The sequence below is a fragment of the Plecotus auritus genome (assembly GCF_963455305.1).
Source record: "Plecotus auritus genome assembly, chromosome: 4".
Lineage (NCBI taxonomy): Eukaryota > Metazoa > Chordata > Mammalia > Chiroptera > Vespertilionidae > Plecotus > Plecotus auritus.
In genome coordinates this window covers 79,556,427-79,700,605 of record NC_137775.1, presented here as the reverse complement: position 1 = coordinate 79,700,605, position 144,179 = coordinate 79,556,427, and the positions used below count along the sequence as shown (strand labels likewise).

At 36.7% G+C, this 144,179-nt stretch overlaps 1 protein-coding gene across 1 annotated transcript; it reads right to left on the bottom strand.

Annotated features, from left to right (window-relative positions):
• Window positions 1-25,433: 25,433 nt before the first annotated feature.
• BMP5 (bone morphogenetic protein 5) lies at window positions 25,434-142,069 on the bottom strand. The gene is made up of 7 exons (XM_080665511.1): window positions 140,862-142,069; window positions 86,184-86,376; window positions 70,173-70,321; window positions 43,644-43,838; window positions 32,284-32,360; window positions 30,888-30,998; window positions 25,434-27,240 (listed from the first exon to the last, which is right to left on the bottom strand). The coding sequence occupies exons 1-7, from the start codon at window positions 141,349-141,351 to the stop codon at window positions 27,091-27,093; spliced, it is 1,365 nt and encodes a 454-aa protein (XP_080521637.1). The 5' UTR covers window positions 141,352-142,069; the 3' UTR covers window positions 25,434-27,090.
• Between the last annotated feature and the right edge of the window lie 2,110 nt (window positions 142,070-144,179).

Sequence of the window (144,179 nt, the reverse complement as noted above, 5' to 3'; positions counted from 1 at the left end):
TTGGGGGACAAGATAGCAAAAACACCCAATCAGCAAAAAGAAAATGAATATATATATATATATATATATATATATATATATATATCCCTAGCCAGTTTGGCTCAGCCTGTGGACTGAAGGGTCCTGGGTTCGATTCTGGTCAAGGGCACATGTCCAGGTTGTGGCCTCCATCCCCAGTAGGGGGAGTGCAGGAGGCAGCTGATCAATGATTCTCTCTCATCATTGATGTCTTTATCTCTCTCTTCTTCTCCCTTCCTCTCTGAAATCAATAAAAATATTTTTAAAAAATTAGGACAGTTCAGGTGACCTGTGGAACAACATAAAATATAACATTTGCATCATTGGGGTACTGAGAAAAGATGAGAGAAAGCAAAAGATAGAAAATCTATTGGAAGAAATAATGACTGAAAATTTCAAGTCCAGGAAGTGTATAGCATCCCAAACAAGATGAACCCAAAGAGGCTCATACCAAGACATGTCATAATTAAAGTGGCAAAGGTTAGAGACAAAGAGAAAATCTTAAAAAAAAAAAAAAATGGCATGTGCCTAACCAGGAATCAAACCAAACCTCCTGGTTCATGGGTTTGACACTCAACCATGAGTCACACTGGCCAGGCTAAAGATAAAATATGAAAGTAGCAAGAGAAAAACCATTAGTTGCATATAAGGGAGCTCCCATAAGACTGTTAGCTGATTTCTCAACAAAAAATATGAAGGCTAGAAGGAATTGGCATGAAATATTTCAAAGTGATGAAAAACAAGGACCTACAACCAAGATTACTCTATCCAACAAGGCTATCATTTAGAAGAGGAAAGATAAAGAGTCTCTCAGACAAGAAAAAGCTAAAGGAGTTTATCACCACCAAAACTAGTATTAGAAGGAATATTAAAAGGACTTAAAGAAGAAGGAACAGGAGGAGGAGGTGAGGAAGAAGAAGAAATATGAATAATAAAAGGGCAATAATTACATACCTATCAATAATTACATTAAATGTAAATGGATTAAATGCTTCAATCAAAAGATTTAGGGTAGGCAAATAGAGAGGAAACAGGACCCAAACATATATTGCCTCCAAGAGACCCATCTTTGATCGAACACCACACATAGACTGAAAATAAAGGGATGGAAAAATATATTTTGTGGAAATGAAAATGTAAAAAAGCTGGGCTAGCAATACTTATACCAGACAAAGTAAGTCTTAAAGAGAAAGAAGAGAGAAAGGAGGGTATTTCATATATAATAGTCAATATATGGAAGCAAACTAAGTGTTGATAGACAATGGAATAAAGAAGAAGTGGTACATATATATGAAATGGACTATTATGCAGCTATAAAAAAAGAAATCTTACCATTTGCAACAACATGGAGGACCTAGAGGGTACTATACTAAATACAATTGGTCAGACAGAGAAAGACAAATATCATATGATTTCATATGTGGAGTCTAAAAAAAACACACAAAAAAGAACAACCAAAACAAAACAAATGCATAGATATAGAGAATAAATTCATGGTTGCTACATGGGAGGGTGTTTAGGGAATGAATGAAAAAGGTGAAAGGACTAAGGAGAATAAATTGGGAGTTACAAAACAGTCAAGGGGATGTAAGATACAGCATATCCTATATAATAAAGATGTAATATGCAAATGGTCATTACGCCGTGAAGTGTAAGGACCGACCATATAACGACCAGATCACGGATCAGCAGGAGGGTGGGCAGCGAGCTACAACTGGGCAGCAGAAAGCTACAGGAGGGGGCAGGGCAGCAAGCTATAAGGGGGGTGGGTGAGGGAAGCTACAGGAGGGCGGGGCAGCGGGTGGAAAGCTACTGGAGGGTGGCAGCGAGCTACTGGCAAGCTACTAGTGCGCAGGGCTACTAGTAGTCAATAATATTGTAATAACCACATATGCTACCAGGTGGGTACAATACTTATCAGAGAGGATCACTTCATAAGCTATATAAATGTCTAACCTTTATGCTGAATGTATAGCTGCAACTAATATAATACTAAATTTCTACTGTAATTAAAAACATAAAATAGTACTAAATATAAAAAAGAATAACAATAAAATTTAATGTATTATGATTATGTAAATATAATTTAATGCAGAATTGAGAAGTGAAACTATTAAGTCCTTTGTACTAAGTACCTGTAACCCTAAAAGGAATGTCCCAAACACCAAGATCTGATATATTCTCTACTAAGGTTTTTAGCTTCCTTTTCATTTTCTTGGTACTAATCAGCTATCACTCTTCTTTTATGTGAAAACATCCTACTCTTATAGTGTTCTTATTCATTTTGATTATGTAATTTTACCTTCACTAAGGCTACCATGCAAAGAAAATATTTTAAACCATCCTATATAATAAGAGCCTAATATGTTAAGTGTCTGGTCATCTGGTTATCAACCAATCAAAGTGTAATATGCTAATGATATGCTAAGGCTGCTCAACTGTTCACTATGCTGACCACTAGGGGCAAATGCTCTGACTGGTAGGTTAGCTTGTTGCTGGGGTCCGGCCAATCGAGGCTGAGCAAGATAGGCCAGACATGCCCTGGAGCCCTCCTGCAGTCCCTCCCCAGCTGGCCAACTTCCCTTGGCCTGGCCTGCACCCCCTCGCAATCCGAGACCCCTCATGGGGGCAAATTGACTGTCAGGTAGTTCCATCTATATAATAAAAGCTTAAGCGGCCATTATGGTGGAACTACCAGAAAGAACAGTCACTATGATGTGCACTGACCACCAGGAGGCAGACGCTCAACACAGGAGCTGCCCCCTGGTGGTCAGTGCACTCCCACAGGGGGAGCGCTACTCAGCCAGAAGCTGGAGTCACGTCTGGCAAGTGCAGCCACAATGGCAGGAGCCTGTCCCGCCTCCACAGCAGTGCTAAGGAGCAGTGAGCCGAGTGGTAAGAAGCGAGCAGGCAGGCAGTAAGAAGCGAGGGGTTCCGGACTGCAAAAGGGATGTCCGACTGCTGGCTGAGGCCTGATCCTATCCCCCGAGGAGTCCCGGACTGTGAGAGGGCACAGGCTGGGCTGAGGGACCCCCTCCAGTGCACAAATTTTGTGCACCAGGCCTCTAGTTCTCTCTATATATAAAAGCCCAAGTGACTGGCCAACCAGCCGACCATTCGACCATCCTACTGGTAGCTATGACGCACATTGACCACCGAGGGGGCAGACACTCAACACAAGAGCTACTGAGCAACAGAAACTTTGCAGAGTGCCCTCTCCCACTCCAGGACCCTTCGGGGGATGTCGGACTTCTAGTTTCGGCCTGATCCCCACAGGCCAGGCCGAGGGACCCCACCTGCCAGAGAGACCCCTCTCACTCCACAGATGGCCTTCTATCCCCAGCACCGTCCCAGGTGCAGCCAGTCAGGGAGGGACCATGGGAAGTTGGCTCCAGGGTGTGTCCAGCCGGCTTGCCCAGTCCCACCCCACAGGCTACCTTCTAATTAACTTACTTACAATGTGCATGAATCCATGCACCAGGCCTCTAGTATGTACATATAAGTGTGTGTGTGTATACATATATACATATATCCTATATAATAAAGAGGTATTATGCAAATTGACCATCACTCCAACACACAAGATGGCTGTCCCCATGTGGTCAAAGATGGCTGCCCCCCTGTGGACACATGATGGCAGCCACAAGATGGCTGGAAGGGGAGGGCAGTTGGGAGGGACCAGGCCTAGAGGGGAGGGCAATTGGGGGCAACCAGGCTGGCAGGGGAGGGTAGTTAGGGGCAACCAGGCCAGCAAGGGAGGGCAGTTAGGGGTGACTGGGCCAGCAGGGAAGGGCAGTTAAGGGCAATCGGGCCAGCAGGGGAGGGCAGTTAGGGGCGACCAGGCTGGCAAGGGAGGGAAGTTAGGGGTGACCGGGCCAGCAGGGGAGGGCAGTTGGGGGAAACCAGGCCTGCAGGGGAGGACAGTTAGGGGCGACCAGGCTGGCAAGGGAGGGCAGTTAGGGGTGACCAGGCCAGCAGGGGAGGGCAGTTAGGGGCATCAGGCCAGCAGGAGAGCAGTTAGGTGTCAATCAGGCTGGCAGGGGAGTGGTGAGGGGGTGATCAGGCTGGCAAGCAGAAGCAGTTAGAGGCAATCAGGAAGGCAGGCAGGTGAGCAATTGGGAGCCAGCAGTCCTGGATTGTGAGAGGGATGTCTGACAGCCCAGTGGGATTGGGGCTAAACGGGCAGTTGAACATCCCTCAAGGGGTCCCAGATTGGAGAGGGTGCAGGCTGGGCTGAGGGACATCCCCCCCCCACCGCCATGTGTGCGGGGATAGTCTATCTTCCCCAGCTGCCCACAACCGGCCCCGCCCCCTGCCACCATCCACCCCCGACCCCCCATTCACCATTGAGTGATCGGTGCCTGACTGATGGGGGAAGGGACTGACAGGTTGGCTGTTCCTGCCCGCTCGCCAGCCCCACCCCCGCTGTGGGTGGCCATCAGGCGATCAGAGACTGCGGCCGGGGAAAGAGACCAAGAGGTGGTCAGTGTGCCTCATGGTGACTGGTCCAGCAGTTGTTCTGGTCATTCTGCCATTAGGGTCAATTTGCATATTACCCTTTTATTATTTAGAAGCCTGGTGCATGGCTGGGGGCCAGCTGAACTGCCCTGAGGGGGGCCCTGGATAGGGTGGGGGCTCCCGCTGGGGGCGGGGCCGGACTGGCGAGGGGCTGTGGGCAATTTGCAGGTTGGCCACACCACTGGCTTTGTCAGGAAGGATGTCTGGAATGATGTCTGGAAGACATCCGGTCTATACAGTCTAATTAGCATATTATCCTTTTATTAGTATAGCTAAATATATATATATTTTAATGTATTTTATCCTTCTGCTTTCTTGATAATATGGCTGGGTGTAGAATTCTAAGTTGGTTCCTTTTTAAAGGAACTAATTTCATTGCTCTAATTTTTCCTTTCCTGGTATCCAATGTTATCTTTGACTCATTGATTCGTCTATAACTAATTTGTGTATAATCTGTTTCTTGTGTTTAATCTAGTTCTCTAAGAGTGCAACTTTTTTCCCTTTTCATTAGGATTTTGATTTTTTTTTACCAGGAGACATTCATGTGTAGGTATTTCTTAGCTCATTCCTTTTGGCCAGTGGTCAGCAAACTCTAATTAGTCAACAGAGCCAAATATCAACAGTACAACAATTGAAATTTCTTTGGAGAGCCAAATTTTTTAAACTTAAACTTCTAACACCACTTCTTCAAAATAGACTCGCCCAGGCTGTGGTATTTTGTGGAAGAGCCACACTCAAGGGGCCAAAGAGCCGCATGTGGCTCGCGAGCCGCAGTTTGCCGACCACTGCTTTTGGCAAATATGGGTCCTTTGAATTTGAAGAATTGTGTCTTGCTGTAGCTTGGGGAAATTTTCTTTTATTATGTATTATTTATTTTCTTTTATTATTTAATTAGTTTCTTCCACATTTTTTCTCTTTTCCTCTGCTTTGGGATATGTTTTTAAATACCTGCTAGATCTATCTTTCATGACATCCATATTTTTTCTCATGTGCTTTTCATATTTATCTTTAGCACTGCATTATGGGAAAGGTCCTTGTTTTTATGTTACAGACTACCAGTTTGGTTTTTTAACCTAATCCATTTTATTTTTTGGTTCTTCATTAGATTTATTTTAATTAAAAACTATTTCTTATAATTTATGTCATAATTACTAACTATTCTTCTTTAGTAACAATCTATTCTCTATAGAGTAGTCTCTCAAATCTCTCTGAATATTCCCATTGTTTCTTAAGTGAATTATTCTCCCAGGGAACATATAACAACACTAGAGGCCCACTGCATGAATTTGTGCATGGGTGGGGTCCAGCTGGTCTGACCTGAAGGGGGCTGATTGGACCAGGCCAGCCAGGGGAGGGGCCACAGGCAGTTGGTGGGCTGTCCCCAAACTCTTGGTTGAACTGCCAGTCAAGGGGACAATTTGCATATTAGCCTTTTATTATATAGGTTGTGGAGATGCTTTTGCTTGTTACAGTATAGAGCAGGGGTGGGTAAACTTTTTGACTCGAGGGCCACAATGGGTTCTTAAACTGGACCGGAGGGCCGGAACAAAAGCATGGATGGAGTGTTTGTGTGAACTAATATAAATTCAAAGTAAAGGAGCGGAGGGGAGAGCAAGAGAACCGGATAGAACAGCCGGATCCGGCCCGCGGGCCGTAGTTTGCCCAAGGCTGGTATAGAGGGTTGCTACTGACAGTAAGTATAGGTCAGGAATATTGCTAAATATCCTACAATTCACAGGAAATCTCACTAAAAGAAAAAATTATCTGTCACAAAAGGTCAACAGTGCCAAAATTGGGAAACTTTGGAACATACCTGTTAGAAATTTAAAATTTTACTTGTTCCATATATCACTTTTGATTCCTCTGGAGTTAGTGGATATATTTTCTTCTTTCTGGTGTGTTTGTGTTCTCTAAATACATGATCTTAGTTCATATTTATGCCAAAAAAATTAAAAATACAAAGTTGATTCATGGATTTTTCTCTCTGGTTGTGTTTGTCTTTTTTTCACAGAGTTTATTCCTTAAATGAGAAGGTCAACTATTGGTTTCTGTTAGACAGGGGTAATGACAACTGGTCAATACCACTGTAGCATGCTTGGGTATGGAGCAGGCAGGCTAGGGATCCCTTCAATTATCAAATGAAAAAGACTTTTACTCTTGGGATAAAGTAATTTACCAGTTGGAACTTATTTTTCTTCTTTCTCTCTCTTTCTTTTAAAACATTTTCCCAGTGTCTGATTTAAAGGCATGGAGTTATTCTCTGTCCTTCTCTACTTCTCTTTGAGACCCAAAGTCATTCTAGAATACCTTCCCAGATAGGTTTTAGGTTCTAGCTTAGAGGCAAATACTACTGCTGTCAATCACATTATCTGCATACATGGCAGAGGAGGAGGGAAAGGGACTAGGTTTTTCCAGGCCCAGCTATTACTAAAGCAATGATTTAATTAATTAATTTCCCTGATGATTCCCAAGTCCCTCTCCTACTCTTTGTATTGTCACTGAATTTAGAGTTTCTCATGGGCTCCATTAGTATTGATTGCTCTCACTTCTGCAATCTTGGCTTGGATTCTTCGGCTCTGTTTTCTCCATTAATTCCATCTCACCTGTTTTTTAGCTCCAGGGTTTGTTTAAACTTTCAGGTCTACTGGTAGCTCTATTTCCTGTTTTCCAACACTATTGTGTTTTGATTATTTTAAATGTTTGTCCTAAACATTTCGGGAATCCATTGGTAGGGGGAGAGGTAAACACGTAAACCAGAAGCTCCCCTGAATCAATGACAGACCTTTGTTTTATTACATATTTGTCATGTTTATTGTCAAACATCATGTATTTGGTCATGGTCCCCAGAAACATATCCTTAGGCAATGATTCCTGTTCAAATGATTTATTGAGGATATTCTGCTAGGGGACACTAGTATGAGTGTAGGGAGGCAGGGAGGGAAGATACCAAGTGTGATAGAAAGAATAACACCCTCCCTCCAGAAAAATGTCACATTCTAATCTCCCTAACCTACTTATATGGCAAAAAGAGTCCTACCATTGTGATTAAGTTAAGGATCTTGAGATAGATTACACTGGATTATCCAGGTGGGCCAAATATATTCATAAGAACCCTTAGAAGTGAAAGAGGAAGGCAGGAGTGGCAAGGACTAAGATTTGAAAATACTGCCTTGCTAGCTTCGAAGATAAAGGAAAGGCCCACAAGCCAATAAATAAAGAGAGCTTCTAGAACGTAGAAAAAAGAAGGAAACAATTCTCTCTTAGAACCTCCAGAAAAACCACAGCACTTCCAACATTTTATTCGCTCAAAGTGATCAATTCTGGACATCTGATTTTCAGTTTGTATAGTTTTAAGCCACCGAGTTTGTGGTAATTTGTTATAATTGCTATAGGAAATGAGTACATCAAGCAAGGGCAAAATCTCAGGCAAAATCCATCAGAAAGCATCTTGGCCTGACCCCACAGGAGCACTCTGGGGTGCCAGGACAAGGGGCCCATCACCTGGATACTGCATACTTGCCCTATTGATTGTTACTTATAGTTAAATACCCAGGTTTTTCTGGCTTTCAGTCTGGGGTGAGGAAACACCGAAGTGTACACAGGGTTCTTGGATAAGCACTGACATCATTCACTATAGCCCTCTTCACCTGATTTTCTTCTGCCATTATGTGATCCGGATTTTACAGAGGTAAATACATCTCTAATCTCCATTTTCCAAGTCAAGATCTTCAGCACAGTTGATTCTCTATGAACCTAATTTATAGTTTTATCTAGAAAAGTCCTTTTTTGACTAAGACATAGTCATTTTCTATTTATTGTAACATAAGTTTAGAACAACATAGCAAAGGAGTTACAGGGAAGAAAAAACCTCCAGAAAAATGTAAGGAATTTGGTACTGGTCATCTGACTGAACTTTTAGAAAGCAGCAAAATTCTCATTAATATTCCAAAATAAACATCAAATAGCTCTTAACATAAAATGAAGGCACTGGATTAAAGGTATTATCTAAGGTCATCAGTAATCAAAGGCCAATTGGAGGCAAAGATCTGAGATACTGTGAGTCTCATGCTAGGGAACAGTATTAATGGCATAAAGAAATCAAAGGCTGTGAGGATAGTAATTAATTCTGAATTTGGAATCCCATATTATAAAAGGGTAATATGCAAATCGACTGAATGGTGGAACAACTGGTCGCTATGATGCACACTGAATAGGCAGGCAGATGAGTGGTTAAGGGCAATCAGGCAGGCGAGTGGTTAGGAGCCAGAAGTCCCAGATTGTGAGAGGGATGTCCAACTGCCTGGGATTAGGCCTAACCTGGCAGTTGGACATTCCCCGAGGGGTTACGGATTGCGAGAGTGCACAGGCTGGGTTGAGGGATGCCCCCTCTCCCGCCCTGCCATGCACTGGGCCTCTAGTGTTTACAGAATCACCACCATCACTTTGCTCAACAAATCTAAACACTAAATAATAAGCTCAAGGAATTATTCCAATAACACACACCCTGAAGTCTAAATCTCTGCCCTTAACCTAATAAATAAAAAAAAAGAGAGAGAGAGAGAATTGTTTCACTCATCTTTTTTTTCATCTACTCATTTATTTGAGTGATGTCTATAATACATACATTGGCATCTGGATAGTTATGTGAAATAACAGGTATAATACTACACATATGTACAACCTAGGTTTCAGAAAGCTTTCAGTCTCATACTGTAAGACAGATATAGAATATCCTAAATATAAGATGCAGGTATATTTAATAAATATAAAATATTTAATACATTAAATATATCAAGTACATTGACCCTCTGATAACACAATTCTGTAGTTACTAGTAGATCATTAAAGGTAAACTGGCTCAAGAGATACCATGTTTGGTTAAATAATTACCTTGAAAATATGGGATAGTGAAATATCTAATCTAGGTAACATATTCCTTCCCCCCAACACACTCTTCCTGATTCTACAAAGAAGTTTCCATAAGCTCTTATAGAAAAAGTATATTATGTATCATCTTTACCATATGAGAAAGTAATTGTCTACATCATCAAATCACCTTGGTACTTAAAATGTGTAAAGATTTAACCAGCTGCTAAACCTTAAAAGTTACATTTCTTTGATTTATAAGGATTTTCTTTAAAAATATTCAAAATTAAACCTTAAATCCAAAGAACTTATACTTGATTTTCCTGAAGTTAGAATCATATCCAAAGATTTCAGAGTACAATTAAGGTTTTAGTGTCCTAACAAATGTATACCAATCAGATCTAGAGCTCTGGTTTGTCAATTCAATCAGATACGTTGAAATCCAGGTGAGGAAAATTATAAAGGGCGTGATCAAGATGTTTACAACATTCTTGTGGGTTTCAATCCTACTCAACTACATGCACCTGAACTCTATCACTCAGGCACCGGGGGCCACGTGTTCAGACCACAGGTTCAAGCTTACAACTACAGCTGTTGGCTATAATTGTGCTGGGAGGGCTCTGCCCTCCAAGCTGGGACTTGGATGTGGCAATGAGAGGCCTGTGCCCTCTTATTAGTCTGAGGCTTGGATCTGCCCAAACACTGTAGTCACGCCCCACACAGGATACAAAATTTTTAATCAAGTCTCAATTGTTTAACATCACTGCTGCTGTTTTAGAGATTTATTGTTATTGTTCCTGCTGATGTTGTTTTTGTTATAGACAATATCAGTTGAAATGTAATTTCTTAGATCTCTGTCAGAAACCATTTAGTCAGGTGTCCAAGGCCAGTGGTACAGACTAAGTCCTTCACAGTTGATCCCTGGACCAGGGAAGTACAGTAAGTAGCCCCATATGATCACCAATACAAAAGTATCTTCTTCACTGAATAGTTTCTGTAATTCCTGTTGTCAAATAAATCTCTTTCAAATTGTAGCTATAGTTTGTATCTACAAATTGAATTTTTCACCTGTTGAAACTTAAATATATTTCTTGCACTCGGATGAGACACTAAACTAGTGACATCACCCTTATGACTTCCTGGACATAAATTTAATAAGAGTAGAACAAAACAAAAATGGTACCCAGTAGTTTATGGTATTGGGTTGCTTAATTAGAGCAGAAAATAAATAAAAGGAGTTTTCATATCAGGAACCCATGCAGGCATGTCTAAACTGGACTTTTGAGGTAGACGAGCCTTCCAGATACTTGGGAGAGAAGTGACCAGAATCGGTATGATATTCTAAGAAAAAAATATTCTGAAAGAGGGATGGGGACAGATGAAAAGCAATGTAGTTTTTCTATCCCCCCATATTTCTCAAGATCAGCCCTTGAAGGATAAATTACACAAATATTTTTCTAATATATTTTATTCACCATAATATACTCCTTTGGAAAAGTGTCCAGTTATAAGGATTTGTTAAGTGATTGCTTAATCAAATGTCTCCCACCAGAGAAGAATTAACCAGTTTTATAAAAAAAAAAAAAGTAACCTTATGTTAATTAGGATGTATAAGAAACAATGGCTAACAGATACACAGGTACTCAGAAAACAAAATATATCAGCTGGTAGGAGACAATATCTAAGTGCCAGGATCCTTCTACTATGTAATTAAACTAGAAACTACTCTTTTTCTTTGTCACTAAGTAATTGTTCCCTTGACACAAAATAAGTGGAGGATTATTTTTTATTATTCTTGGGAAAAACATTGTTCCAGATTGACAATGTGGGAGCTTGCGACAGAAATGGACCAGTTGTTCTTAAATGCCATGAGGACTAAGGGGAAAGAAAGTGCCAGATACAGTGCTATGTATTTACTGTCTGCAAAATTAAAGAAAAACACATTGTGAAAATAATTCCAATGGTAAGTCAATGCTACTTGTTTTTCTTTGAAGAATATAACAATTCCTTTGTGATTTAATAACCCCATTAAAATTATTTGACAGGTACAGCAAAAATTAATTTTGGCTTTTTTCTCTTCCATCATAATTTAATGTGGGACATGATCCTAAAAGTAGTTTCTGAGTTTCATTCCCATGGGAAAATAAACATATGAGAGATTCTGTGCATCTACAGTCATTCTAGAAATACGAAGCTGTATAATACAGATCTCTACAGTTGCCCAAAACTAACATTTCTGAGAAACCAGAGCATGATGATATCCACACTCATGGTTTTGTGAGTGTTTTCCACCACTAAAAAAGAAAAAAAGAGTACTTGGAACAAAAATTGCACCTTATGTTTATAGCTCTGTATCAGTAAGTTAAATCCACAATAATGTTGTGTAACAACCAACCACAGAAATCTCAACAGCATATAGAAATAAGCACTTATTTACTCACAAGTCTTTAGCTAACCTAAATTGACCAAGACTTGGCAGCTCTGTTGATTTGACTAAGCTCTTTCATATGTCTGTGAGTCCTTAGCTCCAAGTGTTAGAGAGTGGGAATTTTTGAGCATGCTTACTACTACCATTCCAGAGAGGCCATGGACTATGCCCCAGATAGAGTTGTCAGTGCTGACACCAGGCCAGGCCTTGAGATATGGTCTCATGGCCCCTTCCCAGCACATAGGCCTTCTTTCATAGAACACTGTCAGCTTTCTGAAGAACAGGATGACCCTGTGAATAACATGGTCATCAATGGCATGACTCTGACGTTGCTTGGGAAAAACTGTTTTGTCTTGGGTTACTTGTTCTGCAAAAACAGGATGTGGTTAATGTGCTTAAAAGTGGTCCTGTACAAAGGGTCAGGGCTGCTCTCTGGACTCCCTGCGTGGAGAGAGAGAATTCACTGGCTAGCTATTAAAGGCTCCCTAAATTTTAATTTGGTCTGGACTCCAGTGGTCATTCACTCGCGCTCGCTCCAAAACACAAGAGTATCTCATTCTTCTCCTATAACGGCAAGCTAACCTAAAGATATCCTTATGGTATTGGCAGAGGTGCAATAGAGAAAGCTCAATCATACAAATTCTTTTCAATACTTTCTTCATATCACACTCATTAGACAAAGCAAATTATGGGGTCAAATTCAAAGGTAAGGAGAAATATATTCCAACTTTTTACTGAGAGAAAACTTCAAAGATCAATGACAAAGGATGTAGATACAAGAAAGGGTGACTAACTCTATTAATACAGTCTGCCATAACCCCTACTGTAGCTACAGAGGAGTTGGCCCCACTTCTATGGTTTTTATCTGTTTTATGGGCCCCAAGAGCCATCCCATTTTTTATTGGTGATTTTCATTTGCTTTTAAACACATATTTATCACTTAATCATCTTACATAAACCTTTCACAATTAATTTAAATAAAACTTTTCTTTATCCACAAAGACATAACTTAGATAATGTTAGGTCGCCAAAGGAGGAACACAGGAGGCAGGAATGTTGAGGGTTTATGAATTTATTTGATCATCCACACACCAGGTGGCTGAGCCTGGATGGCTCCAGCACCCAGTGATGGGGAGTCAGTGGCTTTTAAAGGACTTTTGGCGGGTTTTTTTCTGGGTGGAGACTTCTTTGTGCATACCCGGAGGGGAGATAATGGGATGTGGTCATCGCAAGTGAAATGTGTTCTCAGCAAAAGGAATGTCCATAGTGAAATGGCCTGAAAAGCCAGGGGAGGGGTATCGATTCAATTGCTCCATCAGACCTAACAGATAACACCTCTTCCAAACTGCCTATTTAGGGAAGTGATATAGAAGAATATATTATTTGAGGTTTATTCTTTGGGGAAAGGCTGACACCACAGGCCAACACTTGAGCCTCTTTTCTTAATGAGGAGCCCTCTTAGACACTGATGCACACATATGCGGTAAAGGATAACAAGGAATGGGGGAATATACGCTCTTCCATGTGCTTCACGCTTCCACTCCATTCTTTAAATTGCAACTAGGCGAATCTTTTCTTAATATTTTCTTTCTAAATTATTCTCCTTATTGCATTACCTCCATTTGTTTTAAATTCTCTGCTATGAGCCATATACAGCTATTATGATAAGGTAAACAATGAAGCTAAACAAATCTCAATAGTTTCAGAAATTACTTTTGACTTGAACAAATTTAGATATTTACCCACAATTACCTAAATAATAAACTCTTCCCCCTGAGACATTTTAGTTTCCAATTTCAGAGTTTCTGTAATCAACTAATAACTTTCACAAGATCCTTAGAATAATAATCGTGAATAAAATTACAGTATCAGATTTTTCTGACTTCCTACATTTTCCTGCTCATTGTGTGCAACGCTTGACAAAGCACAAGTCCTGTCTCTTTAAGTAATCTTTATTTCTTAAGAATCAAGTAGGTTCATTTAAAGAAAATAAAGGATCATCTTCACATTCTTTTCACTTGCCTGTTGAACATAAACTTGAGTTCTCAGGAATGCAGGAGGAGAGTTCTAAAAACATGTTCAAAATACAGTAGAAAGACTTATCTTAAGAATACCATATATCCTGATAAATGCGGAAACTTCTTGAGATTGTGGATTCAAAAATCATCTAAAAGGCATTGTGTTTTTGAAGTAACTTTTATTTTATTGTCCATGATTAAGATTGCTTTCTATAAGGCCAGTTTATATGCAGTGAACACTGTTACCTAATCTGTTGCCTTTATAACTTCTTGCTTACTACAGTCATACACCATAATTTTGGTGTAGTTTTCTCATGATTCTTTTGCCACAAGAAATAAAACTACCACTTACTAATTTCTTTCTTTGCACTAAGCACTATACTACATTATTTTAAAATACTATTACCAAGAAAACAGAAACACTAACCAGAAAGGATATATGCACCCCTATGTTCATAGCAGCACAATTTACAATAGCCAAGATTTGGAAACAGCCTAAGTGCCCAACAGCAGATGAGTGGATTAGAAACCTGTGGGACATCTACACAATGGAATACTATGCTGCCATAAAAAAGAAGGAATTCTTCCCATTTGCAACAGCATGGATGGAACTGGAGAGCATTATGCTAAGTGAAATAAGCCAGTCAGAGAAAGATAAATATCACATGATCCCATTCATTTGTAGAATATAATGAACAATATAAACTGATGAACAAAAATAGAACCAGAGTCATAGAAACATCAAATAGACTGACCCTTTGAGGGAAGGTGGGGAGATCAACCAAAGGTCTTGTATGCATGCATATGAGCATAATCAATGGACACAGATGGGAGTGGGGTGAGGGCATGTGCTGGGGGTTGGGGGCGGCCAGGGAGAGGTCAATGGGGGAAAAAGGAGACTTATATAATACATTAAACAATGAAGAATTTAAATTTTAAAAAATAAAATACTATTACCAATAGTCACAATAATAACTAAATAGTAATAATTATTATTCCCAAATAAAAATGAGGAAACAGACTCTAGGACATTAAGAATCTTGTATGTCATGTTAAGGACTTAGGATATTATTCTCCAGGAGACAGAGAGTAATTGAACAGTTTTAAGCAAGGTAACGAAGTGATCAGAGTTACATTTTTGATACGTTATTCTTATGTCAAAATTTCCCTAACCCTTTGCTGATTTGACAGAGATAAGAGCAGAGGTGGAGCTTGTTAAAAGGTAATCATAGTAGGAGTGATGAGTAATAATACTAAAGCAGTAGCATTGTTAATGGACTTTAGCTTCACCTTACTTTTTTTAACCATCTGTAAACTCACCATAACATTTTTCTCAACAAATAATCTTCCAGGCAGCCCTTACTAACATATGAGAATTGACAAGCATATAAATACTTTTTGCTGTTCTTCCTTCCCATGATTTTGTATTAGCCTTCTAGATGGGTTTGCCACCATACTTACTTTCACCCTATTGCCAGATAGTTTAAATTATACTAGAGGCCTGGTGCATGAATTCGTGCATGAGTGGGTCCACTGACCCACCCCGATGGGGGCCATTGGGCAGGGCCAGCCTGGGGGTCTAATGCTGGAAGCTGTAGCTTTCCCCCAGCTGGATCTACTAATTATACTTTAAGGATGGCGAAAAGAAAACCCACAACAGAACTGTTTTGCATTTCATGTGCCATGAGATAAAGTTGTTTATGTGTTGTTTGCAAATGTATATCAAGATGGATGATGGCCCTTTAATGATTTTTTGCATTCTTCCCGGGACTCTGCGCTCAGTTTCCCAATATGATCTTCATGTCTGTTTGTTTAAAAGTTTTTCTGTATTTTAAGGTGCCTATCCTTCGCTGTTGCTCCTGGCAGCCTGTGGGTCTTCTTTTCCACACCTTTTAAAGAGAGACTGAAAGCTCACCTAATCTGCAAGGCACCGCAGTTTCACAAAATCCCCACCCAGCCTCTCTACATTCCTCAGCAAAGGGCCGCCATCCTGTTAATGCTTAGGTCACCTTTTTGGCTAACTTGGAAGGTCTCCTGGGGCTGTGGGCCGTGGAGGGAGAATTCCACACCTTGGCTGCAGTATTAGCAGAGCCCTCTGGAGACTCTGGTTGGGGACAGAAAGGGCTGATAATTATTTTCTTGTCCTCTCACTAAATGTACATGCACCAGGGAGCCAGGCAGTGATTTAGGGGTGTTGGGGGCTGATCAGGGGCCAAACTGGCCGGGGGAGGGGTTATGGGGGGCCGATCAGGTTGGCTGCCACAGTGTCCATCATAGCCACTGGTCGTTCTGATCATTTGGTCGTTCTGCTGTAATGGTCGCTGGGCTTTTATATATACATATAGATAGATAGATATCACAATATAGTTATAAGAATGGCTAATGCTATAATAAAAAGAAGCCAAAATAAAAATAAAGGAAGTCTTTCCTCCCTCCCTTTCTCTCTCTGCCTCCCTCCCATCTGGCTGAAAAACCTCACAATCCAACATTCCACTTGAAGGATAGGGAAGGAGAAGGAGTGCAGAGCAGTTAAACTTCCTTGATTCAAATTAGAAACATGTTTCACACATCACTTCACTCACATTCATTGGTGAGAACTAAGTTATGGGGCCAGAACTAGCTGCAAGGTGGGCTGGGAATTATGGTTTCAAGCTGGGCACTACATGTCCAAGATGATGAGAAGGGATTTGAGGGAGACACAAAATTCTTCCTTACGTTTTTTATTATATAATTACCTTAAAATTTTTTTCAATTATTTTAACTAACCCCAAAACTTTCTGCTCTCATTCAAGTCTCCATGCTATCTGACACCTGCCTACATAAAGGGCACTATTTCCAAATGCTGTCATTTAAGCTTATTGTCACAATAAAATTAAACAATAAAAATTTCTCTTCAGCCTTTCCCTTTCTTGCTTGAAGCTCATTTATTCTGCTAGACTGTAATGCATTCTCACCTTCCAATGCTCTAAGTCTATATAGCATCAAATTCCATATCAAATGCTTCCTCTTCTATAGAGCCAGACTTGATAACTTTAAACAAAATAACCATTCCTACATTATCATACTGAACTCTTCACCTAGAGTTAGGGTTAGGGTGAAGTGCTAATTATTTTATTCTTTTTTAAAGACTGCTATTCTGGAGCATTTTATAGATGCAAAGTAATCCTATATAATAAAACCCTAATATGCAAATCGACCAAATGGTAGAACAACTGGCGGAATAACCGGTCATTATGATGCACACTGATCACCAGAGGGCAGACACTCAATGCAGGAGCTGTCCCCTGGAGGTCAGTGCACTCCCTCAGGGGGAGCGCCACTCAGCCAGGAAGTGCGCGACAGAGCTAAGGAGCAACGAGTAGGCTGGTGGTAAGGAGTGAGGGGTCCTGGACTATGAGAGGTATCCTGGACTGTGAGAGGGATGTCCACCTGCCAGCTTAGGTGGACATCCCCTGAGGGGTTCCAGACTGCGAGAGGGTGCAGGCTGGGCTGAAAGACCCACACCCAGTGCACGAATTTTGTGCACCAGGCCTCTAGTACTTATATAAAAACTAGAGGCCCGGTGCACGAAATTGTGCAACAGTGGGGTCCCCTGGTGGTCAGTGCACATCATAGTGAGTGGTTGAGCGACCTTAGCATATCATTAGCATATTACACTTTGATTGGTTGAATGGCCGACTAGATGACCAGACACTTAGTATATTAGGTTTTTATTATATAGGATGAATGGGATAGATTGTTGCAGTAATAATCCCCAATTTATTCATGCCTATTTGTATTTATTTCCCTTATGTATTTCCCTTTCACATGATCTCTGGGCTTGTGGAACAATAGCAAATGTGATACAAATCCTAAAAAAGACTTGCACATAAAGCTGTGCTTTCTAACTTCTTTAGGAATCCTGTGACCACTGGCATGTAAATAAGCCTGAGTGAGCCTACTTGAAGACATATGGTCTAACCACCATCTTCCCTCCTGACAGACTGCTAGCAAAAGCCATATATACCCTGAACCAACTACCAGAAATGTGAAGGAGGCTATCTTAGACCATCCCAGCCCATCAGAGGCAGAAACTGACTGCAGCTGCAGGAGTGAGTCCAGGTAAGATCTCTAGAATAATCATAGCTGAGCCAAGTCCATATAACTAATCCACAGGATTATAAGCTAACAAATCTTTTTAACACACTAAGCCATAAAGGTATTCTTTCCTACAGCAAAAGTTGAGACAATTTATACAGGTACATTTTTAAAAATATTAATAAACCATTTTTATTACCAGTCATACTAAATAATAGCATTGTGCATGGTCCCCTTCTCAATTAAAATTACTTTCCTATCCCTTTGGGATAACCAATACCTTGAATTATACATTTTTAAAATCATTATCTTGCTGCTGTTTAATGTATATCTAAGGTTATATAATTTAGTATTGCTTTATTTTGCAATTTATAAAAAACTAGTGGCCCGGTGCACAAAATTTCTGCACATTAAAAGGGGATTACTTAGAGGAAATAATTTAATATTGCTATTTGCCCTTTCTCTATAATAGAAGTGTCAGAGATGAAAGAAAATCAGTAAAATGTATATGAAAACCTTCCTCCTGTAGAGTCCAGGGCACACCACGGGACCCAGAGTCAAGTCCCCACCCACCCACATGTGCCTCAAAATCACGTGAGACCCAGACCCGCCAGGCCCCGCTCCCATTGGGCTAGATCCAGACCTGGCCAGTCCCACCCTTGTCAAGCCCCGTGGGCAGGGGACATAGCCTCAGGTCCCCTGGCCCGGTGTCAGAAAGAGGGGCGTGGCGTGAGGTCCCCCAGCCCAGACCAGGGTGGGGGGCATACCTTGAGGTTCCCTGTCAAGCCCTGCCAGGTGGGGGACATGGCTTGAGATCCCATCAAGTCCCACTGGGTGGGGGGCATGGCCTGAGGTCCCCCATCAAGCCCCGCCAGGTGTGGGGGGGGCGCAGCCTCAGGTCCCCTGTCAAGCCCCACCAGCAGGGGGGTGCAGCCTCAGGTCCCCTGTCAAGCCCTGCTGGGTGGGGAGCACACCTGAGGTCCCCCGTCAAGACCCGCTGGGTGGGGGGCATGGCCTGAGGTCCCCCAGCCTGACACCAGGGCAGGGGGTGCAGCCTGAGGTCCCCTATCAAGCCCTGCCAGGTGGGGGGCACGGCCTGAGTTCCCCTGTCAAGCCCTGCCAGGTGGGGTGGGGCCAGGGAGGGCATAGCCTCAGGTCCCTGCTGATTGCTAGTTAAGGCTCCTTATGGGAACTTGGCTTCAGCTGTGGGTGCAGCCATCTTTGTGACAGAATGATGGTCAATTAGCATATTATCTCTTTATTAGATAGGATTTCATCATGCCATATGTAATCTTCTATGATGTACTTTATTTTTTCAACATTATGTTGTGAGCTTTAACCATAGAGTTATGACTTACATGTTTTCACTGCTATATAATATGATATCTTTGTCCATTTCCCATTGATCAACATCTGTGACATGCCTGGGTTTTTAGTTGTAACATACATATATTTGTTTGTTTGTTATTGGTTGCTAAAATGAACACTTTTGTCATAAACCTTCTTGTACAATTTCCTTGTTCAGATCTCCACAAATGTTTCCATGGGGAATGTTTAGAAGAGGAATCATTAGGTGGCAGTGAGTGTTCTTTACATGATTATGCTCAATTGTTTTCAAAGTTATTTTACCAATTTATACTCCCATTAGCAGCATAATGATCCATATTGTCTCCAACAGCCAGTGCTAAAACAGTCTTTAAAATCTATTTGCCAATCTGGTGGGAAATGTTATCTCACTGTGGTCTTTATTTGACCTTTCATAAATGTTAGTGAGATCAGGCATTGTTTTATATTTAATTGGCCATAACTCTTTCCTTTTTTGGGAAATGCCTGTTCAAATTTTTACTCATTTTTCCATTGGACTGTTCCTATTCCTTTTTCAGCCATTGTTTTACTTTTTTTTCCTGTCTTCTTATCCCTAGAGTGGGTCTCCTATAAAATTAGTTAATAAATAGGAACTCAAACTCTTCATCAAGGAAACTACTTTTTTTTTTTTTTAAGATAATAGAGAATGGCACATGTTCATTTACACAGCCTTTTCACCGATAATATTATAGTAAACTGGTTTGTAACACTTATTTCAACACAGAATAACCATCTGTCTTTCTGGTTTGAATGTTTGTCACTCTCCACATCCTTGTGAAGAGTTGTTTGAAAGAAAAAGTAAAAAAACAGACTTCTTCAAGTTGTTCATTCTAGTTAAACATACAACAGACTTGGCTAAGATCTTCTAAATCAACTCCCACAACATCATCTAGGATGCAGCACTCCCTAAGAGGGCTGTTAGAAACCTTGCATAATAAAACAGATAAAATACAGAACATACTTAAAAGACTTCCTCAGGCTCTAGAGACACAATTTGAGGCACTGATAGTTTAAACTAGTAAAATTGAAATAAAAGCAACCAGCACAGATTAAAGAAAGGTATCAGAAAAAAATAATCCATACATTCTATTTTTGTAATTAGTATTAACACAGGATACAGGATTATGTCTAATGATAAATAGAATATCTAAACCCAAGAATAATAACGAATAATAATGTCTACCTACAGTATCGTTACACTACTACACCATCAAGAAAATTTTGGACTCATTTTCAAATTGTTTCCTTGTGATGTAAACTTTTTGTAGTAGTACTAGCATATTCGGTTCTCTAGAAAACAAACTTTCATACTAGCTACATTTTAATGCAAAAAAATTTCAGTGTTACAAAAAAAATTGCTGTAATTTTAGCCCAATATAAAGCTGTGTAATAAACAAAAGAAATTTTAATAATATACAAAGGAACTTACATTCAAGAGGTTAAAGGCAGAATTGTACCCTGTCAATGCTGAGAGACAGGGATGATCAAAAATCAACAGCACTTCTATGGAGCGTTTTCAAAGTATTTTCTTAAAGAGCCATTTTAACGTTAAGTAGTATTTTAAATCATTATGTCTCTCCTAAACCTTTAAAGCTCTCCCCTCATTACATATACAGAATTTATAGAAAATAATGTATTAGCTGAAACCGGTTTGGCTCAGTGGATAGAGTGTCGGCCTGCGGACTCAAGGGTCCCAGGTTCGATTCCGGCCAAGGGCACGTACCTTGGTTGCGGGCACATCCCCAGTAGGGGGTGTGCAGGAGGCAGCTGATTGATGTTTCTCTCTCATCGATGTTTCTAACTCTCTATCCCTCTCCCTTCCTCTCTGTAAAAAAAATCAATAAAATATTTTAAAAAAATAAAAAGAAAATAATGCATTACTCTTTTGCTTTTTGTTTTTAAAGGACTCAAAGGAACGTAACATCTGTGCCAGTGACAATTTATTCGTGCTCCCAGATATTTAGCATCACCCATCTTTTTTTCTCATTACCATATTCACTTTACCAAAGCTCCCTGGACTGTTTAAAATGCACAGCAAACATTATTTAGAAAATTATATCACGATGTTTATTAAACATATACCTACTTTTTTTCCCCTACAAAACTTAGAGAGTTCCAACTGACCTTTCTCAGTAAACAGACAACCTGTTTTATAAAGTCCTATGGCAGACAGGAGCAGAAATAAGTTGGCTGTCTTTACGTAAACACCTGTTTCACATGATTGGGAACAATTAAGCTGTTGGTAATAAAACCTGGAGGAAGGTTTTCATTTGTTGCTAGTACCTTGTACTGCAGCAATGCTTTAAATACCACCGTATGCTGCTCATTTACAGATTTGTATGTCTGGTCAGACCTCTCCATTAATCTTCAGATTTGTATTTCAAGCCACTTTCTGGACATCTCACTCAGAACTTACCATGCCCCAAATCAAACTCTCAACTTCTTGAGGCAACCTCTCCCTGTCCTCTGCTGGAGCTCTGTCAATGTTTCCTCCTTCCTCCCATTTCTTCAGGTCATGCTAATGGGAATCAGCTTTAGTTCATTCCTCTCACATTAGCAAATCCTGTGAACTCTACCTTTCAGAGGTTCAGATTTTCATTAATTCTCACCACTCCTACAATGACCTCACTAGCCCACCTTACCAAGCCCTCTGGGGCTGGATTTTCCGATATCCCCCTCACTGTACTCTTGCTTTGGCTCTCCTACCCAGGGCTCTCCTCACAATTGCCAATGTTCCCTTGAAAAATACAAGCCTCTTCTACTCAAAACCTTCTAATGGCTTTGCCTATCTGGGTACCATTTAAAGTCCTTACAGTGGCCTTTAAGACCCTACATAATCCGACCCCCTGCTACCAGCCTGAGCTCCTGTCCCTCCCCTCTCCCGGGGAGACACCCCTCCTCTGCCTTGGCCTCACCTGCCTCCTTGCTGTCTCAGAAATGCCAACCACCGTTTGGCAATTGCTGCTTCCTTGGTCAGGAACGCTCTTCCCGCAGATGTCGACAGAAGTCACTCCTGTGCTGGTCTCTGTGTTCGATTCTGTATCATCACTGTACAAATGAGGCGGTGCTTTCCAGGTTCCGGGGGCCCTTTCCCTCGTGTAATTTAGAAGTGCTAAGTCACCCCGTGGGTTCCAGGTAGCGCTCCTTGATTTATCAGATTCGCATGCCCTCCGTGTCCCTTCAAGAGGGCGTCTAGGATGATCCTGACCTCACTCCTCCCAGAAACACAGTGAAACTACAGGTCTGTATGGAGCAGTTCCCTCTGGGGGGAAAACAAAAACAAACAAACAAACAAACAAACGTCCTAAAAACTGGAGGACACCTTCACATTCGGCAAATGAGAAGGAAACCACATCATCGAAGCCCAAGAAGGGCTGACACACAATCTCGCCATACACCCCACACCCAACACAGTGACCAACGACTGGGAGGGAACTCAAACCCCCCAGCAGTGGACACCTGAGATCTGAGCGCCCCCAAACATCTGGCTTTGGTAATCAATGGGACTCTGGCAAAATGAGGAACCATGTAAGCCGGCACAGACTTACCTGCCCCGCCCAGCGCAGAATCAGCCCTTGGAAAGCGCCCTGATTTGAAAGACACTCACTTGCTGCGGGTTGGTCTGAGGGCAGAGACCGGCTGGGATTTTCTACGGTGGCTGGTAGGTGCCCTCCTCCTGCTCTCCCTCTGCCTTCCTAAAGCCAGATAGGGGGCACCTTTACTTATTTTTCTTTTCCTTTTTACAATTTCTTTCTTTTTTTTCTTTTTCAGCAAGTGCACCTTTTGCACTCCTCCTCCGCTTTGCTCCAGCCAAGGGCGCTGTCACTGCTTCTCCCAAGGCCCCATCGCCCAGAGGGGAACCTCCATGCACCTTTGCTGCCCCCGGTGTTCACGTCAGGAGACCTGGTTTTCTGCTGGTGCCTCCCAGCCGACAACCTAGATCCCCTGCCTCTGGAGGCCAGGGGAACTTGCATTCTTGGGTCCCATGGGACTGTAACAGTTGGAGAAACTGTTCTTTGGCAGACTGTCACCTCCCCCCCCAGCATTGCACAGATCACAGACCAAAACGGAACCCTTGCTCTCCACTATTATTAGAAGCAAATATTTTAGCAGCCAATTGCCACGTCATTAGTCTTGGACTGACCTGTTTGGTGTGCGCAACAGGAAATATTTCGCCTTCGGAGAACAAGAAAAATAGATTTGCATTACGCTTATTAATTTGTGCAGTTATGCAGTGACTGATAAGTTAATGTTCAAGAAAAAATATTAATTTTTTAAAATGTTCTATTCTTTTATGTTAACGATTACTCATTTATTTCAGCCCTTTGTATTCAGCATGTCTATATCGAAATAAACCTATGTTTCTATGAAAATTGAAGCTTTTGCTTTTTTGCGGCCCACATAAAATTAAACCTTGTTTACTTGGCCCGTGTTAGCCTTTGAGTTTGACATGCTTGGTGTACATGCATTGACCTCGAGGCTAGCTGAGTTACATGGCTCTGTCAAATTGAAACTAAGGTGAAAGTGCAAGTTTTTAAATGTCTAAAATTTCTTTGTCATTTCTAATGGCTATATCTAATCTGGTCTCTCCTGTCTTTGAAATCCCCATCTTTCAAAAAGTCTTTAACAAATATTACAACTGACTGAAGTAATTTTTACAGAACCTTTGCTCTTTTTAAATTACTAACTTGGATATAGTGTCACTGTCCTGCCTAAATAAGAATAAATACTGGCATCTATCCCTTTTCCTACTTTTTCTTTAATTATGATCTTAACCAAACTTGATAAAATACAGATGTATAGATATATACTTAGCAATGTATACTCTTTATCGGCAAAGCCTTCTTCACTTGTAACTTTAAAAAGTTTGAAGCCAAAAAAATGCAGAGAAAACATAGAAGAGGAGGTAATCTGAGATGAAAATTGGATGATAAATTGAGCACTTGACTGAATGGTTATAAGACGGTGACTTGTGTTTGGGAATGAGGATTTCTTCTGCCATGAATGGAGCTGCAGCATGAGCTAATTATTCATTGTAAATGTCTTGGGAGATGATATTTGCCAGACTGTATAGTAGCCAGTAGACTTTGGCTCAGATTCGATGATAGTGATACAGGGATTATAAAATGAGATAAAAAATACTTTTGAATTTTCTTTCTGTGTTTTTCTTATAATTTTGTTCAATGTAAACATTTCTTTTTGCCTTAGTTTTAAGGAATTTGAATATTTGTGATTTATACCCTTCTATTTTCAAAAAGGATTAGGGACACATTATAAAGCAAAAGTATGTACAGCAGAAAAATTAAAAACAAATACACAACGAAGTCAATATATAACTAGCTAAAAAGACTTGAGTAGATTGGATCCTAATAAAATAAGCCAAGCTATTCTGATTTTTAGTGATCAGAATACAACTGAAGTAATACTAAGAAGTTACAGTAACAGTTATTTGAGAACATGTGACTGAACATGTGTATACTAGAGGCTCAGTGCATGAAATTCGTGCACAGGTAGGGTCCCTAGCAGCTGCCGGCTGCCAGCCAGGGCCTCCCTTCACACCCACCTTGGCCTGGCGCCACCCACTCACCTGCTCCACCATCCCGTTGCAGTCCCACTCTCGTCATTGGGGCCGGCAGCACCTCCATTGCTGCCTGCTGCCAGCACCATGTGGCTGACGTCCACCACGTTCCACACCACCCCTTGGTGGTCAGTGCACGTCTAACTCCTGGTCGGTCGAACTCCCACCCGCAGGGACAATTTGCATATTAGCCTTTTATTATATAGGACATGTATATACATATATAGATATCATTTGAAAAAATATGAAAATACTGATACCAATAATCTCCCTTCTTAAATGAAAGAGAATAAGTGAGATATTTTCCTATTGTAATCATTTTTGCTATTTAAAAAATTTCTTTGCTGTTTAAACAAATTAAGAAAATATTTCATTTATTGAATTTTGCTTTGCTTATTTAGCAATGAGTTATTTATTAACACAAAAACTAGTTTTGGCAATTAAAAACAACATAAAGAATCATGTACTCCACATACCTTTTATATCTGATATTCTTATAGTCTCAGTTTGTGACATACTTATGTGTTGTATCTTTCAAATAAAGACTCAAACCAAGAAGCACAATAGAAACTAGCATAACAAGTTTAATATATTTTAAAATATAGAAATATATTTAAACAGCACATTTAAAGAATAATATAATAGACTTCCGTTTCTTATTCTTACAATGGTATGCCATTAATTAAAAAATATATTATTTAATGTACCTCCAATATAGTTATCAAATCTTTAAGATAAACTGTATTTTAAAACAACATTGCAATATATCTGAATTACAAACAAACCCATAACATTTTTAAGCTATTTCTATTTTTATTTGAAAGATCCAAAAGCGTGATTAATAAATGGTGCTTTATGAATAATCTAGATGAACTTTAAATAGGCCTAGCCATGGAGCCACAATAAATGGCAAGTTATCCATCTAAAAGTCATTCTTTAAGAAATCAGTGTGTGTTAAAGAAAAGCCTTAGAAGGCAGAGAGAGAAAATAAATTAATTTCAGAGGGAAGAACACACATGCACATACACACAACAGAACCTTCCCGTTTGGAATTATTTGTGCTTGGAGAAGGGTTTACAAAATCCCTTTACAAAATAAGGTTTTCATTGAGCTCATTCTCAAAGATATGAAAAATGGATTTCAGCTGTTCTTTCGAAATGGCAATTCTGTCAAAGCCATTCTGGGATTTTTGGTAATTTCCTCCAGTTTAGTTTCAGTGCTTTTACCCTAAATAAAATCTCTTGCATCACATCAATCAACGGACTCAGTTATGAAGGAGCGCTAAAGAAAATGGCTCTGTCGGCATCTTGCTCCGGTATATTTTATGCATGCAGTGACTCTTGTCTGTGAGGAGGGAAGTGGAGCACACGTAAAGTTTTCTTTATTTTGGACTCCTTTTAAACCAGAAAAAAATCTACAGCAGTAGTGTTCTAGATAATAGGCAGACATGATTTATTTGAGGTAAGAAGGTTGTACTGCCATTTTTTAGTGTTAACTTGGAAAGTTATGGACACAGGCTCAAGCCTGTCTCCACAGAGTTCCTGAAGCTTTGAGCTCTTTGCAAAACCTGCAATTCACAAGCCAAGAAGGAACATGCTCCTACAGTTACACCAATTCTGTTAAAGCAAACAGTTACAACAATTATGTGCAATCTTTCAGATTCTATGTTCTGCCTACCATTTATTTATTCAAATCCAGTTCAACATTTCACTTTATTGAATGAAGTAGAAACTCTAAAAGAAAAAAATGTATTTATCTAAGCATTTTTGTTTGGGTTGTTACTTTTTTTAAGTTTTACTTCTAAATAAATATCCTATCATAGTTTTTATTGGAGCAACATAACCAAATGCATTCAGTTTCTTTCATCGATATTTAACAGTAAAAGGAGTTCTTATTTCAAAAAATATATTAAAAATTGTATTAGAAAAAATGTTGACATGGAATTGAATTGGACTTAACATACCTCATTGAAAGTTAGACTGGGCAATCTATTATTTAATGTAGTGACCTATAAAATAGATTTTATTGATAAGGCATCCATAAAGGAGAATATATACCTTTAAATAAATAAAAGTGACTATATACATGATATTGTACATAGGTAGAGATGAAATGAGCCAGACTAATTTTACAAAATTCTCCTTTTGTCTGAAAGTATACTTTTTATTGTAGTCATAAACCTTAATACAGATCTTTTTTCTTATTTCCATTATGACTTAATATTAGTGGCAGCCACAGGAGCGCACTACCATGTTTCTGTATTTTTTCAAAATGACATTGGAGCTGTCGTCAAAGTATAGCACAGAGATGGCATTTAATTTGGTTGGAGCACAACAAGGCTTTGGTACGTGGTCAGGAAACATCAGATGAACCTGGAAAAGAAAAAATGTTTTGTTTCTTTAAGAAATAAGGTAAATATTTTGTCTGCAGCTTTAAAATGGTATGCTTGTCTTATCACTCACCATCAAGCACACCCTTCACTATTTGTGTTCAGTAGCTGGGGTGGCTGGCAATAAAGGATGTGTTCTTAAGCATTGACACCTAGAATCAACCCAGCAGTTCTAATTATGTGTTGGGATCTTGAAAAATGTTCAGACAGCTAAGGAAAATACCTTATATGGAAAAACCATTGAAAATTTTCCTGGGGGAAAGAACATGGCAGCTAGAACTGAGTTGCTTTTGGTTAAAACGATTTCTATTTACTTCATGAGAAATACAGAAGTTATAAATGCAAATCAGTAAAGCCACACAATTGGACTGTAGGAAAATTCAGATCTAAGAATTATTTCAAAGGATAATTAAACAATAAGTCATCAAAATTATGTCAACTCTTCATTTTCCATTGTAAAGGCAACTTAAATATAACAGCAAAATAAACTCCAGGTATAATCCAATATTTGCTTTAAAGTTTAAAGCAATAATTTCAACTCTTCACAGAATTTTTTAGCAGATTGGTTAGAGTTTAATATCCCTTTACTTTCTTTCTCCCTTAGACAGCCTCTAAAATGAAGGCTAAGCTAAATCAGAAGTAAAAAGCCTAAATATTTTATGAATTGAATATCCATCTCCCCGCCCCTCGCCCAAAGCCTGAAAAAGGTGGCTGTACATGGAAAGTGAAGTTCTTAAATAAAGAGTTTGTTCTCGTTTTGATCAGACTGGCAGTCTGCCTATGTGGTCTGAGCAAGGAGCCAGGACCTGGTTCCCCTGTTCCCACCCAACTACCCTAGTCCTTCCCTCAGAGAGGTTTATGGGAAGTCCCATTGATGAGTCCGGAGGGATCTACAAAAAGCAAATATAGCCTCCGCGAGTTTGGCTGTACAATGTCCTGGCTGAAATGATATAAGAGCCCTGCATATGGACAGAAACAGCAGAAAAAATGAGGTGATCTGACATGAACTTGAAATTTCCTAAGACCTCACAAAACTAAAAGTTGGATAGTTTCTACAAATTTCAGATGCAGCTTGTGTCCCTCATCAGTTTTATCTTCCATAACACGCACATACACGATTATTATCCCGTTTCAATGGAGCTTGGTAGCCTCACGAAGCATTTGCTTAAAATAAAAAAAAAAAAAGGATTGTTCTTGAATGGTTTCTCAAACATATTAGTCACAAATATGCTCTCCTTTAACAACAAACATGCCTGTCTTCTTGTTTCATGTCCTTCACAGAACAAACATAGAGAGTACACAATGCCAGGGAAAAACATCAAACTTCCCATGGACGCTTCAAGTTCTGTGATGACTTATATCCCACACTCCAGGACAGTGGTGCAGAGTGGGGTCTTGTTCCAAGTGCACATCATATTTTTTTAATGTTTGTTTTTCAACGCTGCCTTCTACACTGTAGCCCCAAAAGCTGACAATATGTAAATATCTATATATAAAAAAGCCTAAGTGACCATTATGACTGGACGACCGGATGACTGGCTGGTAGCTGTGATGTGCACTGACCACCAGGGGACAGATGCTCAATGCACAGGATCGGGCTCCCTCCTGTCTGGACCGGGCTTGTGGAGATCAGGCTGAAACTGGCTATTCGACATCCCCCTAGGGGTCCTGGATTGTGAGCAGGCGCAGGCCAGGCCAAAGGACCCCAATGGTGCACGAATCCATGCACCAGGCCTCTAGTATATTTATAAGAAGAAAAAGGGAAATGAGAGAAAGGGTTGTATTTGACAGTTTTTTCAATAAATAAGCATTGCTTCGCTTGAGGGAAATGTTCATACATTAGATATGTATCTCAGGAAGCAAAAGTCTACTTTCTGAGTCATTAGAATGAGAGTAATAAGAAGCAAAGAAGTTTCTGAGAAATTAAGCGTCATTTTTTATAAGCTGATAATGGCTGCCCTCTCTGACACTACAGAAACACAGTGATCATGGCTATCCCTTCAGGGCATGAAACAGCAGCATTGTTCTCTGTATGGTCAGCTCTCAGTCAATGTGAATTCTCACAGACATGGATAAAAGGCTAGACTTCATAGCATTTATTTTTCTTTTATCAGTGGGTGTTTGAATACAAACATTCATCCTTGCAGAGCATACCTGCTCCAGACCCCCCAGAAAAGTTGTCCTGTATCATGAACTACTTCTCTGTACAGATAGCAAAGATGAAGGCATATCAACCCTTAAAATTCCTCCAGGAATTTTCTCTATACTTTGTATATGGTATGGAAGTAGGCAATCTCATTGGTCAAGAGTCAGAAAAAGAAAAAAATGTATAAGTGACTACCTATCAAAATATGTATTTTGTTTTATCTCTCTGCTTCTCTTACACCATATTTCTTTCCAAAGTTTTTGCCAGTGCCCAAGTTCTAGTTGTCATAGATGTGTCTTTGGTGTCTAGCTATTTGGTAGTACATCGGAAGTCAGTGAAGACAACAGCATAATGGGCATTCAAAAATTTAATCTATCAATACAGATACCCCATTCCTTATTCAGAAGGAAGCTGAGCTACCCTTTTCATTAGCTTTCAATTTTAAATTAATTTTGAAGGAAAAAAAAGGTAACCTCCTGAAGAGTCAACTCCTCACAAATTCTAATAGTTACTCTTTTTTTGGTCATAAACAAGCCTCATCCTCTAAGATAGATTATATTACTTCTTTTTATTTTTTTTGCCCAATAGCTACTGCTCTCTTACTGCCATTCACCAAATAACTCCATTCCCATCAGTAAGTCTGGAGTCTAAAATATTTTTTTTCCCTTTTCTTCTCTCCTAATTACAATAGCTAAAATTTTCATATTAACCCTCACATTAATTTGGAATAATATCATATAGTCTATTGTATCTTCTAGGAGCCTGTCACTTAGTCTTCCAGAGTTTGTCCCTCTGCCACAAAGCAGGTACATCAGACTCTTAAAGAGGTTTCATGAGCTCATTAAATAGAGTACAGACACTTAAGGACCATGGAATCAACATCTCACTATCTTTTTCACAAAAAATAAGCCTAGGCTCTTACAGATTAAGTCACTATTTGATTTCATGAGTCTGGAAATGGGAAAAAATGAAGATTATTTTTCATCTTAAAGGTAAAAAAGGTATTAAGAAATAGAAATGTATCTTCTACTTATATTCGACATTAAAGAACTTTCATAATGTCACAGTGTGTTATGGAGCATCCTTAAATAATTAGAGTAAAAGCCCTTACATGAAATTCACTACAGCTATTATTCAATGTTTTTGCAATAATTACTAATGAATTGTTAGGTTAGAAATAAGTCATTGGGAACCTGTGTGGTTAGTCATGTTGCATAGTGAAGCAATCGCAGAATGAACACATCATGTGATTACAACTTTCCTAGCTGAACCCTTCCCTAATATGGAATCAGGATTCATCTTTAAACCAGCCTGAATTTCCTGACTATATCCATAATTTGTTACTTTGGCTCTAAACAGTGCCAAATTAATTTGAGAAGAGAAGATACTGCATTGATAACTACCAATGGATGCTTTCTGTTAAAATAATTTTATATGAAGTTTTCATCTTAAACCAGTTTCAATCCTACAAAAACAAAGCATACCAGAGTTTGAACTATGGCATGGTTGGTAGCATTCATATGGGCATTGAGTGGAAAAGAACATTCTCCATCACAATAAAATGCAGCATATCCTTCTGGTGCTATAATCCAGTCCTAAAATGCACAAAAAAAGGAGAAAAAAGTAATATAAAAATATAATTCTTAAAAATACTCAAATATATATAAATCTGGATAGGTTTCTTTCCCTTCTTGGTCCAACAATTAGTCTAATAGGATAGCCTCCCCCAAGCCCTGGATTTATTTTTAAGTTGACATTCACAAAAATATATAAATATTTTCACAAGAAAATGCCCTCTGTAATTTCTCCCAAGAGGTTGCTATGTACAATATTCATAGTATGTATAAATCCATGCATTCATGAATAAAACCATAATCATGAAATAATATTCTAAATATTCTTTAAACAGGAAATGATGAACTCTGGAAAGTTCAAGTGAACCAGATCAAAAAAAAAAAAAAAGTATAAACTTGAGATAATTCTCATTACTTCTTAATAACTCATTCCTGGTTTTGAAACTTGACAACCTCTGAAAGCTTTAATATTTGTTTCTTGTACTGTTTTTCTTTTCATTCATGCATTAGCTTTATAGACTCTTTAGAAGAAATGAATTGAAGCAACTTCCAAAACTGGACATGAAAATTTTTAGGAAGCTAAAAAATTGACATATGTCTTAATTGCTCTATTTTTTCCCCCAGAGAGGTAAAAATTGGCCCAAATGTAAAATTTGAAAATGTTGACATTTTAATATTACTTTTCAATAATATAGCTCATATTCTGAGAACCATTGTAATAGAATAATATAATCTAAAAAACTTTAATTTAAATGATTACTACATAGAATTATTAAAAACTCTATTGGTTAAATTCTCCTCCTCGCCCTATTGATGAAGCTAATCATATGTTTATGAAGCTAATCATATGTGAAAGACAGCAATAAGTTTGAAGTGCAGAAAAACAACTTTGTCTGAAAAAAAAAATTTAATGACAGAGACAATAAAGTCAAGAATTCTGTTTCTTAGACTGATAGTTTGGGACCATTGGGGACAAAGAGAATTGCTTTAGTTAATCTGAAAAAAATAGTATTAAAATCAAAAGTTTGAAATACTTAAAGAATAACACCTTTTTTTTCACTTTCTAAATATTATAAACATCCTTTCTTCTTCAACATAGTTTTTTTATTTTTACTATAAAACATAATAATTATGTTTTTATGCTGAAAGAATAATGGAGAAAAAATAATGTGGGTAATCCACATACTGAATAGTTTGGTTAAAATAACTGATTACTGTATTGGAAAATTTACTGACAAAGGTTACAAGGAACTCAGGATTTATCATAAAACAGAAAAGAACACTTGAAATGATTGATCATTCTTACCTGCCATCCCAGGTCCCGAAAACTCACATAGAGTTCATGCTTCTTACAGGCTTGTTTTTGTTCACTTGTATTATAATCTGAAGACAAAAATCAGATTTTAAACAGATGGCAGCTTATTGCATATACTACTACCATTTCTTTGGTGAGGTCACTAATAAAAAAGAAGCTATATTTGAAGTTGTAAAATAATGAGTTTGAATCTTAAAGCTAAAGCAACTTGCTAAACATGTGAAGTTACCCAGTTACTTGTTCTGAGTTTCTTCTTCTATAAAATGTAGACAATAGCATTTACTTTTTGGGGCTCTAACAAGAATTTGGTTAGACTCCCTATGTGATGGTGCACAGCATGATGCCTAGCTGCTCAGTGAATGCTTATTCATTAATTTGTGCATATTATAGTAGCACTTAATATATTTATATATGTTAAATATTGATACAATATTTTTCAACATCATCCATGAAGTAAACAGTGGGAAAGTACCAATTGGGATCATACTGAGTTGCTTTTATTTTAATAAATATGTTAAACTCAGGATACCCAAAGTTGACCATTTGATCATCCTCCCCAAATCTGTCCTACTGGTAGACCTCTCTGTTCTTAACTGATGGCAGTTTCCCAGTTTTATAACATTTCTTAAATAAGAACATTTTAAAAAAACCAATTTTGAGTAAAATAAAAATATTTCTTTTTTTTCTCTCCCACATCCAATCTTTCAGGAAATCCTACACATTTTGCCTTCAAATACCACCAAAATACACCCTCTGTCACCACCTTCATGACTGTTCCTTGTCCAAGGCACCGTCATCTTTCACCTGAATTACTGCAATATCCTCAATAATATTTTCCCTGTTCTGCCTGGCTCCCCTACAACAAAACAGCCAAGTAGACCTTTTAATAAGTCAATTGAATCATATCACCCCCCAGCAAAACGTCCCAGGCTGGTTCTCCATACCCATAAGAATGAAATATCCTCACATGCCTTATAAGGCCCCATTACTTCTCTGATGCATTTTCCACTCTTCCTCCTCTCCTTCACTCCAGTATGGCCATGACGTCTCCTTGCTGTTTCATGCACAGGTCAGCTTTCTGTCACCTTAACATCTTTGCTCTCACTATCCCTTCTTCCTGAAATGCTCTTCCCTTGCATATCTATATACCTAATGCCTATAGCTTGTTCAGTTCTTCACTTGAGCATCGTCTTGTCAATGAGGCCTCCACTGACTTCCTTAAACCAACACCTTAATATTCCTGGTCTCCCTTTAATGTGCTATGCCATTTACTCATTTATTATGTGCATTGGTTCTTGTCTATTTCCTACTATGTCAACTCCTCAAGGGTAAAAAATCTCATTTGGTTCTGTTTGGTTCACTGGTATATCTCCATGTCAGGAACAGTGCCTGGCATACAGTAGGTACTCAATAATTCTTGGAGGCATTAATGAATGAATTCCTCAGAGTGTTTCACAAATTATTTGAAGCAAATGAAATACATTATTTCCATTACATATTTTGGAATATAACCTGAAAAACCCATAACTTTTAAAAATTGTTTAAAAGATTTAAGGATAAACGGAGAACCCTGATCTTGTTTCTGGAAAAAAAAATACGGAAGAAACAGATAACTTTACAGAAAATCTTTCAATATTGTCTTAAAGTTTGTTTACACCTTGCACCAAACGTATTTTAAAAGTCAACCCATTTTGATTTTTTTTCCAACACAAAATAAGAAAGAGGGGAAAATTTAGGGTAAGGAAGCCAGCAAAATAATTTATTTTCAAAGAAGACAGCTAAGTTTTTTTCCTAGAAATAAATGCTGCATTCACTCTGACAGTCATCTCTGGCAAACCAATGTAGCAGTTTACTATGCGAAGCAGTCTGTCATAAGATATCACCTTTCAGTGTAATTATCCTCCACCTCTAAAGAAAATGTAGGCACATCAAAGATCCAAGGAGCCTGTCTTAGTGGGCCCTGTCATCTCCCTTCACAGTTACTTCAACTCCTTATTTATTTAACGTCAGTCTAGAAAACAAGATAATGATTAAATTTTAAACCTAGAGACATTTTGCCTTCTAGTTCAGAGTTATTCTCTGGTGCAATTACCTTCATTAAAACAAATTAAATATGTTGATAATGCTGGGAGATGGAGGAAAGAGAATTTATTTGAAACCCAGCACTCATTTTCTGGGTAAACTTATCCCATAATCAGAAGAGCACAGAATGGACAAGCCTCCTATAACTCTACGTAAAACAAGATGAAATGGATAAGCTCCCTGTATCATTTTTAGAGAAAAGAAAATAAGTTATAGTATTAGTTTGATTGCATAAACTTCTTGATATTTAGGATTTTTTAAAAAAGCCAGCTATGCATTAGACAGGGGTCAGCAAACATTTTCTTTAAAAAGACACAGTCAATATTTTAGGCTATGGGGTACCCCTTGTAACACTCAATGTTGCTGCTATAACTTGAAAACACCCATAGACAATACATAAATGAATGGATAAAACTTGACTTATGGATTCTGAAATTTGAATTTTATATGAGTTCTACATGAAACAAAGTATTATTCTTCTTTGGAATCTTTTTCAAACATTAAAAGATGTAAAAAACATTCTTAGCAATTGGGCCATACAAAACAGGCAGTGGGCTGAATTTGGCTCGTACTTCACCAACTCCTGCATTAGACAATACGGGAAATATTTATTCTTTTATCCTTGTCTTGATTAAAAATGCTGGATATGAATAATGACATTGTAGCCAATAACACATACAAGTACGTGTAAAAAGCCATAAACTACGTATGTGGTTATTTGAATTCCATGTTTATAAAAAAAAATAAAGTAAAACTTAAATGTCAAAATATATCTGTTCCATCTATGCAGCTTTTCATGCAAGCTAAGTGATGTATATAATGTAACATCGCATAAAGGTAACGAGCAATGAAATTTATAACAGAATCTGGTTCCAAGAGTCTGATTTCATAGAGCGTTAGGACCATATGCTTATTCTGTCAGAAATAAAAATTAATGGATACTGAGTGAAGTAAATGTTGTACCCAAACCAGCAAGTCTACAGTTAGGTTTTCTATAAATGGTTGGCTGAATAACTGAGGGAGGAAGGGCTGGGAAGTTAGATTTATATCTTTAAAAAATACTGATTGGCAGCCTTTCAAATATTAAAATAAAATGAACATAATGCTACTGTTGATGAACCTGCCCACAAATGAAAAGTTGTGCCAGAAATTACAAAAATGTTTTGGTGCCATAGCACACACTAGAAAAATTTGCTAACATTCTTCAATCACAATGCAGATATCATAAATATAGCATTTCTTTGTTTTGTGTCTTTAGGGTAATAATATTGGGAAATCAGTGACAAAATATTTAAAGCATTGTTAAATATTTTATGCTAATTTCTTTGTGGTCAATTTCTGAAAAGAGTAAAAATTCGATTATTTTTCTTAGTTTGATTTTTTAAATTATTTTTCTAGGAGAAAAACATTGCAAAAAATCAAAATAAAATACATGGTGATTAAAAGTAGTTAAAAAATTTCTGAGGTCTACAGAGAGCTTTAATAGTCTGTCCACTCATTCCTGAAAAAAGCAACCAAATAAATAAATATAGGCTAGCCTATCTCTGAAGGGTACAAAAGAAAATCAAGTCCAAAAATATCTAGTTACCAATATGGGTTTCTTTTTCTTTAAAATTTAGTATTAGCCTCTTTAAGGGATGAAATATATAAATCTGTAACAAAACAAACAAACAAAAACCAGAAAATAATCCAAAATAGAGTTTAACATTTAAGCACATCAATTGCTTAAACCAAATATGATAAGACTAGAGGCTTGGTGCACGAAATTCATGCACGGGGGGGGGGGGGTGTCCCTCAGCCCAGCCTGCACCCTTTCCAATCTGGGACCCCTTGAGGAATGTCCGACTGCCCTGGTGGGATCGGGCCTAAACGGGCAGTTGGACATCCCTCTCACAATCCAGAACTGCTGGCTCCCAACTGCTCGCCTGCCTGCCTTCCTGATTGCCCCTAACTGCTTCTGCCTGCCAGCCTGATCACCCCTAACCACTCCCATGCCAGCCTAATTGATGCCTAACTGCTCCCCTGCCAGCCTGTTTGCCCTTAACTGCCCTCCCCTGCAGGCCTGGTCACCCCTAACTGCCCTCCCTTGCAGGCCTGGTCCCTCCCAACTGCCCTTCCCTACTGGCCATCTTGTGGTGGCCATCTTGTGTCCACACGGGGGCAAGATCTTTGACCACATGGGGGCAGCCATCTTGTGTGTTGGAGTGGTGGTCAATATGCATATTACTCTTTTATTAGATAGGATAGAGGCCTGGTGCATGGGTGGGGGCCAGCTGGTTTGCCCTGAAGGGTGTCCCGGATCAGGGTGGGGGTTCCCTTGGGGCGTGGGGCGGCCTGGGAGAGGGGCCTGTGGTGGTTTGCAGGCCAGCCATGCCCCCCGGCGACCCAAGTGGAGGCCCTGGTATCTGGGATTTATTTATCTTCTACAATTGAAACTTTGTAGCCTGGAGCAAAGCCAAGCCTCCTGCTTGCTCCGTGGCAGCAGCCATTTCTGTTGGGATTTATATATCTTCTATAATTGAAACTTTGTAGCCTTAAGTGGAGGCCAAGTCAGGCCAGGGCTTCAGAAGCTTGGCTTCCTCCATCGCCGGGGGCAACCCTAGCCTCCTGCTCCCTCCATCTCCGAGGCTGCCGCCATTTTTGTTGGGATTTATTTATCTTCTATAATTGAAACTTTGTAGCCTGGAGTACAGGCCTGGGCCAGCCAGGGTGTGTGGAAAGCTTGGCTTCCTCCATTGCCGGGAAACCCAAGCCTCCCTCCTGCTCTCTCTGTGGCCGCAGCCATCTTGGTTGGGTTAATTTGCATACTCACTCCTGATTGGATGGTGGGCGTGGCTTGTGGGTATAGCAGAGTGATGGTTAATTTGCATATTACTCTTTTATTAGATAGGATATTGTGTTTCAAAGTAAAAGCCAAGATGTTAGCATTCCCATGCTTAGTTCCCCAAAGGAAAAGGAAGTCAGCATCTACAGCATCGGGATTTTAATTAATTTATAGAAAATGGAAATGACAAATGAATGAGGATACAAGAAGAGGTAAAGAAGCAGAAATGATAAATTTTTTATTTTGCCTTGGGAATAGAGAAATTCATGATAAACCCAAAACAATACCAATTCCCCCCAACGATGAGGAATTTCAAAATCCAGTGAACTCCTCACTTAAATGTATGCTCAACACAGTAGGAATTAGTGTTATTTACTTGTGTAGAAATAACTGTTTTTTCCTCTGTTTGAATGTATGATGCAAAACAGACATCTCAAAACAATAATTATCTAGAGTTTTTGCTTCATGGTGCTTAGCAAAGCACCTAGGATCCAACCTTCTCATCTTAGAGCTCATTGACTTAAAAACCTGTCCACAAACCTAAGTTTCAAACTGCCTTCCAGGCATCTCTAAATGCAAGTTTCCCAGATGCCTCCTACTCACTATTTTAATTTCTGACTTCACTCCTTTGATGTTTACTATTTTGATTAACAGGATTACCAGTAATCTAGTGGCCCAAGCCAGAAAATTTAGTAAGTTTTTTATTTTCTCTTCCTCCCTCGTATCTTTCATTAAATCAGTGCACAAAGCCTCACTAAATTGATCAATTTCTAGACTAGTTAACTGCTTGGAAGCCCTTTGCACATTTGGTTACCTCCTACTACAACATCCTCTTCTGGTAACTTAATCTAGGATAACACTTTATCCCTGCTCTCCTACATCTCTATCAGTCTTTGGTCTCTTTCATAGAATTGCTTTTTCTCCTGATTCTATACTTGAAGTGTTGATGTTCCCACTGGAGTCTCTCTCCATGATGTTTTTCTCTTCCTTTGTTCCTATGGTACTGTCAAGTCATAGGCTACATCTAACAATTTGGGCTCATATCTACATCTTTTCCTATGCCTTCCACTTATACTTGATGCCTCCTACTCACTATTTTCATTTCTGATTTTACTCCTTTGATGTTCACTATTTTGATTAACAGGATCACCAGTAATCTAATGGCCCAAGCCAGAAAATTTAGTAAGTTTCTTCCTTGGTTTCTATGGTCCTGTCAAGTCATAGGCTACATCTAACGATTTGGGCTCTTATCTACATATTTTCCTATGCCTTCCACTTCTACTTGACACTCCCATCTCCAGAGTCCCGTTTTTACTCAGTCCTGGTTGGCCTCATTCCACATGTTTTGGTTTCCACTTCCACTCTCTCCAATCTATAATTTTTATTGCATGAGGTGTTGGACTAGGCCCCTAATCATATTTGGGATTTCAGTTTCCTCCCTTGGCATTCCACTCTTCACTCTGATACCAAATTTAACTTTCAAAAATGTATATCTGATTATGACTCTACTTTTCTGAATGCCTATATGAAGACACCATAGCTCCTTATCATCACATACCTATTCTTTATGACTTGGTTTCATCATCATTTTCTCACTGATATAACACTCCTCTCACACAGGAATACTTGCACACCCAGCCATTTGACACTGGTACTTTGCTCTGTAACTGCATATCAGTCTGAAAAGGCTTCATCTACCCCTCCATTTCTGGAAAATGTCTAGTCTCAAATAAGTGCCTTATGAAGTCTTCTAGGCTGTACTAGGGCACTAGCTTAGGTTCTTATAGTGTTAATTAGTTTAATCTAACTATTAAAGATTAATACTATAATAAGCATGTACCATGGTTATCAGTTATTTATACACATTAATTCATTTAATCCTCACAACCTATGTAACCTCACCCTATGGGGCAGGTACCGTTAAAATTTTCAGTTTATCTATGAAGAAACAGAGGCAAATAGAGGTGACATACATTGTCCCAGATTATACAACTAGTAAGGAGTAGACCCAGGGTTAAGTGATAGAATGATATGTAGATGATAGATAGGTAGGTAGGTAGATAGAGTGAGCTAGATATTATATGCACAAAAATAATTGTTGTTTTAGGAGGGATTTCCAAAGTTTTACATAACTCATGGTATAGACATAAGCTTTTAGTTTAATTACTATAGAAATCATGTGGATTAGATGTATTCTTATATGTGTAGTCCTGCAGGATTTTTATTGATTTTTTGAGAGCTCCGATTTAGAAAGAACCAAATGTCCTTTTTAAGAGTGATATGATTAAATAAACTCTCACAAGCACTATTGACTATATTGCAGTAGAGGTCACCAAAAATGAGGTCACCAATTTGAAAGATGGTGGAGACATATTGTTAAAAAAATAGATAAAACAAGGATATAGCATTCTTAAAAAGGCAAAACTATGGAAACAATAAAAAGATTGGTGGTTGCTAGGGAGGAGTGGGGGATGAATAAGCAGAGGACAGAGGATTCTTAGGGCAGTAAAAATACTCTATGTGATATTATAACAAAGGATATACATCATTTTACATTTGTCCCAACTTACAGAATGTACAACACCAGGAGAGAACCCTAAGGTTAACTATAGACTTTGGGTGATTATGGAGTGTCAATGTGGGGTCATCTTTGGTTACACATATGCCATTCTGGTGAGTGATATTGATAATGGGGGAGACTATGCATGAGTGAAAAGAAGGAGTGCATGGGAAATCTGTACCTTCCTCTCAATTTTGTTATGAACCTAACTAAATCTTCTCTTAAAAAAGTCTTTAAAAATACAAAAAATATATCAATCATGTAGTTAAAAACACATAAAAAAATATATTCTCCAAAAGAGACTATCTATGGAAGAAAAGGTTTGGAAGTACACGTACCCTGTTGATATCGGAGTAACCTATCTCAAAAGGATTAATTGATCAAAGGAGAATTCTAACCTTACTTATGACTTGATTATTTTTAAACAATGAAAGTGTATATCAAGTACATAAAATATTCTAAACAATTAATCCCAATTAATTGTTCTTTCTGGTTTTGATTAATATGTTTGTCCAAGAGGTATTACTTCACATTGCATCCACTAGACAAGAGATAGTGCCTGTCAGAGTTAGAATAAGTGCACAATGCTTTCATTGTAATCACTTTTGGAAAGAAAGTGTCCTAAGAAATCACCATGGTGTAGGGCAGGGCCACCAATAACTGGATTCGCCTTCAAAGGTCTCTGGTATGGGGCACACAATAAGTAATCTTACCAAGCAGTTCTGCAGTGAACCAGGACTTGCCTTCTGGCCTTTTAGTTTTTTCAAAATTCTTAATGCTCTGTTTTTGTTGGCACTGATATGGGACAACATCTTGCTCTCAGTAGGTTCTTTAAATTTTTTACTAACCCTGTGCCTTTATATCTTAAAGAGTGGCTAACCTAAAATTTAGCTATTGCCTCCATTTTCTTCCCCCCACACCCAAATTCAAATAAACATCCACTGTACTGCCTCATCATGAAACAGGCTATTTCTCCCATAACATGTCTGCTCAATCTTCTTGCCAAAAACTTAAAGAGGAACAAAGAGGGATAGTTTCTGCAGAAAACCTGGGAGCTGCAGTTCAGTGTATTTTAATCTGAAGAGGGGGTTAGGTTTTCCCATACAATCAACACATTAACTTAAACACCAAATATTTTGGTGGTTTCTGTTATATGCTAGACCTGGTCCTACACTCTCCCATAGGAGTATGCAAGAATAAAGGGGTATTAAGAAATCAGAAGGCAAGAATCTTTGAAATAGGAAAGCAGTGGGGTAAACACAGCAATAATAACCTGGGTCTTAATTCTCGTCACTAATTGAGACTATCAAAATTTGATGATTTGTCTTGAAAAAAAAATGCAATCAGGCAAACATCTACTAAAACACTCCTCCTTCCTTTCTTAGCCATGGAGTCTTTGCACAGTATTTTATTGTAAAAGCCTAGTACTATTACAACATTTATTATTTATATTTGGATAATTTTAAAATTTCACTGGCATTTCAAGTCTCCTACGCATCAAATTTTGTGTTTATATTAGCATTCCCTTTCCTTAAAGCACTGTCTTTTAGGTCAAATTCCATAAGACTTTTTTCCCCGTCTGCTTGATTAGTACCTATTGAAAGGTTAAGTCTCATAGACACAAGCCAGCTACTTTCTTCCTTTTTATTATCAAAATATGAACTCGCTCCAAAACCATCTACCACATATTTCACAGAAATGGTTGCCAATGACAAACTTTCAAAAGAGAAAATATTGGTCTATATTAGAATAATTTTGTGCTCTAAATGGTGTTAGGAAACTGGTGAAAACTTACGTGATTTCTGCCCCATATGTTTTATTCATCTCTCGGTATAGAAGTACATTTGTTACTTGTGGTCAGGAAGAGAAGATAAACAGAGTTCACCAATGGGGAAAAGGACTTTGATGATTTCAGTCTCTAGAATGCCTCTGCCAGAGATGTTATGAGCTCAATAATAAGTACAGGACTTGGGCTTTTCCCTTTGTAGTTTCCTCAAAAAGTATTTACTATTCTATTCAAGTTTTAACAAACCTTTTTCTTAATGCAGTCTGCTACATTAAATTAAAAACATTTCAACCAATTTCAGACCATTCTACATGAAAAGAAAAATATACAACTTTGACAGGGGAGTATTTACAAGGAAGGGAAGGTCTTAGAAAGTTGTTTTTCCCCAGCTTTCATATTAACCAATTACAATTTTTGCCAAACTAAATATCTTGTGAAGATCTTTATAAAATAGATTGGTAATGAGCCACTACTATCATGTTTTATTTTCAAGTGAAAAAGATGGTTAAACTTATTCATTGGATAATTATTTTAAAACATCGCTCTAGCCCTGGCTGGTGTGGCTCAGTTGGTTGGAGTGTCATCCATACACCAAAAGGTTTCAGGTTTGATTCCTGGTCAGGGCACATGCCTAGGTTGTGGGTTTGATCCCTGGTTGGGGTATGAACTGGAAGGCAACAGACCAATGTTTCTCACATCGATGTTTCTTTCTCTCTTTCTCTCTCTCTTCTTTCTAAAATCAGTAAGTATGTCCTTGGGTGAAGATTAAACAAACAAACCAAAAAACCACATCACTCTACACATAGCATGTAATTCAGTATAATGTGGTTTTTTTTTTATAAAGAAATCTTCCCTCTTGCTTCTGTTGTTAAATACACCAAATAGATTTCTTTCTAACAGTATTCTCCTAGTGCCCATACTTTAGGAAGTTTCCTATGAATTCCACTTATTATTTTTGTTGACAGTCCCAGATGCAAAAACAAATAAACAAAAACTTATGTGTTTTATATGATTTATCAGTTTTAAGTGATTGGGGGGAGGGCAATGAAGAGTTCAGGTATAATGGCAAACAATGTCTGGATGGGTCTTTTCGAAAGAGTTAAGCATTCTAATTTGCTAAAAAGCCATATGCAGGGATTACATCTGTTTTATCCGCCAGCTCATCTATTGTGCCTCGCATGTGGTGACCATTAACATGGAAGAACACATATTTCACAAATGAACCAACATGTTAGACTAAGTTGAGTGCTACGGTAACTTTTCCCTTCCAAATAGACTTACTGTTTAGAGATAAAGATAATTTCTTGGCATAAAATAGCCATCATTTTTATCTAAAAAGAGCTTATAAAAATCTGTCTGTGGCCTGGACTAACCAAGGCACTTATTGGCATAAATAATATAATGAAATCACTTCAGATTTGGGCAGTTAGAGGCATTTAGATCAAATTTACTTTTATAACCCTTCTACCAATCAATAGATTAAATTGCAAGCTCATTGGGATCCATTGTGTGTTTATAATATTTCATTGTAAGATTTTATATATACATGTGTGTATATGCATGCACACACACACACACACACACACACACACAAGGCAGATTATCTAGATAATAGCCCTCCAAAAATTAATGGAAATATAAATATTATCTTAATTATCTTAATTCCTGCTTCTATTGTCAGAAAAAAAATTTAAACTGCCTGATTTACATGTACTGTTTTAAGTACTAAAGAAACATTTTTATGTTGAATTTACCTGGCTACCCATCCATATTTGAGAGGTCCTCGGGAGGTCAGCTCAGCAAGCTGTGCAATTCACTTTTGGCTAGACTTTGTTGACGTAGCCATTTCATAATTTTATTACTGCCAGCTTGATTTTAATTTGAACTGAATCTTTCAACATAGCAAAGCCAGCCATACTTATTTTAAAATGAATTACCAAGTGATTCACTGATGAAACATTCTGGGGATGCTAGAAATATTGCTGGATGATTTAATAAACCAAATAAAGGTATATCCAGAGAGTAAATTTATGGCGGCTACTTGATTTGCAACATGTGACCCCATAACTCTGTGCATTTCTGCTCCGGTGTTACCTTACCTCCGACACTGGCCATTCTGGAGGAGTCCTGGTGAGAGCTGGATTTACTGCGGTTTTGGTTTTTCCGTTTGTTGGCTGCTCTCACGGATCGCAGGAGTACCTCACTCGCCTTGAAGAAAGCCACCATGAATGGTTGTTTTGACTGAGGCCCATGTCTCCCCACCAGACCAGCGGATTTGACGTTGATACTGCGTCCTAGAACACAATGCACAATCACACGGTTTATGAAAAACAAGATCAAGTTTACCTGATATGGATGAATTCTGAGGGTACTTTGGGGAAAAAGTTTTAAAACATTATCAGAATCTTTTCTTTTCAGGCCAAATATCTTTATAAACATTGTGAGTTTACAATTACAGACAATTATCCATGCTTGGTTTTGCATTTTGCATCATTCTTTCACCACAGAACACCCTCGGGCTGCCTCCACTAACAGAGTTCTCAGACCTGGAAGTCAGCAATACTGTATGTGGGAAGGTTGACTACCATCAGCCTGGAAATGTCCACATTGAGTGACAATTTCAAAAATATGAGCTATGGGCTCTTCTGTATTAAGTTCCCTATAATTTTCCTCTAAGTGATAAGAGCTGAATGGCTGGCTGGATGTTGCTACTTCTCCAGCTTCTTTCGAGCCCTTCAAACATTAATTAGTGCTGATAGCCTCCTCCTTGCTCTCTGGCCTGTGCCCAGCAGACTTTACAGAGCTGGGCTCTACTTAAAGCTCTCCCAAGGTCATTCCAGAAGCCCCGCTGGAGATGGGGACTTGCTTTAAGTGCCAGTTTTTTCTCAATTGGAGGTAAACATGAAAACTTCATAATTCCTCCCCTTCTGAGTTTTGACACAACTGGATGTTTACTGAAAAGATCTCAGAAGATGCAAACCAAGCCTGGAGTCTTTCAGAAAGGAGAAAAATGCCCGAAGGGCATGAAGACTGACCTTCATCTCTAACCTTTCTGAGCCACTAGGTGTGGCTGTGCATCAGAGAAGAAGGGCCAGTAGAGGAGTGAGTTAGAAGTCAAGGTGTCCTAGGGACTAGCAGTAGAGGTTAATAAAGTACCTCTCCCATTGGGGTAATAATGATAACATTTATAATTATAATCATGCCAACTGTTTTGGAGCACTTGCTATGTATATGCTAGGCATTTTACTGTTTTCCTTGTGTTATTTGATTCCACAATAATCTAGAAGTTACATATTACTATTTCTCCTTTTTACAAATCACTCTTATTATCCTCTCTAGTTTAAAATAATCACTGAAAATATTATATATAACATAAATATCTAATAATATATTTTAATACTATAATATATATGAAGCAAACCATTGGCTGATATTGGTCCATGAAAATCACACAAAGAGAATGAACTATGTAATCTTATGTTGTAAATTTAGTTGAGAGTTACTCAAAACTCATGCAAATTTTCTACTTGACAGACAGGAATTACCCATCTTTGAAGAGTAATATATAATGTGGTTTGAAATACTAGTATGTGCATGACTGACTCTGCTCTGCCCCATGGGAGATGTGCATGTTTTCTTAAAATATTTATTCAATAAAGACTGTGGAGCAACCTCAGTCCACTATAAGGCCTGACCCACCTTAGAAGAAAGAAAAGGAAAACAAGTCCCTGAAACAGCATCAACGGCTTTTTAGCAAATAAACTCTTGCTCTTAACAAAATTTATTTTGGCAGCATAAACACTTTTGTGTATACTGTATTGTGCAGAGACCTTCCACCATCAGAAAATGAGACTGTGTCATGTGAGGCTGTGCAGCTGTTGGGACAGACACAGAGGTCCTTTAAATGTGGAGGTATTGGCTAAATAGAAAAGTGTGGCAGTCCAGGCAGCATCAGGATCCTCAACAATTGTCCTACAACATATTGGCAAAACCTGTTCAGTCCCTGCAAGTATTAAAATGGCATTCCACCTCACGAATGACACTATACTCAGTCCTACCCAAGAAAGAACATACAAATAATCAAAGCAGTAAACCTTAAACAAATAAGCATATAGGTTTCTCTTTTAAATGCAAACTTACAGTGGCTTTATGCCAGAGTCTATATTTCTTAGAAAAACTCTATCACTGGCATAAATGAAAGAGGCAGTTTGATTTGTGGTCAGAGCAGTTTCCATTCTACTTCCACTGTAACAAATGTATTAATTCAGCTCAGACTTCCTCCTTCTGGCAGCCCTTTTGCTGTAAAAAGAGAAATTAGAAGTTCCAGCCAAATACCATACCTTGAACTGACCCACTTCAATACATAAACACTTTTACAACATGTTTATTCAGGTGTAGCAGTTGAAATTGGTTTAAGATGTTTCCAGTGACAGAGAGCTCAGCAAAAGAAAAAAAAAAAAAAGAACTGAGAAACTTAACTGTTATGGAATAGAATAACTGGCAATCTGTTCTTCAAATTTTTGATTTTTTCCCCCTGTCTTGGAGTACAACATAAAAAGTATTTGTTGAGCTTTTATTTTGATTTTTTAATGAAGTGTTAATTTAACAGAAACTACATTTTTACTTGTATAGATTGATGACTGCAGAAATTATTTTTAATATATGATCTTTCTAATACTGAAATAGGTTGCTGCAAGATGTTCACAAATGGAATACAGTAAAATCGGTTTTCCATTCATTACAACACACACAGACCCTTTTATAGCTAAATAGGCACTTAACGCAAAGTTCCAAGTTTCCTTTGGTTTGCAGGAGGGTTTCTTTTATTATTTTTCTGAAGACTTTCAATATTTTAATTTTTATCTGTGGAGAAATAATACTGCTCTAAAGATTTATGTTCTGAAAACCATAAAGATGTGCGTATGTTACAAATAGGGGTTTCTTGGGCTTTACAAAGGTGGATATTGTGTGTGAAGCAAAGTACCCTTCAAACCAATGTGAACTCCCTTTAAAATAACTTTTGATATTATTAAGTTTCCTCTTGGTTTCCTTTTTATTTTAGCAATGAGGTGACTATTAAGATTCCATAAGTTAATGCTTGCTCAGTTACTCTTAGTCTTGAGCTACACCATAGCTTAACTATTTGACCTACTCCTTCAGACACAATACACCTACATTGATTATGTAGACTAAACCTTTTGAATGGCTGAACAGTTGTTTTTATTAGAAGTGCTAATGGGAACCCAGACTATATTACATGTATTGAAAATATTGAATCTTTTATAAAATTTATTTGAACATGTTTAATTTTATTATTAAGTGTACAGTATGTTTTAGATATAAAATAAAGAAGCCTACCCAAAACCTTTTGATTTAGGAAAACTATATGTAGGTGTGCATTAGGATGGATTTAATTTTCAAAGCTGATCCTTATTTTTTCCTTCTAGTTTAAAAGACATAGAATAACAGATAGATGATACATAAAGAGTAAGCATTGATATACCATAAAAATGGGGTGGGATAATGGAAAGAGTATTTAGTTAAAAGGGTAGGAAGGACATCAGCTGAGCCCAAGCTCAGTCACCTTGAGATTCAGACACGTCTAGGCATAGCGAGAATATTGGTAGGAGTAATCCACTGCACATGTTTTTGGATGGGGATGGAGCAACCTCATGGGAAAGTCATCCTAAGGAAAAGGTGAATCCCTAACTCATAGATTCAGAACAATGTCCTAGTGAGTATAAGGAAACGGTGATTTTAAGTCTCTGAAGCTCCAATTAGGTTGCACGACTAACGTTTAAAGAACAAAGAGAATTCAAGAAAATGTCATAGAGGAGGATCCAAGATGGCGGCGTAGGTAAACACCTAAACTGCTGCCTCGCACAACAATTTCAAAACTACAACTAAAAGACAAAACGTCTATCACCCAGAACCATGGGAAAGCTGGCTGAGTGGAAGTTCTACAACTAGAAGGAAAGAGCAAACAGCATTGAGGGGTGCACAAGCGCTGAAAAGCTGAGGTACGGAGACATGCGAATCTGGAGCGCTGCTGTTTTCAACCCGAAGGGAGATAAGCTCCTGATTACTCCGAACTCCAGTTTCTGGGGAGACGCGGGGGACCCAAACTCCTACGGGGAGAAGCTGGACTATCTGCCGTGGGGTTGGAAAGTGAGGGAGGCTTGCTTGCAGGGCTGTGCGCAGGAATAATTGTTTACTGTGCTGGGGCGCAGGACGAGGGGACACAGTCAGAGATGCAGAGCCGGCTTCTGGCAGCCATTGCTGTTTGCCACGCCTTAGCCTAGTGCCGCCCTGAGACCCCGCCCCGCACAACCTACAAACCCACCCAAGCTCCAAGCAGTGGCTTTAGCATATGAATGGTCTGCCCTATCGCAGCTTAACCCAGCAAACTTGCAGCCCGGGTCAGACAGCTCCAAAACCTCCAAACCCCAAGCAAAGAGGAGAAAACTGTAGTTCTCACTGTAGCTCCTGCTGGGTGGCCTCAGACAGTAGCTGACCTGCACCCCATTGGAGATCCAGAAGCCAGTGTACCTAGTGGTCAGTGTGAGACACCAGATTTCAACTCCTCACATCCATAAGTGACACATTCAAGAGGCAGACTCAGTGAGCACCAAAGCCCCACTGAAACAAGTCCTGCACCATAAGCGTGTCTCCAGCACAGCAGTTCTTCCATTATAGACACAGCGGGTCCTCACAGCCAATTGGCCTGGAGGTCAATTCCTCCCAGTGTACCAACAGCAATCAAGGCTTAACTACACCAAGACTTTGCACTCAGCCCACAAAGGGGTGTACCAAAGGCGTCCACCTCAAATGATTGGGGAGGCTGAGCTACTGGCCCCTATAGGTCACCTACCACACAAAGCCACTCCATCAACACAAGGAAGCAGCAAAATGCGGAGACCAAGAAACATGTCACGAATGAGAGAAATGGAGGAAAGCAAACTAATGGACAACATAGAGTTCAGAACCACATTTATAAGGTTACTCAAGAATCTTCTAAAAACCACTGAGGAACTTAGTGAGACCTTTAAGGATCTTAATGAGAATACCAAAAAAATGGAAAAGGACCAGTCAGAAATTAAGCATACACTGTCTGAAATAAAGAATATACAGAAACTCAACTGTAGATCAACGTACCCCAAGAATCAAACCAAAGATCTGAAATATGAGGAAACAAAAAACACCCAACCAGAAAAACAAAAAGAAAAAATCCAAAAATATGAAGATAGTGTAAGGAGCCTCTGGGACAACTTTAAGCGTACCAACATCCGAATTTTTGGGGTGCCAGAAGAAGAGAGAGAGCAAAATAATGAAAACCTATTAGAAGAAATAATGACAGAAAACTTTCCCTACCTGGTGAAAGAAATAGACTTACAAGTTCAGGAAGCACACAGAACCCCATACAAGAGGAATCCAAAGAGGACCACACCAAGACACATCATAATTAAAATGCCAAGGGCAAAAGACAAAGAGAGAATCTTGAAAGCAGCAAGAGAAAAACGGTTAGTTACTTACAAGGGAGCACCCATACGACTGTCAGCTGATTTCTCCGCAGAAACTATGCAGGCCAGAAGGGAGTGGCAAGAAATACTCAAAGTGATGAACAGCAAGAACCTACAACCAAGATTACTCTACCCAGCAAAGCTATCATTCAGAGTTGAAGGTCAGATAAAGAGCTTCACAGACAAGAAAAAGCTAAAGGAGTTCATCACCACCAAACCAGGATTACATGAAATGCTGAAGGGTGTTCTTTAAGAAGAGGAAGAAGAAGAAAAAGGTAAAGATAAAAATTATGAACAACAAAGTGACATCAAATACATACCTACCAACAAGTGAATCTAAAAATCAAGTGAATAAAAAAATCTGAAGAACAGAATAGACTGGTGAATATAATAGAATCAGGGACATAGAAAGGGAGTGGACTGACAATTCTCAGGGGGGAGGGGGTGTGAGGGGTGCGGGAAGAGATTGAACAAAAAGCTTACACCTATGGATGAAGACAGTGGCGGGGGGTAAGGGCATGGGGTGGGGTGGGGAATCAGGTGGAGGGAAGCTATGGGGGAAAAAAAAGAGGAACACCTGTAATAATCTGAACAATAAAGATTTATTAAAAAAAGAAAATGTCATAGAACTGTTTTTACCTAAAGTCCCTATAAAATACTAGGAAGGCAAGGCATCACCACTTTGGAGCTTGGTTAGTAATGTGACACAAGCGGTGGGAAAAGGTTCTCCCTACATCAGACGAGTAGCTTTGGAGCATCTCCTCGTTGGTACAGGATGACAGAATGTAGATCCAAGATTATCTCCTGTACCTGCATCAGCATGAGCTTCTGAGAGTGGTTGCAGTTCAAAGGTGAGCAGAGCATTGGGACTTTAAGGTGCACCAACAACTGTACCAAAGCGAGAGACAGTGCCAATGATGCCTGAAGTGACTGTTAGATCAAGAGGTCACCTCCCTTGCATTATATCCAGGCCCTAATGTTGCACACTGGGCAGATGGAAGGGATGTGATCTGTTAAATGGGTAGGGTGATAACAAGAGAAAGAGAAAAATTTGGTTGTTCAAGCTTAAATAGCTTTGGGGTCTCCTACACAAATGGGAGAAGATAGGAGATAGCAAAGGCCCTTGAAGAGCTTACCAGCATTCCAGTGATTTCACTGATGGCAGCTACACCCAAAGAAACAATGTTTGTGCCCAATTATCCTAGGTTTGTGTATCATAGAATTCTTGTTTTATAAAATGAAAGAGATCATGAGAACAAAAATGGAAGTCTGGGGTTTGGTATTGGCAGAGGTATTTGTCTTTTACATTTATAAAAAGAATACCCATTAGATCTTTGCATGTAAAAACTTTTAGAACTATTCATATGTTGGCTGCCATATTGCCCCACAAAATGACCGTATAAGTACCAAGGGAAAAAGAAACAATGTGAGCAGCAAATATCTAGTCATATAATTTCTCAGTTGTATTAACCACACAGTGAATAAAGACAGGGCTAGGATGATATCTTCTAAAAAGAAACAATTATTCTCTTCACACTGCAAGCAAGAGGCACAAATGTGAGTCCAGGGCTCATGCCTACTACATTTTATCATAATTGAAGCTGGAGATTCAAGACTTCTAGATACACTACTCGACCCTAATGACTTTAGGTAAGCACTGGGGTCAGGGCATTATATTCACATCGGTCAGAGGACACACTATTTCACGTTTAGAGTCAGAGAGAAGGTAAGCCGGCAAACCAAAGATCCATCCCAAACTCACTGGTTTTGTATTTCAGGCCATTCTTTTTGGAAAATGTGACTTTCAAAATGTTTATTTCTTTAAAATCAGGGTTATTAAAGGAGACTCTGACATAAAACAGCTCTTTAGAGACATGTTGATGTTATAAGGATAAGTGGTTCCAAATAGGAGCATTTAGTTTCCCTACAGAATATACAGTTTGAAAAACATTCATTTGAGCATTTATCACAGTCTAAACGTTCATATCGCTCTAAGATGTTAGCATAAATTCCAGTTTGTTTTTCCCCCTATAAACTCACAGTAATTGACTGCTTAACCCAAAACACCTGTGATGGAACTTGTGCACAAATTGTCTTTCCTTCATTTCAGAAAAGATTCTTGCAGTATCCTTTATGAATGATTTCATAGAAAACAAATCAATGCATTGTTTCTCATTCACATATCCTCCTGATCTTTGCTTATTTGTAATCTGTGATTAAATTTGATTCTGGGGCTCTTAAATTATAGTTTCTGTAATTCTAAATTATACTGGAATTTAACTCTTCTAGAAGCAGATGATTTAAAATGTGCAGAATTCTCTACCCAGCATATAGACCAAATCATTTTATATCAGATTTTAAGGAATGTGGAGAAGATACAATTTTGTCTACTTAAATTGCATATACACTTTAACTCAGTGTGACCTTAAAGTAAGCACGTTGCAACCTAGCTCTCAATTTCAACTCTGTTATAATTTGATGAAAAATTTGCATAGGTTCTAGTTTTATAGTACAAGCATAGACTTATGTCCAGATACAAGCACATGGATTTGATATGTCACAAGCAGAATTTTACATTTGTGCTGAGAACTTTCTTATTTTTAAAATGTTTTACATTGCCTTATAAACTCAAGCACCAAGAAAGGCTGGGTATTAGACGATCTCAGTGATTCAGGAAAACTTTTAATTTATTGGGATAACAGAGTGTAAGGTTTCTGAGTGATTCTTCATAGTAATTCTGGGATTCGGTCTAACAAACCAGGCTCTTCATGCAGTGCCTTTGCCAGGACTTCCCACTCTCGTCTCTATACTGATATTTAAAAGAGTAAATTAAAAATAACCATTTAATTACATATCAAATATTATATATTAAATATTACATATGTACAATTCTATACTCACTATTGAAAAGGATCAAAAACCAAGAAGGAACAAATGTAATAATATAAGAATAGGATTCTGTGGCTGATATTAAAGGAGTAAAGACATATTGGAGGCATGCATAGAGGGCAATTGGGAATGATATGCTGACACACTGACATGAAGTGTGAGTTAAGAATTACCTGAAGATAAGACATGTGGTTATGCCCTAGCTAGTTTGGCTCAGTGGATAGAGCATCGGCCTGTGGACTAAAGGGTCCAAGGTTCGATTCTGGTCAAGGGCACATGCCCGGGTTGCGGGCTCAATCCCCAGTGGGGGGCGTGCAGGAGGCAGCCAATCAATGATTCTCTCTCATCATTGATGTTTCTATCTTTCTCTCCCTCTTTCTTCCTTGCTGAAATCAATAAAAATATACAAAAAAAGAAATGTGGTTATAATTCCTGGTAATATGACAGTAGAAGGAATCCATTTTCCTCTATGATTGGGGTGTGAGAGGGAGAGACAAGTTCAAAGGAGAAAGATTTTTTTTAAGTTGAAATTCTAAAACTTCTACAGAAAGGACTGTAATGCCCTCCAGTTTGAAAGCATGGTGGGGATTAGAAAAGTGGATATTTGGTCAGCAACATCAGTATGTTGACTAGAGGCGTGATGGGGAAAAATTCAAACAGTTGAGGACTGAAGTTCATGGGACTCCAGGAGGGAGGACCTGAGAAAAGAAAGGCTAATCATCAAGAAGCAAGGCAAGAGGTATGTACCAAGTTGTGGAAGCTGTCCAGACACTCAGAGGTTTCATTGCACCAAGGGTTGGACTGAGATGACAGAAAATGATCAGTCTCTCTCCATGGGACATCAGTCTGAAATGAGGAAGTGTACTGTCTCAGGGATGACAAGCCCAACAAATGCTAACTTGGGCCCTATTTCAGGTAGTGGACTATGAATGTCAAACTAAGAATTCCAACTTACCTTCACACAAGCACTTTTCAATAGCTCTTCTCTATACACAGGGTGAGGCAAAAGTAAGTTTACAGTTGTGAGTAGAAGAGACAGAGTTTATTCTTCTGTTATTATTTATTTTACTGTTTTCCATACGAACAACTGTAAACCTACTTTTGCCCCACTCTGTATATAGCACCTTTCCCCTGAGCCCTATGAGTTTTACAGACATCATCTGTCACATGCCCCAAAAGACTGGTTAGCAGTTGATCTCACAGCCCTCATTTATTTTAAGAAAGCAGGAACATTCTTTTCACAAAACCATGGGAAAAATGAATTAATTTTTAGTCTTTTTTTTTCCAGTTATTATGTGACTTAAAAAAAAGTGTACACACACAGATATTTCTTTCTTTAAAATCATAAAAGATTTAAATAAAATTATAATGATGCATATTTTAGCAGAAATCAACCTATAGGGTCTTTAAAAATTATTTTTATGTGTTAATATATCAATGAAGAAAAGCTTTTCGACTTCAAACTCATTTTAGTTTGTTTCATAGTCTGCATTTCATACTCTGCATTTTATTGATAGTGGGTGAAGTGGTCCTCAAAATGAACTTACTGCAGTTGTTTGGGAAATTTATGAGTGTCTAAAGAAAACATTCTTTTATACTAGCTTATATGAAATATTATTCAAAATATTTCTTATCATACAGAAAAGCATGGTTCCCTAAATGTTTGACCTTCCCCTTCAATTTGATACATGAACCTGTGAAATGACCACAAGCTGCTTGTAGGATCCTTGCAATAGGCCAGTATTACCAAAACGGAAGAGAAATACATTATTTTGACATCTAAGAGAAAGAGTGACAAGAGTAAAAGATGTTTTCCCAAATATGCAGTAAAGAGCTGATACTGAGATATTTAATGCATATGCCATGATAAGTGTCTACTCTGCCAAAAAAAAATGGAGTTCAGATATTTGTGACTTATTTCTTATACATATGAAGATTGGATCAAAAAATATTCATCTGAGTGAAGAGAAGCAGACCTTTTCTTCAGTTTCTCATGTCTTTGGCCGTGGCAAGAATGTAAATTGGCCTACCCCACATAAGGACCACTCCCAAGGGGAGATCTCATGCCACATTGATTCCATGGTGGTCCCCAGAACAAAAACATCCTTCTGAGCTGTAAGGATAGGAAATAATATGCAAAATAATAGTTGGATTTTCAGAGTGTTTCCAGAGTGTCACACTGGGGTCATCAGCATCATTTGATCTCATAGCATAACTAGAACTTTTATATAGTAGTAGAGGCCTGGTGCATGACATTCATACACTGTGGCGGAGGGGCGGGGGGTCCTTCAGCCCGGCCTGCGCCCTCGCGGGGAGCAAGCCCAAGCCGGCAGGCAGACATCCCCCAAGGGGTCCTTAGAGCTGCGAGGAGGCAGGAGAGGCTCCCACCACCGCCACAGCACTCGCCAGCCATGAGCCCGGCTTCTGGCTGAGCGACACTCCCCCTGTGGGAGCGCACTGACCACCAGGGGGCAGCTCCTGTATTGAGTGTTGGTCAGTATGCGTAATAGCGACCAGTCGTTCCACTGTTCGGTCAATTTGCCTATTAGCCTTTTATTATATAGGATCAGTTGTATTACTTTAAAGAGAAATAGTGTTACTAGATGCACATGTAGCTATAGCTGGTACCCAAAAGTAATAATGAACATGCCTTTCAATAGAATCAGAGAAACAGAGAATTGAGGTGGTTGCTAATTCAATACTTCTCAAGTTAAGAGAGGAGCAGCAGCTGACATTCACTGAAGCATGCTTTATTTACATGCATGATCTTATTTATGCCTCATAACAAAACAATGACTACATTTCAGAAATGAATAAAATAAGGCTTAAGAAGTGTCAGATGTTTGTTTAACTCCACCCTGTCAACCCTAAAGTAGTGTGCTATTCCTTTAAGTATACAATGTTCCCTTTGTCAGGGATTGTTTAGGGCTGATGCTTTCATCTTGAGAAGAGTGGAGGAAAACCATCCATCTCATAGGTCCTTCAGTGACCCACAAACTGTCTGTCAAGAACAGTGTTGGAACTGCTTGTTTTGTTAAGTTCAAAATCGGATTTTCCTTAGGAAGTGGGAAGATAAGCACTGAACACTCCTTGCCAGCCACGAAAGGGCAGGTGGTCCCCCGGTTTCTATTCCATTCAAATGGAAACTTGTCACACTGCAGAGAAATTGGTGTGCATTTTTAAGGACCTGGGGTATATAATTTCCTTATCAAAATAATTTCCCTCTAATTTCAAATTTTGATCATCGCTTGCACTCTATACTGTTGGTTTGGTTGTTAGATGCTTTTGTTTCTGTTTTGGTTTTCCTTCATCCTCTGTGAGCTTACTCCACATGTGCCGAAGTTTAACTCTCAGCAGCACAGAACTGCAGTGACTCCTCAGACCTTACACTGACTAGAGGTTCTCTCTTCTGCCCATTGTGCTCCCTGCTCATGATGCAAAACCAGCACTGCTATTTTTGCAATATGTCTTTAACAAATATGTACCAGCAAGAAGTTAAACTTACAGTGGAAAGAACAAAGGGAAAGACAGAGTTAGTGCTTGTGTATGACAAAAATAAGGAGAATTTCATATTCTTCATGGTGTTAAATCAATATAACCGTGAAAACATTTACCCCTCAGATCACTACTTAAACCAGGGTTAGAGTCTAGAATAAGGAATACAGCAAACAACAAAAACTGGACTATGTTCCTGACATTGGCATTTGTTGGGCAAGACTGGTGCTCCATGATTACTGTTCTGAATTAGGGAAAATCAAAAATAGAAATACAGATGTAGCCAAATATGTCCATATCCATTTTCATTAGGGAAAGCTAAGTGATGGTAAAGTATGTCTTTCACCAGATAATGAAGCAAGACTAACTCCTGCTTGTCTCGGCTTACTTTATAAATCATTGATTTCAAAACTCTCTTTTATGTATGTTTTTGAGTTGTGATGCTAAAATTTGGATAAGGAAATTATGTTTACCATGTGACTCTCATTCAAATATAAACAGACTATAAATTAAAACAAAGAAAATTGCCTTTAAAACCTAGTTCTGAAATGTTGTGTATAAAATAGACATGGTAAAATAGCAAAGGCAAGTTTTACAATTTATTACTGAATATATTCTATAATCAACATGTTTATAAAGGAAAGTTATTTTCTCACTACAAATTGTTGCACAAGACCAAACTAGGCTATTAGATACCCATTTCAGAGTTCTACCTGAAGAAAAATATAATATAGATATCAAAAATAAATATAGATATTCAAAAAGAAATCAGAATCATGGTTTTTCATTATCAACAGAACTAAACTATCTGTAAATTAGAAAATTCAAACCTTTTTGTTCAAAATATGAGGTTTTTAGAAAAGCAGTCTGATGAAGCTCTGCTTATATGGGTAAAGAAAAAAAAAGCTAAGTACACTGTCAATTTTTAAATGTGTTTCATTGCCAGAGATTTTTCTTTTTTGGAAAAAAACATTACCCCAATGTGTTACTACCCCAAAATACAATTCAGGTAGTCCAAGACCTTTTTAAAGTTGGAACTATACCAATTCACCATCAGCTTTGATGCTGGGAGAAGGGATCATGTGATGAGAGAAAGGACTGATTTCAGACTGGCTTTTTGCAATATAAAAAATTAATATATATTTTTTTGAAACTTGACCGGCATTCTTGACTAGCCTGAGGATGAGTGTGTAACACCCTGGTTTAAATTAGAAACTTGAGCACCAGTTCAGACTTGAAGAGAGTGGGGGAGAGGTAGATAGGAGGGTTCCATGGTGGGGAGTATGGATTAAGGGACAGTAAAGCAGAGAAGGTGAGAAAGCAAGGGGAGGAGAATCTATCAAAACATGTTAGTGAGTGACACAGGGCACAAAGGAAGGGTGAATTTAGTTATCAAATTAATAATAAAGAAATTAAATTTGGCTAAATTTAATTACACATTGAAGTCAATCCCTGGCAAAAGAAAAGTTACTTTTTCTTCTTTTCATTATATGAATTTATCAAATTAACTTTAATTGTGTAGGGGGCTAAAAGAACTATTGAAGTAATGTAGTTAGATTGAGAAAACAAAAAATATGATAAAACTGCTATTACCTTTTTGGGGCCAGATCACACGTAAATTCCAGACAGAAAGTATAAAAACCAAAAGGTAATTCCAAACATATTCAACGTAAAATTCAATGTTGTTCCATAACAATCATTATTAATAGCCTTGTTTTATTTGGAAATTATAAAAATACTTTTTATTCAGGTTATAATTTATACAAACTTCATATAATTTGTAAGAATCATAGTATGTAAGATCTGGCTCTGAAAATAACGCATGTTTAGATTAATGGATTCTTAAACTATCTAAGGCTATTTATTCATGCACAAAATGGGATAATCATGAAGATCAAGTAGACATTCCATTTAAAGAGTTTAGCAAAATGCCTAGTATTTAGTAAGCGCTCAGAAAAATGTTAGTTTTCTTTAGTTATTAAAATTATTTTGATTGAACATCACAGCAAACACATAGTTTGACTATTTACTTCAAATGAACTAAAGATATACCTATAAAGTAAAACCTGGAATTAATCATGAAAAAGAAAAAATGTGAAATATTAGCATGGAAGAATAATTGATGTTGATAAAAAGTACTACAAAAACAGTAGATTTTCAGACAGAAAATATGTTTTGATAGAGCGAGTTTGAAAATAAAGTACAGTTTATGAAAATATTATATGATTAATAAGATAATTAACAAGATCATGGGTTGAACAAAGTAGAAATTTAACAGTGCTCCAATATTTATGTTTGGTTACCCTAGCCATGAAAGGCATATTGATGATCTTGCTCATTTTTATTCAGTGGGAAATAGCAAAAATCCAAAGCATACAGGAAGATTTATGTTCTTTAAGACATTACATGAGTTAGAAGACCCCTAGGTCACAGCATACATGGGTTTGGGAAATAAACAAATGCTGTTTTAAACACCAAGGGAAATCTATGTAATATTTATTTTCAGTAGAAATCTAAATATTTTTACCATAAAAATAAAGGAATTCTCAAGTTTTCTGAATCATCCACATAAAATGACTATGTGGATGGCTATTAAGCTATGTTATTTATTTAACACGAGATTTATTTATTTGTTTGTTTATTTATTTTATTTTATTTATTTGGATGACATTGGTTAGTAAAACCATATAGGTTTCAAGTGTGCAACTCAATAAAGTATCATACGCTCACCACCCAAAGTCAAGTTTCTCCATCCCCATTTACTCCCCCTTTGCCCACTTCCATCTCCCCCCACACCCTTTCTCTCTGGCAATCACCATACTGTTATCCATGCCAATTGCTATGTATGTATTTTTGGGGTTAATTTCTTCACCTTTTTTTTTTCACCCAGCCTCCAATGCCCCTCTCTTCTGATATATGTCAGTCTGTTCTATGTATCTATGCTTCTGTTTCTATTTTTAAAAAATATATTTTTATTGATTTCAGAGAGGAAGGAAGAGAGTGAAAGAGATAGAAACATCAATGATGAGAGAAAATCACTGTGCCCTGACTGGAATAGAACTGTGACCTGGTTCATAAGTCAGCCCTCAACCACTGAACCATGTCGGCCTGGCCTGTTTCTATTTTTTTTTATTAAATAATTTTGTTGATAAGATTCCATGTGTAAGTGATTTCATATGGTATTTGTCCTTAAAAATTTAGAAACTAATACATTGTCATAAATTAATTTATGTCTTAATGTTTTTGAAATTTTATAGAAATATGAAACAAGCCATTTTAATATGCTCTGGAAAATTTTAGATTTTGTTTTGTTATAATACTAAAAAACTTTCTGTGGCACTTAAAGGGAATATAATCCTACTAAATGCTGTAATAAGAGCTCTCTAAAACCCTTAATAATGATAGATTTTCAACTATGAACTTAGAACTGATACCTCACATGATAACTTGTGACTAAGTTTCTGCCTCAGTATTCCCCAAAAGAAAGTGCTTGTAATTTGTTGATTTCCTTTACCAATTTCTCGATTTCTGATTTTATATATCTTGAGTTTGAGTTTGACTGTAAATAATATCAGGCTCTTTTACCATAGTAATTTCTATTTATTGTGCCCTCTCTGAATATATTATCCTATCTAATAAAATAGTAATATGCAAATTGACCATCACTCCAACACACAAGATGGCCACCCCCATGTGGTCAAAGATGGCCGCCCCCATGTGGACACAAGATGGCCACCACAAGATGGCTGGCAGGGGAGGGCAGTTGTGGGAGATCAGATCAGCAGGGGAGGGCAGTTGGGGGGGACCAGGCTTGCAGGGGAGGGCAGTTGGGAGGGACCAGGCCTGCAGGGGAGGGCAGTTGAGGGGAACCAGACCTGCAGGGAAGGGCAGTTGGGGGTGACCAGGCCAGCAGGGGAGGGCAGTTAGGGGCAATCAGGCCAGTAGTGGAGCAGTTAGGCGTCGATCAGGCTGACAGGGGAGTGGTTAGGGGCAATGAGGCTGGCAGGCAAAAGCAGTTAGGGGCAATCAGGCAGGCAGGCAGGCAAGTGGTTGGGAGCCAGAAGTCCTGGATTGTGAGAGGGATGTCCCAGATTGGAGAGGGTGCAGGCTGCACTGAGGGACAACCCCCCCCCCCCGGGTACACGAATTTCGTGCACCAGGCCTGTAGTATATGTATAATGCTTAAAGTATCATATATGCTTCTAAAATTACAATTACCTAACAAATTATCTCATGCAATATAATAATCCCTAGACAAAAGATTAAATAAATGATGAATTCAATTCCACAGCCATTAATTTCCATTTCTTAAGCATTTTTTTCTTGTGCCTTAAATCTGCCCTTTTTTTTTTTTTTAACATTGATTTAATTTCTGGACTACGTGAAAAAATCCAATTTTATTTATTTTACTTAGTTAAATATTTGAAGATAAATATTCCTCATCTATCCTTCTAATTATTCTTAAATATTCATCCAAAAGTCAAGCAAGTATGCTCTAATTATCCTTAACATTAAACACTACATAAAGAACTACTTCTTTTATACTAATATTTATCTAGAAAAATCATAGGGGTATATGTTCCTTTTTACTTCCAGAAAATTTAGAAAGATATGTGATTCTTGCAGTTTCACTAGTGTAGACTCTCTCCTTTATTTACTTGAAACCAATTGTCATTATCATAAATTCAGCAGAAGGGAGCCAAATGCTTTGATGAACAAAAATGACAATTGCTTTATAAGACGAAGTTCAGATAAGGGAAGAGAATATTATCATATCTCAAAATGTTTAAAAGATCCTTTGATAAGTAGACATAATTCAACTTTCTGAACTTAGATAAATAATCATGAGAAACTATACTCAAAACAGCAGGACAAAAAGAAAAATACCACCCTTGATCTCTGAGTTTCTTTTGCTACTTATTAGCACTATGTCAGCTGATAGTCAGATTAACCAGCCACATAGATCATCTGACTCTGGACACAGATAAATAGTCATCTGTCAACAGAGGGGCTTAATTTAGAAATTTTCCCTTGAGGTAAAAAAAAAAAAAAAAAAGACTTTCTTAGAGATCCTAAGGAATACACAACAAACTTATTTAATCAAATAATTTCATTTAAAAATAGCACATTTAGGAGATATCACAGGATACTGTAATTGTGAAGAAAATTTTTATCAGTATAATAAAGAACAACAGGAATAAAAAACACCTCAAGGTTGTAGAAAAATAACTAATCCCATTCGTTATTATTAATGTAGATGTAGCAGTTGTCAATTTCCAGGAATGAACAGCAATAACAAAAAATCTCACAAGTCACAGAGTAGAGAACATGGAAAAACCCTCAGTAATAAAAGTTTTAAAATATTCACTTTTAATTTCATTGTGTTGATAACTAAAGTGAAGACTTTTTTTTTAAGTTTGCACAATAATTTTTTTTTGGGGGAAGGAGATTAAATCATTGGAGCTTTTAGGACAACTCTGAATATAATATAATTCCTAAAAAATAGAATAAAGAAAACCCTTGTGTACCAACAAGCAGAAAAAAAGCTTACCTTTACCCCTTTACAATGTCTGAGAAATATAGCTGATGATCAACATGGGTTACAGTCTAAGAAGACAATCATTATAATGGTTTGTTTCCTTGACTTTCAAGGAGGTCTTCTTTGATGTTCTTCCATGCATTTCATAAGGTATCTTCAGTTTTCTGATTGTTTTATGGGAAATATTTATACAGTGGGAATTTTATGCAAATGTCTACAAATATCAGTACAACATGCTATACTATGAATTATCAGGTCCCCCACTCTTTAGCAAACACTGTTAATATTTCTCTAGCCATGTGTTCTATGAGCAATAAAATACTGAGTGTAAGTCTACAATCTTTGTAAGAAGTCATGTTGATGTGTAAGGCTTGCTAATAGGTTTACTAGTCAAATACTAATAATTCACATTGAGACATCTTTGTGTTGTAAAATTTTTTCTAATGGTAATTAATATAGGGAAGAATTTAATTATTTATCTCTGTATATAATAATATCTAATGACAAAAAACTTGTTTCCCTTATATTATTGATGCAATTAGTTATCCACAAAATTATTTTTTCTAAGGGTAAAATGGTTGGGACTCAAGAAAAGTACCATATTAAGTACTAGTAATGTGATATTTGCTAGTATCTATGAATACCTAACTAATATAAGCAAGCAATTTATCATGACACATCTCTCTGGATGTTCATTTCTATTGCCTTCATACCCTAGATCAGAATATATTTAAAACTTTCCTATCCATAATCATTTTATTAACCAAAGTTATTAGACATGAGCCTAATAACAGCACTGTCTATAAACTCTGCTGCCAACTCAAAGTTTAAGAACATCTGTACTAATAAAAGAGAAACATGCAAATTGACCATCACTCCACTACACCCACCAGCCAATCAGAGCGAGTATGCAAATTAACCCAACTAAGATGGCGGCAGCCACAGAGCTGGAGCAAGCAGGAGGCTTGGGTTGTCCCCGGCGATGGAGGAAGCCAAGCTTCCCGCCTGCCCTGGCCAGCCCTGGCCTCTGCTCAAGGCTACAAAGTTTCAATTATAGAAGATAAATAAACCCCAACAAAGATGGCAGCCGCCATGGAGCTAGAGCCAGCCAGAGGCTTGGGTTGCTCTGGGCGATGGAGGCAGCCAAGCTTCCCGCCTGCCCTGGCCTGCCCTGGCCTCTGCTCAAGGCTAGAAAGTTTCAATTATAGAAGATAAATAAATCCCAGATACCTGCTTTCAGATGGCCCTGGCCTATACTTGGGTCGCTGGGGGGCATGGCTGGCCTTCAAACCACCACAGGCCCCTCGCCCAGGCCACCGCACACCCCAAGGGAACCCCTACCCTGATCCGGGACACCCTTCAGGGCAAACCAGCTGGCCCCCACCCGTGCACCAGGCCTCTATCCTATCTAATAAAAGAGTAATATGCAAATTGACCATCACTCCAACACACAAGATGGCTGCCCCCATGTGGTCAAAGATGGCTGCCCCCACGTGGACACAAGATGGCCACCACAAGATGGCCAGCAGGGGAGGGAAGTTGGGAGGGACCAGGCCTGCAAGGGAGGGCAGTTGGGGGGGGACCAGGCCAGCAGAGGAGGGCAGTTAAGGGTGACCAGGCCAGCAGAGGAGGGAAGTTGGGGGCAACCGGGCCTGCAGGGAAGGGCAGTTGGGGGGGACCCAGGTCTGCAAGAAAGAGCAGTTGGGGGGGACCAGGCTGGCAGGGGCGGGCAGTTGGGGGGGACCAGGCTGGCAGGGGAAGGCAATTAGGGGCAATCAGGCTGGCAGGGGAGCAGTTAGGCATCAATCAGGCTGGCAGAGGAGTGGTTAGGGCAGGGTTGGGCAAACTTTTTGACTCGAGGGCCACAATGGGTTCTTAAACTGGACCGGAGGGCCGGAACAAAAGCATGGATGCAGTGTTTGTGTGAACTAATATAAATTCAAAGTAAAGGAGCAGAGGGGAGAGCAAGAGAACCCTCCGCTCTTTCGGCTCCGCGGGCTGGATAGAACAGCCGAACGGGCCGGATCCGCCCACGGGCCGTAGTTTGCCCACGGCTGGGTTAGGGGATGATCAGGCTGGCAGGCAGAAGCAGTTAGAGGCAATCAGGAAGGCAGGCAGGCGAGCAGTTGGAAGCCAGCAGTCCTGGATTGTGACAGGGACTGGGATCGGGCCTAAACGGGCAGTCAGACATCCCTCGAGGGGTCCCAGATTGGAGAGGGTGCAGGCTGGGCTGAGGGACACACACCGACCCCTGCCCCATGCACTAATTTTGTGCACCGGGCCTCTAATATGTTAATAATCTTACTTTTCTTTGGTGGACTATCATTTGTGATTTTATCTAAAACTTCCTTAAAACATCTATAAAACCTCCACAGTGATATAATTGATCCTAAATTAAAGGAGTGCCACCAAGAGTAAATAAAAATGCCTCTGTGAGCTACTCTCTAAATAATTGAGCATGAAGACCTGCATTCCTGTCTTATTATATTCCAGACACTATAATCTAATACAGCCTCACACTGTCCTTATAATTACTGTAGCACTCATTTTATTGGTGCTGTAGCTAAATATGAAGTATTTTGAATGAGTCAATATTTGAATCTAGCTTTCTTAATGATTTCTTCTTAGAATTATATTTCCAGACTGGAGCTATCTATTCTATTTACTATACTTCTTATTTAAATTAGGTACCAAAAATTCTAAGTTACCTGTAACAATGTAATATAATTGATCAAATATAATGGAATTTATATTAGACAGTTATGTCTCTGAAATATTTTTTTCTTGATTTGGCTACAAAATTTAGTAAAACTTTGATATTTCTAACTATAAGTCTTAATTTTTACCTTGATATGTTTGGAAAGTATGCCACAACTTTAAAGAAAAATGGATTTTAGAGTCTTATTTTAAAAAAGAACTTTATATAATGTTTCTTGGACATTAAACAATACCTTTACAAAACAACATTTTGATGACTTGAATACAAATGAATCAGAAACATACGGATTGAATTTTCCTTGACGTATAAATGGGTTTGAATAGAGAGAAAAATAGTCATTGGCAAAATTCATTCTGAGTATTGCCAAACCTAAAATGTCTGAAAACATAGGGTTTTAAAAAGACATTCTAATGATCTCAAAAAATACTATATTTGTTTTTCCATCTCTCTATTATTCTATGAACTCAAGTTTGAAGAATAATTAATTTACTTAGAAGGTTTACACTATATAAAACATCAAACAATGGAAAATTATAGTGTTTAGGGTATAAACCCCACTTGAACACTAGATTATACTGCTGTTTAATAAGCCCTATGTGCATATATGTATAAATTATAATAATTATAGATTTAATAACCATTTTAATGAAGTCCTAATAAGTCATATAATTTAGGGTATTGAAAAATCTAACAATAAATGATAAGACAACCTAAGCCTACTTATTTGTTAGTAAAAGAGCGTATATATTCTATCATGGAGGTTTATTAATCACTATGAGAGAGTTCTTGAGCACCTGGAAACAGATTTTGCACAATTGCATACAACTACTTATCTGGAAACTCTATATTTGTCCATTAACAAGCATTTTGTTTACTTGTTTACTTGCACCTTTGTTTGCTTTATTTTGCTGAAACAAGCCTATGAAGCTCAGAGAATCATCTATTCTGCATGAAAAACAAAACAAAACATCAATAGAATATTTTTAAACGCTCATGCCAAATCCATGGCAGTTCATTTGTCAGATTTCTAAAAAGAATATTTCACAGATTGACGTATTTTCCACAGGTCCTCTGAGAAATCATAATGCTACTTTTAATTTCAACAGCCTTTTGATTTCCAAAATATATTTAGGCCTCTGCAATTTTTTTCTTTGGAGGAGCAGGATAAACAAAATTTAATAATATTCATCACTGACTTTCTCCTCACCTTATGATTGAAACTATTTTAACTACTGCACTGTGGTTTGTGGTACAAAATTCTTCTCCTGTGTTATACCAAACTAGTTTGGTTAATAATCACCCAAAATTTACAGTTTGGAATGTCCTTTTAAGAGTAACATGTTCAGTGTCAGGTGTCTAAAAGAGCCTTTTAAATCACAAACTCATTCAATGATCATTCAAGACATGTTTTTAATACCTACAACCTGCATTGTACCAAGCACCAAGGGTGTGATTGTGAACAAGAAATACACATCCTATGACCTCATGAACGATACTCATTCCAACATGTAATCACGATGGTGTTGCTGTGATTGATTAAAGCAGCAAGTCTAGTTCTTTTATGAAGTGTGAGCTAGCTACAGAATATATTATACATGTTACATTTCATGTTCCTTCCATGATTTGTCTCCAAATTACTTTCCTAATAGCATCTGCAATCATATTTTATTTACACATGAAAGTTGTTCTAGCCAACTCTGGACTTTTCCCAGACCATACCATGCCATTTTCCCAGTCCATGTATTTACTCACATTGTTTCTTAATTCAGGAATGAATTCTCTCCTCTGGGTCTCACCACTACTCCATATACATCCACAACTCCTTTCCACCTCAGTTCCATTCCTTGCAATCTTACCCAGCTGACCTAGTTTAAAAGTCATCTGAACCATGGTCCTTTTGTCTGTGTCCCATTTGGACTCAACCATCTCTTTTCTGTTTTCTTATAGTGTCTTGATTATATCACTATTTTTAGCATTTATGGTATCTTATTCTTTCTAAGATTAAATACAAATGTCTGTCTCCCAAGTTATATTGTCCTTTAACATTTTGTCTTACATGTATAAACACAATAATTTTATGTTGAACAAATAAATAGATGAATAATAGTCAATGAATGAATTTGAAAGCATACTTTTCTGAGTATCATTCTTTTATAATTTCCAGTTACTTTTGCTAAGAAATAAACATATTTAGAATCCATTATTGCAAATAAAAGATGGTCTGTCTGCTCTTTTTGAAGTAATATCCTAACATCATGTTGAGAACATCAACAGTAGTAATGAATGGAGCAGTAATAAGTGGAAGCATCTGGTAATCCATATTTATAGAGAAATGTCAGTTGTATATTCTCCATGAGGTTGCAGTTAATAAAATTAAGGTACTGGGAGGGTCACTTGCATTCCTAGGGCTATATAAGCTCTACCTCTGGTTAAAATATGTTTTAAGGATTGCTTAAATGAGAAAAGCCAGATTGTCTAGCACATTTAGCCATTTTAATATTTTCACATTAGACAATATTAGAGAGACAAAGAATACCAGTAAAATGCTGTATATATCAAACCTTAATTTTAAATAAAGAATTTGGAAACCTTTGAAAAAATGAAGTGCTTAAAAAACATAAATAATACAACAGTAATTTAAAGTAAATTTACCCTTAAAAATAAGAAAAATAAATTAAGGGAAAAGGGGAAACTCAAAATGCAATGTAGTTCTGGTAAAGAAAAAGATACATTGAAAGCATATAGAAACTAAATTATATAGATAGTAAAGGAAAGAGAACCAATAGAACAGGAGTGAAAATACAAAAGAGAAATTTCAGAATTTTCAAGTGGATGGGGGAGGGGGTTGAAAGGAAACAGGCTGATCATATTTCACAGATCTCTTGAGTTGTTTAGTTAGACATTTCAAGCATAACCCCAAGGAAAAGACTGGGAGAAGCACACATCACTAATTTAATTTTTTTATTTGGGTCAATACCGGGGAAGAAACGACTGGCTCACTCCCACACTGCCCATTTCCAAGTCACATTTCTGACCATAAATGTACAGAAGTTTAACACTATAAGAATTTTTGGAAGATTATATAAATATGTGCTTTTCTCAGTCCACATTTATAATGCTTGAATACTGAGAATCCGTAACACTAATCCCAAAGCCATAATTGAAAAATAACCTATAATTCAAAATATTTAAATTTTTTATAAAAATCAGCATTATAATTAAAATCTATGGAATGTATGGGTAGGGGGTTCTGAAACTTGTCTATAACACTTTCAGCAAAAATATTCTGTTTCTCAATCAAGATCTGAGGCACATGAAACCTTCACTATACTAACTCTAGACTATACTTAATTTATGGCAGTCCACCTCATTCCATATACAAAACCTAGGAATGACAACATTGGTTATACTATTATTCTTGGACTGTGAATTTACCTATAGGTAAAACAATGCCATGTAAAGTCCTGTGGCTTACAGTAATAGACTCCCTTGCAAGAGACCCAAGAGAGACACATCTTATGCTTAACTGTAGATCAGTAAACAAAGCAAGTAGAAATGAGTGAGAGATTTTACAAGTCATGTTTCTATTGCCTGATCCTGCGAAAAACTAAAAGCAGTAAAACTTAATAAGGCATGTTCTCTAATTATCATCCCTTTGAAAACTACCCTCCCTAGGGCTGACTCTAATATTTTCAGGGTGTGGGGCAAGAACACAATGTAGGCCCACATGGTAGACTTCTAAATATTTAAAAATGACTAATCAAGCTAAAATATCATTACATAAATTATGTTTTTTTCCTGCTACCACGACAAATATAATTTTAAATAAGTTCAGATTTGAATATAAAATATTTATTTTTTCTACCCTTTGAGTGATCAGAGGCCAACAATGCTGTGACTAAATTGACCTTGGCTCCCCTGACCTTTGGATCAAATGTGCCCAGCCCCATCTCACCACAGTCTGTAAATTCTTTTCTATTTGTCTGAAATGACAACCCTTCCACAACTTCTTTTCCTAATCACATCTTCCTAATCTTTAAGATTGTAGCTTGATTTCTCTCACTGTTCAATACTCAAGTCCATCAGACTCTTCTTAGTGTGACATACATTCATCAAAATTCTTATGTAGTTACTACCCCGTGCCTCACCAAGCCTCATGAAGCTATCTCTGCATTATCTCACCATTTCATCTCTAGCATCTAGCCAAGCACCCAGCACATAGTTGCTCAATGAATACTTGTGAGCATAAGAATAACTTCAGGGGTATCTTAAAAATGAAGATTTCCTACCGACCCCTCCTGTTAGTGATTCTGGAGCTGTTGTCTTTGACTAAATATTATAATATGTTAAGACCTAACTCAATATTATTTTCTGTTTTTTTGTGTGTGACTCTTTTGTTCCATCCCAGCCTCTCTTCCCCTTTGCATAATCCTATCTAATAAAAGAGTAATATGCAAATTAACCATACCTCTGCTATACCCACAAGCCACACCCACCAGCCAATCAGGAGCAAGTATGCAAATTAACCCAAGATGGCTGCAGCCACACAGCGAGCAGGTGGCTTGGGTTTCCCCAGCAATGGAGGAAGCCATGCTTCCCATACACCCTGGCCGGCTCTGGACTCTACTCAAGGCTACAAAGTTTCAATTATAGAAGATAAATAAATCCCAACAAAAATGGCTGTGGCCACAGAGTGAGCAGGAGGCTTGGGTTTCCCTGGCAATGAAGGAAGCCAAGCTTTCCACCCACCCTGGCCTGCCCTGGCCTCCACTCAAGACTACAGTTTCAATTATAGAAGATAAATAAATCCCAGATACCAGGGCCTCCACTTGGGTCTCCAGGGGGCGTGGATGGCCTTCAAACCACCACAGGCCCCTCTCCCAGGCCACCCCACACCCCAAGGGAACCCCCACCCTGATCCGGACACGCTTCAGGGCAAACCAGCCAGCCCCCACCCATGCACCAGGCCTCTATCCTATCTAATAAAAGAGTAATATGCAAATTGACCATCACTCCAACACATGAGATGGCTGCCCCCATGTGGACACAAGATGGCCGCCACAAGATGGCCAGCAGGGGTGGGCAGTTGTGGGTGATCAGGCCAGCAGGGGAGGGCAGTTGGGAGCGATCAAGCCTGCAGGGGAGGGCAGCTGGGGGCAACTGGGCCTGCAGGGAAGGGCAGTTGTGGAGGACCCAGGCCTGCAGGGGAGGGCAGTTAGGGGCAATCAGGCTGGCAAGGGAGTGGTTAAGGGGTGATCAGGCTGGCAGGCAGAAGCAGTTAGGGGCAATCAGGAAGGCAGGCAGGCGAGCAGTTGGGAAGCCAGCAGTCCTGCATTGTGAGAGGATGTCTGACTGCCCTACCGGGATCAGGCCTAAACGGTCAGTTGGACATCCCTCAAGGGGTCCCAGATTGGAGAGGGTGCAGGCTGGGCTGAGGGACACACACACCCCCACGCACGAATTTTGTGCACCGGGCCTCTAGTTATTAATAGTTCTTGTGGAGAGTGGCTACAGCATTTGGACAGGTTCAAGTCTGGGACTAATGAGAGGGCACAATCCTCTCATGGCAAAGCCACGTGTAAGTCCCAGCACAATTATAGACAAGGGCTATAGTTGTAAGCTTGACCTTATGGCCTGTACCTGTGGGCCCATGTGGCTGAGTGATGTGGGCTTGATAGAGTTCAGGTGCATGTAATTGAGTGGATTCAAAACCTGTGTGAACATCCTGACCACGCCCTTACTTTGCCTCATGGAATCTGGCTATAAAATAAAGACTCAGCTTTCTGGTCATGGCGCTGTCTCTCCGTCAGAAAGCAGCATCCCACCTAAACCCAGCTTTATTCTCTTGTCTGTCTTTTCTAAATCCTTCACTGCCCCCTCTCAGGTTCACCCATGGCCTTGCCAGCTCGGCACATATGAAGCCCAATGTGGGTCTGAATATGGGAACCTGGGGCCGGCTCAGCACAGTTCTTCTGTTTGCTTACTTGGCACCTTTTAAAATATATATTCTTTGTTATTTTTAGTCAGGTTTTGAAATACAATTTACACATGGTAATACTCGGTCTGACTTAATGTATAGTTCTATTAATGTTTACTTATATAGCTTTGTATCCACCACCATATCAAGACATAGATCCATAGCACCTTGTATACAGTTTCTTTTGGTCTTATTATATTACATTATTTCTGCTTGTGTACACATTTTCAACACAAGATTAAAAACTCCTTGAGAGCAGGAACAGTACCTACTTCTTTACCTCTCCACCCCTACCACAGAGCTTGACAATAAATGCATGTTGAGTAAATGTGTTCATAAATGGATTAACTAATTACTATACTGCACTATCCTATGGAATACACTATCTTGCACATCATAAGTATAAAGAACATATTGATTAAATTGAACAAAAAGCTATAATGTGTCAAAACCAGCACCACAAAAAAATACATGAAATTCAGTGCTTACCATCTCCTGTTTCTGCACAGAGTTGTAAGCCCAAATTGTTCTGTGGATTAATCACCCAATGATTGCTGGTCACAGTGATATCAAAGACAAGCCAACCCACATCTAAAGCCTGGGCCTTTCTTGTGTCTAACAAAAACAGATCTGCATCCCTGAGGAGAAAAAAAAACAACAATTAAAAAAAAAGTTATAGGTTGGAATGAAGACCATCATTTTCTATACTTAAGTAAAAACATTACCAAAGCACTTTTTAAAATAACAGGAGTTAATTAAAGAACAAGGGAAACAAGCAACTCAAGTGATGAGTAATAAGATGCAGAACCTTTTTTATTGCTAGACTCCTAACCCAAACCTGAGGCAGATTAGTAATATCTGAAAGTAATTTTCATTTTCCTGCTCTTCACTGGCCTTTACAAACTGACTTAGTGAGTTTGATTTGGTCCCTGATAATCAGTCCCCGAAACTGCTATCTGTATGTAGTTCTCACTGGCAAGTTCACAGGCAAGGATTAAACGGAGTAGAGACAGAAGTGAAAGTAGCTCCACTTGTTTGGATGAATGTGGATTCCTAAAGGAATAGAGCACAGAGATAGTTTTCCATTTGTTTCTATATTCATTATAAATTTTTTCATTTTGTTATACATATTTTTTATTTTTATTTCCTTTTCAATTTTACATAAATTATTTTATGGATATCCAAGGTCTAAGAGCAGGTCAGAGAATGCACTATTCAATTAAGGGGTAAATTCCATGGATTGAGCAAAAAGTCTACCCTGAGTTGCTTTAATATCTTCTGCATACTTTAGTCCCATGATGACAATAACAGCTATAAATATGAACTTGTATATTTTAGAAAAATCTCCACAATGTTGTTTTTATTAGCATTTACCAATCTTAACTTTAGCATTAAATTTACAAATGTATGAATATTTGTTTAATTATGATGAATTATTTTATTTATTATTTTCTTACTATGTCACATATTTCTGACATTTAATCTTTACAGAAGCTCTGTTATATTGATGAAATTGAGGCTGAGATAGGTTAATGGTAAAACATTGGAGCTCCTTCAAAGCAAAATAGAAATAATTCCATTATGCATTTTTATGACCTTTTATACGGTGATGAATCTGTGAAACTGCTTATTATTTATGTGAGGTAAATCAGAACTATGGCACAATAAGCTATGTTAAATACTGTTTACTGCATTAGCAATCTATGTGCATCATAGAAGTCACTTCAAAGATGACTTACAATATGTAAAAAAAAATTTTTGAATAAAATCAAATCGTGCACATGGTAATTCTTTTTTTTTTTTTTTAATATATTTTATTGATATTTCACAGAGAGGAAGGGAGAGAGATAGAAAGCTAGAAACATCGATGAGAGAGAAACACCGATCAGCTGCCTCCTGCACACCTCCCACCGGGGATGTGCCCGCAACCAAGGTACATGCCCTTGACCGGAATCGAACCCGGGACCTTTCAGTCCGCAGGCCGACGCTCTATCCACTGAGCCAAACCGGTTTCGGCCACATGGTAATTCTTTAGATAAAATGCTCTATAGTTAGAAATGAACCATTTTAACAGAAGTGAAGAATCTCAGTCAATATTTTAGAAGCTACATTTTCATTTCTTTATTTAAACTTGATTTATGCCATTTTCCCATTAACCTGGAGAATATACGATGGAACTTCCATTCTCCTTCACAATTTTATTTTTTAGTATATTTTTACTGATTTCAGAGAGGAAGTGAGAGCGAGAGAGAGACAGAAACATCAATGATGACAGAGAATCATTGATTGGCTGCCTCCTGCATACCCCACACCAGGGATCAAGCCTGCAACCCAGACATGTGCCCTGACCAGGAATTGAACCGGTGACCTCTTGGTTCCTGGGTCGATGCTCAACTGCTGAGCCTCCTTCTCAATTTTAATCATAGTGTTTATCAAAGGAGGGTTGCAGACACTTTTTTTTATATCCCAAAGGTGATTCCGTTGAAGATACCACAGACACAGGACAAGCATGTACCACAAAAAAAATGAAAAGTTTCAAACCATTCCCCATTTGAGTTTTAAGAACCATGATAGAATGTCAAATTCTCCCTCTTCCTCCTAACTTAAAAACCCACCAAATAAACAAGCTCTAAGAAGAGCTTATCTTTATAATTTTGAGATATTTAGTAAATATCTTTGAGACTACAATCTTAGTATATTAACTTAATCACAATAAATTAATAACAGAAGTTTTAAATAAAAGGAGTCATCCTGTATCTTGGGAAATATCAAAGTGCTACCTGTATCAAGTCTGCTTTCATTTGAAACATGGTAATAATATTCTAATAAATCCTGCAAAGCTTATAACAACATTCCTTGGCATGATATAAATAAACCCTTAAAAAACAAAGGGGTAAATTTTGACAGTTTCAACTAGTTAAAAATATCATTAGATAATTATTAAGGTTGTATTTTCTATTATTTTTAAATTGTTCTACTTTTCTAGAAAAAGTAGTCCCCAAACTATCTATGTTCAAGTCTCAATACTATCAAGCATGTGTATGAGGAAAATAGTTCCAGTTTTAATGGCTATATCTAGAAAAAACACCAACCAAAGAATTCAAGCAAGCCCTAAATATCTGAATTTCAGTGATGCAAATCCAAATTCATTGGAAGGTAAATCTAAGTAAATAGTATGCTTTGAAAAATTCATATATTTGTAGTTCACCTCTGGGAGGTTATAAAGGTTCCACTGCTTTCATAAGCTTCATGGTTTCCTATTCTTGACCAAAACTACTTTATTTTTTACTTTTTTAAAATTTTAGTTTGACCACATGTATTCTTTAATTTCTCCTCTCTTATATAAGAAGCCCTTCTAAATTACCTACAGACAAGAGAATATGCTTTGGGAGAATCAAGTCTATTATTAATAAGCACAATGTTAATAATTCTATAATTTTCACTTACGTAGCAACTTTCACACAGCATCTTAAAAATAAATCTCACAAGTTTTTTCTTCTGAAGTATAAAATTACTCCACTAAGGAATAGCACTCATCTCACTGGAAACAGTAGCCTATACTAAATATGTCCTATGAACAATATAAAGTAAACTTGTTAAAGTTGCCCATCTTACCTGACTGTTTTTAAAGAGAGGGGAGGGTTTTTAATGAAGGGATTAAGAAATACAAATTGGTTGTTACAGAATAGTCATGGGGATGTAAAGTACAGCATAGGACTATAATCAATAATATTCAAATAACTACCTCATCAGATGGATGTGAGATTTATCAAGATGATCACTTAGTTATATAATGTCTAATCACTGGGGTATACAACTGAAACTAATATAATAATGTATGCCAACTGCAATTGAAAATAAAAAATGATAAAAGACAAAACTAATAATAATTTAAAAATAAATTTAGGGCAGAAAGAAAAAGAAAAAATATTAATGTATTTAAAAATAATGCAGTAGAAAGTATATATATACAAAAATATATTCACTTATAGCAGAAATAAATCCATAATATAATTCCTTTATATTTTGTGCAATCATAAGAATTAAATTAAAATTAAAGTCTGCATTCTAGCCAATAAAAATTCCATTTACATGGATGTAAATAAGCAAATATTTCATTAGTTTCCTAAGGCTGCCTTAACAAAGTACCACAGATTGGTTGGCTTAAGCAACAGAAATTTATTGTCTCAGTTCTGGAGGATAGAAGTCCAAAGTCAAGGTGTTGGCATGGTAGGTTGGTTGGAGGACCATGAGGGAATGATTTATTCCAGGCCTCTCTCGTTGTCTTATAGTCGTCATCTACTCCCTGTGTCTTCCTATCATCTACCCTCTACATGTGTGTCTGTGTGCAAATTTTCCCCTTGTCTAAAGGAAACAAGTTAGTTCTTCAAACTTTAACACCATCACCACATGCAAAAGCAGCAGCCTTACATAAATTGTTTAACTGGTTCCCACAATTGCAGAGTCAAGTCACTGTAGTAAATCCCTTAATCCTTTTCATTCATAATGGCTCTATTTTTCTCATCAAACTCTAACTGACAAGCTCCCTGGTATGAGTTGTATTGTGTCCTCCCAAAAGATATGTGGAAGTCCTAATTCTTGTAAATGTGCTCTTATTTGGAAATAGGGTCTTTACAGTTATAATCAAGTTAAAACCAGGTCATTAGGGTGGGTTCTAATCCAATATGGCCACTGTCCTTATAAGAAGGAAGAGATCCCTGGCCGGTTCACTCAGTGGTTAGAGCAAGGCCCTTGGACCAAAGGGTACTTGCCTCAGTTGCAGTAAAGGGCATGTACCTCAGTTGCAGGCAACCAATCAATGTGTTTCTCTAACATCGATGTTTCTCTCTCTCTCTCTCTCTCTCTCTCTCTCTCTCTGTCCCTCCCTTCCTTCCTCTCCACTCTCTAAAAAAAAATCAATGGAAAAAATATCCTTATGTGAAGATTAGAGAAAAAAGAAGCAGAAAAGACACAGAGATAAAAACAGACAGTGGAGAGAGCCATATGGAAATAGTCACAGATGAAAATTATGTTGACACAAGCCAAGGAACTTCTATGGCTACCAGAAAATGGAAGAAGCAAAAAAAGGATTCTTGCTTATAGGTTTTGGAGGGAGGATGGCCCTACAAACACCTTAATTTGGGACTTCAAGTCTCCGGACGCTGAGCTTGGCTAAAATATGAAGAAGCAAAATACTGTGGAATTTGGGGCCGTGGGAGAAAACAGAAATAAGTAAAGGGATTTTTAGTTAATGCAAGAAATATGAGGATATTTACTTAAATTCATATTTATAAAATAGGACATTTTGCATTATTTTAACACAAGAAGAAATGTGCATGGACAACACTGGATATACCAAAATATTATCTGCTTTGTCATCTCTCTATGACACTGTCCTTGTATTTCACATGGAAAAGTTCTTTATAGATTAAATCACTTCTTGGCAAGGGAATTAGATAAACTAACATGCATTGGAAGGATAGAAATCCATTCATCTTTTGCTGAAATTCGTTTTATCAAGGGTACTGTATCACCGACTTAGGCAAATATATTATCTTGCTTATTTCTAAACTAGAGGCCCGGTGCGTGAATTCATGCACTGGTGGGGTTCCTCTGCCTGGCTGGTGATCAGGGCCATCTTGCCCAGTCCTGATCAGGCTGGTTGCCACGGAAGGACCGCAGGAGTTCTCCAGAGTGTGTCTGGTCCTGTCTCACCAAGTCCCGATCCACCGGACCCCAGCAGCAAACTAACCTACCAGTCAGAGCATCTGCCCGCTGGTGGTCAGTGAACGTCATAGCGACCGGTCGGTCGACCACTCAGTCGGACACTTAGCAAATTCACAAACATTTCTCATTGGTATCTTATTGCTTATGCAGAAGGTATGTGTCCTTTAAGAGCTTCATTTAAGTTTATCTTTATAAAGCAAAGAATCACGTTGGAGTTGGTATCTGTTTAATTTTAACAATGACTTGCTATACTTAGGCTTTGCTTGATTGTAGAAAAAAATAAGTTACTTTTATGAGTTTCTGTTTCTTCTTCTTTAAATGAATATTAAAATAATATTGAGAAGACAAGGTGGAGGCAGTGACTTTAGGCTCCAAGGTGATGGCCCCCAGCTGGCCCACTTGAGGGCAAGCACTCCATGGAGCACTCCATGGCACAAGCTGGTGGTCAAGAATCTGTGCCCAGTGAAGGGCCCCTAGGCTTTACCCTCAAGTTCAAGAGGGAGCAGGCTGGGGAGTGGCCAGCTGGCCTCAGCCCCCAAGGCCTGGCTGAGGGGTGGGGGGAGGGCAGCCCACCTGGAGTACAGCCTGGTGGCAGAGGCTGAGACTGAGCCACATTGAAGAAGAACAAAGACAATCAGGGCAGCCCGCCCAAGGACAAGCACTAAGGCTACATCATGACCACCTAGAAGAGCAGACGCTCATGACACTGTTCAAAACGCCATTATAGAAAAACAAAAACAAAAAAACACCCACAAGAATGACCAGTGAAGTGGACCACAAAGCCCCCTCTCCTTGCCTGCCCAGCCTACTGCCTCCCAGCCTGGGTGGGCTACTCATTCCGGTGTCAGAGCAGCAGATATTCAGCTGTTAAAGTTGTCTGTAGTTAGGAAATAAAACCTTTCAAGTTGCTAATCATCATCATCATCTATCTCATAAGTCTATGACAAGGAGAAGAGGATACAAACATAAAAATGCTATATAAATTACTATAACTGCAATTTTCTTACCAAAACACATTTATGGCATTTAAGTGTGTATATAAGTTGTATGTATTATGCTTAATGCAAAATTAGGGCCAGAAATGATATATGCACCCAGCCAGTGTGGCTCAGAGGTTGAGTATTGACCCATGAATCAAGAGGCCACTGGTTTGATTCCTGGTCAGGGCACATGCCCAGGTTGTAGGCTCAATCCCCAATAGGGGACATGAGGAGGCAGCCTATCAGTGTTTCTATCTCTATATCCTTCTCCCTTTCTCTCGCTCTAAAAATCAATTAAACAAAACAAAACAGAAGAAATGATTATGCAATAATTATTGCTAAAAATCATTAATAACCCATAGTTATAAATTTTGGATATAGGAAATCATTTATTTCCTTTAACTTCAGAAACATTTATTGATACATATGACATAATAAAAATTTGTCTCTGCTCAGCAGTGTGGCTCAATGGTTGAGCATCAACCTATGAACCAGGAGGTCATGGTTTGATTCCCAGCCAGGGTACAAGCCCAGGTTGGGGGCTGGATTCCCAGTGGGGGGCATGCTGGAGTCAGGCAATCAATGGTTCTCTTTCATCATTGATGTTTCTATCTCTCTCTCTCTCTCCCTTCCTCTCTAAAATCAATCAATTAATCAATCAATTTATATATACATATATATACATATATATTTAAAACAATAAAACTTTGTCTCTAAATTCAATAGAAGAAAAATTTAATTTGAAAACTTATCAAAAAGCAGTCAAATTATTTATATAAATAATAAAAGATAAAAAAGTATTCTTCAGATTGTTATAGATTTCAATTATATGTACACTACATATGTTTGTATACACAAACATAAATATATATACATGTATATGTACATATACATGTATATATATATATATGGAGAGAGAAAGAAAACAGTTCACCATGAGTAAAACCATTATGTAAACCCAGCCAAGAAGAACTTTGAGGAACTGTGTGGAAGATACATGGATACATTTCAGAGGAAAAGTTGTACTCCTCCATTTTCATTAGAAATGAGCCTTTCAGTCCACAGTGACATCGCCGTTATTTCCCAAATTTCTATTATAACTCTTTCACCTCCTTACATCTCCTTTTGCCTTCTAAGAGCTTATTAAGTCTAGTAAAAATGTACTGATGGCCACCCAAGGAGAAACCATCCATCTTTCTCTGCGTCTTTGACGTAAATACCACCACACCATTTAAGGAACTTGATTAGAGCTCTCTCGCGAAACACATTAACAAGGGAATACAAATTAGTAAAGGATATTCTCTGGAGTTTATAATGTCAAAAGTTGCTCTCTTGAGCCACTTTAGCTTAAAAGTGTAGGAATCAGCAAAAATGTCTCCAGACATTGCTAAATGTCTTGTGGGGGCCAAGTCACCCCAGTTGAGAAGCACTGAAATGGAGCGTGATCCCAGTACAATGAAGAAATGCAAGCTGTGCTTGTGTGCTGTCCCGTATACTTAGAGCAAATGTCATGGACCATCTGAGTGTCCTGCTCTGCAGCACTGCTCTCCAGAGCCCATGGAATTTTGCTGAGTAGAAATTGTCAATGTACGTTCTGAAGTATGTCCACAGAAGAATCACAAATCTTAGAGCAGCAGGAGGGGGGAGATGATGTAAATATGAAGCTGACTGTGAACTGGAATGATGACAGCTTAACTAAATATATCCAAGTAGTAAGGGTGGCTAATGACATCGAGCAAGCTAGCTTAAAATGTTTTTACAATGGAGTACAGACATTTATATTCATAGCAGAGCATTAGGAAAAGGTTGAGTTATGCACAGCAGATTTTCATTGGGGAATATATAAATACATATATTTGTGAAAAAATTAATTCAAGTAAAGCACTTAGCACAGTGCCAGACACATGGTGAGTGCCCGTTAAATGGATAAGTGCTTGCTGCTATACTTTGTAGTAGTATTACAGGCATTGATCATTTTATTTGCATCACTTAATTTTTTTTATACATTTAAACATTTTAACACTTAGGAATATTTCTTCTAGGATACAACTAACTCTCTCTCTCTCTCTCTCCCTGCAGTTCTTACTCATCTCAAAAGACCCAACTCAAGAGTGAACTCCTCACAGTGGCTACCCCTAAGTCCCTGACCCCCCCACACGAAGAATTAATTTCCCCTTCATTTGTGTTTCCACAACACTTAGTGCATACTTACATCATAGTGCTTAGCACTTTGTATTATAGTTATTAAAGTCTGCGTGCAGCAGGCCCACCACAGCTCCAGCCCTCGGGCTATGAGCTTTTGAGATCTTATTTACTAGGCCTTATGCCCCTGTGCTTGCCACATGGTAGGCATTCAGCAAGGCATGCCGAACTCAGCTGAATTATCTGGAAAATTCAATCATGTGGAAACCTCATTTCCCAATAATGCCAGATATATGAGGTGTGACTGAAGAGCAATGCCTTCTATACAGAATTTGGGGCTGTCAGCCTTTATGAAAAGATTAAATAAGTGAAATGATGCAAAGTGTGTTAACTTTTGACCAAGAAAAATAAAGATTTGGATAAATATCAGAACACTCCTTTAAATTGCACACATTTAAATATGAGTAAGGATAAATGGGGGAGGTGGGAGATGGTAAAATAAAATATATAATTTTAACAGTATTAAGCCTCACTGAGATAAATAAGTGTGAAAATAGATGACGTTATGGTTTTTTTTTCCTTATTTGATTACATAACACTGTCAAAGAATTCATGGTTAATAGATCCATGTCTTAACTATAAAATATACCTAAAAACATCAGTTTAAATTACTGCAAGGATTCAAAATATATACATACACACAAACATACACACACACACACACAGAGATTGTCAAGATACTGCATTGAAGAGTACAGTCTGCACTGACCTTTCAATTGTTTCTGATTTTAATACAACACACTAAATAGATAAGATCCACAAGTTTGAAGACAGATGTTTTAACAGGTGAACCTTGCTTTAAAAATGGCCAGAGGTACTAGTTTTTTCTTCTTACCTCCAATTCTTTTTTTTTTTTTTTCTCAATCCTCACCCAAGGAGTGAGGATATTTTTCCATTGATTTTTAGAGAGAGTGGAAGGGATGGGGGAAGGGAAGACAGAGACACAAAGAGAGAGAAATATCAATGTGAAACACATTGACTGGCTGTCTCCTGCTCCAGCCCTAACCCAAGCAGGGCATTGAACCTGCAACCAAGCTACATGTCCTTAACCTGGAATCCAACCTGTGACCCTTTAGGTCCATGGGCCCACGGAGTCAAACTGGCTATGGCTATTTTACTTCTTTATTTAAGAAATATGTAAAACCACAGATAATCCATACTACACAAATAATAATAACAATCAGATTTTAAAATAACTTTAACAAATTAAAATTCTTTCACTTTTGCCCAGCTGGAATGGCTTCGTTGGTTGAGCATCATCCTGTGCACCCAAAGGAAGGATTAAAAAATAAAACTTTTCAGTTTTAACTGTGATCACATGATATAAAAATGAAGTATTTTTCATCTATTTCTCCTCATGTTCAGCAAATTGAAGTCAAGGTTCCCAATTGGTAGAAATGTTTTTCCATAGAATAAAGGAAGGAAAAACAGTATTTATTTATCTTCATTTTCTGTGGGGGAAAAATGCCTTTCATAGCTTATGAAAAACCAACAGCAATTTATTTTTAAATCCTGATGTTTGTTTTGTTTGTTTTTATTTTTAAGCCTCTCTTCCTGGGAATGTTAATTTATAAAGTAATGTGTGGTATAAAGTTGTTTCATTATCTCTTCTCTCTACTATAATTATGCATATTTCCAATTATAAAAATAATGTTCATTGTAAAAATTTAGAAAGTACAGAAAAGGGGGGGGGAATTAAATTTTAAAATTACCCACAAGCCTGCAACGAGCACTTGATTTTTCCTTCCAATCTGTTTTCTACATTAATTTATTTAAAATGAGAATAATATTTTTTATTGGTATAATTGGGAAATACCAAAGTTTCAAGATACACAGTTGTCCCATTTTTAAGGGAAACTTAGTTTCCCAAAACTATAAAGTCTGATAAGCTAAGCATCAATACCCATAAATATTCCAAAATGTATTATTGATGAAAATCTGCATGGATTCATTCAGAAATAAATCTATAAATAACTGTGAATAGATTCTTATATTAGTCCTTATTTTTATCATTGTTATCATGTCTTAAATTATACTGTTCACATACTTAGAAAAGCTCAAAGGGGTAGCTAGTTCAATAGATGATATTAAAAAATATCCTGAAAAGATAGAACAATGGACCTAAATAAAAGTGAGGACCTTTAATTGTGATCAATGTAAAAGCCTGTATATAGATTTAAAAGGTCAGTAAATATAACCCAGAGTAGATAGACACCTGACATACCAACAGTTCTTATAAAAAACTAATAACACTTTGTATGTTAACCATGAACAAATTCAACATTCATAAAAATATAATGTGGATGACCAAAAATAAAGATAATTCAAGCATTTTGGAATAATGTTAATGAAAGTACTACTCCAGTCATGTGTAATAGTTATTTCAAAACTTTAAATAATACCAAATAAATATATAGTGCTGGGGATAAAAAAATAAATAAAACAAAATTACCTAAGACACTATCTCTTTTTTAGGAGCTCACAGTCCAAGTGGGGAAAACAGACAAAGAAATATATTTGGCCCTAGCCGGTTTGGCTTGGTGGATAGAGCATCGGCCTGCAGACTAAGGGTCCCAGTCAAGGGGACATGCCCGGGTTGCGGGCTTGATCCCCAGTGGGGGGTGTGCAGGAGGCAGCTAATCAATGATTCTCTCTCATCATTGATGTTTCTATCTCTCTCTACCTCTTCCTTCCTCTCTGAAATAAATAAAAAATATATTTTTAAAAAAAGAAATATATTTGGAGTATTATTTTCAACTCTTGTCACTTTATTTTGAAAAATGCCATCATTATTTAGTATTAAAAATAATGTGTTATAATATGCCAGGTCCTGTCTCTGAGAAAACCAAATTAGTATCCTCATTTTATAAATGGAACCACCAGATTGAAATTTAAAAAACAAACAAACAAACAGAAAAACAGCAACAAACACCTCACAGAAAAATATCTAGAAAGTGTTAAAACAGATAAAGGACCACAGAACTTTCTGCCTTGGAATTACTGCTCTTAAAATAAATTGCATATGGATCAGTATTTGTTATTTTTTTTGCATAATATATTTTTCACATTTTTTATTAAAGTGTACCCTGCTGAATCAATGTTTCATAGGATATTAAGTATCTCACACCCAAGAAAAAGATTCTGTAGCCAAATAATTTTGAGCAAGACTAGGTTTTATTATAAAGTCTTACCAAGACTTTAAAATTCTGATATGCATTGTCATTCTCCTAGAGCAGTGGTCAGCAAACTGCAGCTCGCGAGCCACATGCGCTCTTTGGCCCCTTGAGTGTGGCTCTTCTACAAAATACCATGGCCTGGGTGAGTCTATTTTGAAGAAGTGGAATTAGAAGAAGTTTAAGTTAAAAATATTTGGCTCTCAAAAGAAATTTCAATCGTACTGTTGATATTTGGCTCTGTTGACTAATGAGTTTGCCGACCACTGTCCTAGAGGATGGTCTAACAGATTTTTCAAATGCATTTGATCTCAGTCTCTTTGTTTTTATTCACTGAGTATTGTGAGGGGCTAGTGTTCCATAGAACAGCCATTGGGAAACTCTGGCACTCCAGAAGACCAAGAAAAACCTCAATGTCAGGATTTGGAAATCCTATATAATAAAAGCCTAATATGCTAAGTGCCCAACCGTTTCTTCAACCATTCGAGTAGTCACTATGATGCAGACTGACAAGCAGGGGGCAGACACTCCAACTGGTAGGTTAGCTTGCTGCTGGGGTCCGGCCAATTGGGACTGAGCAAGTCGGGCCTGACACACCCTAGAGCCCTCCTGCAGTCCCTCCCCGGCCCTGATCATGCACTGGTGAGGTCTCTTGGCCTGGCCTGCACCCTTCAGTGATGTCAGAGAGCCAGTTTTGGCCTGATCCCCACAGGCCAGGCCAAGGGACCCACCAGTGCATGAATCCGTGCACCAGGCCTCTAGTCCTATCTAATAAAAGAGTAATATGCAAATTAACCATCACTCCCCTACACCCCAGCCACGCCCACCAGACAATCAGGAGCGAATATGCAAATAAACCCAACCAAGATGGTTACGGCCACAGAGAGCAGGAGGGAGGCTTGGGTTTCCCTGGCAATGGAGGAAGCCAAGCTTTCTGCCTGCCCTTGCTGGCCTAGGCCTCCACTCAAGGCTACAAAGTTTTAATGATAGAAGATACATAAATCCAAACAGAAATGGCAGCAGCCACGGAGCTGGAAAGAGCAGGACGCTAGGGTTGCCCCCGGCAATGGAGGAAGCCAAGCTTTCCGTACACCCTGGCCAGCCCAGGCCTCCACTTAAGGCTACAAAGTTTCAATTATAGAAGATACATAAACCCCAACAGAAATGGCTGCCATCACGGAGCAAGCAGAAGGCTTGGCTCCACTCCAGGCTACAAAGTTTCAATTGTAGAAGATAAATAAAGCCCAGATACCAGGGCCTCAGCTTGGGTCGCCAGGGGGCGTGGCCAGCCTGCAAACCACCACAGGCCCCTCGCCCAGGCCGTCCCACTCCCCAAGGGAACCCCCACCCTGATCTGGGACACCCTTCAGGGCAAACCACCTGGCCCCCACCCATGCACCAGGCCTCTATCCTATCTAATAAAAGAGTAATATGCAGATTGACCATCACTCCAACACACAAGATGGCTGCCCCCATGTGGTCAAAGATCCTGCCCCCATGTGGACACAAGATGGCCACCACAAGATGGCCAGCAGGGGAGGGCAGTTGGGAGGGACCAGGTCTCTAAGGGAGGGCAGTTGTGGGCGATCAGGCCAGCAGGGGAGGGTAGTTAGGGGTGACCAAGCCAGCAGAGGAGGGAAGTCGGGGCAACCAGGTCTGCAGGGAAAGGCAGTTGGGAGGGACCCAGGCCTGAAGGGGAGAGCAGTTGTGGGGGGGACCAGGGCTGCAGGGGAGGGCAGTTAGGGGTGACCAGGCCTGCAGGGGAGGGCAGTGGGGGGGGGGGGGGGACCCAGGCCTGCAGGGGAGAGTAGTTGGGGGAGACCAGGCCTGTAGGAGAGGGCAGTTAGGGGTGACCAGGACTGCAGGGGAGGGCAGTTAGGGGAAAACAGGCTAGCAGGGGAGCAGTTAGGCATCAATCAGGCTGGCAGGGGAGTGGTTAGGGGGTGATCAGGCTGGCAGGCAGAAGTGGTTAGGGGCAATCAGGAAGGCAGGCAGGCGAGCAGTTGGGAGCCAGCAGTCCTGGATTGTGAGAGGGATGTCCGACTGCCCATCAAAAGATACATAGAGGCAAATAAGAATGGCAATACAACATACCAAACTTTTGGGATGCAGCAGAAGCAGTAATAAGAACAAAGCTTATATCATTATAGGCCTATCTCAAGTAAAACAAATGCAGCCCAACATCAGTAGAAGGAAGAAAATAATAAAAATTAGAGCAGAATTAAATAAAATGGAGAACAAAAAGACAATACAAAAAAATAATGCAACAAAGAGCTGGTTCTTTGAAAAGATTAATAAAATTGACAAAGTTCTCCCTAGAATTACCAATGAAACAAAGAGTAAAGACTCAAATAAACAAAATCAAAATCAAAGCAGAGAAGTTATGACAGACACCACAGAAATACAAAGGATCAAATGAGAATACTATCCCTGGTGAAATCGGGCCTAAATGGGCAGTCGGACATCCCTCGAGGGGTCCCAGATTGGAGAGGGTGCAGGCTGGGCTGAGGGAACCCCCCCCCCCATGCACAAATTTCGTGCACTGGGCCTCTAGTATTCATAAGGAGACAAAGGGGCCTTAAAGGAGACATGATACCTGTCTTTAAATCTTGTCTTATTTTAAAAAGTACATAGTATTTAACCAAAGGGAAGGTCTAGATCTAATGAATAGAAGCTACCAGAAATGGATTTCACCTCAATGTAACATTTTAATAAGTTAAAAGAAAATGTAAAAGCTATCCAACAAAGGTGGCAAATCACCTGTAAAAGGTGTTACCTAAGCAATTTTATCATTGTGTGAAAGGTTTGAGATCTCTGCTAAGCTCTCTGTTTTACTCTTTTATTTGATGGTTCATTTGCAGTAATTATCAACTGAGATTTCCATACATTTAGTATTTCAGATTTTCTATTCACATTTTTGTACCATTTTGAATTAAACATTTTAGAAACAGAAGACATAGGTAAACTATTGCAAATATGATGTCTTACATCAAAACACAAATAACGTTCTATAGATTTTCCAGTTCTTTGTTATTCAATCTAGGAATGTTATATATTTTGAAGAATTTGTCCATTTCTTCTAAGTTATTAAATATGGTGGCATATAGTCTTTCATAGTATTCTCATTTGATCCTTTGTATTTCTGTGGTGTCTGTCATAACTTCTCTGCTTTGATTTTGATTTTGTTTGTTTGAGTCTTTACTCTTTGTTTCATTGGTAAGTCTAGGGAGAACTTTGTCAATTTTATTAATCTTTTCAAAGAACCAGCTCTTTGTTGCATTATTTTTTTGTATTGTCTTTTTGTTCTCCATTTTATTTAATTCTGCTCTAATTTTTATTATTTTCTTCCTTCTACTGATGTTGGGCTGCATTTGTTTTACTTGAGATAGGCCTATAATGATATAAGCTTTGTTCTTATTACTGCTTCTGCTGCATCCCAAAAGTATGGTATGTTGTATTGTCATTCTTATTTGCCTCTATGTATCTTTTGATCTCTTCTTTTATTTCTTCTTTGACCCACAGCAATTAATAAAATAAAAATTAAAAAAAGACATGCCCAGCCAGCATTGCTCAGTGCTTGAGCATTGACCTATGAACAAGGAGGTCACAATTTGACTTGGTGAGGGGACATGCCTGCTGTGGGCTTAGTCCCCAGTGAGGGGCACGTAGGAGGCAGCTGATCAAAGATTCTCTCTCATCATTGATGTTTCTATCTCTTTCTCCCTCTCCCTTACTCTCTGAAATCAATAAAATAAAAAAGTAAAACGTTTAAAAAATAAAAAAATAAGATGAACAAACAGAAACACAGACGACAATATGGTATTACTATAGGGAAAGGGGGCTGTGTAGAAGGTAGCAAAGGATAAAATGGGTCACATATATAATGACAGAAGGAGATTTGACTTTGAGTGGTGACCACACAATCACAATGCAATATACAGATAATGTATTATAGAATTGTACACTTGAAACTTCTATAATGTTATTGACTAATGACACCCCAACAAATTTTAAAATACACATAATGACACATACAACTTACACTTATTGCCAATGAAAACCAAAGTCACTCTTCTTTAGTTTAACACACCAACTGATTTAAATCAATATATTATGAAGTTCATGTTTGCAGAATAAAATGGAAGTTTTCTCATTTATACAATGACACAAGAGGCCTCAAAAGCACATGTGGGGATGCACAAGACCATGTGGCACACAGAGATTGGTGTCAGGAGTAAGGAAAAGCTGTGGAATGTAGAAGACACATTTCAGATCAATTACTCTTGATATGTCTGGACCTCGTCTTCAATGCCATTACACCCAAAGAAAACATGATTTGATAGATCACATGGGTTATCGATGGATTTTATTACAATTAACATTTGTTTGCTAAAACAAGTTAGATATAAAGCCCATACCTATTTGCATATTCCTTGATGATCTGATATATGCTAATCTTAATTGTTTCATTTTCAAATCGATTGTTGCTCCGGTCCTTGTATATTCGAAATTCAGCTGCTGTAACTGCTTCTCCATGAGGAATTTGAGTAAGATCAAACCGGAATTCTTTGTAATGCCTTCGCTGGTGAGAAAAATCCTTGTCTCTTTCAACTAGAAAAGAAAAAAGGAGAGAGAAAATGAGCTTTTTATAAAATATGAAAATGAATGACAAATTCTCCAGCTTTGTAATTAAAACAAACAAGCGGGATATTCTAAAACAGGGGAAACACTAAAACCACAGACTCATACATGTTTCCAGTTGAAGGAAACTCCACAAACCAACAACCTTCGGTTCAAAAGCAATATAACCTCTGTGGTTTTATTACAAATTTCTGGATCTTAAACAGAAAGGCTATCCCAAAATGTTTCTTAAAAGTGGAGGTTGAAAAATGATTTCTAGTATGTGTCCAGTACCAGAACACAGAGGGTTCATACAGGAATTAGGAATATGTTATAGAAATTTCCAGAGTTCCAGGTGAAGTCAATGGTGAGATTTAGCACAGCCAAGGGAGGAGGAGAAGAAGGAAGACTGAGAAATTGCAGGCACATAAGGACAGTGTTTATGACATTTTAGAGATCAAGTACATAAAGCAAACTCATTTTCAGAATAAAGATTATTTCTAAAATGTCTTCCCCAGAAGAGTTTTTATTCTCTTTTCAGCAAATGAAATGTTTTGTTGTTTTTTAAATATACTTTCATTAGTTCTTATAGATTGTTTAGTAAAATCTCTTTACCTGTAGTACAGCATACAAACTCTCAGAGACATCTTTCTGCTCTTCCTCAGAATTGAGAGGGGAATATATTTCCCCCTTCAGCAATCTTCCAATAAATAAAGTCAGAGAACGTTGCCTCTTGGGCATATTAAGGGATGTTGAAGAATTCAGCAGAGCAGGTGTCCAGCATATTATTAATTCGGCTTTGTAAAACACTTTATTATTTGATACACTCTATATGTACTGGTACCAAAAACTTTCTTACAAAATACCTATACGAAGGGTTCATTTTTAGCGATGCAATATCATTTGATGTTTTCTCAAAAACTCAGTTATGTAGGCTAATTTACAACAGGATCACAAAACGCCCACTGAAAAACACTTCATGCGAGGTGTCTCACTTTTACAGTTTTCTGGTGATAAGTTTCATTACTAAGTTTTGTTCCAAGAAAATAAAAAATGTGTAAGTTGTATAAATAAATTCACCAAGTTCTTGGATTAAGGTACAAAAATATATTTAGGAGTTTAATTGAAATTATGTCAACACTGTTTTATATATCAGAAACTTGGGGTCCTAAATGAGAAAAGGGTTAAGATTAAGGAAGAGAGAAGAGGGTCATGACCATCCAGGAATGACTGTGGGAGAGAAGGCTGCTAGATCTGTGTTCTAGGGCCAGATGGGTTCCACATCTGAGAGGAAGTTTATGACAAAGGCACCCACAATTCCTCGGCTTCACCATCCAAAATAATCTCCGGTTTACTTTCCCAGAAGAGCAGGCAGTGGTTTAGGTATGCAGAGCTCACCCCCACCCCCACCACAGATACCTATGCCAGCAAAGAGAAAGCTATAAACTCTACCTGCGGCATTTCTGTCCTACGGAGTTTGGCAAGAATGGTGCTCTTGGGCTGTCGGACTCACATTAACACAACCTCACATGATTCATGAAGTTTTGTTTTTTTAAAAATATCATTATCTTGATCCTAAGAGAGATCCATTGCCAGGGAGATTATCAACTTTTCCTTAAATAAGGAAGATACCCTCACTTTTAGTATCCTATTTTGATCCATAATTTAAACCTCTTTTTGGTGGCAATAGTGGAGACTGCCATGAACTTGTCTTCTTTGTTTCCATTTGTCCATTCTCCTGATGGAGCCATTTGAGAAGGAAAGTGTAAGGGTAGAAAATACCTAGAAACTCGATATCTAGTCACTGAAAGTGCATGTATGAATATTAAAAACTAGCTACAATTTTTGTTTTCAGAGAACTTTAATTTAATTCTATGTAAACCTGTTCTTTTCTGATCTTAATTTAAACAAAGTGGGAGACAATATGAAACAGTTCTGTCTTATATGAAACAGCTTTAAATAGCACTGTTCTAAGTATTTTTAAATATTATCTTATCACACTTCATGTGGTAGGTGATGGAACCTACCTCACACAATCTATGAGGTAGGTTCCATCATTTAAGGCATAGGGGATAAATTCCTCACCAAAAAGCTTGAACCTAAGTATTTGATGCCACCTGGCTATGGTTCTTAAATGCCAAATATCCTGCTTCTGCTTATAGACTATTTATTACTTTGCCCTAATTTATGAATTATTTATGCTTTAATAAAAATCTAAAACCTCACATTCACAAGTTCAAAATCCAAAAAGCTCTGAAAATAAAAAGTTTGGCTTCAAGTTCGTTTGGCAGAAGAGCTGAAGATTAACTGTTTTGAGGCCATTTAAAGTTTCTATTTATTCCACTTTAATATGAATATTTATTGCTTTGCCACAGAAATGTTCGCTTGTTCGACAAGGTGGCACTACCCCAGCTCTGCTTCAGGAGTCCCATGCTTTGTGATCCATACACCAACCAGCCATTCAAAAATGTGTCTTCTCTATTCTGAAAGTCAATATTCAACATTCTAAGGTGCAACAAGCACCATCCAGTTTTTCACTAGCAATCCATTTTACATTTGAAATTAGGACCAAAATAACTACAGTCCTAGAAATAAGGGCTGCGGCACGAGTTTGCTAGGATCCAGTCTACAGCATGCACCTGGATAATGCAGATGAGTTTTGAATTCATATTATGTAAAGTCATCTACTGTTCTGGAATCCCCTGTGAGATGTTAGTGTAATAAAGTGGAAAGCTAGAATTTCAGCTGTTATTATAAAATTTCAGTTTTATAATCCAGGCTATTTAACCTAACCCCTTAAGGTGGGGGGAGGGGCAAATATTCAAAGAGTTTCATAAAAATTTTATTAAGTATACCACACAGAATACAGTTGCAGTGCAGATTTGTCCACTGACTCAAAATCCTATATCCTACTGCTTTGAATTATAATTTCACTCTTAAATTTCATGGGACATGTTGGAGTGAGTAATGAAATAAAACTCGTTTTTCTATAGCATTGCACTTCTAATGATGCTCACAAATATTCACAAGGTAATCTCAGTTACCTCAAAGAGTAATGTTAGGGAGGATCAAATATTAACATCCCTGATTTAAGGATGAAAAAGTGGGTGATGACAGCTAGGTGGTAACAGATGTCTGTCTTCTAACGCTCATTATAAATCTTTGTTCAATGTCCGTACCACCTACATAATGACATCCTGCTGTTCCGAACTAGAGACTAGTTCATTGTTAGTATATTTAAGCAATGTTTCTCAGTAGCAGACAAAAAAAAGTGGCAAATAGTATGGAAAATCAGGGGTTTGATCATCAGTATGAAATTAACATCCAACACAATACATTGCCTACTTCAAAGTTGTCTTCTAATAAATATTGGTTGAATGAAAAACTGTATAAATGGATCAAAATCAGGTTCTATCTTTTTAACTGATTTTCAGAGAGAGAGGAAGGGAGAAGAATAGATAAAAAACATTTAGGAGAGAGAAACATCATCGATTGGCTGCCTCCTGTATGTCCCCTTCTGGGGGCAACCCAGGCATGTACCCTTACCAGGAATCGAACCTCCATCTCTTAGTTCCTGGGTTTATGTTTAACCACTTAGCCACACCAGCTGGGCAGGTTCTATCTTTTTAGGCAGCACAATCTTTGCTACCTTCCCAAATGACTAAAGGCATAATAATTTATTTAACTCTCATTTATTTGGCACATACTTTGTTTAATCCACACAACCTTACTTATGTCCAAAAGTTTCTATAACATGCCCAAGAAATCACAATGTATAATTTGATCTGAAAACAGATTAGATCCCAGGGTCAAGATTTTAATTCCCAAGTCCTCAACATCACAGCACTTTGCTTGTTTGTTATTCCTGGATTTAGTTTTGTTTGTTTATTTGTTTGTTTGATCTAACTGTCACTCAGGAGAGCTGGTCTTCTTCCAATACTTTCATTCTCCTGCATGATGCTCCTACTCTGTAAGAGCTCTGCTCATTTCTGAACTCTGCTCATTCTTTTGGAACTCAAACTTCCAGTCAGTCTTAGCAAATGCTGTGTTATATTCACTAATTTAATATTGATTCTATATCTTTTCTAAGAAAATGTTTATGAATAAACAATGGTTGTATTCATAACTTGAATTAGTGTTATCTAATATTTATATGAGTGTGTGAGGTCATTCTTTTACTACAACCATATTTTAAAATAATTGTAATTCACCATCTGGATCCCTTCATACTTGAACCTTTTTCCTACAATACCCACTACCAAAAACAACACTCCCAAAGCAGATGAAAAAAATATATACACACACATTTTATATTCCCTAAATGTAAGCTTTTTATATAGATAGCCATGCCTTGTTTATATTGTAATAATTTTGGTCACTATTAAGTACTCTGTTTCTCTGTATATTACAATGTGCTATAACCCATTGTAAATGGCTTGGGAAGCTTAAAACAAGAAGAAAAAAATTAAATGTATAGTATTCTTGTTTTGGTTTTTTTTAATTCTTATTGTGTTAAATATTTGGCCCTTTCAATTCACTCTGCAATTTACATGTTATATCAACTAAATACCATGAGGTTCCTAAAAATCTTTACTATAATTTCTATTAAAATTACTAGATTAAAATGTGCATGATCCCATGGAAGTCATAATTAAGTTACTATTTCATGGTAGAAAATACTCTCTTAATTACTGAACAAAACAATGAGAAACAAATAAAACAAAATAAAATAGCAAGGGGGTTAGCTCCTTCAAGTCAGAACCCAGACTTGCCAAGGAGATAGAATGACAAAAGTGTTAAAACATACTGAGATAGAAGGATAACCCTTTTCTCTACAAGTGGAGACCATTTGTTTATCGCATTCCATAGCCACCATTTCCCTCATGTAAAGTGGACAAGAGAGTTCAGGAACAAACATAACTAGATTTACAATACACATCCTGTGTTAATCAATTCACCTATGAAAATTGTCTTTAAAAAGAGCACACAATGACCTGCCCAGACTGCCATTTTCATATCTGCTTACACTACTACAAGGTCAACAGGCTACATTTTGCCAAACAGTCACACATACATTACACTTAATGCCACATGCTCTTCTCCCATTGTCATTTATAAGACATGATTATTTAGAAAATTATGTATAAACCAATGAATATCACCATTGAAATAAGTTCATTAACATAGGGTTGCTTATTTATTTGAATTGATGGTTGCCAAGAGGGCTTTCTACAAAAATTAAAAAGAGTTGCTTTACTGCATATACATACACCCAACCTCAGTAAAAGTAAACCATCAAAAATTGAGCAATATTGATTCAACTTAACAATCAAACACAGTCATTATGATGGGGGTGAATATACTTCCTTCTACTTCTAGGAAGCAAGTTTTTGTGTTCCAAACCTTTCCATCTATGTGAACTACCTAAAACAACAGAAAGCTCACCTACCCTGATAGAACCAGAGAATGAATTTATTATTATATTTTGGTTTTAAAAAGTGGCAACATCAAAGCATACAAGAGATAAAATATGAATCAAAAGATTCGCATTCCATGATTAATGGGCTGATAGTGAAAAGAAACAGGATTCCCCTTATATAAGCATCAAACTACATTCTAAGTGCTCTAAATTGCCAAAGTTCTGTGAAGATTAAGCTTCTTGTGGTTAAAGACATACACTGAAACCTTTTATTGTTGCGATATAACTTAACAGAAGTTAATGACTGATTGCACTCTCTCCTTTTTCTAAACAAACACCTCTCTGAATGACTTTATCATTAATAGAAATGGGATAGAAATGTCAAGACTAAATATTTTCATGTCCACAATATCTGAAGAGTGAAAGTAATTAACAGAGGCTTGCCATTTTATCTCTTTAGTGATTTATCTGCATTTTTCAGGAGATGCATTCATGGGCAATCCATCTTAATCTCCCACACAGGGCTGTAACCTGGAAGACACAAACAGAACCAGTAGCTGCGAGGCAAAGAGAACATTCTCCAAGGAGCCTAGCCAGCTGTTGAAAGAACACACATCATTGTTTGCTGCTGAGTGCAAAAAGTCATTACGAGATTAATCATAGAATTATTACTTATCTCTGTTGCATTTTAAAGTAAAAGAAAAAAAGCAAATATATCATGTGTCTACCAAAATATGTCACTTCGCAAGACATCCTCACCTACTAGTCCACTGAGAAACATAAACTTGGTCTTATAAAGGCCTATTCATTGGTCAGCAAATGCACATTACATGTTTCTTTGAATGCAGAACCATTCCAGAGAGTGTGGTAAACTCCAGATTCCAGAAACCCTAACAGCCTCTTAACACCATAGCAAAGTGTGACCTGGAAGAGAGAAAATTGTCCCCCTGAATGTTTTGTTTCACAGAACAATTTCAGTGGACTTTCATATGTTAAAATAGTCTTACTTAGGAAGTCATAAATGCTTCATGAATATAGTTTTATACAGAAGGGAAATCTCAAAAGAAAGGTGAGATGGTTAAATAATTTAAATATCGCAATAGGATAAACATTAATTTTTGAATCAATTTAAAATACAGTGCATATAATTTGAAATTTACAAAATGTAATTAATTATCAAATATGTTTTATTATTTTGCTTAAAAAATATAACTAATTTTACCCTGGCATTGTGGCTCAATTGGTTGGAGCACCATCACATGCACCAAAAAGTCACAGGTTCCATTCATGGTCAGGGCACATAACCGGGTTGCAGATTCAGTCCCAGGTCAGGGCACATACAGGAGGCAACTGGTCATTGTTTCTCTCTCACATAAATGTTTCTCTCTCTCTCTCTCTCTCTCTCTCTCTCTCTCTCTCACTCGCTCGCTTTCTCTCTCTCCCTTTCCCTCCCCCTTTCTCTCTCTTAAAACATTAAAAACATACCCTGGGGTGAGGATTAAAATATAAGTAAGTAAGTAAGTAAATAAATAAATAAATAAATAAATAAATAAAACCTATTTAGTGACACAATAAGTGAAGTCTTATATAAAGAGAGCTTTGGAATTGGGATGAAGATGTCTCATGGTCTACCTCCTTAGATTAGATGGTCTCAGACCTCAGCCCTCAATAGTTATTCAGAATACTATAATGATAAGAGCTATACATATCAAACAGTGGTATAAAATTAATATATTTGTTAATAAATAATAATCATAAAATTAACTGCTGATTTCATAAAAATTAATATATTTCAAATTTTTATTTCTTCTCCCTTATTTGATGCAATAAGGTAGATTCTCCATTATCTTTTCCATAGTATGGATTTTAAAAAACCAACACATTAACTTCCTCAATGTCATAAAGTGAATTAACTACAAAGCCAGGAATAGTATCTAGAACTATGACTCCAAATTTAATGATCTGTGCACCAGAATTTCAACTATCAATGACTGCTATTTCTGTCTCATGGCAAAAGTCTTCCTCTTTCATTCCAAGGTCAGTGTTTCCATTTGAGTCTTGCTCTCAATTTCCTGTGTTCATTCTTAGCAATTTTTCTCCTGTGTGTTCAATTACTCTTTTTACTCTGTCAATGGTCTGGATAACAGAATACTGGAAACTCATCTATAGATGAACATTTTGGGTTTATTGACTTGTTTCAACATATGTCCTGGACAGATTCCATAGAGATCCTTGGTAAGGGATGTTAGAATTCATTGGGATTATTAGAGTGATCTGGGCAAAGATTCAAAGAGACAGGGTTTTGCTCTGCAACTAGGTGCCCTCAGGAAGCAAAGGTAATGATTGGTATTTTAATAAGTTTTTCCAGAATTTGGAAAGAAGTAGAATAAAGAAGTAGAATAGGCAAAGCAGCAGCAGCACTAATATTATCCAAGAAAGGGTCATTTTCAAGATTTGAACAAAGTTCTTGTTTTTAATCTGTGCTCAGATATGATTGTGAAATGGTCCTATTTTTTACTCCCCACCCCTTACGGTCATAGAGCAGTCTTGTCCAGTATGTTCCACAGGAGGATTGTGAATGCTGGGCCATCTCCTAGCAACTGCAAGTTCAGTCCGCCTCCTGTCTGTCAGGAGGGTCTTTTCTTGTTCTCTCCTTCCATATATGCTAATCTTGATACCCTAAAGATAGATAGCTACTCTTCAACTTCTACATTTATTCCATTTCCAAATACTTATTGGCTAACTGGTCCAAACCCTAATAGTAAAGAACATATAAAAAGCAAAAGAATAGGAGCACAGACATGGAAAAATACAGTTATGATATAACTAGAGGCCCGGTGCACAAAATTTGTGCACAGGTAGGGTGCCTAGGCCTGGCCGGCAATCAGGGCCAATCCGGGCCTTCTGGCTGCTGGCCAGGGCCTCTCTTCATTCTGTGCCATCCCCTGGTGGTCAGGACACATCATAGTGAGCAATCGAACTCCCGGTCTCCTGGTCAAACTCCCAAGGGGACACTTTGCATATTAGCCTTTTATAGATATAGATTGTGATGAGGCTTATGAGGGATATATGTAATGTAAGGCAGATTAAAATGGAACAAAACATTATGTGGGAGTCTTCAAAAGAAGATCATTTTGAGCTTGGTCTTAAAGAATTATCCCAGGTATAGGAAATAGTTCATATAGAAATAGAGGTGATAGCTTATGGCCAAAGTAGTAAATAATAAATGGTCATTGTTAATGCACATTATGGGATCTAGGAGATCAGTGGTGGAATATGAGAAATAGTAAGACTTTTCTGGGATTTGATCAATATTTTCTAGTATTCCCATCCCATTGATGCATTCTATAGTAATTAGTAACAGGAACCTATTTTTTAATAAAAATATACATATATTTTTATTGATTTCAGAGAGGAAGTGAGAGGGAGAGAGAGATAGAAATATCAATGATGAGAATCATTGATTGGCTGCCTCCTGCACGCCCCCCATTGGGGATCAAGTCCACAAACTGGGCATGTACCCTTGATTGGAATCCAACCTGGGACCCTTCAGTCTGTAGGCCAACACTCTATCCACTGAGCCAAACCAGCTAGGGCAGGAACCTATTTTTAAAAATCAATATCACCTAGCACAGGCAAGCATATAGTCAACACTCAAAGAGTTTTGAAAGTCAAGGGAATTAATGATTCTTCAATAATTATCTCCCTTTCCTAACTTGATAGTTTTGCTCATCTTTTCCTGTAATTAAAATGTTTTCCTCATTTTCAGTGATCCAAATTCTACCTCTACTTAAAAATTCCCATTCTAACCCCACAAAGATAATTTTGGCAATTCTTGTCCAAATTAATTTTCCTGCTGGGAACCTAATAGCACTTTTTCTGGGTCACCCCTTTTGATAATGGAGATGGCTTGTACCATAGTTAAGAGTCCCTGATTTCAAATGAGAAAAACTTGAATTTAATCTTAATCCCTAGCTTAATAAAGAGTGTGATATAAGGAAATCTACTCATTATCCCTCCCTATGTCTTTATTTTTCCATCTTTAAAATGATGATAAAAGGCCTACTGCACAGTGTGCTGAAAGGTTAAACGATATTTATCTTGAGAGAGAATCTTAGCAGAGGGTCTGGAACATAGCAAGTTCTTCAAAAGTAAAATCTATCATATTAATCACTTTCCATTTGCATTATAATTATTATGTCACCTTATATTTACCCCATAAGTAAGATAAGCCAGAGAAATGTCAATTTTTTGGTGGTGTTTTTATCTTTGTATTTTTGGACATACTTCAAACAGGCTTTTCTGTATAATAATGGTCAATAAAAGTTTAATTATATAAAATCACTACCTGTCCTAAAACACAGCCATTTTGATTACCAAAATGTCAATTTCTTTATCTGTAATATGTGTATTAAAGGGGATTAATGTTGTTGCTTTTTAAAAATAATTATTATAGTGAAATTAAAAAAATCTTCAGCCTAGATTTCTATAATAGTAGAGAGATAGACATTTCACATCTATAAGGTAGAGAACATAGGAGCACATATTTTGACATTCATATATTCCCCATCAGTTCAATGGAATTTGCTGGTTCTGACACAACTCTTCTTTAATCAAGTCTGAAGTCACTTAGTTATTTTTATCCCTGAAGATAATAATGAATACTGAAGTAAAAAAAAAAGTTTTATCATTTTTGTTATAGGCATTTCATATAGAAACTATTCATTAAAATTTAAAACAAATATTCAACGTTTGTGTGTTGAATATGAATATTAAATTCCAATTAGTTTAGAATACAGATGATACATGATTAATTCATTTTGTATAATTCAAAATGATTACTTAATGATGAGCAAATATATTTAGTATATAAATAATGGATTTTAATCACACTATGTACAAATATTTGAGAAAAGTGTGTTTGCCTATAACAAATCAATGTAAAGTCACAACTCTCTGATAATCACCTTTTGGTAAATATTTATTTCTTGTGTTTTAAAGATTGCCTGGCAGCTGGAGGTCAACTAATCTCACCAGATTTCACTGAATGACCTGGTGAATTCTTCTGCTCCATAGTAAAAAAAAAAAAAAAAAAAAAAAAATTCCATTTTAACCACCTGAAGGTGACAGAGGTTTCAGTAAATCGATATACAGCAAAGTACCTTCCTTTACAACTTGAATACAATGAATGATACTTTATCTGCAATGAATATTTGCGGTTGTCTGACAAAAACAGGTAAAAGGTTTTGTGAGTTCTCTTCTGAAAGTGCTCAGTGCCTTCTCTAATGACTGATAATTGAAAACAGAGACTGGGACTATCAAATGTGGTGGGTGACAGATAAGCAGATTAATGCCAATACTTGGTTAGGAGACACTGAAAGGTCAGGAGTCACAGGAATTAGCTATTGTGCTACTGTGAAAAGGCAGATATCAAAAGGCCATTATCCCCTTAATAGCTGTTCCCCAAGCCTGAAATCCATTCTCACTTCCTCTGGTTATAATTTAGAGATAATCTGTATGTCCTTATATACATGATGTGAAAGGGAAGCCACTTACCCTAAGTAATTAGGGTTTGCATATTTTTATTATACACTAAAGAAAGATTTCTTTCATAGCACATTTTCAGTGTATCCAAAGCTCATTTTGGAGAGTTTAGAAACATTTTACACAAGAAAATGATGCTTAATGAGAAGGAAGAAAAACTAGAAAATTTGACATTACATTAAATTTGTTTGGAATTTCTCTATGGGGTTTTGAAAAAATAAAGATCACAGTTTGCATAGCACAAAAGATATGAGATTTTTGTAGCTGAGCAAATAAATGTCTTTCTCAAGTTTACTGCTTTATATTTTAAATCAGTATAACTTTTATAGAGTTCATTCAAGTTCAATCTGGGTTTCAATTTGTCATTTTTCCACCAAATGGGTTGCATCAGTGAGTGACATTTGGTACATGGAAGGAGGTCATAGAGAAATGTGATTACACTTAGTCATGTGTAATATTATTAGAGATGCAATTACTTGGTTGTACAGATTTTTAAGAGAAATAAAATGATGTATAAGAATATATTACATATATACTCTACAGCAATAAAAGGGTAGCTGATTTACCTGTTCTGCTTGGGCAAGAACCACAAGTGGCTACTGGTGGCCTATGTTTTTTCCTAAGAAGTGATGATTTGCTTTCTGTCTCCCTAAAAGACTTTAAGCTTGACACCAGCAGCATTTTTACTTGGCTTATTACTGTAGACTCAGCTCCTAACTCAATCTCTGGCACACAGTAGGTATTTATATGGAAAAAAATGAATATAAAAATATATGTCTGGTTCTGGTTCTTTTGTTTTGTTTTGTTTGGGTTGTTTCAGAACAAAGAGTAAATGCAGACCCTGTTAATCCAAAAGCAGAAACCCTCAACCATTTATTCTTAGATCAATCCCGCCCATGTAACAAAATACTACTATTCCTACTGATCTGTTTCTTTTCTTTCTTCTTTGAAAATAATTCAAATAAATAACGATAACTAGATAATTAGATTGAATCGTAATGTCATACATTTATTTTTAGTTTCTATTAGCTATCTTGGTACTTAAAAACATATGTTAGATGAATAAAATCTTTATGATTCTTAAAAGGACATATTACTCTTGGTGAAAAGTAAAAAAGTAATAGAAAAATTAAATAACATTACTCTTATTTTATAATTATTAATATAGTTGTACTTAAAATAATGTTCAGGATAAATCATGTGTTAAGGAAGATAATATCTATGCATTTTTAAAATATAACATAAAATTCCTATATTCTCATTGACTTTTCTCTGTTTATACAAAACACTTAAGAATTGTATTTCCCTATAATAAATATATGTAATATAACAAAATCTTTGGTAGCATGGTCATAATTTTTAATTTTCTTCCTAAAACATTGAAAATAGTTGTTCTCTTTGAAAATATGTTTTGTTTTTGATAGTTCCTTTTTTGTTTTAAAAAATTATTATAACTGCTTTTATTTGGTATTTTTTTTAATATCATCCTTGAAAGTGAAAGTTTATTATATCCTCTGCATGTTTACAGATAGAAACGGGACTGCATAATACATGACTTGCTTAACATTTCTTTATGGCACTTTATTAAAATTGTGAGTTAGATGAATCAATAGATTGTATTAAAATATGTTTTCTATAATTGAAACATATGCTGGATTTAATAACTATGTAACTTGTCAGAATCAATAAAAAAAGTCACACGATCATCCCACATTTAGTGAATGAGACCACATTGTAATTAGAGTCAAGGGATCCTTAGTGGTTTCAAGACGGAGAGTATTCATATGAATAGTCTCCTCTTTTGGTTGATCTGGTTTCACACTCCTGGGCTTTTCCTTTGTATTGGGATTTTATGTCAACCACAAAACTCAGAGCAAAATTTAGCTAGGAATCATTGAGCTGCATCTGGTTTCGAGTTCAAGCTACACAAACCCTCCAGATTCCTTAAGATACACACTTGGAACAGTAAGTTTTATATTTACTTATATGTGAAATGTATCTGATAAAAAATAAAAATGTAATTGAGGCAGAGAAAATTTCTCATCCAAGTTGATATAGGTAGTAATTCTTGAAGCATGGCTTAAAATCTAGCTCTAATTGCTTCCCTGCCTCTTAAGAAAAGTTCCAAGAGCCTACTAAATTTTTTTCTGAATTTTTATCTTTATGCTTTGCTTCAGTACATATACTAATTAAAAAATGTTACTGTTTCTCACTTTTTATTTGGACATCTTTCCTTTATAAATAATTATATAGTGTTTTGAAATAATTTTATACTGTGGAGCATTTATTATTATTTTTATTTATTTTTATTTTTAATCCTCACCAGAGGATATGTTTTCACTAATTTTAGAGAGAGGAGAAGGGATGGAGGAAGAGAGAGAGAGAAAAAAAAATCTCTGTGAGAAAAATATTTATCAGTTGCCTCCTGTGCTAGGAATCGAACCCGCAACCTAGGAATGTGCCCTGACGGGGACTCAAACCTGCAATCTTTTGATGTACAAGACGATGCTACAACCAACTGAGCCACACCGGCCAGAGCTAGGGAGCATTTTAGTAATCCTCATGGATCACAGAACATTGCTCTTGTATGCAAACAGAGAATGACACTTGAAGCTCCATTTTATTTCCCCCCCCTCAATGTAGGCTACAAGGGCAATGAGGCATAAGCTTGAAAGCATGTGAAAATCACTAACCAGTCTATTGCACATTGCACTTAACACACAGTGAAAACAAAAGTCATCTCAAAGCATATTTCCAGTTATAATTAGTTTTCTTTTTTTGCCTTTGAAGGAAACCAACTGAAGCTGAAAATAGCCAAGTAAGTAATTATTGAACAGAAGAAAGCTGACAATGTTAATGGAATGGACAAGGGAACTTGTTTGGAAGGGAAACAATATATCTGAGAGAGTAAGGGGTTAATAAAGCTCATTGATATTCATTATCTAACAACTTCAGGCAAGGGATGTCACAGAATATGTAGACAGGATAGCAACCTAAGAAGAATGGAGCAAAATCTATTTCATTAGCTATAGTAATGATGGAACAGAGATTAGAAGCTATAATTTTCTCATGGGCTTGTTGGCCATCTGTATGTCTTACTTGTTTAAGTGTCTGCCCACATTTTCTTTACCTTTTATATTGAGTTGATTGTGAATTTATTTTTATCTTTAGCTTTAGGCATAATTTTTTTAAAAATTATAAGTTCTTAAAAAAAGGAAATTAGAAGCTATGGTGTCTCCCTTCTTATTCAAAATCATATAAGATATTCCACATTTGATCATGGAATCCTAATGAATTTATGAAGTTTAGATATAAAGTCTTATAATGTTCAGAGACCTGGTAATAATAATAGTAATATTATTACTATAAAATTATACCTACTAATATTTATGGCATTATGCTAAAAATGCACAGCATCTTATTTAATACAATGTGTATTTAGTGAGAGAAGAAAAACACATTTAGTTAGGTTTACTGCGTGCTTATTATTTAGCCCCTATTTTAGGCAGAGAAGATGGAGAACAGAAAGAAGAGGGGAGATAGAGAGCCAAATGCTATCTTCCTGCAGGCAAGGGTCTACTCTCTGAGGTAGTGAGCACCTATTTTGTACAGGTACTTCATTTGAAGTTGGGGGAGATGGGGTGGGAGCAGAAGACAAACTATAGACACTACTTTTGTACTTAAGACTAAACGACATTACTTAGAGCTCAGGGATATATAGTTCTATTTTCCATCTCCTTCTGTCTGAGGCTTGGATTCTGTCCAAATTCCATTAACCCATTTTTTTTTTCCTTTTTAGAAGTCCAACTATAGTCTCCGTTGTGTTTAAGAGAAAGGCAATAGATAGAGCAGATTTGCAATACATGAAAAACACTTCAGTGGCAAGGGACTAAGAAAGGAACTTTCTGTCAGAAACTATTTGGGGAAAGTGTTACAAAGGTTTCAATTTAAACTTAAAACCAAAGTGAGAGATAAATTTAAAATCAAACCGTATTAGTTTAGAACTAAAGAATAGGAATAAAATGTAGACTACTGTTGATATGTATTTAATACCTTTTGATTTAACAAATAAAGTACTAAATTCGTTTTCTTTCTTAAATATTAGATGGAATCATAACACCACCTCATCAGTAAGTGTGTAGGCTGCTCAATTTCCTCAACAAAAACAAAACTAAACAAATTAACACACTCGTGAACTTGATTAAAATATGTTCATAAAAATATCAGAGAATAAACAATATTTGGAATTACTACATAAAAATCTATAACTAAAATTTAAAATAACCTTAAAAGTGATTGTTATTGAATTATTGAAACAACATTGTTAGCATTAAGAAGTAGTAAACTTTAACCAATTCCTAGAATACGTACAGACATAGAACTATTTTGCAAAGACTAGAGAGCTGATTTTAAAAGCAAAAAAAAAAAAACACCCAAAACTTCCCTCCATCATGCTAAGGGGCTTTATGTCTAGAAGTAATAGTTCCATTGTCCAGCATAAAAACCTAACTTGATATGTCTTGGCAAACCAAGTTATATGACGAATGGTAGTAAGAATGAGATTTTTGTCTACTGATTCCCAGTGGACATGCTCTTGGTCGGCAAACTGCGGCTCGCGAGCCACATGCGGCTAGCGAGCCGCGGTTTGCCGCTCTGTTGACTCATGAGTTTGCCGACCACTGATAGACTCTCGATTCCAATAATTACAGGCTGTTGTTGTTCCTTGTGATTAAGCCCCTATCCCAGTGGTCGGCAAACTCATGAGTCAACAGAGCAGCAAACTGCGGCTCGCTAGCCGCATGTGGCTCGCAAGCCGCAGTTTGCCAACCACTGCTAGATCAATTCCAAACACACATAGCTGGACTTTTGTAATTTCTGGTTGCTGTGTGAAACATCAATGTTAGAAAGTTCATAAATCTATTTAAATACCGTTTTACACTACAATTAAAATATTTCTTATATTTAACTTGAAGGATATATAAATTAAAACTAAGAAATATTATAGAAAATAAATTAATAATAACATTGTAAATGTATTATAAGTGAAGTTCTTTAATTTTGTAAGACAATACTGTGCTTATTTTGGTATTGAAAGTATGGTAAGAACTGCTGAAAATTGTATAAGTAGGGCAAGTTTCAAAAGATTTGTTTTTATCTTCTATAATTAATTTAGATAGATGATAGATAGATAGATAGATAGATAGATAGATAGATGATAGATAGATAGAGATAGATGATAGGAGGTTAGGAGGTAGTTTGCTCTGGACTAAAGCATTCCAATTTTTTTAAGCTCTCATTAAATACCACTTTAAAAACTCCTAGGGTGTTTTCAGATCTGGACCTTCTCCAAGTTATTTCTGTATTTCAAAAAACATTTATCTAACCTATTACTACCCTACAGAAACATCTATAGAATCACACATTTTCATAGTGTTTTTGCTGCCAGACCTCTGTGGAAATTTATAAATTAGCAAGAAAAATATGTTCAGCATCTTTTGTCCTTAATTGCATTTTGTAATTTCACACAACTCAATAAATAAACAAACAAACAAATAAATAAATAATAAATAAAGCTTTAATAAATAGGTATACATAGGGTATCCAAAAAAGTATATATACACACTTTGAGTGATTATAAAGTCAGTGTTTATTAACATACAGTTCATTTTCAAAATTTAAAAGAAACTACAGAAATGAATAATTTTTTTTGGTCCATGTCTGTTTTCAAACTGATGACTGTTCTGGTCCAGGCACTGCTGATAAAGCGAAGCAATGGAAAAGCAAACATCAAGAATCGTTTTGTTTGGTATTTGTGAGCCCTCAATTCATCAACTATTGCCAGTTTGGTACCATAAACTTTATCTTTTATTTATCTCCATAAAAAACTATTGCGGATAAATTTTCTTTGATCAAAGCTTAGTCTGGCTTCACCTATTATTTCAAATTAGTTAAACCTGAACAGGAGTGAAAATTAAGTGAGTTATCAGTTATTAAAGTGTGTATACATTGTTGGGTGGACATTCTTTGTCCCAAAACATGTATACAGATTTTGAATACTTTTAAAGGCAGTGTTTGTACTTCAGCTGCGTTTTCAATCTTCCAGTAGCATTTATGATGAATTTCCTTTATTCAAAGATTAGTCTGGCTGGAAAGAAAGTAACATCAATTGAGCTATCAGCTGTTAAAGTGTGTATACATATTTTGGGGACACCCTGTATGTAGAAACCACAGAAACAGCAAATCTTAGAGTCCTATTCTATTGAATTGTTTTGAAAAAATGCACTAATAGGTAAAATGTTAGTAATCTTTTTAGTAGATATTAATACCATGGTATTTATGAGAATAAAATATGATCATTTTTCCAGGGTAATCTATTAACTAGAGATTCTTCAGTAATAATGATTTCATTTGATTTTAACATATTTCCTAAATTAGACTGTTTTAAACCTTTTTAAAACAAAAAATATGGAAAATGTTAAACATTGGAGAGAATATTATGTTTTTATACTTGATCTCTGAAACATGTTCTATTTTCTATCTATTCTAGCTCCTAGATGACAAATATATGCATATAAATATTATTGATTTTAGAAAGAAAGGAAGAAATAGAAACATCAATGTATCAACATCCATCAGCTGCCTTATGCACGCCCCCTACTGGGGATCAAGCCTGCAACCCAGGCATGTGCCCTGACTGGGAATCAACTGGGGGACCTCTTGATGCATGGATTGATGCTCAACCACTGAGCTGGGTCCTAGATGGCCTTTAGGGCATATTGAGTATCACATATTGTGTAAGAGGTGCCTTTACTTTTTTATTTCCCATGGCAGTCTCATAAGTATCTTCCTGAAGCTTCTCAATCAAGTGAAATGTTGACAGAGGCCAAAAAAATGGGCAGGGGCTAAAAGTTATATTGGATAAAGGTTTCTGATGTGCCAGCCACTTCAGAATATAGTAAAATGACAACCTAATAGAAGCTACTATACACCATCCACATTGAAAAAACAACTCTCTCCCTCTCTCTCTCTCTCTCTCTCTCTCTCTCTCTCTCTCTCTCTCTCTCTCTCTCTCTCTCTCTCTCCGTCTAACACACACACACACACATACACACACACACACACGGAGGCAGGCAGACTCACTTTACATGTTACCATGTTAACTGAAATGTGTACATATTGGAGCTGTGTCCTCACTTTGTACTATTCTGTTGTGGTCTCAGTTGCCACAGAACAAACATGTTCTGCCATACTATACCTATACCAAAGCATTTTACAATTAGAGGGTTATTTTCACATTCATTTAAAAATATATGGATTTAATTGCTCAAATTCATATACTTTGGTTTTTTTATGGGGCTTTTTCTTAAATGAGGTAAAGTCGATATACATGAAATGCAGAGGTTTTAAATATGCAATTATAAAATTTGATGAATTTGGACAAATGAATGCATTCATATAACCAACATCCAAATCAAGATATAATTTGCATCATCTCAGAAAGTTCCTGCATGTCCCTCTCTAGTCAATCTCAACTACCATAAATAACTATTCTTATTTTCATCTTAAAAGCTTAATTTTTCTTGTCCTTGAATTTCTGGCTTCTTTCACTCAACAATAAATGTTTTTGGAAAGTCATTTATGTTTCTGTGTCTATCAATGTTGATTCTCTAAGTGTGCTATGTATTATTCTATTTTATAAATATACCATAACATATCTAGAATATATAAATCTATTGATGGATTGTTGCATCATTTCAAATTTTGGAGATACTGTGAATAAAGCTTCTAAAATATTTTAGTAAATGTCTTTTTGTGAACACATATTTCTTTAAACATATTTTTATTGATTTCAGAGAGGAAGTGAGAGAGAGAAATATCAATGCTGAGAGAGAATCACTGATTGGCTGCCTCCTGCACATCCCACACCAGGGCTCAAGCCCACAACCTGGGCATATGCCCTGACCTGGAATTGAACCATGACCTCCTGGTTCATAGGTTGATGCTCAACCACTGAGCAATGCCAGCCAGGTGCAAACACAGATTTTTAAAGTCTCTCGAATACCTAGTGCCGGTTATAGGATACACATTTTATTTTTTTACTTTTTTAAAAGCAGCCAAAGTGTGTTTCAAGGTAGCAGCTTCCTGTACACCTCCTACTGGGGATGAAGCCTGCAACCCAAGCATGTGCCCTGACCTGAAATCTAACCATGACCTCCTGGTTCATAGGTCAATACTCAACCACTGAGCCACACTGGCCAGGCTATTGTTTTTGCTTTATATAATACATATGAGTGAAATCATATGGTTCTTGTTGATTTTTGTCTGATCTATTTCAATTAGCCTAATATTCTCAAGATCCTTCCATGCTATCGCAAATGGCAGTATTTCCTCTTTTTATGACTGAGTAGTAGTCTATTGTATGTATGTACCACATCTTTTTTAGCCAATCATCCACTGAAGGACACTTGGGTTGTTTCCATGTCTTTGTTATTGTAAATAGTAACTTTGCATTTACTTTGTGTATTATGAATAGAAAGATTTCATTTGATGAAGTTCAATTATCAAGACAGAGAGAAAGGCGGTTACTTAGTTCTTTCAGAAGATATTACCCATTTTTGTCTTTTAGCATTATAATTTTAACTTTTTCATTTAATTATATGATCCATCTCCAGTGATCCATTAGTATGTGTATAGTATGAGGCAGAAGGTTCATTTTTTTCTATATGTTTATCCAGCTGTTTCAGCACCATTTGTTGAGGACACTATCCTTTTCCATTGAATTTCTTTCCTCCTTGTGTACTTTGTAAAAAATTCTTTAGTGTAATTCTGTGGGTTTATTTCAGCACTCTCCATGCTCTATTTGTCTGTTCTTTCTCTAATACCACATTGTCTTGATCATTGTAACATTATACTAAAACCCAAAATTAGGTAGTACAAATCTTCCTATTTTGTTCTTCTTTTTTCAAGATTATTTTGGCTCTTCAAGGTCTCTTGCAATTTCATATACATTTTAAAAGTAGTTCATCAATTTAGATTTTTTAAAAAACCATTGGTATTTTAATTATCATAACATCTTCTATATATATAAAAGGCTAATATGCAAAGTGTCCCCTTGGGAGTTTGGGAGACAGGGAGTTTGATTGCTCGCTATGACTGTGCTGACCACCAGGGGGCGGCGCGGAACAAAGGAAGGCCCCAGTCAGCTGCCAGCAGCCAGGGGAGAAAGGCCCCGGCCAGCAGCTGGAGGCCCCAATCAGCCCTGATGGCCAGCCAGACCTAAGGACCCTACTGTGCACAAATGTTGTGCACCAAGCCTCTGGTTGATGTATAAATAAAGTTAGAGAATATTGTCATGTTAATAATATTAAGCTTTCCAATCCATGAAGTCAATCTATTCCTCTATTTGTTTAAATATTTTTAATTTATTCCAGTTATGTTTTACAATTTTCAGTATAGATGTCTTAAATATCCTTTCTTAAATGTATTTTGATGCTATAGTAAATAGTGTTTTAAAATTGTATTTTCTAATTGTTTGATGTCAAGTTATAAAAATGCAATTACTGTAATTAATGTTTTACATTGACGTTGTATCAGTGATACTGCTAAAGCCACAAATTTTTCTGTTTATGATAGTCTTTTATTATTTTTTTTTTAATCTTCATGCCTTTTATTTCTCCTCACTTATTTACTGGCTAAGAACTTCAATAAAATGTTGAATAGACATGGTTAGCATATATATTTTTTTCCATTATTTCTTATCTTAGAATAATAAGATATCTACTAGACCAGTGGTCGGCAAACTCATTAGTCAACAGAGCCAAATATCAACAGTACAACGATTGAAATTTCTTTTGAGAGCCAAATTTTTTAAACTTAAACTTCTTCTAACACCACTTCAAAATAGACTCGCCCAGGCTGTGGTATTTTGTGGAAGAGCCACACTCAAGGGGCCAAAGAGCCGCAAGTGGCTTGCGAGCCGCAGTTTGCCGACCACGGTACTAGACTTTTCACCTTCCAGTATAATGCTAACTGTAGAGTTTAGGCAGGTGTCCTAACCAGTACTGATGTTATTTGTCTGACACTGAAGATTTTCTTCTAGCATTTCTTAGAATGCAGGTTGCCTTCCTTTGAAATAGCTCCTTTCTTTTATGTAAAATACATCATTATTTTAGCCACCATTGTGAATGATATCTTGTAGAGAGTCTGTACATTTTCACTCTTCAAAAGCTGTTGGGTTTTATTTTGATAGGCAATTAAGTTTCTGATGAATCCTTTGAAACCTGCCAGGCTTTAATTATAATGAAATTGTGATTTCTTAGCATAGATCTATTTTAGGTTGTCTTCAGTTCTAGATTATCAGCCCTAACCTAGGTATCCTTACTCCTAAATTAAGGTCTTTCTGAATGTCCAAGAAGTCAGCAAGGTCTCTGCACTCTGGGGGGCTACATTTCCCATGTTTCCCATGATTTGGCTCTTGGTTCAATTGACATCCTGGTGGTACCTGCTCTTTGCTAGGCCTCAGAGTCTCAGCCTGCACATGTAGAGCCCAAACTTGGACCAAGTTCTCATCTACAGTACATTTCCCTGAAAATTCCAACTACCTCAGAAGCAGCTAGTGCTCTCAGCTTAGGTCCCACCTTCTCACATCACACACAGAAATGCCTCCACACAGAAAATCTGGGCAAGTATGGGTCTCGCCTTCCATTGAAGATTATAAACTACCACTGTCTACTATTCAATGCCTAAAAAAGTTGCTTCATATATATTTTCCATAGTCATAGGCTATTTTTGTTCAATTCTATTTCATTTTTTAAGATCAAATATACAAGTCTAAGGTCAGTTAATTAGTCTGCCACCATCAGAAGAAAAATACTATTTATATATTTTTAAATATTTGAGCTACAATAATGTATATCAACTTTAAAGAAATATTTTCCCTCACTCATCTACCTACCTCTTCTTTGCTATGAAACTAAAAAGAAACTAACTGGCCCAGCCAGTGTGGCTTAGTGGCTGAGCATCAACCTATGAACCAGGACGTCATGGTTCAATTCCAGATCTGGGCACATGCCTGGGTTGCAGGCTCAGTCCCCAGTAGGAGGCAGCCAATTGATGATTCTCATCATTGATGTTTCTATATCTCTCTCCTTCTCCCTTCCTCTCTCAGAAATCAATAAAAACACATTTAAAAAAATAAAAATAAACTAATTGCTTGCCTGTACCAGATGCAATCTCCTAAGAATAAGCATCATTAAATATTCCTGGCCATTGATACTGATTCTTATGAAAACTATAAAGCCAAAAAAATAAAATAAGACTTTTCTAAATTTTATTTTCCCATAGGCTTATTAAATAAAAATATAATTTGCATGGCTATATTCCACCATGTAAAAACACACTTTTATTATCTAAGTATCACCCATTAGGATATATAATTTTAAGACTTACTGATAAATGACTAGCTTTTAAAGCAGACTGTCTGGTTCATTACATTGTTTGGTACATGTATCAGATTTTAAAAAGTTACCTTTTAAATATCTAGGCATTTTCTAAACTATACAAATTAATACATTTCTGAAGTCAAGAAATATCACCAACTAAAGTGTAAACTTATATTTCTGTAATAACATTTGGAGCAAAAACTTGCATACTGTCTTAAACATTTGATCATGCTTAAAGTCAGCATTCTCTCTCTCTCTCTCTCTCTCTCTCTCTCTTTTTTGCATTATTCTATCATAGAGGTCCTAAATTTCACATTGATTGGGCTGCCTTTATCTCTGATAAGAACTATAAGGTTCTCCTGCAAGCACAGGTACAGTGAAAGCCAAATCAATTGCAAATGTGCTTAGATAAAAGGGTTTGTACAATCAAGTTGCTATTGAAAGATAATTTGAGCACACTGATAAACTCATTATGTATTTTTTATCTTTCAGGTTTTATTATTTCAACTTTAATAACTGCAAAACAGAAATAAGTAGTAGACTAGTCTATACCTTTGTGGAATTTTTTAAATTCTAATAATAACAAAAATGAGGTGTCAGTTTTGAGGCAAGACTTTATATAATTATTTAATAAAATGAAGGAATTCTTTTTCATGCTGTACAGTGCAGTAATTTGATATTCAGAGAGAGAAAAATAACTAATCTGAAAAAGCAAAAACCTTCTTCTATAGCATACTATAAAATCAAATGCAATTTTGAAACTCAGAATCCATTTAATAAATGGATGTTGAATAAATAAACAAGCTTTCCAATTCTGCCTGAGTCAAGATTCAAAATCAGTACTTTTAATATCCTACACTGAGTAATATTCTTAATATTCTAAAAGAAACACATTTTTAAAAATTATTTTAAAAAAGAGATTATGATGTCTTCACCCACCATCCTTTGAATAAAGCATCATATTATTTATGAGAACACAGCAGGAGCCTAGGAGCTGATTGCTCAACCTTCTCAATTAAGCCATTTCCCCCACTAAGATATTGTATTTAAAAGAGGAGTACTGAGTTTGGAGATGGTCCACTTATAATTTACCAACTTTTTAACTGCACTGCTGTCATCTTGTCATCATGCCTCATTAATCCAATTTTGATTGTGGTAACTGAATAAAAATATTGTCAGATTTTCTTTTCTGCAACATCAATCTAAAGACAGCAAACATTTTAAAAATAAATAAAAACTATCAGCAGAGGGAAGATATATTTTCATGGTTACACAACTTAATAGCTACAATGGTTAGCTATTGAGTTTACAACATATATATGGTTAGCTAAAATAAGTTTACAACATATGTATATATATATATATATATATATATATATATATATATATGTTTAAAATTGTATTTTCTAATTGTTTGATGCCAAGTTATAAAAATGCAATTACTGTAATTAATGTTTTACATTGATGTTGTATCAGTGATACTGCTAAAGCCACAAATTTTTCTGTTTATGACAGTCTCTTATTATTTCTTTTTTAATCTTCATGCCTTTTATTTCTCCTCACTTATTTACTGGCTAAGAACTTCAATAAAATGTCCATATATATATATATATATATATATATATATATATATATATATATGTTGTAAACTCATTTTTTAATGTTATGTATTTAAACTACAAGTAATATCCTTTTGATATACACTTTTTTCCTTGAGAGTTACTTTTTGAATTCTATAAGTTAGCATGTCACATTGTTTCCGAAACTTCAGACTCACAGCAGGTCTTTAAAATTCAATGGATATTCAATAAAGGAATACCAATACTTTTATGAATAATTTTATAAATTATATAATCTACCAAAAATTTGAATCTTGTCCTTTAAAATCTAGTAAATGTACAGGTCAACTCTTGCTGAAAGTAATTTTGAAATTCTACAGAGGAACACTTATGCTTTCATACTAAATGAGGTATTCAAGACATAAAACTTACCTAAGAAAAAAGTAATAATTCTGTATAGCACCTACCAAAATATTTTCTAAAAACCATCCAAATATTTTTAGATGTGTAGCTAAAAATGTACATTTTGAAATATTGACTTTGACATGTTCAATTCATTTTAAGTTCATTTCAAAAGCAAAAATAATGACACCTTGTATATATCATATAGCTTCAGTTTAATTCACCATATACATGACTGTCAGTTGTATTTATTATTTCCTATACACATGAAAAATCATAAACAAATGCTATTCTACAAGTTATTTGAAACATATTAAAATTTGAAATCCCCTAGAGGACATTCAACCAATTTAATGGCTTATATCTTTACACTGCACATGCACATAATAGGAAACAGAGCTGTCATATTTACTTCATTTGACGTTTATGATGAGATTTATATTTTTGCCCAGAAATTCACATTTCACTACAAATCAGATATGCTGAGACAATGAAAAATAAACATTGAACTTTATGAATTATTCCAAAATACGATTTTACCATCCAAATTACTTGACATCTGCAAGTAACTAAATCACTGTAGCAAATTCACCTGAAACCTAAAATAGATCTGTGGGGTAACTCTTGAAACAAATTATGTCTGGATGATTTGTGGTAGTGATTTAATCAGAAGGCACCGGGATTTCCATGGAATGTGTGAATGCAACACTTCACTATTGTAACGATGAGTGTCTCCTACTAGCTTTAAGATTTTTTTTTCTTATTACAAAGATATATGGTTAATAGCAATAATGTACAATGGGCCCTCCATATCCTTGCATTCACCTGTGGATTGAAAATATATTTTTAAATGTTACTTTATTGCTGATGTGTGCTATGTAGTTAAAGTTAGGATGGCGGTATCTGTACTAAACACATGTAGACTACTTTTCTTATCATTATTCCTTAAACAATACAGTATAAAGTATTTGGGGAGAAAGACACCAAATCCAATTTCCTCTTCTCCCTTGCCCCAGAGCATTGACATTGTTTTAGGTTTGGTAAGTAATTTAGAAATGATTTGAACTATAAGGGAGGACATGCACCCGTTATATGCAAATACTTCAGAACCTATCGGCATGTGTGACTTTTGTTATTGTGGGTCCTGAAACTAACCCTCCCACCCCTCAATATAGACAATGGCTCTGTTGTTACTTTACATTACTTAAATAGCCAATATACTTACCTGGAATAAAATATGAGATTGAACTATCATAAAACCACAGCAAGAAGCCCTTCAGAGAAACACAGGGAAGTGGCCATGGGTTTCCTCTCACACAGGAGAGAGGCTGTGGTGCTCTGTCCCTCGGCGATTTGGTCTGAACACTGGGCTTTGTCAAATTTCCCCATCTCATCTTCTCAGAAAACATATATTATACATTTAGGCAGCTATTTTAGCTCCTCATTATCATGCTTTCATAGAACAAAGTATTTGGGAAGAAGGACACCAAATCCAATTTTCTCTTCTCCTGGACCACCACACCCTTCACCGCCAATGTTCTCAGAAAATCTCAGAGGAAGCTATGCTCTCCCTAGAGAGAGTTTTAGAAATTCACAGAGCCTTGACCTTTAGCAGGAAGAGTAACACAAGAATCCCTCACAGGGAAGAATTGTCTCAGGCCCCACACTGCCTTTGAATAGCCAGCCACCAGACTAAACCTCCATAAACATAAACTAGTCATTCTTTCTTTTTTCTTCTTTTTTTTTTATTTCAAAGAGGGAAGGAGAGGAAGAGAGCAAAAGAAACACCAATGATGAGAATTATTGATTGGCTACCTTCTGCACTCCCCACACCAGGGAATCAAGCATGCAACCTGGGCATATTCCCTGACCAGGAATCAAACCATGACTTCCTGGTTCATAGGTCAATGCTCAACTACTGAGCCACGCCGGCTGGGCTAAACTGGACATTCTTTAGTGCATAATAATATTGAAGTGTTTTTACAAGAACTTACATGAAATACAAGTAATTCAGCAAAATTCAACATGGACAAGGAAATTTAAGTGGAATAAAGGTATTGTCTTGAAATCATTGAATGATTTGATTTACTTGCTACTCTATACTAGAGTCAATGTATATTTTATTTTTTAAATTTATCTTTATTGTTGAAAGTATTACAGATGTCCCCCCCGACACACACACATCGACCCCTCCACCCTGCTCCCACCACCCAGGTTTTCAGTGCACTATTGTCTGTGCCCATGGGTTACGCATATATGGATCTAAGTTATTTGGTTAATCTCTTCCCAGCCCAACCTCCTTCCCTCGGGGATTCCTCAGTCTGTTGCATGCTTCCACATCCCTGTATCTATTGTGTTCGTCAGTTTATTTTGTTCATTAGATTCCACATATACGTGAGAAATGTCATGTGCCAATAGTAAGTAAAGTGGAAAGGGAGATACCAGTACTGACTGGATGATTTTCATTCTGTTAATATTTTACCTATTATTACTGAAAACACGTGGTAGTTGCTTGGGATGATCCTCTTTTCATATTAGAGAGAAATGGTGCCCAAAGCAGTTTAAAAAGATGGCAACCTGAAGGGATCATGATAGCATTATTTACACCCTCATTTAAGAAATTATGAGTCCCTCAGTTTCTCCATTTCAATAGTTGATCAATTTTTGACATGCGTCCTGTCTTCAATTAAACTTGTACTTTTATCCACATACGTATTACTATCCTCTTTGTCTTGTCATGTGTAAATGGCCCAATTCCTTATTACTTATCCTAACACTAATTTACATATTTCCCTGAATGTCTGCTCTTTCATTTCAATGTGTTTTTTTGAACAGAATGGCTTCCTACATCATGTTTCTTAAATTCAAATATTTTCATTTCTAGTAGTATGAGCAACAATCTTATTGTTTCATCTACTTAATAAGTATTTACATATTTAAATAGGTAATGTTTAGAAGTAAATTATGGTATTTTTATTCTTCCTTTATAGTACATTTAAGCATTAGCTCATATGTTATAATTATGAATGGGTAGGTTAGATTTTTCAGGACTTTAATTTCAGGAAGTACATATTTATAGTTAAACGGTAATTTCAATATGAAATCCCTGATGTAAGGCAGGGGGAGGGAAGTAACCACAGAGGGCTAACTGGATCAGATTTGCCCCAAGCATTGTCTATCCACAATTCCATTATCTCATGGAGTGGGAATTAGAGTTCCTAGTTATCTATGCCAGACCCAAGATAAAACCTGAATTCTCATCTCATCCTTTCATTCTCAGCCCAGGCAGACCCAACACTTCCTGCCTTGTTAAATATTTAGTAATGTATCCTTTTCTATCATGAACTAAACCTTCTAGATAATGTATCTTGCCTACCTTCATAATTTCTAAACATCAATATAAAATCATTATTATAAAGTAATTTATAGGTACAGTTGAAACAGTCAGAATTTTGCATCACCAGGAATACAACATCCTCAAAGGTAGGCTGAAACATTTGCACTGCCATCATCCTACATTTGGTACTTCTTAAAATCCCAGAAAAATACGAAAGTACAATCATCCTTTAACTTACAAGATACATATGTTAATGGAGAAATCAACATATATAAAAATATTTTGTATTTTTAGGTTAAATGGGTTTATAATCTAGGTTTTGATTTTTCACCTATGGGAAGGTTCAACAGGGGATAAGCAATTTGTGCAAGAAGCAGAAAATTCTTCTTTGTGTAGAATGTCCATGATCACAGGGTGTCAAGCACCCCACTTACAAAATATCAGTGATATATATCAATATTGTGAAAATAAAGACTGCACACCAATTTTCAAAAAGGGCTTTTAGATCAATTCACATCACTCCTGTAGATTTTTCATAGAAATCAATAATACCAGTATTCTCAGTGAAGAGTGCTTTTTAATTCTATTACAGTTGTTTTTCCTTAGAAAGACAAATGACTAACATAGGTAGTGTAACTCTTAAGTCACTATTTTAAAAACAACTTTTTAAAGATGCCAATTTACTTTTCTTTGTCAAAACTGTTGGTGTAGCCTAAGTTACATGTAGACTTCCCTGTGTGAGGCCAAAAATTTCTACTTTCAACTGGAATGGGTCTTTGTGTATATTTCTACAACATTGCTTGTAAAATGTTCTGTTTGTGGTTCTGTTTCCTGGAAGACCACCCTAACGTAGGAGTAAATATCCTGCAAAATATCAGCCGAGTCCTGGTTCTGGTTGACCAGTTGCTGGCACTTTGCGGTAATCATTCAAAGGCCAAAAGAATGTAAATTTTTAAACAAAGAAAACACTGCATCCCTGTCACTACATTTTATTCTCTATCTCTGTCATTAAGAAATAACACACAAAGCTTCACTGATTGGTATACTGCTCATAATTCAACATATTCATACTATTCATAAAGTCAATATATATGCATATATGAAAGTCTAACTACCAGATGATGAATGGAATCACAGTTAGAAAGTACTTGTTTATCTCATGTCCTAATGTAACCCCAGTGCCTGGTACATCACTGGAGCTTAATAAATATTTGTTGATGACCAAAGAGCTGGGATTTTATGCTGTGCTATGTGGATGTCCACAGAGGGCTTCATTGCAGGGGATAATCTTATTTCCTAGTTTTCAACTTCATCATCTATAAGATCTCTTATTTCTAGCTCTAAAATGTTATGATTCTAAATGTGAGCCATGTAACATATGTGACAAAAAATGCTGCAGGAATTATTTTTTTCTTCTTTTTAGTCATAAAGAGTGCAGAATTAAATCAGCTCTTAAAGTTAACCTAGTCTGAGCATGATCCCCTCTAAATCGTAACTGAGAAATTACGTGGATGCTGCTTGCATATATTTGATAATAGGGAATGAACACTACCTGTAACAGTCCACTTCATTTTGGACAGCTAGGACTGTCAGAAAATCCTTCCTCATCTTGAGCTCAGATGTGATTACCAATAATTTAGTGCTATGCCAGATTATGTCTAATCACACCTCTATGTAAAAACAATCCAAATATTTGAAGATAATAGCCTCACTGCATTTTTCCCTTCTCCAGGCTATAAATGTTTATTGTGAGCCTACTATGTGTCAGACAAAGTTCTGAGGACTGGGTGAACAGCAATGAACAAAATTGACAAAGCTCCTGTCCTTATGGGGTTTATATTTTACTGGGAAAACTATAATAACAATGACTAAGAATTGATAAGTAGATAAATAACATCAGATGGTAACTGCCATCTTATGTAAGTACACACATACACACATTCATAAATACATTCATACACACATCTACATTAATAAAAGAGAAAGATGCAAATTGACTATACCTTCGTGACACCCACCAGCCAGTCAGGAGTGAGTATGCAAATTAACCCAACAAAGATGGAGGGTTAATTTGCATACACAGCCGGGGCGGGATGTTCTGCACTGCCCCAGCCACTCCAGGCCTCTGGGCAGCGTGGGAAGGTGGAAAGGCAACTCCAGCCAGAGTGAAGGCAGTGCAGGCAGCCAGGGGAAGGAAGGCCCATTCTTGCACGAATCTTCGTGCATCGGGCCTCTAGTATATATATAATATTAAAAATTTTAATTATATATGTAATACACTTGCAAGGTATAGAGTGGTTTAATGATAAAATATATGTACAGCATCTAGTATTTTGGGATTGCAAAGCAGGTACATGGTAAAAAGTTGCTTATTACCAAAGTTATTATTTGGATCTTTCTAACAGACTATAAACCTAAAGAAGGTTTTGTGTCCCATGCTTCCTTATATCTAGTGGCATGAACTGTTATTGTTGTGTTCTGTTTGCATCTTTGACTAATGTAACAGAATAAGGAAAAGGAAAGCTATTTATCATTTTCTTCTTAAAGAATTTTCCTTTTCTCATTTCAAGCAACTAGACAGGTCTTTGTGCTACCTTTTCCTTCTGGGGATGATTATATTTTATGACAGAAACCAGAGTTTGCCTGCAGGCAACCTCCCTTCCTGGTTCTTTTTACGTCTATAACTTAATATCATTGCAGGGATTATGCTAGGGATGCCAGAGTTGAGAGAGAGAGGCTGATGTCTTGGAGGGGAAATAGGAGGGAGGAGTAGCAAGACAGAACAGAAAGATTTCAAGACTATGGAGGGGTCCAGAGCCAGTTCCTTCATGGAGACTGAGAATGGTAGTACCTCTAGAAGGGGTAGGAAAGCGAGCTTCCAATCCTAGGGAATATTATTGGAATATTTCTGGAGAGGCGGATGGGCAGCAGAGTCACTGGACTTTAAAGAAATCTGTGAATATGGAAAATAGAGCTTACTTTTATTAGCAAGTACATGCATAATTTTGATAAAAATCAATGTAAAAGAATTTAGTACTTGTCATAGCTATTGTGTTATTACTTGGATCAGATGTCATAGAAAGCACATAAAAAGAAATCTACCTGTTTCTTCTAAAAAAGTCTTAAAAAGTACAAAAAGCCTACTTTTAAGTTAGGTTTGTTAGAATTAAAGAAGTATTTTCATTGCAAAACTATATTGAGTGTATAAGTCTAAAAGGGAATTGAAGATTCTATTAATCTTCCAGTAAATTCAGGAAAAAAGGGCATTTACCCAAAATGTCATGTCTCGCATTACCAAAAAAATATTTAAAGATAAACATTTTTGTATACCAAGCATTTATTAAAATTTTTTCACTCCCTACCCAAAAATAACATATCTCCAAATCTTTAAAAAAATGTTTTGATCAAATTTTCAATAACTATCAATTGTTTACCTACTATCTCATTAATATTTTTAACTTATTAGCATAGAGTTAATGTAACCTATGAAGGGTTACATGTATATTTATAATTATATATCATTTCACTTTTCATTTATTTTTTTCTTTCTATTTTGATAATGTCTGCCCAAAATTTGTTGATTAACAACTCTTAGGTTAATTTCACAGTTTATTTTCTAATTCAGTAAATTTTCTTTTTATTTCTATATGTCATCTTTTCAGGATTTAATGGCACATATTGGATAGAATGCATGATTTATTAATCTATATTCAGATCCATTTTTTTCTTTTAACAAAAGCTAAAGGCATGAATTTCACATAGACAATAGTGTTGACAACCACTCACGATTTGACAAATTTTCATATCTGATATTTTCTAAATATTATTTCTTAAACCCTGAATTTTTTAAGTCAAGGGATTTATTTTAGAAAATACAGTTATTCTATATTTTTGAATATTTAATTATAAATATAGCATATAAAAGTTCTGCCTCTTTGTAGTATGCTTTTACAAATAAAACTTGGGGTTAGTTCTATGGCTGTGACAAGTGAAGAGTTCTGTGACCACCACCACAATCAACCACCACAATCAACGTACAGAACAGTTCCATCACTAGTCTGCAGCTACTTTGTAGTCCAACCCCTTCCCTCCCTTGAATCCCTGACAAATGCTCATCTGTTCCCGATCACTACTGTTAGCTTTTCATAGAATTTCATATGAATAAAATTATACAATATGTAGCCTTTTGGGTTTAATACATTTTCCTTAGAAAAAATGTATTTTAGGTTTACCTATATTTAAGCATCAATCAGTAGTTCTTGCCTTTTTATTATTAAGATTTCCATTGAATGGATATACCACTGTTTGTTCAATCATTCACACCGGTTTCTGTATAAACCTAAGATTTCATTTCTCTAGGGTAAACACCTAGAAGGAGATTTCTGGGTCATAATGGCAAATGTATGTGTAATGTTATAAGGAACTGCCAAGATTTTTTCAAAGTGGCTATATCATTTTGCATTCCAATCAGCAATTTACGAGAGCTCCGTACCCTCATTAACACTGGCATTATAAGTTTTTTATAATTCCCATTTTAGCCATTTTTATGTTGTGTAATGGTATCTTTTTGTGGTTCTTATTAGCATTTCCCTAATGACTGATGATGTTAAACATGGTTTTAAGTGCTTGTTGGCTATCCATATCTTTTATAAGATTTTAAAATTTATATATCATCTGATTAGTATTTAAATATCCCATGAAATCTCAAAAAAGTATACATATTCTCTATGCAATTTGATACATGTCAATATATTCAAAGTATGATCCTTGAGATGTGTCAAATAATTCAACATTATTAATTGTATTATCTAAGTACATTACATTTCAGGGGGCTATATTATGCAGTTTTGATTGAAGTAAGATTTCATACTATAATTTTGTATCTACCAATTTTTATTCACACTGCTAACAATTTTTATTTCATGCATTTTGAGTTATTACTTTCCATACAAAAAGTTGGCAATGTTGGAGCTTTGCTGAGTTTTAAATAGTTCATGGTCATAGTGACCTGTTCTGTCCCATATAATCATGTCTAGGATTTTCCCTCAAATCCTAGACATCTTACCTAATGAAAGAGAAACATGCAAATTAACCATCACTCTGCTACACCCACAGCCAATCAGAGTGAGTATGCAAATTAACCCAACAAAGATGGAGGTTAATTTGCATATGCAGGGCACAGCAGCATGAAGCCTGCTATGAGGGGAAGGGAGGTGGCAGAAGGAGCTACTGGAGTGGCGCTCCAGACAGAAGCGAGGACTTGCCGGCTCCAGGCGGCCGGGAGTGGGGAGGTGCCGGCTCCCAGGTGGCCGGGGAGTGAGGACTTGCTGACTCCCGGGCGAGCCGGGAGCAGGGACTTGCTGGCTCCCAGGCGAGCTGGGCAGCCGGGGAGCGGGAGCAGGGACTTGCTGGCTCCCGGTAGGAGCAGGGATGTGCCGGCTCCCAGGCGGCCCCTGGTGGCCCCAGGCGGCTGGGGGTGAAGCCAGGGGAAAGAAGGCCTATTCTTGCATGAATATCGTGCAACAGGCCTCTAGTGATTATATAAAACTCTGACCCCTGCTTTCTTCTGCTTCTATTGCTTTGAAATACCTTCCTACTCAATTCAGAATTTATCTAATTATTTGATTGTTATTTCACTTGAGTTATTTTGGCAGTTAGCACACTATTTTACTAAAATTTGGATTTCTAACTTTTACTTAAGTATCTTGTCACAAAACTACACTATGATATAGTATTGACTTTCAAAAAATTATTATGCATGATCCAAAACTTTTCTAAGCTAAGAAAGGTTGTTACAATGATAAACATGTACAAGGAAAAGCCAAGACTTAGAGACTACATTTAGCCAAAACAAAAATGCAGACATATCCTGGTGCTCAGATGTCACTATCAACCTACAAAGTGCCTAGAGATCATGGTGATGAAAGTGAGGTATTAATACTCCACATCACAGTGGTCATTTAAATAACTGCTGATGACAAAGAGTGATTCCAAAATATCTTGGGATTCTGTGAAAAAGGCTTAGACTCAAAAAAGCAAACTTGATACTAAAGTAGAAAGTATGTAATTTGTGGCTAAATGTTAACAATTGCTAGTCAATTAAAAAAGAATGTGCTTATTTACTTAGTATTCTCTCCCTCCAATGGGAAAATACCACCTTTAATCAGTATAATAATTGAGATACTTATTACACCTATCCCATTCCAATTGTTCTTAGGTCATATGTATATTCATCTTTTATAATCAAATTATAAAGATCACCTTGACGTAAGGTTATTTAAACCAAATTTATTCATTTGGTTGATTTGAATTCTAAAACTGTGGCTCTTTAAAGACTATGAATTCTTCATTTTTCTTAATTTTTAACCCAGCTACAGCATACCTTTGATCATTTCTTTCTAAAATGGAATATGGGTGGTATGTTTTCCAAACTTTTAAATACTTTAAAGTGTTTTCTCATGACTGTTATAAAAAGTAAAAATGAAAAAGGATAAAAGTGAATAATTATTAAATATATAGTCCCAAGAGGAATTTATAAGCATAAGCAACAATGAAATAAGGTAAAAAGAAAAAAAGACATCAACTTGCCAAAATATAAAATATAAAACATAAAAGCTTGCCAAAGAGAAAATATAAGTAGCCAATGAATACATTTAAAAAAATAAATTTCAGAAGAAATACAAATCTAAAAAAAAGATAAATTGTGGATTCTCAATAATGTAAATATTAATATTTAATTTATATTTGAGTCTGATAAAATAGTACTAGCATTTACTGTTGCTGCAAATAAAAATTAAAACAACTTTAGTGAAAAGCAATTTAGCAATATTTTCCAGATTTAAAAACAATCATACCTTTTGCTCTAATAATTTATTTCCTAAGAACAGAGTCTAAGAAAATTATAACAAATTTGTATAAATACTTATATATAAAGATATCCCTTAAAACAGAGTATGTGACAATAAAAACTGGAAAAATTGCATGCCCAACAATAAAAGAATGTTTAACTAAATGATTATTCAGCTGAAATATTATTGTCATTAAAAATGTTCTCACAAAGAGCAAATGAACACATGAAAAAGTCATATACTAAGAAATAATAAATAATATAAGGATACATATTGCATAAACATTTCTAAACTCTATGAAAAAGTATATTTTGAAAGTATGGAAGAGAATACTAGAAATATCAACAATGATTGGTTCTAGATAATGGAATTAATACTTTTTCTTGTTTCTTTTTAATTTTGGATATTAAGAGACCACAGGTTCAACAAAATAGGTTATGCTGCTTGTAATATTTCCAACATGGTATTTATAAACAGTATGTCCATATGGAAGAGTGATTCTCAGAGTTTCCTGTAACACTAGGTACCTATGGTGCTCTGTCAGGAGAGTTCCTGAGTCCAAGTGCATGTGAAACCATATGAAATATTCCTCCTTGCAGAGATTCACAATGCCCATCTGCATAATAAAGATACTGAGAAGTCTTGTCTTGGAAATATTAAAACCTATTTCATTACTGCTCCACTGTGGTGTTCAGATTTATTTGACTACAAAATTTCAGATAACACCTCTTAAAAGGACATAGAAATGCTTTCAATAAAACACACTTTAGGAAATACTGACAGAGAACTTTGAGTAAAAATGTAAGTGATTGACAGTACCCGAGAGAGATTTAAATAATTATGATTCAGCATGTGCTTTAGTTACTATATGCCAATGTACTTGGTGAAATTAAAATTAAGTACAATTTTTAACCTATTTGTAAATAATAATTTTATCATCTGACTTCCCAAGTAGATTTTGTCTAAATAATTAGAATCATTTATTGAAATTGTTTACGCTTCTGGGTTAAAGGGAAGAAGGGAGAGATAAAGAAAATATAATCTTTAAAAGGCTGCACATCCTCAGTGCTTATTTATTTTTATTCTGCAGCTACCTCTTGGTTTGCTTTTCAAAGCAGAGATTAGTCCTCAGGTGGACAGCAAAAAGTTGATATAATAACAATAATACCTACTTTTTACAACACCTCTTTTGTTTCCCCTTGCTTGGTTTTGAGAGCATTTGAAAGCTGAAACTGAATTGTCTTACTGTACATTAGCACTTTGCTTTAAGAAATATTATCATCTCAGAAATATTTTCTTTTCTTTTTTTTCTGGGGGGAGGGGGTTCCAAAAGCCTTAGCCTTCAATTCGTAAGATACTGAAGGAGCAGAAATAATATATTTAACGTGTGTGGTATAGGGGCAAAGAGTGAGCTATGCGAAAGGAACTCACTTTACACATGCAAGAGATTAGGACTGTAACTGCTACAAATCAAGAGATGTGTATTAAATGTGGAGTGTTCAATGTTATATGGAACACAGAGGAGATTTCAACCGTGACTAGCAGGATGGAGCAGAGGCTATCTGCCAGACTCTCTCTCTGCAGCAGCAGGAATTCTCTAACTTGGTTGTAGATGGTCCTGCAGCGCAAACTCCCACTTTAGTAGATTTCTCATGCGATTCACTGGTCAATCCTGTGTCAGGTCAGAAAAGCTAGGGCAAGGACTCATATTTAATTGCCAGGCAGCCCCGCCTGCTTGTGTGGCCTTCTATACTAGCCAGCAGGTTGGTAGTTTTCCAGTATCGAAAAGAACTCACTATTAGTTTGTTCCAATCCCCAATCATTGCTTTGGAGGCCCTTTACTGTTTGCAACTTGGATATTCTTTCTCTTTTCTATTTTGCCAAATGTTACTCCTACTCATGTCAAGTGTTTTAAGATAAAATCAGCACAGATTACCTTTACTTTCCTCATAAATGACCTGTAAGATTGCATGGCACAAAGGTCCGTACCTTTAGTGTCTGCAAAGTACTTTATTCCTTCTGGTTTGTATTTCATTTGCCTCCTTCCAAAAGCCACAGAATCCCAATTCAGAAGAAGGACTGTAAGAGCCCAGCTTCAGGGATATGACTCTTGGTAAACCTATTAATAGAGATAATTCCCTCAAACACAAAGCATTACTGATGAAGTGAATATATTCTAAATCCAATACGTGAAATGTTGGGAAAATATATAGAACTTTACAAAATGTTCAAACAATGTCCAATGACAACCTTCCCAATAGTGTTTACAAAGACTCCACAGCACAGGAGTGAATAGTTGGACTCTGAATCTAGTTCCTCCTCTAAACCCAGTTCCTCCTCTTACAAAATGAAATAATCTAACATCTCTGAGTCTCACTTTGCTCATCTGTAAAATAGGGTAATTCTGAGAATTAAATAAGTTAGCACTTGAAATGCTGTTAGCACACCATCTTGTATTTTATGAGCACTGAATACACACTAACTGTGGAAGATAGTGAATTTCCTGCAGAGCAATCATTACAAGTCTTATTCTAGTTTTAATAAAAGTCTTAAATTCACTTTGATGACTGGGTGTTTTGTTGATATGAATGGATAGGTAAACACTAATAAATGTGGTGATGGACCAGGAAACTTAGATCCACATTTTGCTGCAATTATTCATTTCACAATCACAGCAGATTGTTGGTAAAAAGTAAAGCAGTTATAAAATATTGGTCAATTTTTCTCAACAATCAACTTGAAGTAATAATTGCCTAGTGCCTAATATCCTGAGTAGATTCGAAGCAATGTATCAAAGGGCTCTTTATACCATTTCTTGGCGTTCTCTGTTATTTTTCACGTTGTAAAATGTGTCTCTATTGCCGCTTATTATAACCTGTGTCCACATCATGTTCAGTGTGCACAGCAACAAAGCAAACCCTGAACACCAACTTGTTAGCACACAATTGAAGAAGGAAGGCAGGGTCAGGGGTCAATATTTAGACAGATCAAACAACTTAATTTTGAAAAATTGTATGACCTTTTACCCTTATTTCCTGAGTACAACACAAATAAATAACGAGTGTTTAAGCCACACTTATGCTCTGGAATGTGCAGTAAGCATCCAGTGTACAAGGGAAACCTTTTTAGATATTTCCTCTAAAATCACTGGAGCCTCCACATTAGGAAGGCCCTCCAGCTACACAAGCAGGTTTCCAGCAGAGCCCCTAAGATTTGCTAAAGCTGGATTCTACTTTTGCTTTATGTCTTTTGGACTAAAAGGCTTCCTTAGGTTCTATTTTCTAGTAACATGATTTCCTTTTTGCCTTAAAGGGATTGAGGTTTGAAAAAATATTTTGTCTATACACAGGAGGTTAATTCTACCTGATAATTTAAATAACAAAAGAACACATTCTTTTATATAATGTTTGTTAGTACTTTTAATTTTATTTGAGGCTGGAATTTTGTGGGATTTCTGTAAAATATGTGATATTGAGCAAAAAAAATCCTGGCACAAGAACCAGGGATTCTGGGCCTAGACCTGGCTCTTCTTGCCCTGTAATTTTGGCAGTAAAACAGGCACACTCTTTCGCACAGTGGCTGGACCAACAGTAGGTAATCAACTTATATTTGTCAAATGGCTGAATAAATGACCTTTCAGATTTCCAGTATCCACAGATGTATATTGTGGAATAATATCTACTGCCTTGAGTGCAATATACTGCAATAATATACTAGTAGATTAAAGCACGCAATACACGCAAAGATCCTTTCAAAAAGTATTAATTATTATTATTGTTAAAACTTGTACATTTTTATCTATTTTTCAAAAATGGATTATCAAGTTAAAAGTAGTGGGTGGCAAAGAACAAAAAAACCTGTAGCCAGACAGACCATGGATCCAGGATGACTCTGCCATTTACCAGTAGGGTGACTTTTGTAAGCTATTTAACCTCTGAGAAGCCTCAATTTTCACATCAATAAAATGGGAATTGAAAAATATTTACCCATACAATTGAGATATAAATTAATTGAAATACTGCATTCAAATTACTTAGTCCAGTTTTTGGCACAGGGATTATATGTATTGTTTTTATTGTTGCTTGGATTACTATAATTACAAGTACACTATAATTTAAAATTATATATTCCTAACAATGTCATATACTTTATTTTTTTCCTTAAGGAATCATTGTGAAATTTATTTTTTTATTGTTTAAAGTATTACAAATAGTAGTACATATGTCTCCTTTTTTTCCCCATTAATGTACTTTAAATGTATCACATACCCACAGAGAAAAATATTTCACTTAATCCTGAAAATTTTTTCCTCAAATTAAATAACTGTAAAATAATAACTATTTGACACAGCAGTATGAAAGAGAAAAATCTTACAAGTTGATTTGAATATGTCAATAAATGTACTTGGAATCCATATTTTACAAACTTTAGTCATCAAAATTAAAAATTTAGCTAAGATCATCTCAATGACATCTTTCAGCATGTTATCAAATAATTAAAAACCAATAAATCCATGTTTTCCCACTCAATATATTATAAAATATCAAAAGCCAATACTTTACAATATGGATACTCTAAGTAGAAGATGTCCACAGTATTTATGGCCTTTTGTGTGACTTTTTGAATCAAACCTATAATTCTCTTCCTGCTTCAAAATATTATAACAGAAGGCAATTCAGGAAAAATAATAGATCTGTCATCTGAAAAAAAAAAATCAGCCCAAATAAATACTCTAGGAAAGTAAAAATACTTTAAATTGAATAGCATTAAATAGAAATAGAGTTATAGTAACAATACCAATAGTAATGAGAATAGCTACAAATTAGAAAATCATAAATTTAAACATGATTTGAGTTACATGCAATATGAAAAGCTCCTGATTGAATGATTATTTGAACAGAGTGGCTGTCCTATTTAGAATTCAGGAGTTTATCCACCAAGATTTTCATCATGAATCAACTTTTTTTTAAAATTAAAACTAGAAAAAAAGCTAAGTTGGCTTATGAAAATAAGCGTTAAACCCTTCAACATTTCCCCTTACTTCCAAGGGTGTTTTAGAGAGTGCCCATGTCTTCACAACCAAATATTTTCTAATTGTATATTATTACCTTGGCCTGCAATCAGTTTCCTTTTTCCATAACAAGCAAGGAAATGGAATTGGTAATATCTGGAACTAAAGTGAAACCAGGGGTTCATTCTAGGAATCTGACCAAATGTAATATGAATAACACCTTTCAGCAGCAATCACAGAAAATGTTGCCTTTGGGTGCTCAGATGGAAGCCCTACAGTCTCCTGAAGGCTCTGTTGTACACTGACCTTTTCCAGGACACCCTGATGAGGAAATACAGTCCATCAACAAGCCAGCTTGAAGACAGAGTCAATGAAATCCCAGGGTTCTTTTTTCTCTTGGATAAAGAAAATGTCATGTGTTTAATGGTCCACAATATTAGCAAAGGCGTTGATTTGACAGTCTGGTGGACTGGATGTGGCTCTCCTCTAACATTAGAATGCCATATTCTACTCTCATAGAAATAGGTATAGTAGCTGTGGAAACCCTTAAGTGAGTACTTTCTCCTGTAGATTTAAAGGCCTATAAAATTACCTTGTTAAGTTCTAACTATATTATGATCTCCACCTTACATATAAGAAAACAGTTTCAATGACGTGAAATAATTTGCTGAAGAATAAGTAGCAGTTAAGGCAAAGCTGCTATTCAAACCAGTATGAGTCCAAAGCCTTACACTTAAACCTTACTGAGATAGTTAAAGAATCAAGTAATTCCTCCTCTTATAGTTTTTAGTGTACAGATTTTTTACCTCCTTAGTTAAAACTTATTCCTAAATATTTTATTCTTTTTTTTACACAATTGGAAAAGGAATTGTTTTCTTAATTTTTCCTCTGATTGTTCATTAATAGTGTATAGAAATGCAACAAATTTCTATATATTAATTTTATATCCTGAAACTTTACTGAATTCATTTATTAGTTCTAATAGATGTTTTTGGTGGAGCCTTTAGGGTTTCCTATATATAGTGTCATGTCATCTGCAAACACAGTTTTACTTCTTTCTTTCAACTTTGAATGCTTTTTTTTTTTTTTTTTTTTTTTTTTTTTTTTTACTTTTTGTTGCCTAATTTTCTGGCTAGGACTTCCGATGCTATGTTGAATAAAACTGGCAAGAGTGGGCATCCTTGTCTTATTCCTGATCTTAGAGAAAAAGCTTTCAGCTTTTCACTGTTGAGTATGGTAGCCTGTCCACACTACCCCCAAGCAATTTACAGATTCAATACAATCCTGAAAAAATTCCAATGATTTTTCACAGAGTTAGAATAATCCTAAAATTTGTATGAAAACCAAAAAACCAAATAGTGATATCGAGAAAGAAGAACAAAGCTTGAGGTATCGCACTACCTGATTTTAAAATATATTACAAAGCTATAGTAATCAGAACTATGGCACTGGCACAAAACACAGATCAATGGGGAAAAATAGAGAGCTGGAAATAAACCCATGCTATGTGGCCAATTAACCTATGGCAAAGGCGGCAAAATACACAATGGGGAAAAGACACTCAGATAAATGGTGCTGAGAAAACCAGATAGCTACATGCAAAAAAATAAAAATGAACCACATTCCTATACCATGTACAAAAGTAAACTCATACTAGATTAAAGACTTAAATATCAGACCCAAAACCATAAACTCCTAGAAGAAAAGGTAGAAAAGTCTTGAACATCGGTCATATAAGTTTTTGTATGGATATGTCTCCTAAGGAAGGTCATCAAAAGCAAAAATAAACAAATAATAATAAGTCAAATTAAAAAGCTTTTACACACTGAAAGAAACCATCAACAAAATTAAAAGGCAACCTACTAAATGAGAGAAGATATTTGCAAACAATATTTTAATTAGGGGTAGATAACCAAAATATATAAAGAGCTCAAGCAACTGATTCAAAAAACAGTCTGATTAAAAAATAAGCAGAAACCCTGAAAATATATTTTTAAAGAAGATATAAAGATGAAAAAAAGGCATAAGAAAAGATGCTCAACCTCACTAATCAGAAAAATGCAAATCAAAACCACAAGGAGATACCACCTCACACCTGTCAGAGTGGCTATTATAAAAAAGATAACAAATAACAAGTGCTAGTGAGAATATGGAAAAATGGAACCCTAGTGCATTGTTAAAAATGTAGGTGGTGGAGTCACTATGAAAAACAGTAAGAAAATTCCTCAAAAAATTAAAAATGGAACTATGATCTGATTGAGCAATTCCACTTCTGGGTATTTATCTAAAGAAAGCAAAAACACTAATTCAAAAAAATATCTGCACCTCGATGTTCATTGCAGCATTATTTACAGTGGCCATGATATGGAATCAACCTAAATGGCAATTGGTGAATGAATGGATAAAGATCTGGTACATATATACAATGAATATTAGTCAGCCATAAAAAAAAATGAAATCTTGCCATTTGCAATAACAAATGAAGGACCTAGAGGATATTCTGCTAAGAGAAATAAGTCAGACAGAGAAAGATCACTAAAGCATGATACACTTATATGTGGAGTCTAAAACAAAACAAAAACAAAAACAGACTAATAGATACAAAGAACAAACTGATGGTATCCAGGGGAGAGGGGGTAGGGGATTTGTGAAATAGATAAAGGCATTAAGAGCTACAAACTTTCAGTTATAAAAAATGAGTCATGAAGATGTAATGTACAGAAAAGAAAATATAGTCAATAAACTATACTAATAAAAGCCTAGTTGGCCCTCACATGTGACATCATCACAAGATGGCTGCACACAGGCTGGCAGGGGAGGGCCATTGGGGGTGATCGTGCTGGCAGGCAGAAGCGGTTAGGGGCAATCAGGCAGGGAGGCAGGCAAGCGGTTAGGAGCCAGCGGTCCCCGGACATCCCCCGAGTGGGTCCTAGATTGGAGAGGGTTCAGGCTGGGCTGAGGGACATCCCCCCCCCCCATGCACTAATTTCATACACCAGGCCTCCAGTATTATAATAACTGTATGGTAACAAATAATAACTAAACTTATTGTGGTGATCACTTCATGAGGTATAAAAATATTGAATCACTATGCTGTATACCTGAAACTAAAATAGTATTGTAGTTAAACTATAATTAAATTTTTAAAAACTTCTTCACATTCTGAGCAAAAGAAATATCTACAGAACATTAATCATAGTGATTTCCATTCAAGAAGACACTGTTGGTAAGTGTCAAAACCTCCCACAACCACATCAAAATTACAATTAAATTACAGAAAAACCATCATTCAAAACTGCCTGAAATCTAGCTGAACAAAAGTCCTATATCTAAGGATATAAAGAAGAAGCCACAATGAGACTTGTAGGAGGAGCAAAGACGTGGAAGGGGCTGGTCCCATACCTACATATGGTGATTAAAAAATCAGAGGGATAGCTTTGCTATGGAGATCCCCCTGAGGAGCCAGGGTCCCCAACCCCACACCAGAACTACCAGCCCAGGGTTCTAGTGCCAAGAAGAGAAGTCCCCAGAACTTTTGGCTATGAAAATCAACAGAGATTATGGCTGAGTGAGATGGGGGCTTCTAGAGTTCCAGGGGTTCCTCTTAAAGGGCCCACACCCTGACTTACTCAGACTCACTCACTTTGAGCTCCAGCTCTGGGCACCAGCTCAAAAGATGCAAGGGTCATATGGGGAGGAACTGAATTGTCTGGCTTCAGACAAGGACTGCAGAGGCAGCTTTCTGTTAAAAAAACAAAACAAAACAAAACAAAAAAAACAACGTGCTGGCAGAGGCTATTGTTCCTTTGCTGAGTCCTCCTCCACAGAGCTGGTTGGTGGTTACCAGAACTGAGACTCTGGCTAACACTTTTTGTCCCACTCTGGTGATTCCCTGAGACACTGCCCTACCCTACTTGCTGGCCTATCCAAGCCTTTTCCAGTGGCTTCTCCATACAAACAGCCTCTCTTGGCTCATGCTTCAGACTTTCCTAAAATCTCTCCAACAAGCAGCATCTTGCCAAGTGTCCCTAGGCCAGGTACTAGCAAGAGCCAGCTTTGGTTCACAGCTTGGCCTCTCCTGGACACCTCCAAACCCAGCACAAGTAGCAGCCATCTGCAGATCATTCTGTAAATCATGCTCAGTGGCCCTGGGCAGAACACAGGTGGTGGCTGACCTTGGTCTGCACTTCCCAGGAGGCACCAAAGCCAGTACAGCTAGTGGACTACTTCAGACCACACCAAAGCACCACCTAACCACCCCCACAAATGACACACTCAAGAGGTGAATAGCAGGCAGCAAAGCCCCACTGAAGTGAATCTTGCTCCATGGAGTTAGCCCCTGAATAGCAGCTCCTCCACTGTAGTCACAGCCAGTCCTCCCATCTGATTGGCCTGGGATCAATCCCTCCCAATGACAAACCAACAGTAATCAAGGCTCAACTACAACAGGCAGGTGCACACAGCCCACACAAATGCGCACCTGGAGTGCCCAGCTCAGGTGACTGGGCTAACTGAGCCACTGGGCCCTATGGGACACCTACTACATAAGGCCCATAAGGCCACTATACCAAGACCTGGAGAAATAGCAGCTCTACCTAACATAGCCAAAATGAGGAAACAAAGAAACAGGTCCTAAATGAAAGAACAAAATAACTCTCCAGAAGAACTAAATGAAATGGAGGTAAGGTAACTACCAGACTCAGAGTTCAAAAATATGGTCATAAGGATGCTCAAGGAACTTTGTGAGAACTTCAACAGCATAAAAAAACTACATGGGAATTATTTTTAAAAGTCAGAAATGAAGAATACAATAACTGAAATCAACAATAGAGTAGATGAAGCAGAGAATCAAATCAGCAATTTGGAAGTAAGGAAGCAGAAAACACCCAATCAGAACAGCAAAAATTTTTTTAAAATGAGAACAGATCAAGGGGCCTCTGGAACAACATCAACCTGACCAATATTTGCATCCTGGGAGTATCAGAAGGAGAGGAGAGAGAGCAAGAAATTGAAAACCTATCTGAGAAAATGACAGAAAACTTCTCTTACTTGGTTAAGGAAATAAACATAAAAGTCCAGAAAGCACAGAATCCCAAACAAGATCATTCCAAAGCGGTCCACACCAAGACACATCATATCAAAATGCCAAAGGTTAAAGACAAAGAGAGAATCTTAAAACCAGCAAGAGAAAATCAGTTAGTTACCTACAAGGGAGTACCCATAGGACTGTCAGCTGATTTCTCAACAGAAACGATGCAGGCAAGAAGGGAGTGGCATGAAATTATTAAAAGTGATGAAAAGCAAGAACCTACAACCAAATTTCTCTAATCAGCAAAGTTATCATTTAGAATTTAAGGATACATAAAGAGTTTCCCAGGCAAGAAAAAGCTAAAGGAGTTTATTACCTCCGAACCAATATTACAAGAAATGTTAAATGTTATCAGAAGAAAAAAAAAAAAAACAGATAAAAATATGAATAATAAAATGGCAGCAACTATGTATTTATCAATACTTTAAATGAAAATGAATTAAATGTTCCAATTAAAAACTATGGTGACTGAATGGATAATAAAACAAGACTCTCCCATATGCTGTCTACAAGAAACTCATTTCATGTCAAAAGACACACAGAGAATGAAACGAAAGGGATGGAAAATGATATTTTATGAGAATGGTAACAAACAAACAAACAAAGCTGGCTTAGCAATACTTATACCAGACAAAATAGACTCTAAAACAAAGGCTGTAATAAGGCACAAAGAAGGGCCCAGCAACTCCACTTCTGGGTATTTATCTGAAGAAAACGAAATACTAAATTGAAAAGACACATATATTCATATGTTTATTGAAGCATTATTTACAACAGCCAAGATAAGTGTCTACCAATAGATGGATGGATAAAGATGAAGAGCTTCATATATACAATGGAATATGATTCAGCCATAAAAAAGAATGAAATCTTGCCAACTGCAAAAACATGAATGGACCTAGCGGGTGTTATGCTAAGTGAAATAAGTCTGACAGAGAAAGACAAATACCAGATGATTTCACTTATATGTGAAATCTAAAAAACAAAATAAAAGAATAAGCAGAACAGAAACCGACTCATAGATACAGAAAATATTTGGATGGTTGCCAGATGGGAGGATGGGAGGATAGGCGAAGGGATTTAAAAGTACAAATTGGGAGTTACAGAATAGTCACAGGGATATAAAGTACAGTATAAGAAATATAATCAGTGGAATAACTATGTATGGTGTCAAATGGCTACTACATGTATTGGGGTGATCACTCCGTAAGTTATATAAATGTTTAATCACTTAGATGCACACCTGAAGCTAATATAATATTGTATGCCAAACTGTTATTTAAAAATAAAAATATGTTAACTACTAAAAAAAAACACATTAACCATAGAAGTTATTTAATTGATAACCTTCACTTCTCCACTAAATAAGTCTTTGGTGCCTGCATCAAGGCTATTTGTAGAAGAGCCTATACAGTTTCCCAGTTGAATTCTCTCTCCCTCTGCTTTTGATAATTATAGAAGTAAAATCAGTGTAAAATTACTGCCCTTAGTGGCTTTGAAAGGGAACATAGACTATACTGGAAAGGGGCTGTTGTATCCAATGCTGTCTGTGATTAAAGAGCCGAGGTATGGCTCTGGCCTCAAGGCTTAGTGGTTGGTTATTTATGAGAACTAAATAGCAGACATACCTGCTCCACTAAATTCTGCCTCTGTAAGTCACAGGAACTCTGCCAGAGGAGAGGAAAAGTAACAAGAATAAAGATAATGATCTCAATTTACCTCATCCTAACATTATGTCTGCCTGCAACATGAACTGTGGGAGAATATCAGATGATTCCACTCAGAATTCCAAAACCTTTAACACACAGTCATGGGTCATTTCAGGAACAATGACATAGGATTGAGAATAAACAGACCTATAGATTAAAGAAAATATATTGCTCTTTGTATTTACCCTACACATTTGCATACACTCTAGTGCTTTCCACACTGAGTTTTTTGATTAGCAATTGCAGTCTACTGTTTGTATTGTAATCTGAGAGTGCTACTTCTTCCTGGGCTTTTGTTTTTGTTTTAAAGTTCAGTTTGCTCTAAAATAGTTTTAATATATCCCATGAACTTACTGATCCATATACAGCTCAACTTTTTTTTCCCCCCCAGCAAGCCATGTGTGCTGTTGCTGCTTTATTTCACCAACTTGTGAATTCACTCTCACATTAATTTACGACTATCTCTGGAATTTTATAAATGAACTAGAACAAAGGTTTGCACACAGATGAGTAACTTGCACTGAAACTGAAGTGATTCTAGAACTCTTATTGACTAGATGGCCAATATTCATTTATGGATTTGTGCCAAATATCTTCAGTGTGTGTCTCAGGACCCACTCTCCAATGAGAAACATGACAGAAAAGTATGTCTAAGTATTTATCCCTCAGTCTCCCACCCTGCTGAGTATCTAGGGCTTGGTTACATGGCATCTCTCTCAAAAAGGCCGCAGTTCCTGTGAAGATACCTTCTTCCTAAAGCTCTCCTTGGAGTTTTCTGGCCCTGGAGTGAAGGAAAGCTCCCCTGCTGTTCCAGGTGCTGCATCATCCCATTTTGCCAAAAAGCCCTGCCCACAACATTTTAAAAATTACATTTGTTAAACCCTCCTCAAATGATTCATTTACACATGCTGTCTGTTTCCTTCTGGGACTCTGACCCACCACTGGGGATTAAAAAGAATGAATAGGTCATGTTCCTGCCCTCACAACATGTAATCAGATATGCAGGCTGGCTCCCCTGGCACGTGACCTGTGCAGTTCCCCAGAGCCCTGCACCCAGAAGGGCCCCGTACTTGGTCTAATGCTCTGCTGCCATCACTCGGAATTCTTGATAATTTTTGAACCAGGGGCTCCCCATTTTCATTTTGCATTGGGCCTCACAAATTATTTAGCCACTCCTGCAAATATGGTGCAGATGTTGGACACACTGCAACTCTGATAACAATAACGGTCATTTATTGAGGTCTCACTCTGTTCCAAATACTGTTCTTAAAAGTGTGTGCATATTAACTGATTTAATCCTCTCAACACCCAGTGGAAAAAAGCCTATTATCATGGGCACTTTTTAGATAAGGAACCAGAGGCACAGAGAAAATTTAGGTTACTTGCCAGAAGTCACACTGCTAGCAAGTATAGAATGTGGGATTCCAATTCAGACTTTCTGGCTTCTTCTATGCTACACTGCTTCTGCGACGGAAGCACAAAAAGAAAAGCCATTTGAGCAGTATTATGGCTTGAACTTAAGATTCAGAAAATACTCTGTGTGTCCTTTATAGAAAGATTAACCCCAATTCCAGCAAGGACAGAAAATCTATGCAAAACAAATATTACTGAATTTTTCATATCATGACAGCATAAGAATAGCCTAAGGCATTTGTAAATATTAATAAATCTTCTGGTTTTGACATGTCTCATAGTGTTGAATAAAATCTAAATGGGATTTACATCTGCTAATCCCAACATTTAAAAAAGCTATTTTTCTTTGTTCCTAACAACTCCAGGAAAGCTGTTCAACAACAAGAACAAAAATATTTGTTATTTGCCTCCAGGAAGAAGATAAATAAACAATTTCTAAGAGATAATCTAATTACAGTATTCAGTTTTAAAATGCACAGTTGTTTCTTTAAATGCAAGCACTATACTCCATTGTTTATGAAAAGAAAAAAGGGCACACCCCTTTCTTTTAGATATCTTCATCGTCTTAGACTTTATAAAATGACACACACCCTAGTTTAATTTTTACACCAAACTATTTAACATCATGCAAGGTCTTGGCTGCTAAGTTTTATGTAATATTTATGTAATTCACTGTCTTCCAAGTAGAGGAGACACACTTTCTTTAGTCATGAAGGTTCGTTGTTGTTTTCTTTTCTCCCCAAACCATTAACGATCCTTCTTCCTAATCTACAAATGATTTTTTTCTCATTTTAAACATTCTACACTTTAATTAATTATGTTTCTACCTTTGTAGATTATGATTTACCACAGCCATTTAGACAAGACCTACAAATCAGGGGTCACCATTTGGTTGTAGGGATTCTTGTAAACATTTCTCAAAAGGCAGGTGAAGACTCCCACTGTTATTTTTATCGTACTGTCATAACATTAAGATCCATAACTGAACCTTAAACATCCCAATCTGACATCAAAATCACAACAGATCCCTTTTCCTCCCAAATACATGAGCCGGTTGTCAGGGCTGACTGGTGTGTTTTCAAGGCTATCTTAGCCAAGGGTATTATTTTAAGAGATGAGCAAATGGGGAAACCCCAGAGCTGAGCCAATAAAATACGAAGTTAAGGTGCAAAGAAGCACTCATAAACGTTGCTTAGAACAAGGGGTTCATTGTTTCAAGCCAACCCTTGCAGTGGCTCCTCTGATCTCAGCCCCTCTCTGTGCGTCAGGAAAGCCTCTTCCTTCAACCTGTGGTTTTTTTTTTTCAAGCTGAGCTACTACATTATTTATGACTGTAAATGTGAGTAGCCAGTCTGTATGCTCCTTGTACACAGACACTGAGCGGGCCTGCCTTTTCCCCACTTTGGTATTTCTGTGTGGAAGGATGAAAGGGTTTTCCCCTGGAGCTGATGTGGCTGGAGATGTTGAATTAGCTGCTGTGTCAGTATGAGGTGGACTGAGGATTTCCCAACACATCCTCCACCTGCACAACCAGAGACCAGCCTCTAATGACTCATTGCATTTGTGTCTTTCTTTCAAGGGCTTTTTCAAAAATATTCTATTTGTCTCTCTGTCTCATTCTCATTATGCTATGCCTCTGTTACTCCTGATCTCCTTATTCTCTCTCATCAGCTCTTCTCCACTTAAGAAAAGGAAATTTCTTCACAGAAGTGGCAGGAATATTAAATAAAAATAATATAAGCAAAAGTGTCATATAAACCAAAAGAGAATCACATTTTTTATTAGAGTTTTCGTTTTGTAGTTTTTATTTAATGTTGCATGCCCCCCCCCCCTTTTTTAACTTTCCCTTAAACTTCCCCTTTTAAATTTTAATTGATGTTCTATTAAATTCTGTCAGTGGGATCCTCAGGCAGAGGGTGAGGAAGCAAGGAAGAATTGGATGGTGGAAGCACCAATTACAAGGGATGGCAACAGAGCAGTTCTCATGCCCTGGGGAGCTTTGCTCCTGATGGTGGAGGCTGTAATTGGCACATCATAACCTTTCCTTCTCAACTAAAAGGAAAACAGGAGACTGTACCTAAATGATCACTCTGTAACTAATTGATTTTCAGCTAATCTAAGCCTCCAGCTATGAAGAAACTAGGACCAAAGGCAGATCCCAGGAAGGGTGGGGCAGTAAGGAGAAGGTGCCAAGAGAACCTGGGGCTAGAAAGACCACAGAACTAAAGAGAAAAAGCAAAAAAGGGGGGAGGAGGAGGAGAGAGCGAGGTGATTTTTTTTAAATGGAAGAATAAAAGGGAAGGCATTGGGGAGGTGGTGGGTGAAGTATCACCAAGCCTTTTTGGAGGATGTTATCATACCTTCCTACTTCCTGCTGTTACTTTTTACTAAACGTTTACACTGGCTATTTGTGAGTGACCATTAAAACTTGCAAAAAGCTTTTATTTAAACTGTGATGGTAACTATGTCTGCCGCCATGCCCATCATTGGACAATAAAATGCATTTAAAGGAAAACAAGAGTCCCGTTGGTCACATTGATGAATGCTACAGGTTGTTGAAGGAGAGAGAGAGCTCTCCACCCATAACAACTTTTTATCTCTTCAGAAGTTGAGTTTTAAAGAATGATATTTCTGCCATTATTAGCATTTGTGATTCCAGATATAATCCAGGAATGTGTACTTAATGGATTTAGATTATCTTTCCTCCCATCCCATTCTGCCTCCCTCAAAAAAAAAAAAAAATCTTGCATGTGTTTATGGGCATGTTTATGTTACACAAGTGTTAATAACCCTGTTGGAGACACTACATAGATAGGCATCTTTAGGTAGATCTGTATATAAATTCCTCTCCACTGGGCACTGAGTCAGCCAAAAACAACAATAAATATCAATGATGTCTTTCAAATCTTCCAACAGAGTACATAAGCATTGTTTTTTTTTCTTCTAGCGCCAGGAGAGTTTAATGATTTGAGGAAGTAAGAGAAGGGTTAAAGTTTTGAAAGCATTTTTAAAAATTTCATACCTTAGCATGCTAAATATATTGTTATAAAATAAATACATGTAAGCATTACATTTATATATTTTTCTGCTTGAGAATTAATATATATTCTTAAAATATATCTAAGTATTTGACTCTAAGCCAACTGATCCAGTCAGTCAAAAACCATTAATAAACCCAAAGTTCTTCTTTATCAGAAAAATACATGGAGACTAAGAATAATATAAACATAAATTTCCTGTATTTACTGTTTTTTTTAATTCCTCTAAAACATCTACAACATTGTCATGTTAATTATACTATCACCATGTAATTGATTTCTAACTAAAAGATCTTAGAAATGCTCTACATGTTTATGTTTATATAAACAGAAGATATACTTAAATATTACAAGAAAATTACCAAGTAACTTCTTTTATTTGCATAGGTATTTGATATATAACCCTTAACATTTTTTATAAAGAGATGGCTAAAAAAGAACAAATTTACCATAAACACATTTTTGTTTCTAACAAAGTACTGTAGCATTGACTAAGAAAAAAAAATTCACTAATATTCAATAGTTTTCTGGACAAAGCAGAGAAGTCTACCTGTAAAAGCTAGATACTGTGAGACTGACTCAAGTTGGCTTAAAAATAATGCATAGAATAGAGTGGAAAGCTTCTCTTCACACAATTACTAATTAGCATTTGTTTCTTAAAAATAAACAAATCACTACAATAATTTAAAGGTTGAAATAATGTGCTGAGTTTCATAGTTAGTTGTTTATATTGATCTTAACACAATTTCTTTACATTTTATTTTTTTCATTTGGTAAACTAAATTGTTTTTCACTTATGGACAAAAAATTATTCTCATCTGACATTTTTTAAATAGATATTTTGTTAAATATGATTCAGAGTTTAAAATAAGTTTAATTGTTCTTGAGCAAAACTTATGTTGGAAAAAAATGTCTTCCTGAGTGACAAGATAATTGTAGAAAATCTATTATTTGACTTGAAATGACACAGGCAAACATTCATAAAAAGGATGTTACTAGATCCTTTTTATATAATTTATCTTATTATGGGAAATGTCAACAGATTCTTTTCATATATTTAAATATCCAGGTGACTTCCTCAATACAAATCCCTTGCCTATTGCTAATTTGATCATTTGCCCTTAGTCCCTATAATATACATATATTTTAAGATACTAAAATATAAAATAAAATTCTCTTGGGTCTTATAAGAACATGAAACAATTTGCAGATATTTGCTAATGAATGACACATAAGGACACTCAAATTCTCAGTGCAGTTAACAATGATATTACAGTGTCACCTTTTCTAAGTACACTTTGACCTATTTTATCATGAAAGAAATACAGAAAACCTTTTTACTAAGTAATGATAGGTTGCAACTTTTGGATATATTAGAAGGTATGGTCTGAGGATAATAAAATGAAATTTTGGTTCAATTTTCCTCAGAGACTAGTAGGAAAATTCAGTATTAGAATTAATTTATCAGTAATTTAATGTGAGAAATTTAGTTTGGAATATTAAATTTTTAAAAAATCAATATGGTTTATTATTGAAGATAAATCATTACTCAACAGTTCAAGTATGATAAAAATAAATAAAAATTTTCTGAAGTTTATATCCAATTATTTCTCTAGAGTAAAATGAATAATTATTTTTCATGGTGTATTTAATGAACTAGTTATTATAATCCAAACAATATAACCAAAATTTCATTGATTTAAAAATATAATCATTCTTAAATGATCAAAATGGTTCTAGAAATCATTGAATAAAACTATTTATTATTGGTTTTGGTTTTCTTATTCTATGTCGATTTATAAAAAGTAATGGTGTATAGGTTCAAAATTATACTTAATTCCTTTCTAAAACACAAATACACTTCTTTTGTGAATGATCAAAATATTCAAATATAATAAAATATTTTATTAGAACAGATTTATGACTGGGCTATTGTTTTTTAAAGTATATAATATAACACACTCTTCCGTAACAGATTTTAGATGACCTGAACTGATATTTTCAGTGATTTATTTTGTGAATATGTAAATCATGCTAGATTGACATTTTTCTATTAAAATAGTAAAATTAATTTAAATTATTGAATAATGCTTTAGAAATTGCTACAAAGTAAAAATATATCATGAGCCACATTTGCATGCCACTTAAAGAAGGAAAAGCAATCAAACAAATTTAGAACTAAGTTATATTTTAATGGCTTGAAAGTTTCAAATGAAACCTGTTAATTATATGTCAAGGAAAAGGTGCCCAGGACACCTGATTAGAGTAACCAATGATGACTTACTAAAACTTAATAATGAAAGCTTTGTCTCTGGTAACATGAAACATATGATTTATTATGCACCTTATCCTTCATGCTAGGACTGCTGAGAGCAAATGAGCAGAGCACATTAAGCAACATATATTATAAAAGTATCATGTGCTATTAGGAGTTCTTGCTATCTGACTTTTCAAAGAATATTTTTGAGATATATGAGGAAGTTTTTAATTAAGTCTATAATCAAATATGTCAATTTTAAATCAAAGCAGATTGCATATTTAAAAGTTTTTAAAGTTCTTACATTAAAATGTTCTCAATTCTTTCAAGTTGATTAAACTTGTTAATACTATTTTTAGACTTCAAAAATAAACATATTCTATCTTTTTATTATCTTGAATGTCTGAAGAGAGTAAATTTTCACCTTTTGTATCTATTAAAACATTTAAATAAAACTATAGCACTTGTAAAATCCTTTTAAATTGGGAAACTTTAATATTATTGCAAGATGAAATATAAGGCATTAATTTACCATTTGATAGTGCCAATCTTTTAAAACTGCCATGAAAGTATCAACATTGAATTAAACATAATTTAAAAAAGTATTATATAATAATGTTACTAATTAAAGAATTTCAATTAATTTTTATCTCAAATAAAAAGAAATTCTGTATAGGAAATGACCATCCTGGCATGATTTACATTTCCCTTGATTCTGAAAATAATCAAATAGTTATTATATATTTTAATAATTACAGTTAAAAATGCTAGATTGAAACTGTTTCTAAAATATTTTTCAGAGAATTTCAGTATCTCTCCCTGAAGCTATTTGATAGTCTTCTTTTACATTATTATTTGATCTTGGTTAATTTCATATCAATATTTTTGCAGTATTTGCCTCCCCTGAATGAGAGATTTTGAATAGCATATAAATATACACTTATATGTTTTCTAAATTACTAACCAAAATATAGCTCAAAATGTCACTTTTACTCTTCTGTCTGTAAATGCTTTTTAAAAATATTTCATTATTATTTTTTGCTCATATAGTTATTATGTATTATAACTATCCTCGTAAATCTCCTTTTTTTAGACTATTGCCTGTTTATTCATACATTTATACATTAAGTAAGGTTGATATTTTAACAAGCTCCAAAAAGACCCAAATCTACCCCAATTATATTTGTTCAATTTTAGCTTTTTATATTAAAAATAAAATACATATATGACTTCATTGCCTAAGGCAAAACCTTACATTGCATCAATGAAAGAAAGGAAACAGAAGCTGGAGAGGAGAGTTATAGAAAATGACTTTATGTAAACATGACCACCTACCAGGCAGCTACTTTACCATTAGAAAAACTTCCACTTTGTAATAACATAGATTAACAAATAAACGAACAACATACCTAAGTTGACAAAGCTCATGACCATGTCAGCATCATTCAGAAAGTTGGTATCATGTAGGCTGGCTAGAGGAGGACTCTGGGTGGTCAGGGGCGTCGTTCGAGATAACTGTATGCGACGAGGATACCCATTGGGAGAGGCTGGGTATCCCTTTCTTGCTCCTCTGGTCTCTCCTGCCAGGGATGCCCTCACTGAGTATTCCGACTCCTCAGGATTTTCTTCACTGGCCATAGCGTTGTATAGGTCCAGCATGAAGAGAGGTGCAGAGGAAGCTTGCTTTCCAGGTGAAAAAGGTCTGGGTCTGTGAGGCAAACCCAAGATAGAGAGAATTTCCCTCTGTATTTCCCGTCTTTCATGGTTCCGTAGTCTTCTATAAATAAAACTGGAGTGAACATGATTGTCTCCCAAACCTCCTTTTGCATAACCCAGTAAAACCCAGCAGCTCCAGAGGAAACCCACAATACCCCTAAATAAAAATACACTCAGATGCATTTTTGTCCAAAAGCAAAGTTGATGTTTTTAGTCCTTCTTGTCCTCTTAAAAAAAATCTAAGTTTCAAGGAGGTACAATTTCCCAGTAGCAGAAAAAACAAATTTACCTATTCTTCATGACAGTGACATTTCTGTACCCAACATCCTCACTGATTTTCCTGCCCTATTTTAAATATTTTGGAATATGTCAAGAGTAGTTATTTCTAAGAAAGCTGAAACTCAAGTTTCCAATTATCCACAGTTGTTAAGAGTTTTTGCTGCATTGATGTAGCAGAAGACGGCTAATATTATCTGATCAGATGACCTAGGCATTCCTATATGAATTTATGATAATCAGGCCTTTGGTATTGGAATGAACGAAAGTGGATCTTCTGACAAACTGTAGTTCCCAAAGTGATCTTCACTTGATCTTGAGTTCTTCTCAACCCTGAAGCTCTTTCCAAGACAAATCCTGATTTCTGAATCACAGATCTATGCTGATCTGCACCTTGGTGTTGGAATATATATTTGTCCGGCAGCTTGGTGATAACTTTAACATCTTTTGTGTCGTCTTAGTGTAAAATACGACTCAAGGTTGTACTATTCAAGTAAATGTGTTTCCCTGTATTTACTTGAAAACCTTCCTGTAAGTCCATTCACTCCCTTTCTCCTTCTTACAGTTAATTCCACCTCCAGCAGGCACAAATATACCAGCCCTCTTCAAGGGAGATCTAAAGAGTAATGTAAGCACAACCCTGCTGGGAAAGAAGAGGCTTCTCATTGTAATTTGAAACTGGTAAAGCAAAAAGAACTTAACCCTTTTGCTACCAGAAAAGCCTCCATTTTCACAATTTTATAGCCACGTATCTGACACAGAACAGTGGTGAATGGGGCATATAAATTTTAGGGGGGGAAAAAAGCCAATTTTCAAGCAGCAGATTGAAAATGTTGCCACCAATTTTATGTAGTACTCTTTTAGATCTTTCTTTTAATAGTACACATTTAAAACACTTCTACGTGAAGTCTCAGGTTGTGGCTAAATGAACATGATATGTTTCAGTTCTGTATTTGAGTTTATTTCTGATTTTTACAAGTTATTAAAGTTCACTTCTTACAAAATAAGAGGAGGAGTTGTAAATTGAGGTTAATTTATTGTTTCTTAATTACAGCCAGATCTTATACAGTAGAGAATTAATCACCAGTAATTATATTTTAGATATCAAAGTCGTAGTTATAATAATTCGATAATGGTAATTAGGTAGCCCAGCTTTAGTGGTATTTAAATACCAATATTTTAAGCAGAAAAGTATATTCATATTTCTCTCAGTAAGTAAGTGTGGTTGAAATACAAACACCCTAAAGATGTAGTGTCATGATTATTAAATTTTAAGTCCTTTTAGTTGAAATGCAAACAGACTTACAAATTAGGTACTTCCCATTAATTGTGCTCAGCACTTTGATTGGTTTTAACCCATGCAAGTAGACACAAGTCAAATATTGTTCATGACCACATGCAGATTGAAATTTGCCTGTTTAAAAGTTGATGGATATAATGGGGAAAGTGCACACTTTTCTAAAATACCATGCTTAATCCGAGGAAATGAGCAAAGTACGTGTTTATCCTTAATGTTTAATGCCTTTAAAAATTGGAAGTCTCAATGTTTTTGTGCAGCTATAATTTTCCTTACAAGCTCTCCCTTAACCTTAGGGCTCACAGTACGTTCATTGTCTGGAATAGTATTCTGATAGCAGTGTTGATTTATCAAGCAGATTCTAGCATGATTATGAAATTTTAATGTTTTTCCTTTACTCTCCCTAGAAGCACCCGCTTTCTTGTTTAATGTATTTTAAAATATTTCCCGTGAGTGTCTAAATCAAAGCCATATTTCTCACAAGTCCTCATTTCATTGGTAAAGGCAAGCTACTGAAAAGGCTTGCAGGATCTGATTGTATGCATCACTTTTTTCTTACACAAACTCACGGCACTAAAATGTGATGATGCTATTTAATATTTGCCTTACTGAAAATTCTTTGGTAATAGCCATGTGCAGTAGAGGTGCCCAATGGCATACATAGAACATGGATATCACATGAATAGCAGAACATTTTGGAAGTAAAGGAAGAAATACCATTTCAATAAGAAATGGTTTAAACCACTAAAATTCTTAAAATTGTATATTCCATATCCAAACCAAATGAAGAATTTTTTGGTCATTGGTGCAAATACAAAGCAAGCACTTTGAGATAAAATGTTTCCCTTGGCATTTATAAAAACACACCCCAAATAACGTATACGACGGTTTTCTTCTACGTTCTATAATCAGTTATCCAGGTAATGAATTTGCTCCCTGTCTCTAGAACACAGCATAGAGCTACAAGAAGAAACCGGCCACTAGAATAAGGGACAACTCCTAAAATCTTCCATGTGTGCTTCTTTTTTCCTTAACATACACGTGAAAAATAAAAATGAACCTAGGCAGCACGAGTCTCAAAAACTCATTTTCCTAAAGCATGATTTGTAATATCAACCATGGTGATTGTAATTTAATTGCTTAACCAGGCACATAGCCTACCTCTATATTGGAAATCAATTGTTAATAATAATCTTGGTCAGAATTTTTAGTATCCACCCACCCCCTACCTTCTCTTTCAACTCAGACTAGACTTGGCAAACATTCATTTTTCAAAAGGATCAACATGTACAACGAGAGAAAGAAAATAAAGATGACAAAAACCTGCCAGGAACAAAGAGGAAATGCTATCCACCAAACAAAAAGTCAGATTCATTTTCAATGAGAAGTAAATGTACTTTACCACATTGATGGTTTCCCAGGTAGATTTATATATAAG

What these genes read in the sequence shown, in the direction of transcription:
- BMP5 (XM_080665511.1), bottom strand. Translation starts at nt 141,351, where the DNA reads ATGCATCTGAGTGTATTTTTATTTAGGGGTATTGTGGGTTTCCTCTGG. An exon ending in ATCAAGGAATATGCAAATAG is followed by an intron (nt 70,322 to 86,183) that starts GTATGGGCTTTA and finishes TTTTCTCCTCAG; the next exon opens with GGATGCAGATCTGTTTTTGT. An exon ending in CTGTGCAGAAACAGGAGATG is followed by an intron (nt 43,839 to 70,172) that starts GTAAGCACTGAA and finishes ATTGTGTTCTAG; the next exon opens with GACGCAGTATCAACGTCAAA.